The sequence below is a fragment of the Dama dama genome, chromosome 18 (genome assembly GCF_033118175.1).
Source record: "Dama dama isolate Ldn47 chromosome 18, ASM3311817v1, whole genome shotgun sequence".
Taxonomy (NCBI): Eukaryota; Metazoa; Chordata; class Mammalia; order Artiodactyla; family Cervidae; genus Dama; species Dama dama.
In genome coordinates this window covers 11,270,628-11,414,806 of record NC_083698.1, presented here as the reverse complement: position 1 = coordinate 11,414,806, position 144,179 = coordinate 11,270,628, and the positions used below count along the sequence as shown (strand labels likewise).

The following is a 144,179-nucleotide window of genomic DNA, read 5'->3' as shown; positions in this document are numbered from 1 at the left end:
ATCGCTGCATACTGAAGATCCAGTGCAAGGGCTGATGAGTGCAGTTGAGCAGCTTACATACTGCACAAATGCGCCTGGATGAAGAGTGAGGGAGAGCTTAAATCCAGCTTGTGCTTTGCGTGCTGAGTCCCAACACCAGCAGTCATATCTTCCACATCACATAAATATTCATGCGACCTACTGGTTATCCTGCCAACGGCAATGCCTAGGTCACAGGGTTCTAAATGATACCAGATAGACATCTTCTAACCTTTTGTTCTGAAGAGCCGAGGTAACAGCAGCTTTAAGCCGAAATTTTCAATAATTACCTTGGCTTTTGCCTTTGATTTGCGACCAGAGAAATTTCCATTTGCTAAGGTTCAGTTTTCTTGCGCACTTAGAGCACAAGTGAGTCCTTCATACGAGTCTGATTAGATTCCACTGAAGGTCTTCAAAAGAATGGTTTTGTAGCCGGGAGCCTCTCAAACATAATCACTACCTTGGTAACCAATGTCACAACGAAGAGAAACAGATTCCCCTTGGGGGAGTTGAGTGTCTTTCTGTTGATTTTGTTTTGAGATTGCGGTAGATTTATCTGCTTGTATTATCATTTTCCATAGAAGTTTATGCAGAGATATTTTCAAGTAGGGTCATGATTTGTTCTTGAGTAATACCAATTCGTTTTTTTTACATTCATGGGGATTTTGTTAGATTTTGAAAGTTTGTGTTTTTCAACTCAGTAAAGTGTTTAATTCCTTCATGTACCAACTTGTACATTCCCACTAATCCATCCCCAATTTTTCTCTACCAAAACATAAAAAATTAAAGACCATTTTGATTTTTTTCAGTGTCATAACTTTGCATTTTAGATTCCATAGGAAGTAATTAAAAACCAGCAGTGAGAATAGAAAGTGATATATTTGCTTAGATCAAGAAAATTAATTTTTAAAGTTCTTCATGGTAGTATAAGATATTTATTTATTTATTTATTTATTTTGGAAAAAATATGGAAAGGCTAAAAGCTGGGATGTTTCTCAGCATCCTATGCCAACCTCAACTTTACTGATACCTACATTTCAGACTTTGTATATTTGACCAAACTGGCTTTTTTCCCCCAGTTTTTGCCTGAAACCAAAACAGATTCCAAGGTCTCCCATTAAGCATCAGAGAGGTAAATTTCTGCCCACTTCTAAGAAGCAAAGATTCTTAGTTGTCTGTTTCAAGACTCATCAGAGCATATTCTTCAGTTACCATAGAAGCTGTCTCCAGCTAAATTTGAGAGGGTCTTTGGGAAGAACTGAAATAACAACAATAATAGAAAGAACCAGGTTTTAATTCTTCTGGAAATGATTTGCATTTTTTTTCCTTACCTAAGGTGCCAAATTATTTAATTAGACTACATTGACCTGACTTGGATATTAATGATTCTAAAGATAATACATGTGGGAAATTTTTTTGATAGGAAAAAAAAAATTAGAGAATTGGAAAAGAAAAGCTGATAGAATCCACATTGGCAAACAAGTTTTAATTTTTCAAAGTTGACCATTTCAATTATGTAGGTTTTACTATTGATTTCATCAGTTGTACTCAAAAGTGAATGCTATAATAATTCATGCTAGTTTGTATCTATATTGTTCTCAGGTAAATAAATAGCAATCAATTTATTTTTAAAAGCTTTTTATAATCCTTAGCATTTAATATAATTAAATTTTTAGTCAGTTTATCTAAAATACTTCCTAATGTCCAAGTTTAAGTGATATTCATAGTTTTGTCTTACTTGGCACAGATGCAAGTATTGTTACAATAAACTGAACATTTTTCCAGTATCAAAAATTCATAGTTGTATTATATAAAGAACATATTAGTTTTTCAGATTGAGTGTAAAATTCTATATAGTTATGACAACTATTTCTTTGTTCCCCTGTTGTAGAAATATCTCTTTAAATTTCAGATTCTTTTTCATGTGTTCAGAAACATAAGAATTTTACTTTGAATTTATTTTTCTTGATGGAAAAATTTAGAGAAGACAATAAATTATGAAATGGAAGAGAAAGAACTTAGACAATTTTCTCAAAGTCAGTCCAGCCCTCTGATTGGAGGAAAGCAGTCTGAGGTGCTTTCTTCATTATTGTATCATGTCTTACCGTAGTGTGAATGTAATCAGAACTGAGGTTCTTAGTCCCTGATATAGTGTGGCTGGTCTTTCCACTTGGCTTATTTATGTCACCTTTATATTTGAAGACTACCCAAATGGTAGTGCTGTACATTAATACATCTCTTAAAGTAGATGAAAAACCCCAAAGCTTTGGTCTTTGGGGTTTGTTGCTTTGCCTCGGTAATAAAGGCAGTACTTCAGTAAAAGTATGGTAAACCCTCAAGTTTTCTGAATATGTGTGTTTCAAAAACTGCAATATGGGTGGCCATGATGAAATATTTTGAACATAAAGTATGTGGGAAACAATCAGATGTTTGACTACATGGTGTTTGTCATGAAACATAAATTTGAATGGACACGGACCTTGCTGTTTATCCACCCTTTATATAATAACTTGCCTCTGCTAATCCCAAACTCCCGATCCATTTCTTCCCCACTCACCTCCCCTTGTCAGTCACAAGTCTGTTCTCTATGTCCATGAGTCTGTTTCTGTTTAGATTCCACTTGTAAGTGTTATTGTTTTCTGACTTACTTTACTTAGTATGATCATCTCCAGGAAGGACAACTGTCATGAAATTTTATTCCTAGGCTGCCTGAGTAGCCAGATGATTTGTTGTTTATTAATCTGCCTACATATTTACCTAATGAAATTCACCATAGTAGTTATTCTGCCCTAGTTTCATGTATGTCAAATGTCTATATGTAATGTACTTTGATCATGTCATGATTGTATCACAAGAGGTACAATTTATAAAGTTGACTACTTGATAAATTATTCCTCTCTGATAGAAAAGATAATAAATTATTATTATGTTAATTAATTATATTCTTTCCCCCTCATATAACCCACAGATTGAAATCTGTTTTGTTCCCTTGAAGATAATACTTAATGAGAGGTGATTAAATATGATTTTCATTAATGAAATAGTTTTTGTTTCAAGTGTAAATGTTAAACAAAAACATCTTCTGCAACTGATAACTGCTTAAAGCTCTGAAAATTTATGTATATTCAACTCATTCATCTATCACAAGGTCAAACTATTCAACTTCACAAAAATCAAGCCATCTATGTCTTGTCACCACTGATCCTAGCTCACAAATACTGTCTTGCACCCCTGTCATAAATAAATTGGACATATGTAACAGTAAGGAAGAGGTGAATGCTAGTGACAGTGATATAGCCCTAAACCAGTGTATTTAGGCATAAATCTTTTTTTTTCAGTAACCTGTTTTAGAGGGTGAGAAAAGTATGTGGAAGTTCTCACTTGGAAAAGTAAATTACTTTGAATCATTTTATTATAGCATGACTCTCACACAGATGTAGAACAAACATGTATCAAAGATGTCTTTGACCTAATAAGGGTGGCAGTAGAATGGTTAATCTGGCCTAAAGAAACTTTGGAATATATACATGGAGAAAGAGAGCTAGAGAGAAGGAGATTAGCATGATTTATATCAAGTCATTCAGGAGAAAAAACTTCCTGAAATAAGTAATCAATGAGAGATAAAACTGATTAATATCCTACAGGGCAATAAAACCATAACCTTTTGTATTATCTTTTCTACCATTTGCACCTCTATTGGAAAAAAAAAAATCTGTATCATTGACATACAATTCACAGAATCTGGGTCTTAATCTAAGGTAACTAGTTAAGTTAAACAAAGGTTTATCCCCTTGAGGATTAGATAATCCATGGTGGTCCCATCAGACAGTGTTCAGTAGGATACTGAAATGACGTACAGTCATGCTTTTGTCCTATTTCAAATAGGTGTATTTTTTTTTAGCAGTACCAGTTTCTTTACCCAGTATCTAAAGACTGCTTTCTGTACTTGTCACATCATCATGCTTTAGTAGAAAACTCCTATTTTGAACTGAATTCTTCCCCTTTGCATCACAGAATATGCAGTCCTGAACAAAGAGGGAAATAACTTTCTTTCTGGAATTTTTCTGAGGTTATGCAGAATTTTAATATCAGGAAAGAGTTTTTGATCTTAGTAAAAGTCCCCAAAATAAAGAAAAAGGAATCAACGCTTATTTACATAAATATGGTAAAAAGGGCCCTGTCTTCCTCTGCCTTATTGAGAAATCATGAAAAAGTGAAGATCTTTGTTATTTGGACGTTGTTTCTAATATGTATAAATATTTTAAATTTATGATGTGTTTTGAGTTTCTTAGATTTTTGCTTTGCTTAGAATTATGTTCCTTACATCCTGGCTACCATTAATTGATCATCATTGGGATAACTTGTTCAATCTTATACTTGAAATTCCTCATTTCAAGAAACTTTCTGCCCTCCAGATCCACAACTGTCACATATTGCACTGTATTTTGTTTATCTCACAAGGCACATTTCCCTTTTCAGAACAAAAGTAATTTATATGAGACCTATATTTTAAATGCGGGATTTATTGGAACCTACAACGGGAAGAACTAATGTCCTTTACTCAATAAAGTTGAAAACCCAACTCCACAATGTATTGTTTCTGCAAAGAATTTTTATTAAAAAATATTGCAATAAAAGATTACAGAATAGCATATTGAAGAGCATATGGAGAAGTTTTTGCCTGAGGGAGTAAAAACATTAAATGACTTTGAATCATTTTATCAAAAAAATGTTGCAAACCAAGTGAGTGAAAAGTGAAGTCACTCAGTCATGTCCGACTCTTTGCAACCCCATGGACTGTAACCTACCAGGCTCCTCCATCCATGGGATTTTCCAGGCAAGAGTCCTGGAGTGGGTTGCCATTTCCTTCTCCAAAGAATGAATGATAAATAGTAACTCAGTGCAATTGACCTTGTTGTTGTTGTTCAGTCGCTCAGTTGTGTCTGACTCTTTGCAACTCTGTGGACTGTGGCACACCAGGCTTCCCTGTCCTTCACCATCTCCTGGAGCTTGCTCAAACTCACTAGAAAGTCTCAATTGACCTTTTTAGACTGCTAAGAATTTATACGTACAGTCCAAACCAAGTGGACTTTTCATACTTCAGCGTATACTTCTAAAAATATAAACTTTATTTTCTAAGAGAGTTTTAGATTTCCAAAAAATGATGCTAATACTTTACCGAATGCTTTGCCCTCACACCCAGGTCTCCTTACTGACATTGTATCAGTATGATACCAGGTGGCGCTAGAGCAGGAGACGCAAGAGGCATGGGTTTGATCCCTGGGACAGAAAGATCCCCTGCAGCAAGACACAGCTGCCCACTCCAGCATTCTTGCCTGTAAAAGTCCAAGGACGGAAGCCTGGCTGGCTATGGTTCACGGGGCTGCAAAGAGTCAGACATGACTGAGTGACTGAACACACACTTTCATGCCAACCTCAGTCAGCAGCCTTAGGTATTGTTTGCCAGGTTTGTCCACTGCAAAGATACTTTCCTCTCTCCTTTCCATATTGTATACTTTGGAGGCAAGTTGCTATGTACAGTCCACATAAAAGAAGGGGGGTTTTGCCTCCATTTCTCGACATCAGAGTATCTGCAAAAATTATTTAAAACTCTCTGCACAAGAAATTTATCTCTTCCGTTCTCTATTTGTTTAATCACTTAGTTCTGTAAGAATGGATTTATAGATGTTTATTTTATATTTTGTGTTACAGCCCAGTACTGTTGTTGTTGTTTTGTTTTTTAGTTGCCCAGATTGTTGCAGCTTTGACCACCGGTCAATCTCTCATTTTGCTTGTGTGTCCCTTTGACGTGTCCCATCATGTGGGGTTTTGATTTTGTTTTTGCCCCTTTCATATTTCTAGCACTATAATATGCTCCAGGATTATCTTACCTCCTGCCCCTGCCCTAGAATCAGCCACTTCTCCAAGGAGCCCTGGTTCCCCATTGCCACTGGAGTGTCACTGCTTCAAGCCCTCTTAGCTGACAGAGCAAGAGATACATATGTGTCTATCAACTACTGGATAAACAAATATATTCATTTCTATATATATAATCATCTTGTATTTATTTTAAACTAAACATGAGTTTATAACCAAATCTCAATCCTGATCCATTACCACAACAAATACTTTTTGTGAAGAAGAGAAATTTTCTTTTTCATATAGTGGAGTTACTCAATTCAAACCCTCTTTAAGTTGTAATTTTGACTTTGATTTCAACATTAGCCTCTGTTTTGCTTTCTATAAAAAGTTATTAAAATAGACTCATTTAAATATCAGCCTAGCATTTGGTTGATTAAAGTTGAACACCTATTCATCTTCTAGGTACACAATTTTATTACTTAGTAATATCTAGATATAAGGGCTTCCCTGGTGGCTCAGATGGTAAAGAATCTGCCTGCAATGCAGGAGACCAAGGCTCAGTCCTTGGGTTGGGAAGATCCCTTGGAGAAGGGAATGGTTACCCACTCTAGCAGTTGTGCCTGGAGAATTCCACGGTCAGAGGAGCCTGGTGAGCTACAATCTACACGGTCTCAAAGAGTCAGACACGACTGAGCAACTAACACTTTCACTTTTTTTTCATCTAAATATAATCATCAACTTATGTCTTTTAGTTTGATTATCAAAGGAAAAGAGAAGTTCCAAAGAGGTGACTTGACTTGATAATAAGTTCATTCTCTCAATAAGTCTTTATTTTTAAAAAAATTTGTTTAGTGAAAAATAAATACAGAAAAAATCACAACAAACAAACAAACAAAACCGATAGTAAATGAGTTAAGGGAAATATTAGAAAAATGCAAAATTAGAATGGGTTGTACCTATAGTTCCTTCACTGTATATTTGCTAGTTTTGAAAATCTCTAATAAGTGATTAGTTTCAAGGGATTTAAGTATCAGATGGAAAGTGACATTAGACTTAAGTAAGAACTTAGGGATTCAGTAATTTTGGGATTGTAGGTACTTTATATGGCAATTCTAATCCAAACATATATTATGTAAAAAGATCTATATCTTTGTTGTTGTTGTTGAACTGCCAAGTTCCTGCCCTTTGCAACCTCATGGACTGCAAGTACTACAGGCCTCCCTGTCCTTCAGCATCTCTCGGAGTTTTCCCAAGTTCATCTACATCGAGTCAGTGGTGCCATCCAACCATCTCATCCTCTGTTGTCCCTTTCTCCTCTTGCCTTCAATCTTTCCCAGGATCAGGGTTTTTTCCAATGAGTTGGCTCTTCGCATCAGGTGGCCAAAGTATTGGAACTTCAGCTTCAGAATCAGTCCTTCCAATGCATTTTCAGAGTTGATTTCCTTTAGGATCGATTGGTTTGATCTCCTTGCAGTCCAAAGGACTCTCTGAAATCAAGAAGTGTGATGCCTCCAGCTTTATTCTTTTTTCTCAAGATTGCTTTGCTATTCAAGTCTTTTGTGGTTCCATAAAAATTATAGGATTTTTTTTTTCTATTTCTGTTAAAAAAAATCACTGGAATTTTGATGGTCATTGCATTGAAATCTGTGGATCAGAGTTCAATCTTTGGGTAGTATAGACATTTAAACTATATTGATTTTCCAGTCCTTTAGAATGGAATATTTTTGCATTTGTATCTTCTTCACTTTACTTCATTAATATTACAGTTTTCAGTGTATAGATCTTTCACCTTCTTTGTTAAACTTATTCCTAAGTATTTTATTCTTTCTGAATAAGTGGGAGTTTTTTCTTGATTCCTTTCTGATATTTTGTTGTTAGTGTACAGAAACACAAATAATTTTTGTATAGTGATTTTCAATCATGCAACTTTATTGGATTCATTTATTAACTCTAAAGAATTTTTGGGGATGTCTTTGGGGTTGTATGTGTAGTATCATGTCATCGGCAAATATATAGAGCTTTCCTTCTTCCATTCCTATTTTGATGACTTTCATTTCTTTTTGGGGAGCTTTCCAGGTAGCACTAGTGGAAAAGAACCTGCCTGCCCACGCAGGAGACATCAGAGATGCAGGTTCAGTTCTTGAGTTGGGAAGATTCCCCTGGAGGAAGTCATGGCAACCCATTCCAGTATTCCTTCCTGGAGAATCCCATGGAAAGAGGATCCTGGCGGGCTAAAGTCCACAGGGTAACAAAGAGTTGGACACAACTGAAGCGACTTAGCATGCATGCACACATTTCTTTTTTGCCTAATTGCCTTGGCTAGGATATCATAAAAATGACTAGAGTGGATTTTCTTGTCTTGTTCTCAATCTTAAAGGAAAACCTTTCAGCTTGTTATCACTGAATATGATGTTAGCTGTGGGTTTCTCATATGTGGACCTTCATTATGTTGAGGTACACCCTCTTTGTTAAGAGTTTTTATTCATGAATCTATGTTGAATTTTGTTAGATGCTTTTTCTGCATCTATTGAGATGATACTATGATTTTTATCCATCATTTTCTTAATCTGGTGTATCACATTGATCGGTATATGTTGAAATATTATTACTTGATCATGGTGTATGAGGCCTTTCATTTTACTGTTGAATTCAGTTTGCTAATATTTTGTTGAGCATTTATGCAACTATATCTATTAGGAATATTGGCCTATAATTTTTTTTTCTTTTCACATCCTTGTCTGGCTTTGGTATCAGGGTAATGCTAGCTTCATAAAAATGAGTTTGGAAGTGTTCACGCCTCTTCTATTTTTCAGAAGATTGGATTGATATTATTTCTTCTTCTTTAAATGTTTGTTAAAATTTACCAGTGAAGCTGTCTAGTTCTGGACTTCCATTGCTGGGAGGTTTTTGTTAATTTTCAATCTCCTTAAAAATACCTGGTCTGTTCAGATTTTCTATTTCTTTATGATTCAGCCTTGGTAGGTTGTATAATTCTAGAAATTTATCCATTTCTTCAAGATTGCCCAATTTGTTGCTGTATATTGTTCACAGAAGTCTTTTATGATCTTTTGCATTTGCTTTACATCCACTATGTATCTTCTCTATAATTTTATTCATCTGAATTTTCTCACTTTTTTGGGAGTAAGTCTAGCTGAAGGTTTCTGTATTTTATTTATTTTTTTCCAAAACCAGTTTTTAATTTCATTGATTTTTTTCTATTGTCTTTTAGTCTCTATTTCATTTATTTCCACTCTGATCTCTGTTATTTAGTTCCCTCTAGCAATTTTGGCTTGTGTTTGGTCTAATTCTTTTACTTCTCTGAGGTATTAAAAAAAAGCCTATTTTTGATCTTTCTTATTTCTTAATAAAGGAGTATTATTATAAACTAACTTTTAGAACTGCTTTGCTGCTCCAGTAAATTTTGGTAAGTTGTGTTTCCATTTTCATTCATCTCAAGATAAGTTTTATTTTTCTTTTCATTTTAGACTTGACCCATCAATTTTTGTTTAATCTCCATTTTTGTTTAATCTCCATTGTTGTTTAATTTCCATTTGCGAATTTTATAATTTTCTTTTTATGATTTATTTTAGTTTTATATTAGTTTTATTTTCGTTTTATATATTTATTTCTAGTTTCATTATCATTGTGAACAGTGATGTCCTACTGTATAGTACAGGGAACTATATTCACTAATTTGTGATACACTATAAAAGAAATGAATAAAAATTTTCAAAAGAATGTAAAGAAATAGTAAAGAGTATATAAAGAGTAAAGATCTACAAGTTCACACAATCTACAAGTTCACACAATGAAAGAGAGTAAAATGGTACTGAAAATCAAATGTTTGTGGTGGATAGTATAGATTCATGTTTCAAACACTAATGTAGTGTTATTAGAATATTAAAAAATCCAATGAGGTCCTAATCCCATAAGAAGATAGTTATCTTAAAGATAAAAACAACAGATGCTTTGCTGCAAGCTACTGCATTAAAACTAAAATGATGGAAAACAAACAATAGAAGATTAGTGTGTTTGACATCTGATAGCATGTTCTGTCTTACCTGCAAATTATTTCTTACCAAGTCAAGATTATTCTCACTGAAGGCCTTTGAGTAAAAGGTTGAAATTTCATGAGACATTTCCCATATACACAATTAATCATGTAAGTATGAATATACATGGAAATAAATTTAAAAACAGGAAACAGTTCCGTTCAGTTCAGTTCTCTTCAGTCGCTCAGGCTGTCTGACTCTTTGCAACCCCATGAATCGCAGCACGCCAGGCCTCCCTGTCCATCACCAACTCCCAGAGTTCACCCAAACCCATGTCCATCGAGTCGGTGATGCCATCCAGCCATCTCATCCTCTGTCGTCCCCTTCTCTTCCTGCCCCCAATCCATCCCAGCGTCAGGGTCTTTTCCAATGAGTCAACTCTTCGCATGAGGTGGCCAAAGTATTGGAGTTTCAGCTTCAGCATCAGTCCTTCCAATGAACACCCAGGACTGCTCTCCTTCAGGATGGACTGGTTGGATCTCCTTGCAGTCCAAGGGACTCTCAAGAGTCTTCTCCAACACCACAGTTCAAAAGCATCAATTTTCAGCACTCAGCTTTCTTCACAGTCCAACTCTCACATCCATACATGACCACTGGAAAAACCATAGCCTTGACTAGATGGATCTTTTTTGACAAAGTAATGTCTCTGCTTTTTAACATGCTGTCCAGGTTGGTCATAACTTTCCTTCCAAGGAGTAAGTGTCTTTTAATTTCATGGCTGCAATCACCATCTGCAGTGATTTTGGAGCCCAAAAAATAAAGTCAGCCACTGTTTCCACTGTTTCCCCATCTATTTCCCATGAAGTGATGGGATCAGATGCCATGATCTTAGTTTTCTGAATGTTGACTTTTAAGCCAACTTTTTCACTCTCCTCTTTCACTTTCATCAAGAGGCTTTTTCGTTCCTCTTCACTTTCTGCCATAAGGGTGGTGTCATCTTCATATCTGAGGTTATTGGTATTTCTCCCAGCAATCTTGATTCCAGCTTGTGCTTCTTCCAGCCCAGCATTTCTCATTATGTACTCTGCATATAAGTTAAATAAGCAGGGTGACTATATACAGCCTCGACGTACTCCTTTTTCTATTTGGAACCAGTCTGTTGGTCCATGTCCAGTTAATAGAGCTAAAAAAAAAAAAGCAGCATCAGTTCAGTTCAGTTCAGTCACTCAGTTGTGTCCGACTCTTTGCAATCACCTGGACTGTAGCACACCAGGATTCCCTGTCCATCACCAACTCCCGGATCTTAGTCAAACTCACGTCCACTGAGTGATGCCATCCAACCATCTCATCCTCTGTCATCCCCTTCTCCTCCCACCTTCAATCATTCCCAGAAACACGGTGTTTTCAAATGAGTCAGTTCTTTGCATCAGGTGGCCAAAGTACAGGAGTTTCAGCTTCAGCATCAGTCCTTCCAATGAATATTAAGGACTGATTTCCTTTAAGATGAACTGGTTGGATCTCCTTGCTGCCTAAGGGATGCTCAAGAGTCTTCTCTATCACCACAGTTCAAAAGCATCAATTCTAACTGTCCAGTTCTAACTGTTGTTTCTTGACCTGCGTACATATTTCTCAGGAGGCAGATCAGGTGGTCTGATATTCCCATCTCTTGAAGAATTTTCCACAGTTTGTTGTGATCTACACAGTCAAAGGCTTTGGCATAGTCAATAAAGCGGAAGTAGGTGTTTTTCTGGAACTCTCACGCTTTTTTGATGATCCAACTGATGTTGGCAGTTTGATCTCTGGTTCCTCTGCCTTTTCTAAATCCAGTTTGAACGTATTGCCAATGCCTGTTGAAGCCTGGCTTGGAGAATTTTGAGCATTACTTTACTGGTATGTGAGATGAGTGCAGATGTGCAGTAGTTGAGCATTCTTTGGCATTGCCTTTCTTTGGGATTGGAGTAAAAACTGACCCTTTCTAGTCCTGTGGCCACTGTTGAGCTTTCCAAATTTGCTGGCATATTGAGTGCAGCACTTTCACAGCATCATCTTTCAGGATTTGAAATAGCTCAACTGGGGTTCCATCACCTCCACTAGCTTGGTTCCTAGTGATGCTTCCTAAGGCCCACTTGACTTCATATTTCAGGATTTCTGGCTCTAAGTGAGTGATCACACCATTGTGATTATCTGGGTCATGAAGATCTTTTTTATATAGTTCTTCTGTGTATTCTTGCCACCTCTTCTTAAAATCTTTAGCTTCTGTCAGGTCCATACCATTTCTGTCCTTTATTTGAGGTTGCATCTGTCATTGTATCTGGAGCCTCAGTGGCTGTGAAGATAGCGTCTACCAGCCATTTGCATGCTTTTCCAAGAGTCATATGTCCAAACCATCCAGATGTGATCCTAGTGGAGGACTACAGAGCTGCTGATATGATCTGTCCTGAAAGTGGCCTGGTTGTAGGCCACCCAAGATGAATGGGTCATGGTGGAGAGTTTGTTAAAACGTGGTCCACTGGAGAAGGGAATGGCAAACCACTTCAGTATTCTTGCCTTGAGAATCCCATGAACAGTATGAAAAGGCAAAAACATAGGACAATGAAAGATGAACTCCCCAGGTCAGTAGGTGCCCAATATGCTATTGGAGATCAGTGGAGAAATAACTCCAGAAACAATGAAGAGATGGAGCCAAAGCAAAAACAACACCCAGTTGTGGATGTGACTGGTGATGGAAGTAAAGTCCCATGCTGGAAAGAGCAATACTGCATAGGAACCTGGAATGTTAGGTCCATGAATCTAGGAAAATTGGAAGTGGTCAAACAGGAGATGGCAAGAGTGAACATCGACATTTTGGGAATCAGCCAACTAAAATGGACTGAAATGGGTGAATTTAACTCAGAAGACCATTATATCTACTACTGTGGGCTAGAATCCCTTAGAAGAAATGGAGTAGCCATCACGGTCAACAAAAGAGTCTGAAATGCAGTACTTGGATGCAATCTCAAAAATGACAGAATGATCTCTGTTCATTTCCAAGGCAAACCATTCAATATCACGGCAATCCAAGTCTATGCCCAGAACAGTAATGCTGAAGAAACTGAATTTGAATGGTTCTATGAAGACCTACAAGACCTTCTAGAACTAACACCCAAAAAAGATGTCCTTTTCATTATAGGGGACTGGAATGCAAAAGTAGGAAGTCAAGAGTTACCTGGAGTAACAGGCAAATTTGGCCCTGGAGTACAGAATGAGGCAGGGCAAAGGCTGACAGAATTTTGCCAAGAGAACACACTGGTCATAATGCATTCCAAACACCCTCTTCCAACAACACAAAAGAAGACTACACAGGGCATCACCAGATGGTCAATACCAAAATCAGATTGGTTATATTCTTTGTGGTCAAAGATGGAGAAGCTCTATACAGTTAGCAAAAGAAGACCAGGAGCTGACTGTGGCTCAGATCATGAACTCCTTATTGCCAAATTCAGACTTAAATAGAAGAAAGTGGGGAAAACCACTAGAGCATTCAGGTATGATCTAAATCAAATCCCTTATAAGTGGAAGTGACAAATAGACTCAGGGGATTAGATCTGATAGACAGAGTGTCTGAAGAACTATGGATGGAAGTTTGTGACATTGTACAGGAGGCATGGATCAAGACCATCCCCAAGAAAAAGAAATGCAAAAAGGCAAAATGGTTGTCTGAGAAGGCCTTACAAAGAGCTATGAAAAGAATAGAAATGAAAGGCAGAGGAGAAAGGGAAAGATATACCCGTTTAAACGCAGAGTTCCAAAGAATAGCAAGGAGAGATAAGAAAGCCTTCCTCAGTATCGATGCAAAGAAGTAGAGGAAAAAAAATAGAGTGGGAAAGGCTAGAGATCTCTTCAAGAAAAAAGCAGTATAATATGAAGGTTTATTTTAAAGGAAAGGATAAGGAAGACAGCTTTCAGGGATTCACATTTGGTAACTCTGGGATAGGTTGTATTCCAAAATATATGGAGTAATTTATAACCAATTTAATAACATAAGAATTCATGAGATAAAATATACCCACAGATGTAAAAATAAAAAGGAAAGAATAAATAGCTTTCCTCTAGTAAAATGGCACTAAATGTAGAAGGAGTGGTTAAGTTAAAAATCAGCCAATCAGAGATGCTAAAATTAATGGGCAGAAAAGATCAGGACATTTTCATAGTCTGAAACTCTCTCTCCACGATTACTTATGAATGACAAAGAATAAACAATTACTCTAAAGTGAAGAAACCTACAGACACCACCTTAACCAAGAGTCCAAAACTAGCATCATTTCTCCTTATATCATGCATGGGAAGTGACACAGCATCACTTGTGATATTTCCACCAAAATGCACAGCCTAAATCTTCTCATGGAGAAAGACCAGACAAAGTTACATTAAGGGGCTTTCTCTAAAATAAATGCCCTCTTCATGGAAATAAAAGTGAAAATAAACAAATGGGACCTAATTAAACTTAAAGGCTTTTGCACAATGAAGGAAACTAAGCAAGGTGAAGAGACAGCCTTCAGAATGGGGGGAAATAATAGCAAACAAAGCAACTGACAAAGAATCTCAAAAATATACAAGCAATTCATGCAGCTCAATTCCAGAAAAATAAATGACCCAATCAAAAAATGAACCAAAGAACTAAACAGATATTTCTCCAAAGAAGACATCCAGATGGCTAACAAACACATGAAAAGGTGCTCAACATCATTCATTATCAGAGAAATGCAAATCAAAACCTGAACCAAAGAACTAAACAGATATTTCTCCAAAGAAGACATCCAGATGGCTAACAAACACATGAAAAGGTGCTCAACATCATTCATTATCAGAGAAATGCAAATCAAAACCACAATGAGATACCATCTCACGCTGCTCAGGATGGTTGCTATCAAAAAGTCTACAAACAATAAATGCTGGAGAGGGTGCAGAGAAAAGGGAACCCTCTTACACTGTTGGGGGAATGCACCTAGTGCAGCCACTATGGAGAACAGTGTGGAGATTCCTTAAAAAACTGGAAATAGAACTCCCAAACGACCCAGCAATCCCACTGCTGGGCATACACACCGAGGAAACCAGAATTGCAAGAGACATGTGTACCCCAATGTTCATTGCAGCACTGTTTACAATATCCAGGACATGGAAGCAACCTAGATGTCCATCAGCAGACAAATGGATAAGAAAGCTGTGGTACATATACACAATGGAATATTACTCAGTCATTAAAGAGAATGCATTTGAATCAGTTCTAATGAGGTGGATGAAACTGAAGCCTATTATACAGAGTGAAGTAAGTCAGAAAGAAAAACAGCAGTACAGTATATTAACACATATATTTGGAATTTGGAAAAATGGTAGTGATGACCCTCTATGAAGAAATGAAGTGAAGTGAAGTGAAGTCGCTCAACTGTGTCCGACTGTTTGCAACCCCATGCACTGTAGCCCACCAGGCTTCTCTGTCCATGGGATTCTCCAGGCAAGAATACTGGAATGGGTTGCCATTTCCTTCTCCAGGGGATCTTCCCGACCCAGGGATCAAACCCAGGTCTCCTGCATTGCAGGCAGACGCTTTACCCTCTGAGCCACCAGGGAAGCCAAGCTCATATATGACCCTCTATGCTGCTGCTGCTGCTGCTGCTAAGTCACTTCAGTCGTGTCTGACTCTGAGCGATCCCATAGACGGCAGCCCACCAGGCTCCACCGTCCCTGGGGTTCTCCAGGCAAGAACACTGGAGTGGGTTGCCATTTCCTTCTCCAATGCATGAAAGTGGAAAGTGAAAGTGAAGTTGCTCAGTCGAGTCCGGCTCTTAGCGACCCCATGGACTGCAGCCTACCAGACTCCTCCGTCCATGGGATTTTCCAGGCAAGAGTACTGGAGTGGGGTGCCATTGCCTTCTCCGATGACCCTCTATACCAGACGGCAAAAGAAACACAGATATAAAGAACAGACCTTTGGACTCTGTGGGAGAAGGCGAGGGTGGGATGATTTAAGAGAATAGTATTGAAACATGCGTATTACCATATATGAAATAGACCACCAGTCCAGGTTTGATGCATGAGACAGGTGCCCAGGGCTGGTGCACTGGGATGACCCTGAGGGATGGGATGGGGAGGGAGGTGGGAGGGGGGATCAGGATGGGGGACACATGTACACTCATGGCTGATTCATGTCAATGTACGGCAAAACCACTACAATACTGTAAAGTAATTAGCCTCCAATTAAAATAAATTAATTAATTTTTTTAAAAAAGAGTAAACAACAACAACAAAAATAACAGTCCTTTTCAAAACATTAAGTTCACAAAAGAATTCTTCCAGACTAAAAATCCTAAAAAGATGTGATAACTAAAGTAATGCTATAAAGGACATTATTGAGGCATAAGTAAGTTTGAATATGAACTGTGGTTTCAACAATAATGTGTGTGCGTGTGCTAAGTCATATTAGTTGTGTCTGACTCTTTGCGACCCTATGGGCTGTAGCCCACCAGGCTCTGCTATCCATAGTATTGATTCTCTAAGCAAGAATACTGGAGTGGGTTGCTGTGCCAACAATAGTGTATAAATGTCTAATTTCCTAATTTTGACAACTATACTATGGTTAAGTAAGAAAATATCCTTGTTCTCAGTAAATACACATGGAAGTATTTAGGGAAAAGTAGGCATATTTTCAGCTTATTCCCAAATGGCTCAGAAAAAAAAATAGTGTGATGTAGAATAGTGATAACAGTACATATTATATATATAATATGTCCATATAAAGTAATATAGCAAGCAGGCAAAATGCAAACAATTGGTGAATTTGGGTAATGGGCATATAGGTAAATCCTCCTACTCATTCAATTTTTATACAAGTTTGAAATTATATTAAAATAAAATTTTACCAAAGTTTTAAAAAGTGTTGATTTTAAAATAACCTCTACAACTCTGTTATCTTAAAATGTAAATTATGGGAGTAGGTCTGGTGAGGTCTTTGCAACCTCCAGCCATTCTTTGGATTCATTGGAGAGTATATAACTCCATTGCTAACACTAGCAAAGGGGGTACTCTTTTGCCCTCTTCTGATGCCTATGTCAGAAGCTTTCTCTATCTCCTTTATACTTTAATAAAACTTAATTGCACACACACACACACACAATAACCTCTACATAAACTAATAAAAATAATAGAAAGTAAATGCAAATAAACAAATTTAAGAATGAGAAAGCAGATATCTGCATAGTCCAGGGGATACTAAAAGGTAAAAGGAAAATACGAGCACAAGGCTACCAATAAATTTGGAAATAATTCTCTGGAAATTATAGATTGACTACTAAGTAGCAGTAAGAATTATGCTATTGAAGAATACTAAATGGAATGAAAAAAGTTCATGTACATAAAAATTTAAAATATGGAACAGTTTGCAAATAGACTCTAGTATTACAAAAACAGATATAAAATCAGAATTAGAATAATATATGTATAAACAGTCTGATAAAAGAAATGATCTTTATATAAATGGGTTATGGATATTTTCTTTCTGGGGACTTTTCTACATTTTCTAAACGTTAGGCAACATGTGTTACTTTTTAAATATCTATTAAAGAAACCCCCAGATTTTTATAAAATAGCTATGAAAACACACGTTAGAAAAACATGTGCAATGGCTCTGGAAACTAAGGATTAGAATTCATCATATATCAGAAACTTGGAAGGATTCATACTAATTACAAGCAGATGTTAAGGTTTAAACAAGTCTAATCATAGCCAATGAATGCTTGACCTTTTGCCCTGGAACAATGCAAAGGGGAATGGATGCAGCCCCTTGACAGGAAGAGGGTCAACAACCGGAAATTGGCTGGACATCACCTTCTCATTGTAGATACATTCTGAGGGAGGAAATTCTTGTTCCCAGACTCCCCTCCTCATTAGCTCTATCTACATTCAGTTAGAATATCTAAGAGACCCTGAGAATATCTGAGTGGATATTTTGCCTCCAGAGTTCTCAGTCAGAGACCAGCAATCCCCAAAATCAGAAAAAAAAAGAGAAAATGATAGTAGAGAGAGTTGGGACACAGCACTATAGAAATTGTTTCATTTTGGCATGCCATTAGAGAGAATTAGAAGTTTAAATATGGTGGATTAAAATAGAACTATAGAGCTATATAATAGAATACATTACCAAGGGAAACATAATTTTTAAACAGTCAATGCAAGAAGCCCCTAGGAAGGGAAACAAGGTTATAACAAAATATATAAAGGAGTATATAAAATAGGTTAGATAAAATCGAAGTGAACAATTGATTTGGTTAAATTCCCTCATAAAAAGACAAACTTTAGACTGGTTTAACAAAATCTAGCCATAAACTGACTGCAAGAAACAAAGAATAAAAACAAAGGGATGGAGAAAGGTACATTAGGCGAACACAAATTAAAAATCAGAGGATGATATTACTAATAATAGATATAGTAGAATTTAAAAGTATTCTACAAAAGAGGAATATTTATGATGATAAAAATACAGCAAAATTGATATGATAATCACTGATATTTATCAAATAACTAAGAATACTCTTCATTTGAACAGAACATAAATATATGTGTATATGATATTTTGTAACTTTATCACTATATGTATTTGTTATTTTATTTCACTCAAAAAACTGTAAAACATTTCCTGTAATTGGGCAGATAAGAAGCTTGGAAAAATTTTGAATAAAGAACACTAGTAATACTCTTTCACTAAAATATAAAAAATTAAAATGAATAACAAGAAAAAATATAAACTTTTTCATAATTGAAAGCACACTTCAATATAATTCCAAGAAGTAATGTGATTTTAAAATGAAATGTAAAGTCACCCAGAGCATAAAAGAAAAGATAGCATTTTGGATAAAAACCTAAAAGAATACAGCTAAACCTCTGCTTGAACACGTGCTTCAAGTAGAAATCTTGATCCATTCTCAGTTTGGTAAACTGAGAGAAGGCAACTAAAGTAACAACCAGAAGTCAACAAACCTCATCCCAGGGTTGCAGCCTGTGTTGTAGTTTTTTGGAACATAGCCACATGTATTTCTTCATGCATTGTTCGTGGCTGCTTACACACAAGGGTGACAGAATTGAGTCGCTGTGACAAAGACCATAAGGACCAGAGATTAAAATATTCACTATCTACCACTTTGTGGAAAAAATTTGCTAATCCTGAAATAAACCACAAAAACACCCCAGCAAGACAGTAATAGTTTTTGAAAACCCATGTAAAGAAAATCAAATCAGTGAATCAGGCAAACAATACCCAGAAGAGTAAGTTTTTAGACAGATGAATCAGGAAAAGTAATTCTGAGGAGAAGCTGAGGTCTGTAAGGTGAGACTGTCTGACCTGTGAGGAAGGAGGGAGAAAACACTCCTGGCAAATATAGCAATATGCAAGAAAGGCTTAATGATCTTGGGGTATAGAAGTTAGGCTAGTGGGGTGGAATAGTAGCGAGGAAGGGCTAAGAGGGAAATTGGTTTCAAAAGGTGTTGAAAATAGGTAAGAACCAGATCCTGCAGGGCATGATTTATGCCCTGGTTTTACTCAAAAATAAGCAGGATTTATTCTAGAAAGGCAGTTATAACTAGGTGATCTGTCAAGGTAATACTTAAAATTATAAAAAGCAAAACTATGTGATATCAGTTGATAATTTTGGGTAAAATTCATTAGCCTTTCCTGATTAAAATGCCAAGCAAAAAGAAAGAGAAATTCCTTAAAGACAGAAAAAGTGTTTTGTCAGAAACTATTACCAACAACAAAAATCATACAAAATAGAAAATTACTGAAGGCATTGCCATTAAAACAAGTAAAAAAGACAAGAATGTCTACTATTGACCCACTATTACTAATTTTTTCCGAGGAATATCTACTATCCACCCACTGTTATTCATTTTTTCCTAAAGAGTGTAGCTAATACAAAATGTATAAGAAATAATTATTGAAAGAAGAAATTATTATTATTTATAGTTATTATGGATCTATACCAAGAAAATCAAGGAGGCTCAACTTTGTAAACTGTGACAGCTAGTTTGAGAATTTAATAAACAGCTAACAAAAAACATATAAAAATTAATAGTTTTTATGATATAAATCACCAGGTAGAAATCAAAATGGAAAAGTTTCCTGCATCCATAATAAATTATATGATATGCAGGAAAAAATTATATGATATGCAGGAATGAATTTAACAAAAAGAATGAGATTTTGTAAAAACAACTTTGAAAATTATTAAGTACTATAAACCAAATCTTATTAAATAGAAAGACATCGTTTTCCAGGATGAGAAGTCTTCATATCCATCCTCCTCAGAATTATATATAAGTCAAATATAATTCCAATCAGAATTCCAAAGATATTTAATCTTGATACAACAAAATAATTCTCAAGTTCATGTAAAGGGATAAATACATGAAACTTGCCAAGAAGTTTGTGGAAAAAAATAATATGGAAGTAATTGTGCTATTAAATATAAAAATTTTCTTGAATCTGAATAGATACTGGTATAGAAAGAGACAGATCAAAGGGTCTATAGATTTTCCCATGTATATGTTAAATCTTAAAGGGTAGGAGTAGAAATAGGTAGCATTAGAAGTTAGTCAAGGGGAGAAAAGTTAGTGAGGAAAGAATATATTATTCAATAATTATGTCAGGGCAACTGGTTCAACATTTAGAAGAAAAGGTTTTATTTCCCTGATCTCTCAGATGGGAAGTGTTAATTGCAGATGGAATCAAGTTTTAAATGTTAAAAATTAAACTATAGAAATATTAGAAGCAAATGTAACAGAATAATTGTATAATATTGAAGAGGATGAAGTAACTAATAAGCAATACAGGAACCCACAGAATATAAATAAACAAAAAGAACTGCTGATATAAAAATTAAATCATCTATCAATAAAACACTATAAACAAAGCCATAGAATGGATGAAACATATATAAAAATATTTTAAAAATGAGAAAATGAGCAAAAATGAACAGGCAGAGTTGAGCTTATTGAATGTATAGATTCATGTCTTTTTAAATTGAGAAATTTTTGGCCACTATTGCTTGAAATATTGAGTATCCTTCAACTATTCCACTTCTTTCTCCCCTCTCCTTCTGGGCTTTCCATTATGCATTTGTTCACGTGCTTGACAGTACGCGACAATTCTCTTAAGCTCTGTTTGTTTTCCTTCATCCTTTTATTTTCTTTCTACTCAGACTGCATAATTTCATTTGACTTATTTTTTAATTATCTGATGCTTTCTTTTGCCTCCTCAAATCTGGTAGTGAATCCCTCTAGAATTTTTAATTTCAGTTTTTGTGTTTTTCACCTCCAGCTATACTATTTGGTCTTATATTTTTTTATCTCCTTGCTGTTATTACCTTATTGAAATATCATTTTCCTGGTTTCCTTTCTTTGTACTGCCAAATTCTTTTTTTTTTTGGCCACTTTTTTTATTTTTCAATTGAAGGATAATTTATAGAGTTGTGTTTTCTGTCAAACATCAACAAGAATCAGCCATAGGTACAACCATGTGCCCTCCCTCCCAAACCTCCCTCACATCTGCCTCCCCATCCCACCCTTCTAGATTCTAGAGCCCCTGTTTGAGTTCACTGAGTCATATAGCAAATTCTCATTGGCTATCTATTTTACATACGGTATGATAAGTTTCCATGTTACTCTCCCCATACATCTCACCTTCTTTCTCCTTCCCTCCCCCTGTGTCTATAGGTCTGTTCTCTGCATCTGTTTTTCCACTGCTGCCCTGCAAATAAATTCATCAGTATCATCTTTCTATATTCCATATATATGTGTCAGTATATGACATTTATATTTCTCTTTCTGACTTAACTCTGTAAAACATGTTCTAGGTTCATCCGCATCATTAGAACCGACTCAAATGCATTCCTTTTAATGGCTGAGTAATATTCCATTGTATGTATGTATGTGGTGCCAAATTCTAATTGCGTATTTTGTAGTTTAGAATTTGGTGCCACAATATCATGTACACTACATCCCAGGAATGCACAGCTGAGTCAATATTAGGACACCTATTAGTATATATTATCATATTACAACATTTAAGGAGAAAAAAAATACATGACATCCTTCCTTTAAGAGCTTACATTTTAAATGGTTAAAGTGTAATTTTCATAAAACAAAATCATGTCTCAGGAAAATATCAAATGAACATGTGTTAAAGATTTTATTCAATTTATCAATCAATGAGGGAGCCAGTAAGATGTTAAAACTAGTCCAGAGGCTTTTGAGGAGCCAGGAATGTAAATTTTAATCTAATAAAAGAATATTACTAGTAGATTTCTGAGGTAGCTACTAAGCTGTTTCATATCTTACAAGACAATAAATGATATAGGATAGAAGTTCTTTATGTCTCTACTGAACAAAAATTCTGCATGTCAACCTCTGTCCCTACAGAGTTACATAATAGTGCAGGCAAGAGGAAGTTAAAGCAGCAAACCCAGCACTGTGCTTAGAGAATACCCAATACTCACTTTTACCTACTTCTGGTTTTTGGATTACTTTTCTATCACGTTGATGGAGATAATATGTTATCTCTATTGCAGGGGTGGCTGGTATTTCAGAGTGTGACCTTGGTAGAGTAAGACAAAATGGCATTTTCACCCAGAGGTTTTTGACTCTGCAATTCAGGATCAGTGGTTGTGCGTTCAGCCATGTCTGAGTCTTTTCAACCCCATGGACTGTACAGGCTCCTCTGTCCATGGGATTCTCCAGGCAGGATTACTGGAGTGGGTTGCCATGCCCTCCTCCGGGGGATCTTCCCAACCCAGGGATCAAACCTGCACCTCCTGCAGCTCCTGCTTTACCGGTGGGTTCCTTAACCACTGAGCCACCTGGGAAGCCCTTGGGATCAAGTCGCATCCTTCTTATCTTGGCTCTAGGTGTGACGGATGGTGCTTAGAAACTTTTACAACTAGAAGCCAAAATTTCTCAAATGGGAAAATTCTGAATGGAAGATGTGGAAATAAATAAGACAACCCAAGTGAGGATAAACAGAGGTTATTTATTCAGAGTTTGCTGTAGTAAGGCCGTCTCCATCACTTGCCAGAGACTCAGAGGCAGCCAGGGGAATGCAAAAGCTTTATGGAGGAAATGAAGGGCTAACTAGAAATGGGGCATCCTGTGTAATTAGTTCAGTATAGATTACCTAGCTTTCTCTGGTTCCTCCCAAGTTGGAAGTTAGGGCAAAAATTAGGAAAGCTGGTAGTCAATGGCCAAGTTTTGATGCTCTGGGCCAACGGCAGCAGAAGTTGTGGGTCAGAATTGGATTGCACATAGGATCTGGCCAGCATCCATCTGTATGTCTCTCAGTCCCCCTCCCCTCACACTTTGCTCACTCTATCACTTGTGAGAGGCTGACCTGTTCAGGGAAGGCTAGAGACCCAGATCTTCACCAGTTGGAGATTTTTCAGCTATCTCCATAGTCCTATGAACTGCAAACTCTTCAATTCATAAAGAAGTGCTAGAAACTCAAAAAAATTTGGCAGCCAAGTGTCTGCAACATCCAGTTAACTTAGGAATTTTCTCAACTGTCATTTTAAAAAGACTGTAGGCTAAATTTGGATACTGTTAGTTTACTCGGAGAGTATTTTTTCCTCTTCTTAATTAGGTCATGCCCTAAATAACGAGTAATATTTTGGAAAAACTGTAATGTCTTTAGAAACTTGATGTCTTTTTTCTGCTGTGACTGTAAATGGCATCTTTTTTTCACAGACTTCCTTGTTCTCTGAACAAAGGATGCGTCATCTATATGTTGCGTCAGAACTGAATCACAGGGGAAGTTTAGATCTTTTAAATCTTGACTGAGAACCTGTTCCTATATTTTCATCTTTTTTTCTGTTTGTATAAGTCAATTAGGGTCCATACAATTTTTATTGGAAATGTTTCAGGTATGGCTTTTAGAATACTTTGGTCTCCTTTTTGAGCTTCTTTCTGACCCTCAGGTTGACTGTCGGAAGAGAGATCTTGGGAACACCCCTGATCATCCAGTGGCTAGGACTTCATGCTCCCAATGCAGGGGGCCTAGGGTTCAATCCCTGGTCAGGGAACTGGATACCACGTGCTGCAACTAAAACCTGGTACAGTCAAATACATTCTTTTTTGAAAAGCAGAAGGACATTTTATTCTTTTCTGAGTTGGTTCCTTTCTGAGTTGATTCAATCAACTTTTCCCACCTAGGGTTTAGGTCTGAAGTTCTGACTACCATATGTACAAGTTGATAGAGGCCAGATAACCCTGGGTCATATGCATCTGAAATAATTCTATATTCATCTATGAATAGTTGTTGGTCTTGTCTGTGTTGGGGAAATCCTTAATTACAGCTTTTAATTCACCTTGGTTCAAAGGTTTAAATTCTATAGTTGTCTGCATTGCCAGGCTCATGGGAGGCATGGATCTTTAGAAACAAGTGTTATTTTAGAGTCTTTGGGGAGTCATCATTAGGAGAAAGAGGATCTGGACCAGGGGAAGAAGGAAAGAGATCAGAGTTTAAGGGAAGGGATACAAGGAGGCAACTGAAGACGCTACCAGGGAAATAAGACTAGTCTGTTTTTGCTTAAGTTCGTTAAATTGCTCACTGTTTTTGGTCAGACTCTTTTAGTGAAGAAAATTTTGATTTAGGATTTCATTTAGAGGTTTCTGCTTACCAATCAAAAAACTGTTGCCCATCAGGCCCCCCAGAATCTTATTTTCTTTCTTTTCTAAGGCACTTCTTGAGTCAACAATTTCATTCAAGTCAAATATTCTCCAGAGTGCCCCTGAAGGCCCAGACCATCCTTGGTGAAGTTATGTCATTTAGTAAGAAAGGCCCAGGAAAAAGGATGGTAATAGGAGTGTACAGAGGAAGATTCTTTCCAAGGATAGGATTTAGGCTTAGATGATGCCATGAAAGCTATTAATATGATGCCTGTGTTCCTCGTATGTTGGGCTCTTAATCAGAAGGCTGCCTGGCTACCTTCAAATGTAGACCCAATAATCTTCACACCTCCCCTCAAACTCTTCACCCCTCCCCTCAAACTCTTCACCCCACAGGCAGAATTCCACAGTGAACAGTCAGACTAGATCAAAGCCAAGCTCTCAAGATAAAAAGTCAGGATGGGAGAAAACACTCATCAGGTTTCTGGTGACCCTTAGCAGAATTTGTTCAAATGGATGCCTGTTGGGCAAGAAGAACAAATACATGGGTCTGTGAAGTAACCGAACAGACTTACGGAGCCTGGTAGTAGGAGTGTTAGTTACTCCACAGTGCCTGACTCTTTGTGACCCCATGGACTGTAGCCTGCCAGGCTCCTCTGTCCATGGAATTCTGCAGGCAAGAATACTGGAGTGGGTTGCCATTCCCTTCTCCATGGGATCTCCCCAACTGAGGGATTGAACCCAGGTCTCCTGCATTGCAGGTGGATTCTTTTCCATCTGAGCTACAGAGAAGCCCAAAAGAGGGTATGTTCGAGTGGGACCCTGACGGACACCTAGCCTGTATTTTCAACTGGGACTCTCTTTCTTATAACAAACAATACTTTCAGACAGTACAACACAAAACAGAAGCGCACAACACTACAAAAAAGGGTGAAGAGGAATGACCTGATCCCGTCAAGGACTCCAAACAAATGAGAACCAGTAACAAAGCCTGCCTAGTAATCTGAGGATAAATAGCAGAGGAACTCTGCAAAGAGTGCAGTGTTCAGACCCAGTGCTGACTCCTCACCCAGTTTTGACCCACTATTCTGGCGTGCCCTCCATAGGCCACGAGCAGCAAGACACCTGGGCCACCCTTGGGTGTGGTGGGGGGGTCTCTTGTGTCTGGTTGAAGTCTGGGGTCTGCGGCCACATAGAGCACAGAGTGTCTGCGTGGGGCTTCAACTGTGGAAATGAGTGAGTACCACCGGAATTAGAATTTTAGAAGGTGATGTGGTCAGAGCTTGCTACCAGTCGGGGCACTCAAACCCAATCACTTGCTTTTAGCAGTGACCCAGAGACAGGAAAGGAGGCTTGATGAGGGGAGGAGGGGAGGATAAGCCTCTGGGGGGAGCCAGAAGTGGGCTGAGGAGAGGCTGGTCCTCCTCCATGACTGATTTGGGAATATAAATATATACAAATATATATTGGGTCTCTGGTGGCTCAGACAGTAAAGAATCCGCCCTCAATGCAGGAGACTCTAGTTCAATCCCCGGGTTAAGAAAAATCCCCTGGAGGAGGGAATGGCAACCCACTCCTGTATTCTTGCCTGGGAGATCCCATGGACAGAGGAGCCTGGTGGGCTACAGTCCACGGGGTGGCAAAGAGTCAGACACAACTGAGCGACTAACACACATACTTTGCTTTCTCTGGTTGGTCCTGCGCAACAAGCTGGGAGAGGAAGCTGGCAGTTTCTGGCCCAGCTGTGATTCTTCAGGCTGATTGCTGTCCAGGCCTGGAGCAAAGCGGTACGTGATACACGTTCTGGTCTTATCTCCCAGTATTTTCAGGCTCTCCTTGAGGGCAGTGACTTTTCGTTTTTCTAATCTGCAAAGTCTTCATCAAACTGACAGTTGGACCAAGTTCTGTGTTCAGCGAGAGGTATAATTTTGGACGGATTCCTCCAGTCCCTGCTTGACATCTTCCATCTGATGGTTGGTCTGAGGATTCCTTTGAAGGCAGCTTCATTTTTACAGCCTGCTTGGAGTCCCCATTTCCTTTCCTCTTTTCCTGCTGTGTGACTCAAGGCCTTGAAGTGACATATGGCTGCAGCATGTCACCCTGAGCTTACCTGTCTGTGAGTGTTCCGTGTTCCAAAAGGGCTGTTAGAAACTCTTTGAAATCCAAGGCTTTTTCTTTTGTTATTCATTTAAATTGTCAGTAACACTAACACGATCATCTACACACAGAGGGTGTTCAATACATGATTCTGACTCATTTAAAACTGTGCCTCTGATTCACCAAAGCCCAGAGCTCTTTTAGAGAGAAACTGGCTCATTAAAATGGTATCACACCAGGCCATCCTTAATACCTTCCCCCCAAATTATTCAATGTACATATTACTGAGTGGGGTGCTTTGCAGATTGCTTAAAAAGAAAGGAAAATCTATTCTTTGATTGTGAGAAAAATCTTTGAGAACTAGAGACAGAGACAGTTTCAAACAGCTTTTGCACCTGAGCAGAATTATAAGTTACTTTGTCCCTGCGAGGAAGAGAGAATTAAGCCTTGCTCATTATCAAGCCTCCTGGTAGTCTTAGCCCTACAGGTTCAGGCCGACCCTAGAACTCACAAATTGCCAGCTGGTGAGGCAATTAATGAATAAAGAACTGAGGAAAGGCTCTGAGGTTAAAAATTATCAAGAAGAGTTTGATATAATTTAAATAGTAAAACAGTCTGCACGTCCATTTTTAGCTGTGGTTCTCTGCAGTCACTGAGTTTAATTCTATTTCTGCTCTCCTAGATACCTGGCTTGCTCACACGTCAGTGGCAGTTCACAACTACTTGTTAGCTGCTACAACCCAGCTCTTATTCCCTTCTTTACATCCGTGTTATTGTCTGTGTGAAAGTGAGGTTTTTTTTTTGTTGTTGTTGTTAAATTGCCCTCAAAGACAGCTTTTATGTGTAGAAAAGGCCATTTAGAAGTTTATTTAGGTTACTTTTTAAATGAATATTTTATTTATTTGGTTCTTTCCTAAGCTTTTAATGTACCTTTTTTTTTGAATTCTTTCTAAAAGTCTAGAAAATTTTTACAGTTGCTTTTAAACTGGGTTTTAGAACCTTATTAAATTCCCTTAAACATCTCAGTTTATTACATTGCCTTTTACATTTAGCATTTTACATTAGAATGTTCAGTTTTCTTTTTGGCAGAACAATTGCTTAGCTTAAATACAGCCTTCCTGTCTACTTAATTCTTCTTAATCTCACTCAGTTATCTTAAATTTTTAAAGAATGTACATAAATTTAGTAAGAATTGAATTTAATACCACAAACCTAAATCAATTACACAAGTACACTTTAGCAAATGGAATTACGAGGGTATTAATACAAATAAAAAATAAAATATAGAGGCAAATAGGACTTCCTTGGTGGCTCAGTCGGTAAGGAATCTGCCTTCAATGCAGGAGACCTGGGTTCAGTCTCTGGGTTGGGAAAATCCCCTGGAGAAGGAAATGGCAACCCACTCCAGTATTCTTGCCCGGGAAATCCCATGGACGGAGGAGACTGGAAGGCTCACAAGTACACGGAGTCATAAGAGTCAGACACAACTTAGTGACTAAACCATCACAGAGGCAAATATGCAAGATTCCTTAGTACAAAATATTGACACTATGGATTTTATTATCTTAAGATTTTTATACATACTCCTGATTCTTCCTGGGCAAAAAGATGCTTAACCACTAAAGATATAATATGTCATACGAAGAATATTTAGAGATGATTTCTGAGTAAGGTGAGCATCTAGAATGATTCTCTGTCCCCCCCCCCCTTTTTTTCTCTTTTTGTAAAAAAAAAAAAATGCATAGCATGAAGTTTACCATCTTTACCATTTGTACCATAAGTTTACATTTCAGTAATGTTGAGTATATTCATTTTGTTGGGCAACCAATCTCCAGAACTTTTTCATTTGGAAAAAACTGAAACTCTGTATCCATTAAAAAAAAAAACCAATTCCCCATTTCTCCTTTCCCTGCAGACCCTGGCAACCACCCTTCTACTTTTTCTTTCCATGAATTTGGCCACTCAGGATACCTCATATATGGAGCATCTTACAGTGTTTGTCTCTTTGTGTTTAGCTTATCTCACTGAGCCTAATACTCTCCAATTCATCCTTTTGGTAGGATATCAGAGTTTTCTTCCTATTTAAGCAAAATTCTAGAATGATCTTTAAAAGATATTTGTTTGGCTGTGCCAGGTCTTAGTTGCAGCATATGAGATTACTAGTCGTGGCATGCAAGCTCTTAGTGTGGCATGTGGGATCTTGTTCCCTGACCAGGCATCGAACCCAGGCACCCTGCATTGGGAGAGTGGAGTCTTAGCCACTGGACCACCAAGGAAGTCCCTAGAATGATTCCTAATGACAATGGTGTGGGGGATCAAACTAAGTCTTAGTTATAATTACTGTACCTTTCAAAAGGGGATGGAGAAGTTTCACATAGATTACGAATTTAAGCCTCAAATAAGTCACCGTTTTTTAAGTATAGGCATAAATCGCTGATTTTTCCTAAGGTTTTCCCACTAGGATGCCTCTTGGATTTTAATGCCCCTAACTTCATAAAACATATTTATTTCTCAAAACAATATTTTAGGCTGGTGTTTATGTGGGATCAAATGTATATTTTTATGCCCAAAGCTCAATGCAATATTTTTTAAATCAAAATGATGAGAGGGAAAAGTTTTGACTCGTGATCCAAATACTATTGACAGAATGACAGAATCAGAGTAGAAGCCTTGACAAGCATAACATAATGTAAATAAAAAATCTTTTTTATTGTGACTCTTATGATGCCCATAGTGTAAAAAAAAAAAGGCGTAGTAGCATTATTGCACACAACACATTTAATTATAATAATTTTGCATCCTGATGTTAGAGCCTGTTACTCATATGCAACTGTTTTCTGTATTTTAAGATACTGGTTGGAGGCACTGAGTTGATGGTTAACATATTAAACGTGTTCCTGTTTAAAATAATTGGACATAGGCTTCTGGTAACAATTTTGTGTGTAAGTGATGATTGTCAGGAACAGTTTACTGACATTAATCAGAAGATGCCTACTTTTGTCCTCCAAAAGGAGTGTGGGGCCCGCACTGATTGTTGCCTGTTGCTTGATCATATTATTTGGCTTTTCACTTCTTTGTGTCCTGACATACTTAAATAGCTTCCTGTTTATCTTAAAAAAACCTTGGACATGACCTTATCTTGCATTCTTTTCATATTCTTTCTATCTTCTAGGGCTCAAATTGTTATACATGTTAGAAAATATCTAATTACCCTCCAGGCATCCCCATAGCTTTTTTAGTTTTTGCACTTTTGACTTTTAAAATCTTCCTCTTGACACTTGGACACACAATGTGGTCATTTTCCTTTTGTATCTGTATTGTCTATTTCTGTCTCCCTCTTAATCTGACTCGAATTAAAAAGCTCTTTTAGATGGTTTCTAGAAATGTTTCTAATATTTAGCAATATTAGAATTTAGGTTTTAATTCTCTGTTTTAATAAATCCAAGAAGTAACATATGTATCTCAGGCTACTTCACTTCATTACAATGGATGAAAATATTTTTACTGTAATCCACAACTATGAACCAGTTGTATTATAAAGTGGCCAGTGGTCATATTACAATGACCAGATTCTGTCATCTGTAATCTTATTTTTTATTTTACTGGTCATGTTAGAATGAAAACGTCTAACTTGTTTGCTTTACAAAAGGGCCATAAGGTCAAACTGTTAATTTTTTTCAACCTAGATTTTTACGGAAATAATTGCAAAATATTAAAGTCAGAAAAAATTGTTGCTATCCTTAGAAGTTTGATGAATGCTTGCTAGCTATAAATGGGAGCAGATTAAGGAAGGAGAGCCCAGTGTGCCCAGGAAGCTGGAAAGAATCTGAGATCTAAACCCTGTCAAAACTTCTAACTTATTAACAACTGGGCTTCCCAGGTGGCACTGGTGGTAAAGAACGAGCCTGTCAGTGCAGGAGACGCAAGAGATCCGGGTTGGGACAATCCCATGGAGAAAGGAATGGCTACCCACTCCAGTATTCTCCAGCTGCAAAGATTTGCACATGACTGAAGCGACTTAGCACGCATGCATGCTATTAACAACTAGTAACTTACATGCAAGAAAAGGGAAAAAAGAAACATTACCAGATCAATGAAAGGATAATACCACTCTAAAGAAAGGGTATATTTTGAGAAAAGAGAAGAAAATTATTCCTATGAAAGATATTTACTAATTTTTATAAGGGAAATCATCTGAAAGCAATGACACTTTCCACGTATGCCACTAGGCAAGCCATAGTAGGGGTCATAGAACAGAAAGGTTCTGAGAACTCAGACCACCTATGCCATCATGACGCAACCATTTGTTCTAGAGAACTCTGGCCCATGGCATGTGTACATGTTCAGTCACTAAGTCATGTCTGACTCTTTGTGACTCTAGCCTGCCAGGTTTCTCTGTCCATGAAAATTTCCAAGCAAGAATACTAGAGTGGGTAGCCATTTCCTACCCCAGGGGAGCTTCCTGACCCAGGGATCAAACCCATGTCTTACATCTCTTGCTTTGGCAGGTAGGTTCTTTACCACTGTTCCATCTGGGAAGCTCTTGCCCCAAGGAGATAAGACTGTAAATCAGTAAATTTTACTATTTGTTCTGTGAATTTCTGCAAACCAATTTTGTTCAGGTATATACTTTCCTCATTTGGATAAACAGTTTTCCTATTGAGATAATACTAGCTAGCTGGTTTGGGTAAAGAGCTTCCTTATCCTTCAGCAGTTTAGTCATCAAAACACCTTGCTATGTCCACCAATTCCAAATTATTGTTTCAAAACTATCACAAAAATAAACTGCTATGAAAGACTTCCCTGACAGCTCAGTTGGTAAAGAATTTGCCTTCAATGCAGGAGACCCCGGTTCAATTCCTGGGTCAGGAAGATCCGCTGGAGAAGGGATAGGCTACCCACTCCAGTATTCATGGGCTACCTTTGTGGCTCAGCTGGTAAAGAATTCACCTGCAATGTGAATTCGATCCCTGGGTTGGGAAGATCCCCTGGAGAAAGGAAAGGCTGCCCACTCCAGTATTCTGGCCTAGAGAATTCCATGGACTGTACCCACGGGGACACAGAGTTGGATGTGACTTTCACTTTCTTTATTATGGAGAAGGAAATGGCAACCCATTCCAGTACTCTTGCCTGGAAAATCCCATGGATGGATCAGCCTGGTAGGCTACAGTCCATGGGATCCTAAAGAGTAGGACACGACTGAGCAACTTCACATGAAAGACTTCCTCTAAACCTTGAAAGTCCAGCTTCTTAAACCCTGCAAATATTACTTCTTGAAATCTTCCTTCTCATATAAGATCATGGGGGTGCTCCCCATTGTGACAGCAACTCTAATAACCTTAGCATCGCTTGATCAATAGGTTTCTCTGCTGTTCTTTTGGAGAATTGACACTGAGAGCCCCAGAGACACAAGAAGATCTGATCAAGACAGGCTGGCTGACACAGCCCAAGATCCTCAGCTCTGAAACCACATGGACCCTTGAGGCTTCTTGAACATCCTGTTCAGGGATCTCTTCCTCTGCAGTGGTCAAGTAGGTCCTGCATTGGTGCTCAGGTCCAGTAGGTTTATGTGAAACTCTCTTAAGTCAAGTTTATTTTGTTTCCTGGGAACAAGAGAATTCCTCCTGGGAATCCCTTGTCTGTCGGACCCAGTTTGAAAACTCAACGCTTGGAGGGAAACCTAGCTTGTTATTCATCACACAGCATTAAGGTTCTTTTTATGTTCTTGTCACTTTTCTGTTGTGAGACCATCAGAGAAAACTTAGAGGGGGGAAGGATTAGCATGGGTTTAGTAGTTTGTCTCTCAATCCATCCCTGAATGCTGATAAGTTCAGAACACCTTATTATACCCACATCCTTACAGGACCGTTTTTGCCTTGTCACCAATCCAAACCTCATAAAGCTGTTTCTCTGTCTGGCTTTTGTTTCATCACTTAATTTCACTTCTTTTGCTTGGAGATGGAAGTATGAAGGTGAGGCTTGCTGACTGGCCAGGTTCTCACCAAGTGTTGTGGTTTTCATGAGGTCGTCTTTGACACTCTGAGGCACGCATAAACTGCCTTCATGCTCTCATTCATGTGCATATGAATTTCTCTCACTAACCTATTTCACCAAGGATTTAGAATTACTCTGGCCATTTCAGGGAATTCCTGACATGAACAAGATGCAAATGGGAAGAAAATCTTGGGAGGAGACTCTCTGACTTATGTGTCCAAATAAGAGGTAACTTAAAAAAATAATTGAGTTATAATTGTTTTACAGTATTACATTGGTTTTAAGTATACAACATAGTCATTTGATATGTTTATAGTTTATACTCCATTTAAGGTTATTGTAAAATTTTGGCTATATTCCCTGTGCACATCCTTATATCTTGTTTATTTCATACCTAGTAGTTTTTACTTCTTAATTTCTTTTCTTTATCTTGCCTCTCCCCCAGCCCTTTCCCCACTGGTAAACACTAGTTTGTTTATGGTATCTGTGAGTCTACTTAGGTTTTGTCATAGTCATTCATTTATTTTATTTTTTAGGTTCTACATATAAGTGAAATATCAAAATAATTATGACTTTCTAATAGAACTAGAACAAATGACACTAAAATTTGTTTGCAACCGCAAAAGACCTCAAATAACCAAAGCAATCTTGAAGAAAAAGAGCAAAGCCAGAGTATCAATCTCCCTGACTTCAGACTATACTATAAAGCCATAATAATCAAAACAGCATGGTACTGGCAAAAAACAAACAGATTAATGGAGCAGAATAGAAATCCCAGAAATAAATCCATGAACATATGGTCAATTAATTTATGACAAAGGAAGCAACAGTATACAATGGATAAAAGATGGTCTCTAAGTAGTTTGGGGAAGACTGGACAGCTACATGTAAAAGAGATCACTTTTTAACATAAGAGATCCACCCTCTTAAGTTTTCCCACTTTGGTGATTACTGAGTGTGTGTGTGCTAAGTCACTTCAGTTGTGTCCAACTCTTTGCAACTCCATGGACTGTAGCCCACCAGGCTCTTCTGTCCATGAGATTCTCCAGGCAAGAATACTGGAGTGGGTAGCCATGCCCTCCTCCAGGGGATCTTCTGAGTACCAGTTTTTTAATCATGAGGTTTTACTAAAAACCCTAGTTATTATTCAGATAAAACTATAATGCTTTATTAATCTTGTGTGTATATCTGTAAAAACAGAGTTTCCTTCATCTGACCCCTTTCCCTTCCTTGCAGAGGTTAGATAATTAGCCTTTTATTGATAATTCTATATCTCTCTTAAGCTGACTTTCTTTTATTTCTTCTTTCCTTTTATTTTTCCCTTCCTTCTCTTTGGAAATTTGGAAGTTAATTTGTTCATGAACTTTGCTCAGTCATGATGTATAAATTCTATAATATCTAATGCAGATATAAAGTTTAAAGTTTCTAAAATATAATGGGGATGGAGGAAATATTATATTGTTTGTGCTTCTTTTGTATGTTTTTCCTTGCCAAGAGTGAAACTCAAAAGAAAAGTTAACTGTGATTTTAAGCAATGCATGCGGTTCCCAGCTAGAAAGAAAAACTCAACATTGAGACGTTCTGGCAAAATTTCACAGTTTTTAAAATTTTTGAGATTATTACAGAGATTTACTTATATATTAAAAAACCAGGAAGATGTTTTTCTTAAAAAGACAATTCTTTGGACAAATTAGAGTAATTTAATTGTAGCTTAAAATCGACATAATGTCTTCTTGCTAATTTTATCAACATATACAATGTTTAGTGATAGATTTTAGTTAAATACAAGATGAGTTTAATTTTTCATGATCTAAATGTCTAAGATTTCCTACATTGGTTCCATGGATCCAGTAAATTATCTTTGTTTCCACAAGTATTTTTAGGATTAAAAAAAAATACTAAAGTATGTTTAAATGAAAATTAATCTTTTAAATTCTTATTATGTGGCCTAAAATGTTAACAGTGCCAAACTGAAGAAACCCTAGTTTAAACCAAAATTACAAATCCAGTCTGATTTGTCCAAAATTTCATCTTCATAATGTAGATTTTGGATTCTTATATAAAAATGCTTCTGAACTAAGTTGCTTTAGAAATGCATTTTTTAAAGACTAACCTATATAAAATATTAAAATTTAGTTTATTTAACTTCTAGAAATTCTGGGAACATTATATGTATGTAATAACTTATTAAGTTATATAAAACAATCAGAACAGAACTCTGCTTTTGTAAGACTTTGCAGTTTATTAATACCCTCTGGAGATAGAAAAATATTTGAAATCACCCTGAAGGAGCTAAAGACTTTTCTCAGTCACAGAAACCACAGAAGTTGTTTGCAGCTTTACTGCTCCAACCTCAGCTACGGGTAAATGTAAACATGGAGCACAAAAACTCCCCAGTTCTTTTTCCTTTCCAAAGGACACAGAAATGTTTTCTTAGTTGATATGGGTTCACAAATAGTCGAAAAGGAAAACAAACCAGATTCTCTGTTATCTCTCACCTGACAAAGAACAGATCTCCATCACCCTCCCAGAGATCACTAAATGTCAGGACAGTTCAAAGAGATTATCAGAAATTCTTGCAATCAATCAGGAAACATTGATCAGCCACACACAAATCAAATTCATTTACACATCAGATGCTCAACTGACTATGCAAGCAAGATGACCTATTAGACCATTTGTCCCTGTGAAAAGCAACTTAGCCCAAACCCACAGTTAGACAAAGCATAGACCAACTCACACACTTAACCAAGAAAGAAAACAACAATCAGGAGAGGGGAAAGAGGAAAAACCTGGAGAAACAGTGAGCCAACAAATGTTACTTTTCTACAGTTGATTGGGAATCCCTGCAGGGGTCAAGAAAAGACATGCCTCAGCTTAACGACACATTAAGTTCAGTTCTTGCACAATGCTGTTCTACTGAACCCGCAGGTTAGGCCACTAGGGTATTTCAGTGGATGATCTATCATCATGTTGAAGTATGTTTTTCAAATAAATGAAACATAGCTCTCTTATTAATACAGAATGAACCCATATTTTGCCTATTTTTTTAAAAGTGAAGAAACTATCAAGTACTGTGAAGGGTCGGAGATTTTACCCTAGTTAGAAGCTGAAAGGCTGCCTGCCAAGGATTCAGCTGAAGACACAAGATGTTTGGGTCAGAGGCAAGAAGAAATATATTACTCACAGCACAACAAGCTATATGAACATAAGCATATTTGCTGCCAGTTTTTCAAGCCACAATTTCCACACAGTGATATGAAGAAGGCCAGGTGACTCCTACACATGCAATGGGTGCCTTTTAGGAGAGAAACTCAGCTTAGGTAGTACATGCTATGCATGCCTGACTCCCATCCCACTCAGAGGGGGCACCTGTCTCTATGTTCCAAGACTCTAAGCAAACCTGCACTTTTCTCTGGAAGCAAATACTGTGTTCCAAGGCTGTTGCTATACAAACATTCTTTAAAAGATAACCCTGAACAAAGGCAGTTAGTACCTCTGCTCATAAGACACACAGAAATGTGAGAGACCCACGGAGAATTATCCCCTAACATTAGCAAGTAAGACAGTAAAGCTAATTCAAGAACATTCTGAGGAATTATTTATAGGCACCAATATTAGAGTAAGGTTTTAAGTGAGATGCGAAACTTGTCACTTCACAGGAAAAAATGAACAACCCCCCACCCCCCAAACATAATTCTGGAAGTTAACTTTTCTAACACATAGAAATCTACAAAATCACATGAATTTTACGTTGTCTGAGCTCTAGTCAAATAGGAAAGAGAATGGTAAAATATAGATGAAAGTGCCAGTTTCATTTTCTTAAAAATAAAGTCATGTTTTTATTAAATAATGATCCACTATACTCTCTTGGCTTTATTTCTAAGTTTTGTGTGATTATTCATAAGCTGTGAGCATGATACACTTGGTCATAATTTGATGTCTTTTACATGGATACTAAGAATGTTCTTTCCCTACCTTTACTGTTTGTATGCGGAACAGCATCCTTCATAATCTTACCCACACTGTTTGCTAACATTAAGTTTGCTAAGACTAATATTCATAGTTTTCTTGGTAATGTTCAAGGAAAAAAAAAAGATATTATCTAGAACACCAAGATACACAGTTTTCTTTGATAAGTTTGCTCATGTCCTAGAGAAAGCAAACAGCATGTTTCCTATCCAGGGATTTATCAACTGCATTAATAATTTTAATGATCAAGCTTTTTGTTTTGTTAATTTTTTTCCATTATCAGCCATTTTCAATATCATTGATTTTTGCTCTGATTTTTATTGTTCCTTTCTTTTGACTTACTTTGGAGTTAACTTTTGTTTTTAGGTTCCTAAGGTAGAAGTGTAGATCAGGGCTGTTAAATGTCTAATGTAAGCTTTTAGAACTATAGATTTCTCTGTGAACATTGCTCTAGGTGCATTCTGCATATTTTGATATGAAATCTTTTCATATTAATTCAACTCAAAATATTTTAGATTTTCATTGCGATTTCTTCTTTGACCCCTGGTTTATTTAGAAGTATATTAATTTCCAAATACTTAGAGAGCTTCTAGATTTTTTTTTAATATTATGTTCTGTCTTTAATCAATCTTGTTGTGGTATTATTTTTGTGCTAAAATTACACTCAATTCAAGGATACAATTTGATGAATTTTAACAGATGTAACTCTTATGATATCATTGCCAGTCAATATACTGAATATTGCCATCAATGCCCAAATTTCTTCAGGCTCCTTTGCAATTGATTACTTTCTCTGCAATAGTAGGTTAAAATTATGTAAAGGATATACTACATAAATAATAATCAAAAGAAACTTGGAGTGGCTATATTAATATCATGTAATGTAGGCATCAAAGAAAGGAAATATTACCCAGGATAAAAAGAGATTTATGATGATCATTCAAATGAATATAGAACATCCTCTAAATAGACCATACCATGGATCATTTAAACAATCTCAGCAATTAAAAAAAAAAAAAGAACTCATACAAAATTAGAAGGAGAAATACAAACTTTGACAATCAGGCAAGGTAGCCTGGCATTTTTTTTATTTTTGAGGTAAAACACAATTAATTTGTTCAGAGTAAAGTTCAGTTTATTATAGAATTTTAAAGAACATAGTGAAATATAAAACTTGAATGTTTATAGCAAGTTGTAGATGATTTAAGATAAATGAATTTTATTTGCAATATTTTAGAATATCTGAGTCTGAAAGAACATAGACAAAATGCTTAAAAATTTTGGTGAAATTTTGCTTAGTTTTGATGAGTTTGTTTGTAAAGATATGTTAATATCCTTTGCTGCCAAAGACTAAATTAATGCAATACTGGACTTTTATTTTCTGCCTGTGAAAATATAAATCATGCTTGAAATATTTAGCCTGCTTCCCTGGTGGTTCAGATGGTAAAGCGTCTGTCTGCAATGCTGGAGACCCGGGTTTGATCCCTGGGTTGGGAAGATCCCCTAGAGAAGGAAATGGCAACCCACTCCAGCACTTTTGCCTGGAAAATCCCGTGGACAGAGGAGCCTGGTAGACTGCAGTCCATGGGGTCTCTACGAGTCGGACACGACTGAGCGACTTCACTTCATTTTCAAGAGTTCAACTTCGTTATTTTGCATGTGAATAGTCAATTTTTCTAGCAACATTTGCTGAAAAAATATAGAACACTTTACAGATTTAAATGTCATACTTGTTCTGGGGCCATGCTAATCTCTGGAATGCTTATCATTCCAATTTTAGTTTAGGTGCTGTCAAAATGAACATTAGATGTCTTTCAAAATTAAAATTATCTATGGCATTTCTCAAAGAGCCCCTGGAAAATCACAATGATTTATACATTTATCTCATAAAAAGAGAGATGCCAGAAATATTTTAGGTTATTTTGATATACTTTATATTAATACTTCTGAACTAACTCATCACTATATAAAGAATACATTAGAATTATCAAATGAAAAGGTAATTCATATAAAATATTCTGAGACTGTACATTGTGCAGAATAAATTGACAGGGTCAAGAGGTTTGTTAATGCCTTCATTGTCCATGATGGAATCTAATCCTAAGAAATATTATATATTAAAAATTTTTAATCTATTGTACTCTAATGGAAAAGTTTACTGTTTCAATTTTGATATTGTTTGTCACTGTAATAAATCAATCTCATAAATTTAATCATACTCTGAAGTAGGCAGTTCTGCTTCCTCAGGGGTTATAATAGAAAAGCTATTTTTAACCAAATCCAGGAGCTATAGTACTCTTAAAGAGTTCTTCAAGAGAAGGACTTAAAAAATATATGTTAAAAGGAGAAAACATAATGTGTTAGCCACGTGTTATAAAATATCAATAATTACTATACCCCAAGGTTATAATTTTATTTTGGAAAGATCTCCAGAAATTGCCTGAAAACACAGCTTTGGATTTATAATTTAAAAAATTAACAAAACAGTTCATTTTTTGAAGACTATGTTAAAATTGCAAAGTCATTTTTGCTTTTTTTGAAGTATAACATTTAGTTACACATTAATATATCTTTAAACATCTATTCGGTCCCCAAAGAAAACCTATTTCATTTTAAATATTATTTTAAGTATAGTAAGCATTGTCTTACATAATTAATGCAAGAAAATTAAGCACCTTTGTTTCTTAATCAATAGGAAAGGGTCTAAATTTATCCTTATGTATTTTAAAAATCATCAGATATTGACATTTTAAATATTTTAAGTATTAAAATTGTTATTTGAATGAATATTTTATTGTATTTTTGTTGATGTGCAAAATAAAATATTTGCATAAATTATTGAATTTATTTTTTATTGTATAGCATACAAAATGGCTAAAATGATTTTTAACACTTGGAGAGTTCATAAGACAGAAAATGTTGGGCTATCTACTTTATAGAAAAGTTTCTTAATAAAATCTAATAATACATCTTGTAGTTTAGTCACTAAGTCATGTCTGACTCTTTTGCAATCCAATGGACTGCAACCCATCAGGCTTCTCAGTCCGTGGGATTTCCTAGGCCAGAATACTGGAGTAGGTTGCCATTCCCTTCTTCAGGGATCTTCCCGACTCAGGAACTGAAGCTGCATCTCCTGCATTGGCAGGTGGATTCTTTACTACTGAACCGTGAGGGAAACCCAGTAATACATCTATGTTAGTGCAAAAACTAGCCCACAGTTTTATAATAAAATAATTCTCAATAAAAAGAATAGATATAAACACACATTTTAGTTGTGCCTAGACATTCATAAGATTTATATCACTTCATGGCAAATAGATGGGGAAACAGTGGAAACAGTGGCTGACTTTATTTTGGGGGGCTCCAAAATCACTGCAGATGGTGATTGCAGCCATGAAATTAAAAGACGCTTGCTCTTTGGAAGGAAAGTTATGACCAACCTCGACAGCATATTAAAAAGCAGAGATATCACTTTGTCAACAAAGGTCGTCTAGTCAAAGGTATGGTTTTTCCAGTAGTAATTTATGGATGTGAGAGTTGGACTATAAAGAAAGCTGAATGCCGAAGAATTGATGCTTTTGAACTGTGGTGTTGGAGAAGACTCTTGAGAGTCCCTTGGACTGCAAGGAGATCCAACCAGTCCATCCTAAAGGAGATCAGCCCTGGGTGTTCATTGGAAGGACTGATGGTGAAGCTGAAACTCCAGTACTTTGGCCACCCGATGCGAAGAGCTGACTCATTGAAAAAGACCCTGATGCTGGGAAAGATTGAGGGCAGGAGGAGAAGGGGAAGACAGAGGATGAGATGGCTGGATGGCATCACTGACTCGATGGGCATGGGTTTGGGTAAACTCCGGGAGTTGGTGATGGACAGGGAGGCCTGGCGGGCTGCAATTCATGAGGTCACAAAGAGTCGGACACGACTGAGCAACTGAACTGAACTGATATTAGTGGTAAAGTACCATTTAAAACATATTGTAGCTCCTTGTCTGGTAAGTCACTCTAGATGTTCTCTTGACCAGGGTCGAACCTGGGGCCACAACAGTGAACACATCTCACCGTTGCACGGACCACCAGGGCACTCCCAAGGTGGCTGTTTTTTTGCTGACTGTACATCCCCCATTTGACCAATGCCTGTTTCACCTACACCCTACTCACCCAGTTGACTTTCCTACATACTCGCCCCAGGCCCCGGCTAATGATTTCTAGCTTTAGATCAGAACTCTTCACTATGCTTGTCAAAGGCTTGATTCCCTGATAACCTATGAGCCCATCTGATGTCAATTCCTCCCCTAGTAGATAACTTCCCCCTGACCCGGGCAGCAAACACTGATGCCAAGTCCTGCTGTCTGCACATGGCGGGGTTTCGCTCCAGGACCTTGCTTCAGATGAAGATTCCCCTGTGCATTAAACCACTGATGTCCCTGTGACTGCCTTTGGGCTCATTCTTTGGTCCTGAGCTGGGCAAGGCCTTGGAGGCCTCAGGGTGCGGCACAACAAGTAGATGATCGGCCAGGAGACCCAGGAAACTCCCAAGAGCCACCAGATGTTGGGAAATAAAGATGGGGGATGGAAAATTGCAGGGACCTAGCATGTGAGGCCTGAACGTTGCAGGTGGTGTAACCCTGGCGTGGCCACCCAGGTGGTATGGTGGCCACCCGCTGGTATGTGCGGCCCTTTGGTGACTGTCCTTGATGAATGGGGGCCACTGAGAGGACCGAGAAATCATAGACACTCCTAAGGTTATTGTGGGGATATTTGGCCACCATTTCTACAGAAAAGAAACAGGCAATAAGGTGGTGGCCACAGTTGTAGGCTAGCAACTACTTTCTGTTTAAGAAAGGCCACAGAGGTTGAGTTAACAGTCGCGGTATCGGTTAACTTGCATTCTGATTCCTGTTCCTCTGAAAGTGAGGCATATGAACGTGAGTGAATGATATGTAGTGTTGCTCTTTCTTTCAGCTGAACTGGCTTATTTAGAACCTAGAAAAAAAATCTCTGAAAATGGCCAAAATGGGAATTGTTTTACCATTCTAAAACTGGACTTTGCATATACCATTAGAGGAAGTTAGGGTTCTAGAAGGAATTGGTATTTCTGTTCTTGTGCTTTTGAGATATAAATCATCTACTTGGGCTCTCAGAAACTTTATTCCTGTGTGATCTCTAAGAGTGAAGAGGGAAAAAGGAGCCCTTTTAAAAATGTTTAGAAATAATTATGCTTTGGGAATGTCTGTCTAAAGCAGTCTTCAGATTTTTGGTAACTTGCAACTGTTGTTTAGCCACCAAGTCATGTCTGACTCTTTGTGACCCCATGGACTACAGCATGCCAGACTCCTCTGTCCTCCACTATCTCCTGGAGTTTGCTCAGATTCGTGTCCATTGAGTCAGTGATGCTATCTAACCGTCTCATGCTCTGCCGCCCTTTCTCCTTTTTCTTTCAATCTTTCCCAGCTTCAGGGTCTTTCCTAACTAAACTAAGTTGAAGAGAATTTGTTGACTATTTGGATAGCCATTTCAAATCGGATAGATAAAGGAACATTAATTGCTGGGCAGGTCTAAGTTTACCTACTTTTACCTTCTTAGGAAAGGAAAACTAAAGCATACGTTTTTCTGTTAGTAAAGCTAACTGTGAACTGTTTAGTTCACAATTATTTGCTTCTGGCTTTTTGCCAGAGACTAAGGTTTTTGTTGTTATCACTGCTGCTGTTTTTCCAACTTAATTGAGATATAATTGACATATAACATTGTATACAATTAAGGTGAACTTATTGATTGGATATGTTTATATATTGAAAATGATTACCATCTTAGCTAACTCTTCATCATGTTACATAATTAGCAATTTCTTTTTGTGGTGTGTACATTTAAGATCTATTCTCTTGGAAACATTAAGTATATGAAGCAGTATTATTAACTATAATTGCTGTGTTGTACATGGGATGCCAGGACTTAGTCTTACAACTGAAAGTTTGTACCTTTCAGTGACTATATATTTTTATTTTTATATATATATTTTTTTTTCCCTTTATTTTTTATTAGTTGGAGGCTAATTACTTTACAGCATTGTAGTGGTTTTTGCCATATACTGACCTGAATCAGCCATGGATTTACGTGTGTTCCCCATCCTCAACCCCCCTCCCACCTCCCTCCCCATCCCATCCCTCAGGGTCATCCCAATGCACCAGCTCTGAGCACTTGTCTCATGCATCCAACCTGGACTAGTGATCTCTTTCATGCTTGATAATATACATGTTTCAATAGTATTCTCTCAGATCATCCCACCCTTGCCTTCTCCCATAGAGTCCAAAAGTCTGTTCTATACATCTGTGTCTCTTTTTCTGTCTTGCATATAGGGTTATCATTACCATCTTTTTAAATTTCATATATATGCATTAGTATACTGTATTGGTATTTATCTTTCTGGCTTACTTCACTCTGTGTAATGGGCTCTGTGACTATATATTTTTAAAACTTTATTGAGTATAGTTAATTTACAATGCTGTGTTAATTTTTGCTTTAGATCTAAATCACTTTTTGCTTTAAATCACTATAGAGCAAAGTGATTCAATTATGTATATATATTCTTTTTCATATTCTTTTATGATTTATTACAGGATATTCAATGTAGTTTCCTATGCTATACAGTAGGACCTTGTCATTTATCCATTCTGACAGTTTTCTTCTGTTGATTCCAAACTCCCTTCTTCCATCCCCCGACTTCCCTCTATCTTAGCAATGGAAGTCTATTCTCTATGTCTGTGAGTCTGTTTCTGCTTCATGGATAAGTTCATTTGTGTCATATTTTAGATTCCACATACGAGTGATATCATACAATATTTGTCTTTCTATTTCTGGTTTACTTCACTTCATATGATGATATCTAGATTGATCTATGTTCTGCAAATGGCATTATTTCATTCTTTTTTTTACAGCTGAGTAGTATTCCATTGTGTGTATATATATACATACACACACACCACATCTCCTTTATCCATTGATGAACATTTAGGTTGTTCCCAAGTCTTGCCTATCATAAATAGTTCTGCTATGAATGTAGGGGTGCATGTATCTTTTCCAATTATAATTTTGTCTGGGTATATGCCCAGAAGTAGGATTGCTGGATCATAGAGCACCTCCTTTCAGTTTTTTAAGAAACTTCCATACTGTTCTTGCTAGTGACTGCACCAATTCACATTCCTACCAACAGTATAGGGGAGGGTTTCCCTTCTCTCCACACCCTCTCCAGCATTTATTATGCCATTCAGACTAATGTGAGGTGGTACCTCATTGTAGTTTAAATTTGCATTTCTCTAATAGTTAGCAATGTTGAGCATCTTTTCACGTGCCTATTGGCCATCTGTATGTCTTCTTTGGAGAAATGTCTAGGTATTCTGCCCATTTTTTTTTGTTTGTTTGTTTTGTTTGTTATTGAGTTATAGCAGCTGTTTGTATATTTTGGGAAATTAATCCCTTGTCCTTCACATTATTTGCAAACATTTTCTCCCAGTCCATAGGTTATCTTTTCATTTTATTTATGGTTTCCTTTGCTGTGCAAAATATAAGTTTGATTAGATTCCATTTGTCTATTTTTGCTTTTACTTTTATTGCCTTGGGAGACTGACCTAAGAAAACATTGGTGTGATTTATGTCAGAGAATGTTTTGCCTATGTGCTCTTTTAGGAGTTTTATGGTTTCGAGTCCTGTATTTAAGTCTTCAAGCTATTTTCAGTTTATTTTTGTATGTGGTATAAGAATGTGTTCTAACTTCTTTGATTTACATGTGGTTATTCAGCTTTCCCAATACCACTTACTGAAGAAACTGACTTTGCTCCATTATTTACTCTTGCCTTCTTTATCAAAGATTAATTCACCTGTGCCCTGTCACATTACTGACCTTCCTACATACTTGCCCCAGGTCCCAGGTAATGATTTCTAGCTTTATTTTATTTTTATTTTTTATTTTTTTGCAGCACCGTGCAGGGTGTGGGCCAACACTGCTCAGTTTTTAAGTTTTACTGAACTTTAGAATTCTTTGTTTTAGAAGAGTATTTTGACATCTTATTCATTTTATAGAGCATCTAGATTAAAGAGGCATTCTAAGCCATGTTTACATAGGAGCAGTTTGGCAGCTAAAAATTAAAAAATATATATAGCCTTTGTAGTTTCAGCTTAAGGATAAATTCCCTTTCTTTTTCTCCAGCCTCTGGTCCTCAGAAGTTCAAATATTTTGCTAATGGCAAATTCACTATGCTTGGGACTTTCAGGGATGTTAAAGCCTCCTGTTCTTTGAGACTTGTAGGCAAGTCCTGGGATGGCTTCTGGGCCTTTGAAAGAGTATTATTTTTATCATTTTGTGTGTGCAAAGAGACTGCAGGAAACAGGGTTGTTTTGAGAATACTTTCGGTACCCTCATCTTAGCTAATTGTTCAGCATCTCTCCAGCTTCAGAATTTATTTGTGAGGAAAGCTCTTTATCTACCTGCCCCTACATGTGATTTCTAGATTCCCAACAGTGTCTTCAAGTGTCATACTGAGGATCAAAGACTTACGTAGCATATTTTTTCAGTCTTAACTTAGTATATTCAGACTCCATGTGTGAATTCTGGGCTACAGCTCATGCTGTTTATGTTGCCACAAGAATATGGAAGAATAGAGATTGACGTGGGCACCAACCAGAAGAAATATTTCAAGAACAACAAGAACGACCACGGAACAATTTTGGACAAAGAGTATTTTTAGGAGCATTTTTTAGAGGAAGAAGAACTTGAAGCATTTAATATTCGGACTAGAAAAGGAAGTCTTACATATTGATAATGCACCCTTCTCCATCCCCTATTAACAACAGTCAAACCCTTTCCTATTATCAAGCCTAAAAAATAGGAAACAGCTGAATGGATGACCATCAATTTGAAGATCCGATGGTACAAGATCTGGGTGATAAACAAGATTTATTGCAATGAAAGCCTTCAATAATTTCAACTACATTAAAAACATGCTTAAGAAAAAATACTGGAAGAACATAGATCAGTTACTTACTAAAATGAGTTAGGAGAATAAGTTTATGGGTTTTGTCCACCTTTGTAACTTACTCTGCTATCCAAATTTCGTGTAATAAATCACTTCAATTCTTAACTAAAAATAAAGGAAACTTAAACCTATAAAACTCTCAAGGATGCCCTTTTGAAGCCTTAGGCTGAAGAGAAGGGAAAGTTGTACACACATAAGGTAATATAAATCAAGTTTTAATTAATTTTTTTCACCATACTGCTATGTCAAAATAATAAACATTTTCCTACATCATTAATAGAGAAAATATTGTTCCTGTATTGGGAATACACTTGTAGAAGAGTTATGGAGCACCTGGCAGAAAAAGTAGCCAACTTTATGATAGAAAGTTCTGTATTCCCCTGGTAAATGCATGTTTATTATCCCAACTTTGGCCATAGCAGCTAAACGCTTCTTTTAAAGTTTCCAAGTTACTAACTCCCCGGTTTCCATGGTAACCATTATTTTTGGTGGGAGGGGTAGTATTCATATATGTAGAAATCAGAAAATGAAAAATGGAGTTTCTTCCAGAAGAGAGTCCCACAGCACAAGGCTGGGAGGTGGGTGATCTGTGATGGAATGGATCTTAAAATGAATTGCCCCTTCTGGTTCCCTTGTAATGATTATAATGGATTGTTCTACAGTCGAACTAAAGGAAGATGTGAAAGTGAGAAGAAACAATCAATGTGGGATTTAATTTCAAAAACAGGAAAAATGCTGCTTAAAACGGAGCACAGTGGTGGAGCAGAGGTGAAGAGCTGTGAACGTCATTCCCTCACAACGTTTCTGTTGTGTCCCCTGGAAAGGCATGCATAGGTTACACATAGAGAATTCCTTTACTGTGGTAACAGAATCTTTCCCCAGGGCAACAGGAAATAAGAAGGGAAAATTTTTCTGCAGGTCTGAGATGGAGTAATAAGTGAATTTCTTGGTAAATAGCTAGTCTTCACCAGGCTGACTCCTCCTTCGCCAAGGACACCTTCCCGTCTGCTCTCTTTCCTCCCTTATTCTATCAGGTGAAAGCTGCTCAGCTGTGTCTGACTCTTTGTGATCCCATGAACTATACAGTCCATGGAATTCTCTAGGCCAGAATACTGGAGTGGGTAGCCTTTCCCTTCTTGAGGGGATCTTCCCAACCCAGGGATCGAACCCAGGTCTCCCGCATTGCAGGCGGATTCTTTACCAGCTGAGCCACAAGGGAAGCCCTATTCTATCAAAGCTTACTCTTAACAATCTGATATAAATATTCTTAAAATATAAATACTTGACTATGGGTCATTATGTTAGCTATTTACTCACAATAATGAATATGCTATAACCCAATGAATGATGCTTTAAGGGAGGCATTTAAAGCATAAAGAGAGACTACAGAGAAGAGAATCCTTTAGTGAGTTCTCCATTCCTATAGCTGCCTTGTTATGAAGTCATAAAGTTAATCCTATCCAGACAGATTTATATACTTTTTTCTATTTTTATTTGTGGTAAAAAAAACCATAATATTTGCCATATTAGCTTTCCTTTGAAGTGTACAGTTCACTAAGGTTAAATATATTCACATTGTTGTGAAGTGCCTCTACAGAACATTTTCATGGTGTAAAACTGAAATCCCATATCCGTTAAATAGCAACTCCCTATTTCTCCCTCCATTCCAGCCCCTGGTAACAACTATTCTACTGTTCAGTAAGTTTGGCTACTATAGATAACACATATAAGTGTAATCATATAACTTATATAAGTCAATCCTAAAGGAAATCAGTCTTGAATATTCATTGGAAGGACTGATGCTGAAGCTGAAACTCCAATAATTTGGCCACCTGATGCGAAGAACTGACTCATTGGAAAAGACCCTGATGCTGGGAAAGATTGAAGGAAAGAGAAGGGGATGACAGCAGATGAGATGGTTGGATGGCATCACTGACTCAATGGACATGAGTTTGAGCAAACTCCTGGAGTTGGTGATGGACAAGGAAGCCTGGCGTGCTGCAGTTCATGGGATGGAAAAGAGTCAGACACGCCTGAGTGAGTCAACTGAACTGAATAAGTGTAATAATATAGTGTTTGACTTTTTGTGACTGGCTGATTTCACTTAGCATGATGTCCTCAAGATTCATGTATGTTGTGGCCTGTGACATGCTCTCCTTCCTTTTCAAAACTGAATCATATTCCTTTCTATGTATACCACATACTTCTGGATCGCTTCCAACTCTCAACTATTGTCAGTAATGCTACTATAAACATGGGTATATAAATATTACTTCAGGATTCTGCTTTCCATTCTTTTGGGTATATACCCTGCAGCGGGCTTGCTAATTCTATTTTTAATACTTTGAGGCCCCTTTTTTCCATGCAGTTTTCCAACAGTTTTCCACTGTTTTCCATTTTGCATTCCCACCAACAGTGCATCAGGGTTCCAATTTTGCCGACACTTGTTATTTTCTGTTTGCTTTTTTTTTTTTTTTAATGGTACTTGTTTTAACAAGTGTGAAATACTATCTCATGGAGGTTTTGAAGATACTGCAATTTTAATACTACTTTTTTTTCACTAGACCGTCCAATTTATAAATGTTACCTATAGCTTCTCAAAATTAATATGTCATATAGCTACAAATGTTACTGTATTTGTCATTGTATTGCCAACAGTGATACAAAAGAACTAAAACACTTAGGGATTTCTCAGGACTCACAGGAAAGTAGTGATAAATTGGGAGTTGAACTGGTCACTACATAATAGCTCAGCTATTTACTTAACTTCTGGAAAAACACATAAACTCCTAGCTTCCATGTTCTATTATTATTTTTAGGTGCAAAAATGTGTATTCTTTATTACCTGCTAATAATATAGATGCCACCAAATTTTTGTGAGGAATGTACATTGAACCACATTGTATATTTCTACATTAATGTGAAAAGGACTCTTTACAAGCTACTTAAATGATAACAAGGAGGAAATTATTTCTGATTAATAATAATCATATAATACAACTCAGTAAACAGTTAAGGGATACAGAAAACATGTTTTATTTTAAAAGATGTTATCTTGGGACTTTCCTGGTGGTCCAGTGGCTAAGACTCCATCCTGATGCAGGGGGCCCAGGTTCAATCCCCAGTCCAGGGAACTAGATCCCACATGCTGCAACTAAGAGTTAGCATTCCACAACTAAAAATTCCGCAAGCCACAACTAAGATCCAGCAAAGTCAAACAGACAAATAAATAAATATTTTTTAAAAAGATGTATTTGCCAGGTTAGACCTTAGAAGAGCTTTCATCTTCTAATACTAGTAACACATTATTTCTTCTGCATAATAAATGTTATTGTTAAATGAATAGTTAACACTGACTCTTTTGTTACACATTCCTAACAAAATTATAGTTCTTTTAAGGTGTGCTGACAGAGCTTATTTCTAATCTTAGTTTTTATAACTTTGTTCTTCCTTTCTACAATACTGCCAAATAGTACTAAGCAATCTAAGAACTTCCAGCAGAAAAATGTTCTATTTCACACTGACTCTCACGAGTCATCTCAATAATAATGTTACTTTGAAGGTCAGCAGCTGGCAGGAAAAAGTAGAAAAGAAATAACGCATGAAGTTTTAAACTTCATAAAAAAATATCTGTGCAACCAGAATATATAAGACTATTCATGCCTTAGATTTTCCATACCTTAAATTTACTGCTCAAAAATGTAATTACTTTTCTTATGTAGTGATGGGTATGGCATAACATCTGTCTAGCAAACTGAAAGAAAACAAACATCCCCCTTTTAATTACAAGCGTGTTTGTTGTAGAAAATTTAGAAAATACGTTTAGAAACAAAAATAATGTCAGTCAAAATTTCACCTTTCAAAATAACCATAATAAATGTTTTCATCTTCATATAAAAATCTATTTATGTTAATGTTTTTTATGTTAATGGACATGGATGTGATTCAGAAAAGAACTAAGAAAAAAATTTCTCTGGAGTACTGAAATGATTGTACAAACATCAAATTGTATAAACATCAAATAATACTTTGCATTTTAAAAGTAATTTATTGTTTAAAAGTAATTTATTTAAAAGTAATTTATTGTTCATGTCCATTATTCTTGGCACAAGCACAAATTCCAAAAATACTGATAAAAAGCTGAATTTTCAATCAGACCAATGCCTATTTAGTCTAACTTAGCCTGTTCATTCTGATTTTACCCATTGCTTTATTTACCCATTATGAAGTGGAAAAAAAACAAATGTGCCCTCCACACCAAAATGACAGACATTATTTTCCTTCATCTCTAAGGTCATCCTGAAAAATAGGAATGATACACGAAAAGCAACAAATCTATTACAGCACTGGGAACAAAGCAGGATGTTCTAATGATACTGAAAACTTGAGGAATTTCTTAAAAATATAAAGTAGCTAGCAGGATGAGTGCTAGAAAGCGCAAAGGAATGCAAAGTGTTGAATCAGCAGGGTTGCTAATGGGAGCTGGCCACACGCCAATTGGGAAGCCAGTTAATTAAAGAATTGTGCAATAGTTGGGACAGTCCCAACTTGAATGTTCTCAAGCCTACAGCTAACCCCAGTTAGAAGAGTTAAATAATGTGCAAATTCTACTTCGTGGAAAATGAAAATCCACCATGACCTCCTGGGCTGGAGTTAGATAAAAATGTAAAATTTGATCCTCAGATGAACACAAATGGGCATGGAGAAAACAGCAAAGGACCTGTAACTTCAGGTTTAAATTAACTGGACCACCAGGAACCTTTGCTTACTTCACCATTTCAGGAAGGTTAGCAGATTGTCTCACTTTATATCTTTGGGTCCTTCAGGAAAGATGCCCATTATTCCCTGACAAGAAGTGCTTTTTAAGCTTTTTGCCATCACATTTAGGTTAGTGCTCTTTTTTGGCCTGGGTTAGGGGGAGGCGCGTGTGGGCGGTAGGGAAGTTCTCAGTAGGAGAACTCTGCAGTGCACTATATCCCTGTTGCTTATTTATTTTACACATAGTAGTTTGCAGCTCTTAAAACATTACTGATTGGGGGAGTTTTGCAGAAACTAATGCCTGTAGCCGGCCATTTGTTATGAAAGTGAATATTGAAATGTGTCCAGTCAATAACATTCAGGTAACAAAAGACATACATCTCTGGTCACTAAGTTGTTAATCCCCAGCTCCTATCTTGAACTTTCCCGATTCCCTCTCCCCACGGGTAACCACTAGTTCATTCTTTATATCTTTGAATCTTTTTCTGTTTTTGTTATATTCATTAGTTTGTTTTACATTTTAGAATCCACATATGAGTGACATCATTCAGTATTTGTCTTCTCTCTGACTGATTTCACTTAGCATATTACCCTGCAAGTCAATCCATGTCATTGCAAATGGCAAAATTTTATTTTATTTAATAACTGAGTAATATGTATAAATGTATATATATATACCACATCTTCTTTATCCATTCATCTGTTGATGGACACTGGGCTACTTCCAAATCTTGACAACTGTAAATAATGCTGCTATGAACATTGAGGTGCATGTATCTACAAATAAATGCTTCTGTTTTTTTCAAATATATACCCAGGAGTAGAATTGCTGAGTCTCTGGTAACTCTATTTTGAGTTTTTTTAGAAACTTCTATACTGTTTTCCACAGTGGCTGCGTCAGTTTACCTTTGCACAATAGTGTTCAAGGGTTCCCTTTTCTCTACACCCTTGCCAATATTTGTTATTTGTGGAATGTACCTCAACATAATAAATGCCATATGCGACAAGCTCTCAGCTTACATCATACTCAAAGCTGAAAATTAGGAACAAGACAAGGATACCCCCACTCTCATTGCTTTTACTCAGCATAGTTTTGGAAGTTTCAGCTTGAGCAGTTAGTCAAGGAAAAAAAAAATAAAAGCATTCAAATAGGAAAAGAAGTAGTAAATCTGTCTCTACTTGAAGATGACATAATATTATATATAGAAAACCCTAATTACTGCATATAAAAACTGTTTTAAATAAATTCAGCCAAGCCTCAGGGTACATAATCAATGAACAAATATCAGTTGCATTTCTGTGCACTAATAATAAACTATCAGAAAGAGAAATTAATAAAGCAATCACATTTACAATTGCATCAAGAAAAATAATAGACCCAGTAATATTTTAACCTAGAAGTCAAAGATCTATCAACCAAAAGCTAAGATACTGATGAAAGACATAGATCACATAAACAAATGGAAATATATTCCAGGCTCATGGATTGGAAGAATTACTGTTGTTAAAAAAAAAAAATGTTCATACTGCCCAAAGCAATCTATAGATTCGATGCAGTCTCTATCAAAATTCCAATGGCACTTTTCACAGATAGAATAAACAATCCTAAAATTTGTATGGAATCACAAAAGGTCATGAATGGTCAAAGTGACCTTGAGAGAGAAAAAACAAAGCTAGATGTGTCTTGCTTCCTGATTTCAAACTATATTTCAAAAAGGCCATAGTAATCAAAACAATATGGTATAGACGTGAAGACAAACAGATCAATCAAGTAGAACAGAGAGCAAAGAAATAAATCTACATATATATGATCAATTAATATACACCAAATGAACCAGGAATATACAATGAGAAAAGGATAGTTTCTTCAATAAATGGTATTGAAGAAAAAAAAAAAACAGGAAAGTTACATGCAAAAGAATAAACTGAATCACTATCTTACACCATACACAAAAATCAACTTAAATGGATTGAAGACTTGAATATCAGACCCTAAATCATTTAACTCCCAGAAGAAAAAAGATGATAAGCTCCTTGATCTCAGTCTTAGTAATGACTTTTTTGAATTGACACTAAAAGCAAAGGCAACAAAGGTGAAAATAAATAAATGGGACTACATCAAACTAAAATACTTTTCCACAGCAGAGGAAACCATGAAGAAACTGAATATGCCACCCAAGTGTGAGAAAATATTTGCAAATCATATATCTGATAGGTGGTTAATATCTAAATATATGAAGAACTCCTACAACTCAACAGCAGAAAAGCAACCTGATATAAAAATGTGAGAAATCTGAATAGACTTTTTTTCCCACATAAGATATGCAGGTACATGAAAAGATACTCAAAATCAGTAATCATCAGGGAAATGCAAAACAAAACCACAATTAGATATCACCTTACACCTTTTGAAATGGATATCATCCAACAGGCAAGAAATGAGAGTTGGAAAGGATATGTGGAAAATGGAATGTAAATTGGTTGCAGTAACTGTGGAAACAGTATGGAAGTTCTTCAAAAAATTAAAACAGAATTAACACATGATCTACTTCTGGACATTTATGCAAAATAAATAACTTTAACTCAAAAAGATATCTGCAACCCCGTGTTTATTGCAGCATTATTTACAATAGCCAAGAAACACTCTTAGCATGCATTGATGGCTGAATGGATAAAGAAAAAATATATATACATATGTACACACCTATACAATGGAATATTATTTAATCATAAAAATATGAAATCTTGCCACTTAAGACAAGCTGGATGGACCTTGAAGGCATTATGCTAAGAGAAATAAGTCAGACAGAGAAAGACAAGCACTATATGTTCTCACTATATGTTCGTTACCAAGGCAAATGATTCAATATCACGGTAATCCACATGGACATCACCAGATGGTCAAAACCAAAATCAGATTGATTATATTCTTCACAGTCAAAGATGGAGAAGCTCTATATAGACAGCAAAAACAAGATCAAGAGCTGACTGTGGCTCAGATCATGAACTCCTTACTACCAAATTCAGATGTAAATTGAAGAAAGTAGGGAAAACCACTAGACCATTCAGGTATGACCTAAATCAAATCCCTTATGATTATACAGTGGAAGTGAAAAATAGATTTAGGGGACTAGATCTGATAGACAGTGCCTGAGGAACTATGGACAGAGGTTCGTGACATTGTACAGGAGAGAAGAATCAAGATCATCCCCAAGAAAAAGAAACGCAAAGAAGCAAAATGATTGTCTGAGGAGGCCTTACAAGTAGCTGTGAAAAGAAGGGAAGGGAAAAGCAAAGGAGAAAAGGAAAGATATTCCCATTTCAATGCAGAGTTCCAAAGAATAGCAAGGAGAGATAAGAAAGCCTTTCTCAGCGACCAATGCAAAGAAATAGAGGAAAACAATAGAATGGGAAAGACTAGAGATCTCTTCAAGAAAATTAGAGATACCAAGGGAACGTTTCATGCAAAGATGGGCTCAATAAAGGACAGAAATGGTATGGACCTGACAGAAGCAGAAGATATTAAGAAGAGGTGGCAAGAATACACAGAAGAACTATACAAAAAATATCTTCATGACCCAGATAATCATGATGATGTGATCACTCACCTAGAGCCAGACATCCTGGAATGTGAAGTCAGGTGGGCCTTAGAATGCATCACAACGAACAAAACTAGTGGAAGCGATGGAATTCCAGTTGAGCTATTTCAAATCCTGAAAGATGATGCTGTGAAAGTGCTGAACTCAATATGCCAGCAAATTTGGAAAACTCAGCAGTGGCCACAGGACTGGAAAAGGTCAGTTTTCATTCCAGTCCCAAAGAAAGACAATCCCTAAGAATGCTCAAACTACCACACAATTGCACTCATCTCACACACTAGTAAAGTAATGCTCAAAATTCTCCAAGCCAGGCTTCAGCAATACGTGAACCATGAACTTCCAGATGTTCAGGCTGGTTTTAGAAAAGGCAGAGGAACCAGAGATCAAATTGCCAACATCTGCTGGATCATCAAAAAAGCAAGAGAGTTCCAGAAAAACATCTATTTCTGCTTTATTGATTATGCCAAAGACTTTGACTGTGTGGATCACAATAAACTGTGGAAAATTCTTCAAGAGATGGGAATACCAGACCACCTGACCCACCTCTTGAGAAACCTGTATGCAGGTCAGGAAGCAACAGTTAGAACTGGACACGGAACAACAGACTGGTTCCAAATAGGAAAAGGAGTATGTCAAGGCTGTATATTGTCACCCTGCTTATTTAACTTATATGCAGAGTACATCATGAGAAATGCTGGGATGGATGAAACACAAGCTGGAATCAAGATTGCTGGGAGAAATATTAATAACCACAGCTATGCAGATGACACCACCCTCATGGCAGAAAGTGAAGAACTAAAAAGCCTCTTGATGAAAGTGAAAGAGGAGAGTGGAAAAAGTTGGCTTAAAGCTCAACATTCAGAAAACTAAGATCATGGCATCTGGTCCCATCACTTCATGGGAAATAGATGGGGAAACAGTGTCAGACTTTAGTTTTTGGGCTCCAAAATCACTGCAGATGGTGATTGCAGTCATGAAATAAAAAGACACTTACTCCTTGGAAGGAAAGTTATGATCAACCTAGATAGCATATTAAAAAGCAGAGACATTACTTTGCCAACAAAGGTCCGTCTGGTCAAGGCTATGGTTTTTCCAATGGTCACATATGGATGTGAGAGTTGGACTGTGAAGAAAGCTGATCGCCGAAAAATTGATGCTTTCAAACTGTGGTGTTGGAGAAGACTATTCAGAGTCTTCTTGGACTGCAAGGAGATCCAACCAGTCCATCCTAAAGGAAATCAGTCCTGGGTGTTCATTGGAAGGACTGATGTTGAAGCTGAAACTCCAATACTTTGGCCACCTGATGTGAAGAGTTGACTCATTGGAAAAGACTCTGATGCTGGAAGGTATTGGGGGCAGGAGGAGAAGGGGATGACAGAGGATAAGATGGCTGGATGGCATCACCAACTCAATGAACATGAGTTTGAGTAATCTCTGGGAGTTGGTGATGGACAGGGAGGCCTGGCGTGCTGTGATTCATGGGTTCGCAGAGTCGGACACGACTGAGTGACTGAACTGAACTGAACTGAACTACAGGTAGCGGATGGAGGGTGTATGAAATGGTGAAGGTTTTCAAATGTACTGACTTCCAATTATTAAAAGAATAAGTCTGGGGATATAATGTATAGCACGGTTTCAATACTTAGTATAATGTATTATATATTTGAAAGTTCCTAAAATAGTAAATTTTAAAATTCCTCACTAGAAGAAAAAAATGTGTGGTGATGGATGTCACCTGAACTTATCACTCGTCATTTCATAATACATTCTTATGTAGAATCAATCTGATGAACACCTGATATTAATATAACATTAGGTCAATTGTATCTCCATAAAAATTAGTTTTAAAAAGACTCACTTTAATCCACATCCAACTTCCTGTGTTCATTCCTCAAGTAGGTTCAAAAGAGGAGAAAGGTAATCAGTGAACACTTTCCCAAACCCAACCTTGATTTTAATGTTTTAGCACCTAGTAACAAAGCTTAAACCTAGTTCTCAGAATTGGGCATTATTTCAATATTTTATTGACACAAAATTGGTAATTTGATATACAGATTTTTGGTCCTAAAACTAGCGAAATTCCTTTACCCTATTTGTGATTAGTCTCAAGAACTGCAGTCAGTGATGAAAATTAAGGTGGTGGGGCTCAGGTGATTCAAAGTTACAGAAATGAACAATACATAGTCTCAAAGTTTGGTTAGGCTTAGAAGGTAAGGTGCTGTATTTTTTATTAGACTTATTCTAACATCATGTTCCTTCCATAATGGTGAAACCTCTTAGAACAGAAAAAATGTTTTTGTTATTTTTGAAAAGAATTTTATCCATTATAGTTTCATTGAGTATCTGTCTCTAGGTAAAACTTGCACCTGTTTCAGTCTTGGCTTATTTATGACATGGACTGCTTGAAAAGAACTAGGAAAAAAAAAAAAAAGAACTAGTCAGTGATACACAGTTATATAAGTGATCATTTTAATCCAACTACTGTCTTATGTTTGGACTATAAGACAATAGTAATAAGACAAAATAGTATAAGACAAAAAAATAATCAATGATCTTTCAGAGTAATTAATAATTCATAATAGCTATTGTCTTAGATAAAAATGTTGTTCTGTAAATTACTATGAGTTCCAGGAAGCAAGATTTCTGATGTACGTGTATCATCCATCTCTAGTGATTATCTGGGAATAGAACTAGGGAGGAGGTTTACTGTTACTGAAAGGGTTTCTTAGATTAATTTGGGAGGAAAAGCCATCTAGGCACCCTTTCTTTTGTTGATCCTTTCTAATTCTCATTTAAACACTAATAAAAACAAATACTGGAGAAATTTAGTGTATTCTAGAAAAAATATTTAATGCCACAAGTTAAGCAAGATTCTTGCAGTAAATGGTTAGATTGTGCCTGGTCAAAAATAACTTGGGTAACTATGATGCCTAAAAAGTTGGGGTACCCTGGCTAGCAAATCCTTGGGTACTTATCCTTTAAGTGCAGGAGGTATCTCAGTGCAAGGTCTGTGCCCAGCATTGTGTCCCCCAAAGCTAGCCTAGTGTCTGGCACATTAAGAGAAATTTATACTTATTGACTGCACCTTTATTTATTGATTTAAATATTTATTATTTATCCACCTAGATTCTTTATATATACTCAAAGAAGCCGGAACACACATGAAACACACACACACTTATATATTACTTATCCAACTAGATTCTTCTCTACATACATAGAAGGAAGTCAGAACACACACCTAATTATTCTATTTAATTATTACTTGTTATTTATCCATGTAGATTTTTCTGTACATATATTCAAGGAGGCCAGGACATGCACACACACACACATACACACACACACACACACACGTATTTAGTTATTTATCCATGAAGATTTTTCTCTATATATATTCAAGGAAGCCAGAACACACACACACACATATTTTTTATCCATATAGATTTTTCTTTGTGTATATTCAAGGAAGCCAGAACACACATGCACACACACATATACACGTGCACACATTTGTTAATTTATTATTTATTTACCCAGCTCTATTCTTTATATATTTTTAAAGGAGCCCCAAAATGAGTAAAGGGTGGGGGCTGGGTATTTAATGTCTCTAGGAAAAATATTAGTTGCTTGGTAAATAAGCTAGTTATCACATAGTTTATAGGTGTATACCATGTATTTTTCCATTATGTTGAACAGTTCTTTGTGAATTCAAAGCCACTGGTCTTAGTTGCGATTGCTGATTTAATTCCATGAATAATTTTGTTTACCCTCTTCTGCCATTATGCGCTTCTTCCTTTCTGCAGTTCTTGATCTATCTGGAATTCACTAGTGTATTTTTTGAGGTATGGATCAAAAAGTTTTCCACATGAATACTTAATTGCTTTTATATGTTTTTATAATTTGTGTATTTTCCCTTAAGTTTTGTTTAATCCTGTGGTTTAGGAAGCGAGGTGGGGTCAGAAAGGGGAGGAGTCTAGGTGCAACAACACAGGGATGTATAGGATACTTCCATTTCTTTTGAAAGCGGTTTGGTTTAAATTAAGGAACACCCACCCCCAAGTAAGCATTTGATTGTGTCCCACCACCAATTTTGCAGATCCCACCCACCACTCAGCACTGTGGAAGCCCATGAACTCTGGGCTAGATGAGTAAGTAGCTCTTCAGGATGGTATGCTTCTAAGGTGAAAGTTTTTAGGTTGTGTGTGTCCATCCTTACCCCAGATCATTCCATTTAGTGGTCTCCCATGTGTAACTCCCAATAAACGACTGCATTTACATCATTACCCCATCAATGAACCCAGTAACCCTTCAAACCCTGCACATCACTGAGTCCTTTTATCAGAGTTTCTAAGGAGTGGCAGAAGCTGGCAATGTTATTTTTTCTTTGTTTTATTGAGATTAATTATATAAGGTGAGCAGCTTTAATAGTTTGACAACATATATTTTGTGAAATGATTATCATTATACCTTTAGATCAGGTTTTCTATACACAAGCTATTATCCTACAACTGTTATAAAATTCCATAGGATGAGTGCCTCCTCAATCTCATTTGTCACCTTAGACGATTTTCATGGTAACTCTGATATTGTTTTAGGGTTATTTGGTGTTAAAAGCATCTGTCTGCTAATTTCCCTTCATGTCATACTTGAGTACATTTGATATGTCTTCTCTTTTATCCTTAAGTTTTTAATAATTTTCTATTAATAAATTTCAGGTATTCCAAGTTTGACAATTGTCCTTCCGTCAACAAGTTGTGCCCGACTCTGTGACCCCATGGTAAATTCATATAAAAATAGTTATACATGTTAATAGAATCTCTATTAATTGTGTGGCTTTAATTTATGTTAATGTTTTTCAGCTTAGAAAGGTTTTAATATTATGTCCATAGAGTTGCTATTAATTGTGGGGCTTTATTGTATATATTAAAGGTTTGCATTGGGAATGATTTCATCGATTTCTTGGAATATTCTGGGTAAATAATGGACACTGTGTTGCTTGATTGATATATAGCACCCCCACCCTTCCCACCCCACTGCCTTTCCATCCCCAGCCCCATCCTCTAGACTCCCCTACCCTCCTCACTCCGCCTTCTTCCTTCACCCTCTCTTCCCCTCTCCCCCCATCCTTTCCTCTTCCTCCCCCCATCCTTTCCTCTTCCTCCCCCCCTTTTCCTCCTTCCCCTCCCCCTTCCTCCCCACCTCCTTTCTTCCCTCCCCTTCCCCATCCTCCCCCAACCCCGTCCACTCGATGTCCAGTGTGCGCTGAAATGATCAAGACACAGTTTGCACTTAACCACTAAATCTTTATTGAATTTTTATTATAGCATAAGTCGATACATTAGTAAATAGAGCGAAATACAGAGTAAACAGCAATAAATGGGGAAGGGTAGGGAGGTGGTGCACGGGAAGGTGGAAGTGCAGCGTTAGGAGGAAGGGGCAGGGGTAAGGAGAAGGGCCACTGACAGGGGCATCAGCAACGGTTCTTATCACTTTTCTGTAACTTCCATGAATCTTTACCATCTATCGTTATCAATATCACTCCAGCAACGATTTCTCAAAGGGCATCTATCTATCTTAACTCTCTAAAGACTCTGCTTACAATCTCAATCCCCAGAGTTAATACTCAGGGCAAAGAGCCTCTATTAGATTATTTATCCAATCATCCCTGAACTTTCTCCCACTAGTTTCTATCCATGTCCAACAGCCCCAAAAAGGTTAATCTCCCTGCAGTTCCCTTCAAGTTTATCTGAAATCTTTAGGGGTAGCAATCATAGGGTAAAGAATCACAAGAAGGTACACATGTTTACTTATAGAGGTATCTAATAACATAGTATCATGCTTTTTAACTAATCCCCCCCACTTATGATTACTTAATAGTCCCCCCCCCTAAAATACTTATGATTATATATATCCCCAGTTAAATCGTTACACAAAGAAAAAAAAAAAAGGAAAGTTTCCACAGACCAATTTGATAGCATTCAACAATCTGAAACAACAGAGAACTCTCAATCCCAACTGATGTGCCTTCTTTCTTTAAGATGAGAGCGTAGCAGGGCTCCCATCAGGCTCTTCATCTCTGCAGGCGGTTCTCTTCCTTTCTGCCCAGGTCTTTCTAGCAGAGTGTTCTCTGTTGCCAATCTTGGACTTCTGATGTTACCCGATGTCTGTGGTGGATGACGACTGGATCAATTCAGGAGCCCAAAAGGTACCTGCAAACTTAAGCAGAAATCCTCACTGCACTGTGTAGGCGTGCCCCTCTTATTTTGTCCACCTGAAGTTCACTGTGCCAACTCACATGATTTATTCCAACTAACTCTCCATTTTCCAGTATCTAATACAAGTACCTCATTGCTCAAACTAAACTGACCCTTCAGAAAGGTACCTAAACTTCCTCCATTTCAACAACCTAGCATGGTGACCTTAGCTAGTTCTCTCCAGGTCTGCCTAAAAATGGGAGCTTATATCTTCTTCCTTTATTTTTTTTTAACTAACACTGAAAATTTGGGCCAAAGGTCAATCAATTTTGTCATTGTTTCAAAAGGCAGACTGCTGGCTTTGCTAATAATTTTGATGTTTTATTTCTCATCTTTGTCTTTATTTTGCTCCCTTTCCATATTCTTTAGAGATTAATTTGCTTTCTCCTTTCTTACGAATCAAGGCATCTTGTTGGAAAATGCCAAAAAAATTTAGAGTAGTCAATTAAAACAAAGTTGATGAAAACACATGAGCTAAAGGAAACTTAATAAAATTCTAATTCTACAGAATAAGTTTGAGATTACTTATCTTGAACATCTACCTACGCATAGAGATAGTATATATAGCTATAGTGCATAGTACACACTGCCAAACAGATTTTCACAAGCTCTACCAAAACAGCCAAAGGTGTGTCAGGGATTTCCTCTGTGAGTTGTTAACCCACACCACCATTCTCCCTCATGATAGTTGTCGTCACATCTCCAGACTTGCGCTTGCAGCGATGGCAATGTCCGTGTGCACATGCTGGGGCTGCAGACAGTATCCCATTTCTAGGCCTTCTGCAGCTTGAAGATCAATTGACAACTGTAAATTTGACACAAAGGAACTTGAATTCAAATGTATGGAGGATGGATTGACTGATTGAGGTAAACTGACGTGATGCTTCAAAAAGTCCAGAAGCACAAATGCACCATTTAAAAAGAAATTAACCTAAAATACATGAGTAACTGACAAGCTTTCAGATTCCATTGAAAAAAAGAAAAAAGAAAAAGTTGTTTTGGATTAAATAGTCAATTAGGCAATTAGGTATTTCCTTTGAATTTGTGTATCATTTTGTTTGATTTTTAAAGGCCCAATCAAAAAAAAAATTTTAAACTATAGATGATGTTAAAATAGAAGTTTGAAGATGAACAGGATGAACTATTATACAAGTACTCCAGTCTGAGGAGCCTCTTATTCACAGTGTTGTAAGAGAAGTTCACAGTAAAGAACTATTTTACACTACCTTATGTATCAAGTTTAATTGATTTAATAAGAGTTGGATAGTAATTCAATGGAAATAACTTTGAAAGCAGAGTCACTACTTTAAAACACTTAAAGGATACTATCAACCTACAGCTAAAACTTAAGTATTTAAACATGCAAGGGTAAGGGTGATAATATGTGAAGGGTGATGCTGATGCAAGTGAAACTTCACCACTGGACTCCTCTTCATGACAGGCTATTTGAAATATACACCATATTGTTTTCTACTGCTCAGACTGTTGGAGACTGTGTGTTGAAACACATGCTCCCAGGAGCCTGCCTCTTTTTCTTCTCCGTGCCAAGGCGGCAAAATGGAGTCTCAGCAACCGGGCAGGCAGGATGTCAAATCCCGCAGCAGGGTAAGTGGCAGTAGTTAAACAAGAGACAGAGGTTAGGTAATCAGTTCAAGGCAGTAGCAAGGGACCAGGCTAAAGGAAGTCAGGCAGTCCCGGGTTAGCACAAAGCATCCAGGAGACACCAGCTGATGTCACCAGACTGAAAACAACCCTCGTGGTGTCTGCTGCTTTGGGTTGCTTTCTGAGGCCTTTCGTTCATTGGCAGCTTATCGGCTCCATCCCCTGGAGGATGCTAAAAAACACTCCCCCCCCCCAAGCATCCTAGTGCTATAGTCTAGTGAGGGGACTGATAATGAAATGCCCAGGTGCATATGGAGGCAGAGACAAGGACAGATGCTCCCAAGACTTCAGGTGACACCCTTCTAGCCAGTGAACAATGCTCGTGAAAATTCTTTCTGAAGTTCCAGGTCAAGGTGGTACCATTAACTGTGAGTCTCTCCTTTAAGAGTTGGGTACAGGGATTCAGGAGTCCTCATGAGCTACTCCTTAGCCCTCACACATGACTGAGAGGTGATCACATTTCACAAATATCTAACCACCTGGAGCCACCAACAGTCTCTGGTTACCAGGCTTTTTGTTTTGGGTGGAAGCCATTGCTGGCATGGTGATGGTAAGGTGTTGTGACAAAGTCAGAGTTATTGGGTACATGTGATTTGCACCAGGATGTGAAGGCACACTCAAACATGCACACGTCTCTCTGAGAACACTTCCTCCTGAGGCCTGAGGTGTTCCGTTGAAGGGGTTTTGCCTGCTCCGCGGAGAACCGGTCCAGTTGCTACTCTTTCAGTCATGAAAATGGAGTTTGGAGATGGTGAAGTTTCAAAGGGTGCAGCCAGAAGATCACGGAAGCCATTGGCACTGCACCAGTATCTGTGGCTTCCTTAATAAGGCCTCGCTCCTCCAAGGCTCTAAGGTACCTCAACTGCAGGAAAAGTCAGTCCTCCTCCTCGCCTCCCCCTCAGTAAAGAAAACAGCATTTCCTGTGTTTGCTGCATCGGCTTCTTAGTTACTGTTTAACGAGGAAACTGAGAGCCCATCATTCAGATGGTGCCGCAGGTTTCAGCAGGTAAAACCCAGGTCTCCAGGGATTGCTGGGAAGTAAACTTGTGACGGATTTTAACTAGGTTGGCAGTTAAGGTGGAAAACCAGAGATAACTTGTTGGTAAATATTCTGTTGCTCCCACCAAACACTGGAGGTCAGCGGGTGCTTTGAGATGGGTGTCAGCTCAGGGTGGCCCTGGCCTTCTGTAACCATTTCAGAGGAGAGCCTGTGCTCAGGTTGGTCTGAAGGCGCAGTGGCCCGATGTAGCACACAGTCACAATCAGCGACGCTGAACAGTTCATTCTGAGGCTGGAGATCCTGAAGGGCGGGATGCCTATTCACAGGGCGCTGTAAGACGGCGGCGGCGGCGGCGGCGGGGGCGGCGGCGGCGGCTGCGGCGGCGGGTACTGGGGCACTGGCGGCTGGCGGTACCAATGAGGATTCCAGGTGATCATCACGGGGACATAGAGGGATCGCCCGTGTCCATCTCGCCCCACGGGGTACCAGGCGAATCCTACCGTGTAGGTCGGGTACGCGGCGTAGGCGGGGTAGGTCGGATATCCTGGAATTTGAGGTACGTATTCAGTGTACGTCGCCAGGTGAGCTTGGTCATCTAAATTTGGAATCGTGAGTCGAGGATATTGATTCTGGATGGTGACACCATTGGGACCCCGGCAGTCATAAGAGACTTGCAGCTTCCACCCTCTTTTCACTTGGAGAACTTGGGCTCCGTTCGGCGCGATGGTGGGAGTGATCAGCCCATCCTTCACGTGTCTGGCCACGAAATCGCGCAGGGCTGCCATTTCAGATTCGGACAGTGAGTACACATGCCCGCTGGGAATACTGTGTGCTCCGGGGATCATTTCTATGTTTGGGTCCACCAGACGGTGGTCTGGGTAGACGTTCTCATCCACTGGGGTGTACACATTCTGCACGTAGTAGTATCTCACTGGCTGATAAACTCTGTACCCCTCTACCGGGTAATAGAACGCCGGTTGTGCTGGTGGTGGGAGAGGTGGTGGTATTGGAGAATACATACGGCAGTGGTATCTGCAATATTCAGAATCAAAGACGATCGATCGGGTGCTCCACGTGATGTTGGGATCGTGTGTGCTCAGCCAGCGCACCCCCAGGACGATGGGGAAGAACGGAGACTGAGTCACATCGAACGACAGCACCTCGCGGTGATCTCCCAAGTCGACGATCAGGTCATGTGTTTCATGGACCACTGGGCCCGATGCAATGGGGCGTCCATCAATTGCTTCTACAAGTATAGGCCAGTCCTTGATTCTCAGAGGAATGCCGTTCTGGGCGACATACTCGTGATCAATGAAATTGCCAGAAGCGCCAGAATCGATCATGGCTCGGACGAACAGGCTGTGTCGGCCCGGCAGATGAATCTGGAGCATCACTTGCAAGTGTGGAGACGATGCAGCATCATCTTGGGGGGACCTTATTAATTCCGGCCCGGTCGCTGAAGGTCCCTCTACAGCGGGGCCGGGGAGTTTCCCGCCGGCGAAGCCTTCGAGGCCTTGGCAGGACAGTTGTCAGCGTAGTGGCCTCCATTCCCACAGTAGAGGCACAGGTTCAGCTTGCGGCGTCTCTCTTTCTCTTCCTGCGTCAGGCGCATGCGGGCGCCCCCCACGGGCTCGGTCGGGTCTGCCTGGTGGTGGTGGTGATTGTTGACATGCGGCGCCACCAGCGCGCGCGGCGGGGAGCGCGGCTTGCGGGCGGCGGCTGCCCGGGCCAGCCTTCTCTCAATGTGGATGCACTGGCCGATGAGCGCGGACAGCGACTTGGCCACTTCGAGGTGCGCCAGCTCTGCCTGGATGTGGTCGCTGAGGCCCTCGTGGTACTGGTCGATCAGGGCGGGCTCGTTCCAATCCAGGTCCTGCGCGATCATCTGGAAAGCATTCGAGTAGTCGACCACCGACCCCATGCCCTGGCGCAGACGTCTGATCTTGCGTTTGGCGGCCTCGCGCCGCTGGGGATCTTCAAAGACATGCTTCATTTCGGTCATGAAGGCTGGGTAGTTGTGCATCAGGTAGTGGGAACGCTCCAGCTTGGCCGAGGCCCAGCGCGCGGCGCGGCCAGTCATCATGCTGGTCACGAAGCAGACGCGCACGCGATCGAGGGAGAAATCGCGGGTGCTCTTTTCCATGAAGAGCTGGCACTGGGATATGAAGGGAAGCAGCATGTCTGGGTTGCCGTCGAACTTCTCGGGGAGGTCTTCTGGGCACTCCTCCTCGATAGGGGTGGCTGGGGCGGCGGCGGCGGCGGCGCCGCACAGCTCAATGTCGTCCTCTTCCTCCTCGGCGGCGGGCTCCACTTGCTCGCGGAGGGTGGTGTTCTCCTCCGTGAGTTTCTGCACCTGGTTCTGCAGGTTGTTGTTCTCCTCGGACTGCTTCATGACCTTCTCTCTGAGGTTGTTGATCTCTTGCGAGAGATCCTCCCGCCGGCCTTCTCCCAGGTTGGGGTTGTACTGGCCCCTCTGGCTGCTGCAGGGGGAGTTGGAGGGGGAGGAAGGATTGTTGGGGGGAGGAGGAGGCGGAGGAGGTGGGCAGTCGGGCCCCAGGGTGATGGTTGAGGTGGGAGGAGACCTCCCGGGCGTAGTAGCTTCACTCCTGTGGGAATGGAGGCCTGTGTCCTGGCCTCCGCGTCCACCTTTTCGCTTTCTGGTTTTCAGAAGCTTTTTGTTTCTGTAAGTGAAGATAAAAGCATAAATTCAACACATGCATTCAAAGCACCACAATACGAAGTATCTGCTAAAGTACTATTTAAAGTATCGCTTTATTCCCCTTGTTTACATCGATAGTTAAACAGACCAAAGCCCCACAAAAAAAGATGTTTATCAAAGGACTGTGGACAATGAAAAGATCCTCCTCTTTGATGTCCAAATGATCCTTTCCTCAAGAATCACCTGTTCATCATAATTTAACAATAGGTGACTCTTATAAGCAGCATGATTACCTTTACTGACTAATAAATAATTTAGAGACACTCCAAATAAGAAACTTTCTAAGTAGAGCAAGAAACCTTCAAGGCAAAGATTGATACCAAAAAATTATGTAAAATAAAGCCAATATGGTAACTACTTGTTACTGGAAAAACAGCTACTATTCCAGCCAATAGAAAAGCAAGAAAAAGAAGGAGGGGGGATATTTAAATATCACAATGCCTGTATTCATCAACCTATGGGGGGGGGGGTGGGGTGGCACTCTGGCCCACTGTTAGAGGACCCTGATCCACCTTTACAGAGAAGGTAACTATTAACAGTGATCAAAACCAACAACTGCCACAAAGCCAACAGAGAACTGTCTAAATTCCTTCTCAGACCCTAATTAGAGTTCCCCTTTGGGACAGAAATGATACTGGGCAGCAACCTGTATATATTGGTTTCCCTCCTTATCATGCAGTCAACCCACAGTTATTGATTGATGCCTCTTAGAAGTAGCTGGGCTATAAAACAGAACCTTCCAAGAAGCCCAATAACAGTGCCCCTCAGACTTACAATGAGGGTTTCATTAGATAATGCAAGTAAAGCACATAGTGCATATTCAACTGTTAGCTGATATTAATAAAGTTACTAATAAAAACAGAAACTTGAACTTTCTGTATAATGAGGCTAAGATTAAAACAGGGAGGGGCTGCAACTATGGTAACCTGGGTCCCACATCCCACCTAAAGATACTCGTTTTAAAAAAAAAAAAAAAAAAAACAACTGTGTCCCTAGCAGTGAATGACTATGAGGGGGAAGGGATGAGCGGACTTAATGCCCTAATTATGGGTAGGGTGACAATAAATTACACATATAATAAATAAATCAGCACACAGGGGCATGTGTACTGCCTGGAAATAGGGTTCAATTCATTTAGAGTAATTATGGTAACACATCAATGATTTTTAAAACGGGCATTAAGTGTTCTTATTTGGAAAACTAGGAAAGTGCTCAAAACTTTAAAAATAGAATAGATAAAGCCGGTAGACTGCCTATTCATTACATTTTTACTTGGCAGTCCTGGACACCTGTTCCTTTCTGACCCACCAAGGCAAAAACAGACACCAAATTAATTATGTAAAATAAAGCCACAAAAGTAAACATGCTATTTAGAGAAGTGAGGTGAAAAATTGCTAATATTTCATCAATAGGGTATGCGGGTGGTGGGGGGGAGGTGATGGTAATTAAACATGGTGCCTGGCTACAGAGAAATACCCCTTCCTCCTCCTCTTTTTGAGACCCCTCCAAGTTCTTTAGGCCCCTTCCCTGCCCCAACCCCACCACCCACAACCATCTTCCCTTATGCCCTGGGCTGTTGGTTCTGCCTCTTCAAGGAGTGGCAGCAAACAGAGTCCTTAAGGGACAGAATTACTGTGCCATTTTAATATTTTTAAACTGCTACTTAATTACTGTAATAACTTAAGACTACGGAAACAATGAATAGTTGACATACAAGATAAGACATTCGGGTTTAGAAAAAAATGAGATGTAATTAACACATCACAGCCTGTGACATTGTTTCATGTCCAACTGCTTAAAGACGATTACATTGGTGACACTCAGAATATGAGGTCACAAAATGATGCCATTTTTATTAATTAAATGAAGTGTTTTAATGTCCCATTAAAAAGTAACTAATAAGCACAGGTCATTGTGTCATGTCACGATGACTCAAGTGCCACTTCTGTCATCAAACACTAATACTTTCAAAAGTTATAGAGACAAGACTTCGGAAAAGGCATTTCACAGCATGGCTGGAGCAGGTCAGAAAGGTTAACCACCTATATGTCAATCACAGTCACTGGGGTGGGCTTTATTGAGGCCCAGGTCTGATGGTTTTCACATCTGCAAAACACAAGGACAGGACAAAAATAACAATACATTAGGAAATCAGTAAACAATCACTGAATTGTTTATGGAAACAGAAGATGGGCAAGACCTTAAAATTCAAATGCTTTTGGGGACAGGAAGGTAATAGAAATGTGCAAAGAGACTGGACAATAGGGAGGGGCTACAGTTATTTCACTTGGGGATGAATACCCCCACCCACTCCCCCCCCCCTTCCCCCGCCGCCCCAAACTCTTTTACTTTGTATGATTTTTAAATCCAGTGCCGGTGGAACAAATTCAGGGCCCTATTTGACCTGTGAGATCACTAGTTTGAGGTCCCTAACTTTTACCAGTATCAGGCTTAAGGTTCCTACCCCAGGGTTTGTAATTTTGGGGTGGGACTCTTAAGTCCTAAAAGGGTCAACTGCTCAGAACAGAGTTGTTTAACCATTAAGATTGATAGGGTAGTGGGCAAGCAAGTTAAGAGCAGAAGTAAAGTTTACAAATGTTTAGACGGCATCTGGAGCAGATGACAGGCAACAGGGGCACTGTGATTTGATTTGAACAGGGCTATGGCTCCTTAAATGCCTCCTTAGTAGGGACTCGATTGCAGAGGTGGGGTCAAAAGGCCCCATTCCTAAAATAAAACCTCAAAGAACATACAGCATATAGCTAAGCCACCTGGGACAGACACCACCTTTACACATGAAAAACAGTTCAGTATCACTCTATTTAAGAATCAAATACATTTGATTAATCTTTGACTCTTCACAAGGATTTTTGAAACTTTCTATTCCCCCCACCCTACCCTCCCTCAACACCCCCACCAAAGACACCAAAGCACAACAGTAGCAAAAAAACATCACACATTAAGTATCACACTAGTAAATGACACTTCACCAAACAATGCTTAATTGTTTTACATTGGCAAATGTCCACATTTCTTTTTGAGAACTGTACAGTTAGTGAAATGTAAATTTTAATAATATGCACATTTTAAAAACCATTGTTTTGAACCTTTTTATAATGCAGACACAATTTCCGAAGAGAAGCGGGGTTAGGGCAGCAAGGTGGGTAAATGGAACCTGGGGACTTGAAGCTGTAATTATGTTATCCACAGACTATAAACTTGTTGGAGGCAGTGTGTGTGTGTGTGTGTGGGGGGGGGGGGTGACTGGTGGGGAGTGACAAATTTGGGGAGCCAATGCTTCCAAATGCCCCTGTAACAGTCTTGGTTCATGGTTTATAACATACAGAACCAGGCTTTAAAATTTCTTCATTTAATTAGAAACATAAATATCTGACTGGCAGTAAACTATAAATTTGTTTTATGTAGATATTTTAAAATGCCAGCTAAAACCTTCAATCTATATTTTGTAATGTAACCATTTTGTTACATTACACAAATTTTAGACAATTATGTACCATTAACTAATTCACTTGCCCCAAATTTAAATAATTAGCTTTGCTTTTTAGTTTATAAAAAAGCTAATTATTTTTAGTGTTTTGAATTAATTTAGCTGTTTTGAATTATAATTACAGCTTACATATTCAAGTTTAAAAACGCAATTTTTTGTTTTAAGATCCTGTTAAATGTGAGCAAGATAAAACAAGCAGCGTCTTGGACAACCCAGGACAGCAAAACACCACAGGAAAGAGCCAGGAACAAAAAATCAGAAAACACCTGCATACACCGAGGAAGACATTGAATAAACCATTTTACTCTGATCATTTAACCAAAGCCTACAATATGCCAGACCCAATTAATAATATGTAGGCAAGTTAGCCAGGGCTAATGCCCTAGAGTTCCAAGAAAAAAATCCAGAAATACACCTCATCCTCCTTTAGAGGCCAAGCCAGCAGCACCAACAAAGTTACTTAAAACTCCTGCGAAACAAAGTTCAAGTTCTTTATTTTGTATTCGCCAAAGCATATGATTCCATTGGATCCCACCACAAAGGTCCACTAGTGTGTCCAAAACACTTTTAAAAGTTTTTAAATTAAAAAAAAATTTTATTAAGATTTTTTAAAATCTTCAAACTTAAAAATGTTATTTTATTTTTCATTTGTAGTAAAAATATTTAGCTAGATTGCCTTTAGAGGCGCCAGCCATATCAGTTTGGAAGCACCCTTCATAACCCACTATCAGGAATTTAAATTGTGGGTTTATGTTATTTAATATATACAAAGTGCTTATAAAAAGTGGCTTTTTAATGCCATGTATAATTGTCATTATTGTTAATTGTCCTTATATATCATTATGTTATTTACTAGACACCAGTGGATAAAAGGCAAAACCTGCGCATAAGACAAACCACAGCAGAGAAACCGCAGGCGGGCGGGGCTGTGCAGCCAGGCTCAGGCAGCAAGGGTGCGCAGGCGCAAAGGAGGGGCGGGGGGGGGGGGGGGGGCCCTGACGAGAGGGCTGGGGGCTCACACTGCGCAGGCGCAGGCGCACTCTGGAGAGGCGGGGCCGTAGGCCAGCTCAGAAGAGGCAGGCTCAGGGTGGGGCCAAGTTTTGAAAGGCGGGGTCTGGACGAGCTACCTCGGAGGAGGCGGCTCCGAGAGAGGCGGGGTCTGGAGGTGCGACCTAAGGGAGGGGGGGGTTCAGAGGAAGGTGGGGTTTAGGGAAGCCGCCTCAGAGGAGGCGGGCTCAGGGGAAGGCGGGGCTTGGGGAAGCGGGATCTAGAAGGCGCGCTCTGGGAAGGCGCGCCACAGAGGAGGCGCGCTCAGAGCAGGCGCTGGGCGGCGCTAAGCCTGCTCCGAGCAGATACTGCAGAGAAGGCGCGCTAGAATGGGCGGGGCAGGTCTAAGACGGGCTGCATGCCTCTCCCAGGATCCCCCCTCCCCAAACCCCTCCCACCAGCCTCCACCAGCCAGATTCATTTCATGCAACAAGAGCAATCACCCCCAGATCCAGTCCCCCCACCACCACCCCACGCCTCCCAATACTAAGCAAACCAACAGTTTCCACAAACTGTTGCTGGAATGCCAATTCGCGCCACCACTACAACTACACCACTTCAGTCAAGCGCAACTAAGCAAGGAAGCCCTGCCACCACCGAAAGATTCCCTTTTACGCACAGTCAGAGCCCCTCCACTCCACTGCCATAGCAGGAATGGTGTGGGCAGAATGTTAAACACTAATTTTTGCCCCGGGCTCCATTTTGTCTAACAGCACCATCATGCAGAGAACCGTCCGGTAGAAAAACGTAGTGGGAGCCATTCCAAAGGTGTGTTAGAGACAAAGGGTGGGGTTCCTCTAAGAACAGTGATCTTACTCTTAGGCTCCAGTCCGCTTCAACTGGTTTCTTTGTAGCGCAAAACAGTACAGCTTGTCTATTTCTGCAGCTGTTATTACTCTGTAGCGCCTTTTAGGTATAAACCGTTCCACAGCTCGTGGACCCCTGCGGTTCCTGTGTCTCGTAGCGCAACGAGGCGCCGTTGTAGTGCTATCGTACCGTTTTTGTAGCGCTAATCTTCTGCAGCTCAGATTTTGTAGCGCATTTAAAGCGCAAATCAGTCATCAGTCTGTGGTTCATAAATCGCGGCAATTCATAAATCGCTGCAGTTCATACTGGTTTCAGTGCAAAAGAAGCGCCCAACAGTTTATAGCGCATTGACGCGCCCATCGCTTTGTAGCGCATTGATGCGCCCATCCGTCTGTAGCGCATTGAAGCGCCTATCGGGTCTGTAGCGCATTTGAAGCGCTTATCAGTTTGTAGCGCATTTGAAGCGCTCATCAGTTTGTAGCGCATCTGAAGCGCCTATTAGTTTGTAGCGGATATCACTTTGCAGAACATCTGCAAATTGGTCTGTAGCTCATGTCCGTCTGCAGCTCATGTTTGTCCGCAGCTCATATCTGTCTACAGCCCGTATCTAGACTCAGGTACTAGAAATCAAAGCCCTGAAGGCTTGGCTTCTTCACGCAGTTTTGGGGTGCAGCCAGTGAAGGCGTGACAAGGTGTGCCTGGAGACATTCGGGGCGCTACTCCATCTCCTGCAGCTCTCGGTAAGAAGGGGGAAAGAGCGTGATCTTAAAGAAAAAGAAACATCCTCACCGCATACTCACCACGCGAGGACTCCTCTGCGAAGGCTGGAAAGACGGGGTCCCACACCTGTGCCAGGCGTGGGCGCCGCTGGGTGCTCGGCAGCCCGGAGTGGCTCCGGACGCGAGCCCGCTCAGCGGACCTTCCTCGAGGTTCGGTGGTCTGTCTCCGCTGGTCTCCTCAGGTCGTAGTCAGGTTTCTTCGACACACACCAACCGAAGTTGAAGCGCGTGTACCAGGAGCGCCGACCGGGAGCTTTATATAGGCTGAACCGAGGAGGGGGGCGCCAAATCCCAGCGTGCTCCGCGGGCTAGGGGGGGGTGGAGGGGGAGCGGGGGCGGAGGGGATGGGGGGATGGGGGAGATGGGGGTGGGGGCGATGGCCCGCTTCAGTGGCCCGCCGCTAGAGGGAGTTCGGGATTAACGAGGGGGGTGCAGGATGCTGATGCTGAACTGGCCGAGCTGGGAGGAAAGAAGAAAGGGAGGGGAGGGGAGAATCGAGGACGGCCGGCCTAGCCAGGCCAAGAATGCAATCGCCCCGGTGGTGGGAGCTGGGAGACCCTTGTGCTTGGACAGGACAGGGTCGGGGGACACGCAGGATGAGCCCCGCGACCACGGGCACCTTCTTGCTGACAGGTTAGTGGCCCGCGCGCGACGGGAGGTCCTGGGGCCAACAGGCCGCTGCTTCCCCAGCCCCCGCTTCCCGGGTTTGGGGGACCTGGGTGCATTTCCTGGGCATGAGCCCCTCGTGCTGCGGAGTCCCCAGTGCACGTTTCCTCTAAGATGCCCCGCACCCCATTTCTGGGGCCCTGTGTTTCCCTAGCCAGGCTTCACCCCTGGCCTATTTTCTCTGCGCCCCCGCGGGCCCCTCCCTACCCAGCAGCGCCGAAATTCCATCTCCAGTTTCCATTCCCATTGCCCCCCACCCATGCCCAGCAGTCCGGGTGGTGAACCTCTCCGGATCCCTGCCTCAAAGGCTGGGGGTCATCGACCATCTGGGGGGTGGGGGCTCACCTAGTGAATGTGGCCCAGAGGCGAGCCATAGGAAATGGGTGTCGAGCTGTGCTCGGCTCTACAAACAAACCACATGTTTTTTTCCCCCTTTTCTTGAATCCGATCTGGAGAGAACATAAAAATATGCATCTGACACGCCTAATTCTCCTTTCTTCCTAAGCGAATTTCTCGGCAACGGAAATTTCCTTTTTCTTAGGTTTTGCGGAGCAGGGAAACGGAATCGTGAAATGCTAGGAGCTAAACAGGGCGTTGAGGTCAGGGTTAACCTCGGCTGGGGGCCAGAGACGCTGCAAACACAACGGTTTGCCCCAAGTACACTATTTCGAGAAAGCGAAGACAATTAAAAACAGCTGTGGATGCCTCCAGTGTATTTGGCGGGCTTCGGAGACTCCCAGCTACGGCCTTTTGGTGATGATTACGAGGTTTACGCGGAGACATGGATCTCCCTGCAACGTTATGTTTTTGCAAATCTTGTAAGGTGAATGAATACCTTTAGTCACGGTAACCGCAAGTTTAATCCTTTGAAGCGTGTTGCCAAGATTTGGCCACAAATATTTGTGTATGTTTATAAACGTATATATTTTACGTTAGAGAAAATTGCAATGAGTTACAAGACTAAAATACTGATGAGGAAGGATGCTGAAATAAAAACGCCTTAACGTGGATTTCAATTTAAGAAAGTGTTAGGCACTGAGAAAAGGGACAATCTGTTGATAATCTTAGTAAAAGAAGTTTTAAGTTAAAATGAAAAAACCAATTGGCTACAACTGAGTGAGGATCCTGAGACACAGATGAGACACATTTGTACTTAAAGGCTAAAATAGCAGATTTGAGTAACATTGCTACATATTAATTTGTACGTAGAGGATAGATAAGAATTTGACCCGTTGTAGATGACAGAATGGTAGAGATCTCAGTTAAAGCCCGCCTTTCTAAGAGTAAACAAAACTCTAGCACGTTTATTGAAACTCTACTTTTTAATCAGAAATAAAATATTGACCATCAGATATATGAATAAATGAAGTGCAGATTTCCAACACTGAGAGAGATTTTCCTAGGAAGTTGGGTGAATATAATTATAGTGTTTAGAAGTGCCTTAGTGTTTTTCCACGCTTAGGATGTTCACTCTTCCCTGCAATGTTGAATGCTTTCAGGATTTCTTATGTTTTCTAGAATACTGTTCTGGTGACCGCCAGACCGTCAAATTCTTACCATTTTTTTAAATCCCGGAAAGTTACTTCATCTAGTTGTTTGGTAACTGATAGACATTCTTTTTCTACAAAATGAGATTAAAAAACAGGGTAGGTGATAGAGAAAACTCAGGTTTAAAAATCTAAAAAGTTTGAACTAGTTTGAACCTATCTGAATTTTTATTTCAGAATGTTAGCCAGGACTTTTTTTGGTGGGGTGGGTGGAGGAAAAAACCCAGGTTTAGTGTTATCTTTATCATAATAAAAGTAATTCCTATTCATTGTACAAAGTTTAGGGGGAAAAACTCCAGAAAACTGGGGGAAAAAACTCAAAAAGAAAATCAGGATCACTTGTAACCTCTTTATCCTGTGACAACCCCAGTAAACATTATGGACTCTACTTTCTCTATATACACGTGCCTAAATAATGTATATTTTTCATAGAGTTGCATGTGTATAATTTCTAAAAATTAAAAATGGGATCAAGTTAATTTCCTCCATTTTTATTTCTTCAAGGAGCCTTAGCTATCTAAATAACATTAAATTTTCAGAATCTTTTTAAAAATGGAAATAATAGTCCTTACTTTTTCTAATTGAAATTTAAATGAACATTAGTACAAAAATATTTAAAACCAAAGAACTGAGAGTTTCCTCTGAGCTCACATTTCTAATACACACATAGTAATCTGGTATATATCCTTGTGTTTTTTATTCTATATATATGAAAAAATTTTTACTTTGCTTAGAAATAGATTTTTCTGAGGAAAAAAGCAATAATAGATAATCAGCTTTGAGAAAAAATTTTAATCTAAAGCAGCAAAACAATATTAAACATAAAAATGAAAATACAGTGTTAATAGGTAAATACTTGAGATGACATTTTTATGTTACCTAAAGCACAGAACAACATTAAAAATCACCCCCACATAAATACATTAGAATTTAAAACACTCTTTTGATATTTGATGTTGTAAGTGAATTTTGGATTTTCTCAGATATTTGTTCCCAGTGTTACGTTTCTTACCCGTCTTTCACAAGATTACATGCGTAGCAAAGAGAGATGCTAAAATGCATTATTTACTTTATCAAATAATAACTGGGTATTGTATGGGAACACTTTAATCCATTTTAATGAGAATTTCCTGTGGATCTATGAAGCTGTTGATTAACTACCTGTGTTTAACTTTAAGTGTAGTAGGAAAATTGTATTTCAAACCCAAGTGGAATGTTCACTTGTCATATAATGGCTTTCTAATTGGATATTTTACTTATTTAAGACAATTTGCCAGGTATCTGTGAAGCTGTTGATTTACCTTTTATATTTAGCTTAATGTCTAGGGTAGTAGGAAAAATGTATTTCATAAAAAGTGGAATTTTCACTTGCCAAACAATAACTGGACTTTCTAGTTAGACATTTGATCTGTTTTAGGTGACAGTTTGCTTTGGATCTATGAATCTGCTGGTTTACTACATGCATTTGACTTAACTTTTAGTGTGGTAGGAAAAATTTATTTCTCAGCGAAGTAAAATTTTCAGTTGTCAAATATTAATTGGACTTAATACTTGATCATTTTATCCATTTATTATAAAGAGTTTGCCATAAATCTAAAAACTGTTGATCGACCCCATCTATTTACTTTAAATTCTAGTGTGGTAGGCAAATTGTTTTTCTAAGCAAAGTGAAATTTTCACTTGTCTCTCGGACATTGAAAATTAGCAAGGGACAGCACCAGAGAAAACTGATGAGAAAGATAACACATATCCAGTTTCTAGCACTGATTTTAACTGATGAAAACCAGGCTTGAAATAAAATGTTGAAGCAGTGAAGAAACCTTGACGTGTTAAAAAGTTCTCCGTCAGTTATTCAGATGGGTTGGGGTTTTAAGTGCAGAATTTATGGATCACATTTTCTCTGAAATAAACACTTTGTTTTTTTTTTTTTTTCTTTTTTACTAAGCGTCCACGCTTACCCTATCTGGTCCCTTTTCTTTTCACTTACTGTTACCTCAGTTCTAAACACCCAAGTGTAGATTCTGTTGTTGATCTTATTACCCACTCCTGGTGTAAAAAAGGACTCTATGTGAATAGATAACATGTCCACTACAGATTCTTGGGCTGGAGCTCTGTGAAGTCCAGAGCTTCACGGAAATATTAACATGATGCTTTTTGTTTCTTTCTATCCTTTCCAAGTTTTCCAACAGAGACGTGACAGAAAGACCAGCAGACATGGGCAGGCAGGCAGACAGAGAGACGTGGACAGATAGACACATGGGCACCCACGCATGCAAGACATCAAGGCTTTTTCTAAACTTTAGGATTCAGTTCTTCAGTTTGCTGCCTCCCTGATTTCTAGAAATATTAAGCCACAAGCAGCACTGCAGAATTGAAAAAAGGAAGCTAGTGTTTCTAAAGATCAACAAGTCTTTTCAAGTGACTGGTTTTCCCGATTGGGGTTTTCAGGTTGGTAGAATCAGATAGAGGCTCAAAGCTCTCAAAGTTGTTTCACACGGATAGCTTCTGAACAGCTTCCACGCACATTTCTGTCTAAGCAAAATTCCGGGGACTTCAGGTTTTCAAACAATGTAACTATAGTGAAGACCGTATTGAATAAAAAATAGTCTCCACAGTCTGATAGGAGAACAAGCATTTGCATTGATGTGCCTTTCCTTCTAGTCTTTGTTCCATGTGCATATGTATTTTCACTTAATTTTCATGTGTGTAGATTTTTTACACTTTGCTTTGAAAGATAAGTGAATCTTGCTTTCAGCTAAGCATTTGTCAAGGCTTTTTGGAGGCTCGCGTATGTAAGATGTATAGACAAGCAGGATTGCTTTGTGAGCCTGGGGCAAGCTGTGTTGGTTACTGGGTTTGGGTCTGGGAGTTGTCCCTGGTGAAGGATCACAAGCCTTTGCCTTGGGTCTTCTCTTTTTCAACATTTTTAAGGATAACTTTGATGAAGTTCTAAGATGCTTGCTTTAAAATCCATGGTGGACTTCAAAAAAGTCTGTTACAAACAGATAACAGAATTGAGAGTTAATATGGTTTAAGTATGCTGCAGTGCTATTCAAAAATATATTTTGTAGCAGTAAATGCCTCATAATTCATTGGCCTGTATAAAGGAAGGAGATGACTTTATATGGTAGCAGCTTTTGAGAAGAAGGACAGTTCATATGAACCAGTGGCATGATGTGGCTGCAAAATTTTTTTTAAAAAATCAAATTTAGATTCCAGTAATAGTACAGTGTCCATATGTCACAAAAATTAATAGTAGCCTGCTCTGATTAACCACATCTGTAGTATTGTGTCCATTTCTGGCCGTCACATTTAAAGAGAGACATTGACAAATTAGACAACTTCCAGAACAATCTGTGGAGATAGTGAGGGGTCTGGCCATCTTGTCATAGGAGGTATCCTCAAAGGGTCTGGAAACCTTTAGCTTAAAGACTAAAAGTAGACATAAACTCTCTTCTGTTTGCTTCAGAAAGCAGAACCGGCTGTAGTGGGCGAAAGATAGAGATGGGTTTCCACTTGAGACCTTTTTAACAGTGAAGCTCAAGAAGGGAGTCAACTTAATGCCTTTACTTGGTTTCTTATTTTCAAGTGTCAGAAATATTTACCCTTCTTGCAATGAATATATAATTTGAGGTCATGGTAACATTTTAGTGCGGGACAGCAGAGATACACTGATGTCGCGGTGTAAACATTTTATTTTTTCTGATCAACTGTCTAAAAGAAAGAGTAGCCCTGTGTGTGGCAGGCTGATTTCTTAGAACTTGAAAACAGCTGCAACTGGACATTTTAACGCATCCTCTCCTCCCTTCTCATTTCATTTCAAACGTGAAACTCGGAGAACTAAAGTGGCTTTCAGTTGCTTCCTGAAGTTGTTCCTTCCCTGGGGTTTCTCGCTGCGGGTGCCCCGGGGGCGCCCTGGGTTAAGGGGGAGCAGACGGCTGCCAGCCGCTGGGGCAGGACAGCTGAGCCCTACGCTGCTAGAGCCTCTTACCCAGGGGAAATGTGAGGCCATTCTTCTTCCTTCTGCAGTCCCCTCTTCTGTGTCCTTGTAATACATAACAGTGACAATTTTTAGCTTTTCACTCGAAAAGAAAACCTTTCGATCAAAAGTGGGCCGCTGACCTTGTGTTCTTTTAACTCCCTTTGAAGTGAGCCCGGTTCCTCGCTGCCCTAGGAGCACCGGCTTCGTGTCTCAAACATGTCTTGGGGCAGATTTTCTTTCCACCTGCCTATGGATTGTTTATTTTGATGACTATCTCCAACTGTGAAAATGTGATTGCTCAAAGTTCCTTAGTGGAGTCGGCACACAGGACCTCAGTTCTAAGAAGTGACAGGCCCAACACATCTCACTCCACGGTGATGATTTTTATGCCTGTGTGTAACCCTTGAAAACTAAGGGGATTCTGATGACAAATGTGAAGAAAGAGACCATTCTTCAGGCATCTTTTAAAATCAACATTGTCATGCTTCTTTTACTCCTGTCTCTTCTCCCCACACCCAGAACTTTCTCCTCCACTCAGACTGTGAGGTCAGAGATAGGATCACTCGAACCCTGAATACGTGAAGTGCATTTTTAATGTTAAACACGTTCTCTTCGTATTTTCTCTATCTTTTATAAAAGTGTAATGCACTTTTGTGGGATTGTAGTAATGTGCTGGGCAGCTTGCGATGGCCGATGGCCCGGCTCCCAGTTGTTGAAGATGCCACAGGCGTTCCTGAGCTGAGCTCATATTTCCGAGAGAGAAATGCTCAAGCTTGAGTGCCTGGCTTGTCAACGCTCCTGCACCTGATCTGCAGGCGGCTACTTGCGATTCCTTGAATGCAATACTTGCTCCTGCTACTGGGTTTGGGAAGTAAATAATCCTGTGTTTAAATTTTAAAACTTCAGGAAGTTATCTCAGGAAATAAGCAGGTTGCTGTGAAATGTGTACTTCTGGTATACTTGTTAATGCTATATTCTTACCAAACTCAATATTAGAAAAGTTCTGTTTTCTTCTTGGGTTACTTTGGTAAAAATCTTACGTTTTATGTCTTCATCTGAGAATGCCTATGCAGTATCTATGCAGTAGCGTTTTAAATGTGTTTCATCATTTTAAAAGCACTCATCTTTAGCATGTCTCATTTTCTAGTTAATTGCTTTGGACTAATCAGTTTTTTTTTTTAGACTAGCTCTTTGGCATTCTGTACCACGGATATTGCCCCGGCTTATGTTGTAACACAGAAGGCAGACATTTCTCTTTTCTGACAAATGAAGCCGCTCATTTCAAAAATGTTTAGGAGTTAGGCAGCTCCAGTGTAAATTCTTTCCCATTCTTTAGCTCTCCACTCATTCATTTGGTCACCACTTTGATTCTTATGGAGATTTGGAGTTCACTGTCCATTTGAAAGAAGAGATCACAGTTAATTTTGCTATAGCAGTTAAAGTGAAATATTTTAGTTTTCTCTGGGATTTCTTCAGCAATAGGCACAGAAGTAAAAGTTGATTTTTTTTTTTTTACCTTGAAATGCAGAGGGAGAGAAAAATTAGCCTCAAGGTTTTTCATTTTTCTTTTCTCCTTAGCAAATTGGTGTTCCTCACTGTGCAGTAAAATGATAGTGGCTTTTCTCTCCTCTGAAAGAGTTAATCGATGTAGCGCTTTAACATCTTTCATCTTCTGTAGTTACAGAGCTGATTCTAATCAAAGGCCAGTACTGCAGAGGTAGAAACAGAACAGGTTGCTACATGTGCTTATCAAGATTTGAGATATACGTTATTTTTTGTCTAGCCATTTAAATTCTAGGAGTTTAGCTTACAAAGATACTCGTTTAGGTGATGAAAAATAAAAGTATAAGTATGTTTATATTGATAGTAGTAATGAAAAATTAGAAAAAAATAGTGGCTCCTCTTACTAACTAGTACTTCTTTTATTCATTTATTTTTTGAGTGTTGACTGGTTTTGAGACTGTGTTAAATGCTGTGGAATACAGGGTCCTAGATTAGGAACCTTTATACTAGGGTGTTGACAAAGATTAATCAATCACACATATCAGTGTCCCCTTAGAACTATGGTAAGTGTTACAAATACTAATAGAATTTCTAAGCAGGGGATTTGGCCAGTCAGGGGGATGAAGGAAAGCTTATCTGAGAAGGTACTCAGACCTGAAGGATGAGTAGATGTCAGTGAGGTGAAGAGGAAAGGTATGTTGGAGGTCAAAGGTAGAGCTCTGTAGAGGCCCTGGAGCAGGGTGCTCCAACAGATAGAAGGTGCTCTAGAAAGTCCTGTGAGGTTGGTGCCCGGGGAGAAGGGGAAGTACAATAAGAAGAGGCTGGATGCGGGGGTCAGGGAGCAAGTTTTGCTGGACCCATTAGACTACCTTAAAGAATGTAATCTTCATCCTAAAATCTAAAACCTACCTCTCTGGAGGGTTTTAAGCAGGACTTCATCAAATTTGCATTTCAAAAAGAGCACTTTGATTGCATTGTGATGAAAGGATTGGAGGGATCAGAATAGGAGCAGTAGTTCCAAGTCTACTTTAGTAATCCAGAATAGAGAGGAATAGATGACCTTCCTCGCTGGAGTGGTGGTGGGGAGATGTTTGGAAGAACATGTTGAGGGGTAAACAGCAGTAGGGGTGGGTCGGGGGTTGAATTTTGGGTGGAGAGTTACCAGAGACGATTTCTCTAGGAAAAAAATCAAGGGTGATTTCTAGATTTCTGTTGTATTCATGAGAATGAATGGTGACGCCATTCTCAGCATAAGGAATGCCAGAAGAAGACCAGACTTTAAGGGAAAGATCAAGAGCTTGAGGGGATGATAAATAAATTATGACTGAGCCACAAAGCATAAAGCTGTGCGGTCTTAAAATGTGATATCATGTAAACATGTCCAAGATATATGTTAGGGAAAAAAGTGTGATCACATCATGGAAAGAAAAGCATGGTATGTGTGTGTTTGTATGCGTTTGTGTACAAACATACATTTATATATGCATAGAATATGGAATGATAGGAGGATTGTTGAGAGGGGATACCCTTAGCAGTGGCATTGGAGGGACAGCAATAGATACGTAGGAAGGAACTTTTATATTTCATACTCTCCTGGTTATACTCTTTGGATGTATTACAGTGAAAATGTGTGGCTTCTATAACAAAGAAAAATAATGACAGTTTCAAATAAAGACTCAATATTATTGTATTACTATATATTTTTTATTTTGGACAGAATTTTTTCCTACAGTTTTACGTCCTGAGCCCAGTCGCTCTTACTGCTTTGCCTTTTAATCCTTTCCTGCTAGATTGCACTGTTAGGCTAGATTTCAGTCTGCGTAGTGTTTTGTATTCTACCTTTCACTAGTTTTAATAATTTCAAAACAGTCCAACATTTTGCAGATGGGGACATTAAATCGTTACGCATATAACTATTGTATGTTTTATGTATCCCATTTTCAAGGATCTCAGTGGTGCTCCTTCTTCATCTAGTATTTTTGGGATAGAATATAGATAGTACTATATCCTGTCAATGAAAACCCAGTATGTGCCTTGGTTGGGCTCTTTGAGCAACAGGGTAAAACCACAAAGAGAAGTGGATAACCCTCCCTTCTCCACAAACTATTCTATCAAACCAACGCTGCTGCTTTGATTGGCTGTTTCAGTTTTTCTCCAATTTGGAGATGTGTGATGCAAAGTTGACTCTTGTGCCCATGCAGTTTTTGCTTTTGTTGCATTATTTCCTCGGAATAAATACCTAAGAGTTTATGACAGTCAGTGAGTACAGATGTCAATGTAACTTGCTTCTCATTGCACCTGGCTTTCCTCAGAAGGGTTAAACTGCATCTCTGCACCAATTTGCCTTGGCAGATACTGGGAATGAAGACTTGCTAACATGCCATCTTCTTAGCCCTGTGGAGTTTGGAATGGTTGGAACCCCTGGGCGTTTGTCTGGGCTGGAGAACAGCCTCCAGCGTTTACTCCACTCCGCCATACAAATATCATTTTTTCATGTGTCTCCTGACTGTGAAGGAGAAAAAAAAAAAAAAAAAGAATTCTCTATTCTGTAATGCCAACTGTAGTGACAGTGGTTTTTTCGTTTGAATGTCTGTTTTTTTAAAAATATAAAACACATTTAAAGAAATCTAAAATTTCCTTCATATTAAGTGAAGTTTAAGTGTAATAACAACTCATTTTTTGAGAACGTATGTTAGGCACTCTTCTCAGGGTTTTACGTATATTCACAATATCTCTATGAAGTGAGCGCTGTTTTGTTCCCACCGGATGAGGACACTGAGGTTCAGAGACCTTGAATAACTTGCCCAGTGGACAGAAACTGGGATTTTGAAGCCGGGTGCTCTGTCTACAGAGATGATGATTTTAAACACTAAACACCAGCCTTTCTGTATTCTTAATTTTTATTTCACTCTGAAGCCTAAAATCTTACCAAGCTTATGCTAAAATTATGAAATTCTAATAACTTTAATTATATTAAATAATTGTTTATGTTCTGCCCTGCCAGGCTCTGCTGTTTAACAAAGTTTAGAGGCTTCTTATTCTGGCATTCTCCGTTTAAATTCTTGCTGTTATATTTCTCTTAGGAATATTTTTCCTTGACTCCCTTAGAGGTTGGGCTGGACAGTTCTCAGCAAAGCCATTTTTCTCTCCGTAGGTTCCAACTAACCTTTTAACTTTCTTCTTTTAATGAATTGTTTGTGTCTGTACCTAACACACAGGATTAATTTCCATGGGCATTTCCTCGTTGCTGGCTATTTCTAATCTAGCAGCCAGGGAAAACTTATTTTCGTCTAGAAAGAAAAACAAGTTGAAGAGGACCTACTGGTAATAATAATATCTCAAATTACATAAAAATATAGCTCACAAATTGCATCCTCATTTAACCATTTGGGGATAGTATTGATAAGTAGATGATGGAGACTTTGCAGTCAGCCAAGAAAGGGGTTCAAAATCCAACTCGGCCACTTAGTAAACATATGATCTGGGATTAAGTTATATAATTTCCTAGGAGTCCTTATTCTTATTTTAAAATGGAACTAATAATACCTATTTTACATAGTTGATGATGTAGGGATTGAAAGAGTTATATAGAAAACCTTTGGTACCTTGCACTTAACAGACAAAACTTGGTAGCCAATGATAATGTCAGCTAACATTTTTTAGAGAAAAATATAAAAACAAGATTTCAGTATAAGAGACAGTTTTCAAAATATTAAGGATAGTTGCATGAAAAAGGGAAGGGAAAACAGGGCAAAGGAGAGACATAATGACGTGAAGAATGGTGAGAGAGGGGAAGAGATGAGGAGGGCGTGAGCAGTGTACCCCATTTATACTCCCCTTTGTGTCCCCATCTGTGTCCCCTTTGAGTGAAATAGCAAAAGAGACAGATGAAACAGTGGGCAGAGAAGACTTGACAGTTTGGTTCTAAGGTAAGTATGTTAATGAGATTACATTTCATTTGGCGTATCCTGCTATTTGCTTGGACAGTGATGTCGGACTAAGTTATTTTTTATTATTTCTATCCCTTGACGTTTTGATTAGATCATCAGCAATCAGTCACTATTCACAACTCTTCAATGGCTTTTATTAAATAGCAAACCCCACCTCCCTAAGTCAGCAAATTATTCAGGTTTGGGAAAGAGTAATGTTTCTTCAGAGAGTGTTTGCCCCTGGCCAGATGAGATGTAGTCATGCTGCTACAAGACTCCAGATGAATCATGGAACCTTAAGACAAACTTTTAAGGATTGAATGGTTTTTAGGGAACTTAGGGTCCTGCCAGCCATCATTGGATTAATTCAGGCTTTGAGGATTTTTGAGAGGGAGCGTTGAAGAATTGGTTAAATTGTATACCATGCTGTGTTAGCTAATTGTGTGACTGTCTTAAGTTTAGGCTCTGTAAACACAAGATTCATTTCATTCTTTGCTTTTGTGTTTATGAATTAGAGCGAAACTCACATCCAGGTACAACTGCAGCATAGATTATCGTGAACCCAGTGAGCACAGTGGAGTTCCTTTCAGGATTTCTGAAGATGGTCCATTATCTTTGGAAAAAGTCCAAGAACCAGTCTATACAGGCTGACATTTTTCTTTTTAAACACCAGGTTTAATCTTGAAATGTAATGTAGAGAATAAATATTTTAAAAATTTGAGCCATATTTTCCCATCCTAACTAAGGAAATTTGTTCCCATAGAAAAAAATGGGGTGATCTTTTTCAATGAAAATCAAAGTTATTAAAATACTAGCTTTTTTCCACCAGTAAAGTATTCTCCATTTCTTAATATACAGATTGTAATAATTTTCTTTTTTTAATTTAAATAATCTTTTAGTCAATAAAGAATAAATTTCAAAAAGTTTTTTTGTTTTTTGTTTTTTTTGTTAAACATAAATGAACTAAAGGGGAAATTCAAGATCTAAGGAAGAAGACAATAGTCACCATTATAGAGATTATAATAATTTTCTATACAGGAAGTTAGTTGGGTTGGTCCATGATCTTGAAGGTGCAATGAAAAATAGATATTTCAGTATTACTGAGATTTCTCCCTCAAGGTATGGAACTTGAATGTTTAAGCAGACAGGTTATCCATGGTGTTGTGTCTTGCCTTTATTGATACTGTTTGGTGAGCAGAGGCGTAAGAAGTTGTCTTTTTCTTGAGATTTATTGGACTCTGGTCTTATGTGGTCAAAGTAGGGCTTTAGATGGATCAATGTAAACTTTAAAAAAATGAACATGCTCAAAGCAAGGCCAGCCTTAAAACAGAGCTCTATTTGTAGGATGTGTTTGAACTGTTTTGTGCAGTGCTCAGCGGGGCAGTCGTGTCTGACTCCTTGCAACCCCGTGGACCACAGCCCGCCAGGCTGTTCTGTCCATGCGATTCTCCAGGCAAGAATACTGCAATGGGTTGCCATTTTCTCCTCCAAGGGATCTTCCCTACCCAGGGGTTGAACCTGCATCTCCAGAATTGGCTGGAGGATTCTTTACCCCTGAGCCACCTGGGAAGCCCTTTAAAATGTTTTACCCTGCCTCTAATTTTTAACAATTGAAGCACCAGGCAGATTTGAATTTTGAAATTTGTCTGTAAAAGTCAAGTAGACTGCACTTATACAGGACCTGGAAAGCATGAGCCATGGTGTGCTGGTTCACCCAGCAAGAATGGGCAGTGGTAAATCTTACGGGTTCAGTGAGGTTCTGAAAGCCAGAGGGTAAGACCAAAAAAGTTCCATAAACTTAAGTTACCCTAGTAGATCCTTTAAGTACATATATAAAGTACATATGTGTAGTTTTGTGTATATAACTGAACAATTACTCATAGGAACAGTAAGAAGCACTGGACTAGAATAAAGAAAGGAACAAAAGGGGTACTGTATGGACACCCACCCCATTCTTTTTCTATGGTAACTCCCAGTCCATGAAGAAGGCTAGAACTCTGACAGTGCCTGCTTGCTTGCAGGATTTACTCCATTCTCCACACTACAGATCAAGTGTCTGTAACCCTCAGACATGCTGATACATTCTCTTGGTTTTGTAAGGATTGAACTAGACAATCTACATGAAAGCTCCTAGCTCAGGACCAAGTGATGTGATAGATTTAAATGTAGGTGGTGGTTGTCAGGTCCACATAGATACTTTGTTCTCTGAAGAGTTGTAGAGAAGAATTTGGCCACCTGCTCCCTATCTGTCTGGGTTGAGATTTCCCAACAGTGACTTACATGTTCTTGCAAATTGGCTACATCCATGGGCCAGTTGGAGTTAAGAGAGAGTGAAGGTTTCAGGTATAAGGTTACCCCTACATCTGGCACCTTTGACACACCTTGGTTGAATATCTTATATACTCTTGGGTTCTGTAGGGCTTCTGTTGGTCTTCTAGAGTTCGTATTTGTGTGTGAGAATCACCTGATGAAATTGTGTAACCCACCTCAGCTGGACTCTCCGTGGTGGAATCATGAATATGTGTTTTAAAATTTTTTGTTATACATTTTATAGGGTGTGTGAGAGTATGTACTTGTAGAGAGCTGCCCAACCTAACCAGCAGGTTGCCTTTGGAACCCAGCAATTAGGAAAAATTGGGGGGTGGGGTATTTTGCCACAAGAGACCATGAACACTTCTGACCCTATTTCATGTTAAATTATTTGGGAAATGACTATGGTATTCATCATCTAGATTTAAAAGGACATAACTTCAGTTCTTAGGTGAAAAAACCATTTATTAGGTGAATCAGTCATGAGATTGGTCTTTTAAAAGATAGAAAATTAGTATACTTATGTTTGCATGATTTAAAAATTCAATACCAACCAAGTCATTTATTCACTTGGGATGCTAAGGCCTTTGCTTTCCACTCCCAGGTATCACTGAAATGATCACCTGGGGTTTTGTTCAGTTGTTTTATTTTCAATAACTTGGGTTTTGAATTGTGTTCTCTTTTCATTTTGGAAGGGGACTTGGTATGTCTTGTAATTTAAAGTTCAGAATTTTACTCAAAATTCAGTTGAAAAGAAAATAAACTTTTCATCTCTGATTCATCTCTGATTCATCTCTGATGAGCCCTTTCATCATTAGGTGTTCTGTACCCCCAACAAATATTTCTGTCTTCACTTGTCCTTACTCCCTGGTTCATGAAGTATTTTCTTTGCTTATATATGCTTGGTCCCACCTACTCTCATTTTTCTGGGATTGTGTCCCATCATTTATGCTCCGTTTCCTTACTCCTAGTGTCTTTCTCACTCCCTATGTCTTTTTCTCAGCTTATAAACACAATCTGTCCCCCCTGCACTAAAAGGACCAGCCTTTCTCTCTACCTTGCTGCTCTTCAGCCTGCCATATCATTTTATTTCTTTGCTTCCCTATTCTGGCCAGTATTCTTAAAAGATTAACTGCATCTGTTGCATCTGCATCTTGACACCTTGGCCTTTTGCTTCTGGTTTCTACTCTTATCACTTTCCTGGAACTTCACTTTAAGGAGTCACCGCTCACTTCTCCCTTTTCACATCTATCAGTCTTTTCTAAGCGCCCATCCTTTTTGACCTTTTCACAGTAAGTGAGGATGTTGATCACACTCCTTTCTGGCATCTCTCCCGTTAACATATATATGACACTTCAGGCTCAGATGTCCAACCTCTCTGACTGCTTTGTCTCATTTCTTTGCTGGATCATCTTGTGTTTTTGCTATATGAATGTATTTATTAATATGTTCCTCTGCCTTTTTTGTCCCTTTCACTTTTTGTGGCTCCCTTCTTGCTGTGTATTTTAGCTCTAGAAGCTAGGACAGAGGTATGGAGTACACCCAGGGGGATTTGGGGACTGCTAAACCCAGAGGGAACATATCTGAGATGGCTAGAGGGAAAAAGAATGAAATGGTGACCCAATGTTGTAGTTAGGAAAATGGTACCCAAATACCAAGTCTGGAAGATAAGGATGAAAGATGGGAGAGTAAGCAGTAAGATTGGCAGTTTGGATAATTGGAAATAGGATAGGCAAATAAGCCAAGAATGTGAATGTATATCTTCTCCAGATCATTTTGTACCTGACAGTCGCACACATGTTACCTGAGGGTATGATCTCTTTAAGGTGTTACACTGGGACTTTGGCTTCAGCAATCATTTCTCTGGTGATGAACTTCAAATCTATATCTGAAGCCTGCACTAGGTTCTCTTATGAACCAGAGCTCTATTTCCATCTTCCTCTTAGCTGGTTTCACCTGGATATCCAATTGGTACTCCAAATTCGACATATTCCAAATTAAAGTAATCTTCTTTCTCCTGAATTGAACTCCTTTGGGGGCTTCCTGGTGGCTCAGGTGGTAAAGAATCTGCCTCCAGTGCAGGAGACCTGGGTTCTATCCCTGGGTTGGGAAGGTCCTCTGGAGAAGGGAATGGCAACCCACTCCAGTATTCTTGCCTGTAGAACTCCACGGACAGAGGAGCCTGGCAGGGTACAGTCCATGGGGTCGCAAAAGTGTCAGAAACGAAGAGGCTTGCACTCCCTCACTCAATATAGTACCGTTCTGTGTCATTCTGGGTCAAAAATTCAAAGCCATCATTGGTTCTTTTTTTCACCCACATCCAGCAGTTTGGAAAGGATTGTCGGTATTATCTCCCATGATGTCTTATAACACCTTTACTCTTCCTTTCTTCAACCCCTGATTGCTGCTTTACATTCCAGAGATAGCCCCTATTTCGTGTCCCCTACTCCGATTTTCTGTTCATTGCTTCTGGTGTACTGTTTCCAAAACTCAACCATAGATTTAAAAGACATGTTAAAGTTATCGTGACGTTCCTCACCAGGGAAAATCGTTTTCCCTCCAGTAGCAGTTACGGTTTCTAGCACTGTGTGTATCTGTGTAATTGCTATACCTATACACTATGCTGTATATTTCTGTACATGCATGTATATTGCATATTTATATATATAATTTTTTTTATTACATGTCTCTTGTGTGCTTGCCCAGTCATGTCTGACTCTTGGTGGCCCTTGAACTGTAGCCTGTCAGGCTTCTCTGTCTATGGAATTTTCCAGGCGAGAATACTGGAGCGGGTTATCATCTCCTATCATCAACTCCCAGGGGATCATCCTGACACAAGTACTGAAACTGCGTCTCTCACGCCTCCTGCCTTGCAGGTGGATTCTCTACCACTGTACCACTTGAGAAGAGATTATATAATATATATATATATATTTCTATATATTTTAATATATATGTATTTCTATGTATGACATATGTATTTCTGTACATGAAGTATCAGTCCCTATAGATTGTAAGCTCCTTGGAGGGCAGGAACTGTGTCTTCACCTTGTATCCCCACATATTCCCTGTATTGACATGCAGCAAATATTTATTGAATGGAAATCAGTAGCTTGCTGGGTTGGAAGGAATCCGATCCCAGTTAATAAGTAATAGGTAATCTGTGATAGTCATTTTAATTTGACATTAATTTCACTTTTTGTGCATTTGTTTCATTCTGAAAAGCTTTTTTATTAAGCTGTGCTGATGGCATAAGTGGAACAGTTAAATGGAAGACCAAACAGGCCAACAGTTTTATTATCAGCAGAAAAATGAGTGCTGGGAAGAAAGATGGTGAGTTTAGGTTGTAATCTGAATCCCTTTTGGGGAGCTGATAAATGTCCGCTTCCAATAGTCCTTTTGCTTTTTTAGTCATGTGTGGATTTTTTTTTTAATAAGTCAATCTGAAAAAAATTTTATTTTCCTAATCTTCTAAAACTTCTGATCGTCTGTGTTCTTAATCCATTATTCTCCAGGTTTTTTTTTCCTTTGCTGTAGTTTTGCCCTTTTTTAAACTAAAAATAATACTTTGTTTTTAACCTATCCAGTCACTAGCTTGCCACTTATACAATTTATTGCAATGCAGTTATTATAACAATTTATTTGTAACATTGAAAAACATTAAGAAGTATGTTTAATATAAATCACTTAAAAACAGTATTTGCATAACCTTAGAAAAATGGTCTGATGCTGAAGCTGAAACTCCAATACTTTGGCCACCTCATGTGAAGAGTTGGCTCATTGGAAAAGACCCTGATGCTGGGAGGGATTGGGGGCAGGAGGAGAAGGGGACGACAGAGGATGAGATGGCTGGATGGCATCACCGACTCGATGGGCATGAGTTTGAGTAAACCCCAGGAATTTGTGGTGGACAGGGAGGCCTGGCGTGCTGTGATTCATGGGGTCGCAGAGTTGGACACGACTGAGTGACTGAACTGAACTGAACTGAGAAAAATGGTCATAAAGTCATAAAGTATTTTGGCTAATTATCAATGATTTTTTGAATGATTTTTGTTGCTAAACCAAATTAGGATGTTTTGTTATTAAATAATTAGATGGCATTTGTTTTCTATTGAAAAGATGTCCTGACCCTTGAATGATTGATTGTCCTTTTAAATTTTTCTTCCCTATCTTTAATGTGTCCATTAGCAATATGTCAGGACCTTTGAAATAATGCATTTCATCAGGGAGAAAAAGACTTACTTAACAACGGAAAGATTAGTTGTTTTAAAAATATCAGTTATCATCATGAGCTTTCACTTAATATTTCTGGATTATTTGTCTTTACAATCCCTCTTAACCACACTCCTCCCACCCCCCCTCCACCCCCACCCCAAATTTCTACTCTATGTGGTCAGGAACAGTAGCAGAACAATAGGTTAGTTTCTATAACTTTGGGATAATCAAACTATCTATTAAAAAAACAGCAATTTAAAAATACTTTGAAAAGAACAGGAATTTTTTGTGAATAAATGGACTTGCTGCCATATAAGACTTTCTTGAAATGTATAGGAGTGATTCCTGGCTTACTTCATTTTCTTCTTAGGTTCCTGAGTCGGGGATACTAACTTTTTTCCACATTGCATCAAATTATTCCTCAGCTGAAATCTTCTACTCCCACATCAGTTTCACAGTAGGACCAAGGCACCCAGGATCTCTTCTGCTCCTTTGTCTTTGAAACAAACCCATGAACACCTTTGCATGTTTAAGGAATTTTCATCTCTAATATCTAAAAGAAAACAGAGTTTTTTGACAGTAACTTCTCATGGAGAGTTCACAAAAATTTGTTTTAAAAAGCAGTAGGTGCACTTGTTCTAGGATCTAAGCGATTTGTCCCACAGCCATTTCCCTACACCCTCCTTAGATATTCTCAAGGGATTTTCTCTGTTTCCTTCAGGGGATTCATTTCTGAATATTTGATCTGGGTGCATGCAGGCTAAGTCACTTCAGTCACATCCAACTCTTTGCGACCCTATGGACTGCAGCCTGCCAGGCTCCTCTGTCCTTGGGATTCTCCAGGCAAGAATACTAGAGTGGGTTGCCATGCCGTCCTCCAGGGGATCCTCCTGACCCACAGATCGAACCCACATCTCTTAAGTCTCCTGCATTAGCAGGCAGGTTCTTTACCACTAGCACCACCTTATCTGGTTGCTCCTTAATCAAGCTGAGGGCCTTTAGCTTCTTCTGCACATCCACTCTTCCTGTTTTCTAATCTTTCTAGTTATGGCCCCAGATTTGGCATTGTATTTCTATTCTGTCATCTCCCAAGGATTTGGGATCTGCTGTGATTGCTGCTGCTTCACATGAGATCACCAAAACCCTTCCTCTGGACTTCACACTATTTTGCACTTACCTGCAGCCTTCTTTCCCTTTTATTTGGTTTCTTGTTTTTAACTTCGATCCCTAGACTTTCTGTCCTCTTTCAGCATGTCACTCCATTGCTATTTGATTTTCTGTAGATACTCTCTCACTGGCTGTTAAGCTCAGTTGAATCACCCACTGTGGTGGTATTCTTAGTGAAATATACTATTCCAAGGCTTTTACTATCACATTTTTTAGAATCTCCAAGAGATCCTTATCTCTTCCTACTTCGAACTTCATGCTCCCACTGGACCTCACACTGATTTTCTCCTTGAAACCTGAGCCATAACTACAGTTCTCAAAATAGAAATGATCGATACATCTTGAATCTACCAAGGTAACCAGTTCAGTTTACCACGTTCTCTGATTTCCCTGGTTTCTCTTGAACTCACTCTTTAGCTTTTTCTCCCTTTCTGGTTCTCCTCCTCTAATTGAAATCCTATTATTATAGTTCTGCATTATTAAAATATCTATATGCAGAGAGCACTATGTTTACTGTAGTGGGTTATAATAATGGACAGCCACCAAGTGTATCACCTTATATTATCAAAATCAACAAAATGCATAACTACCCCTAGCTCAAGTTCTGGCTCTTCCTCTTGCTAGTCCTGTAGGCTTGAACCTGTCACTAAGTCTCTCTGGGTTCAATGTTGTTAACTCTAAAATTGGAGGACTGAACTTGTTTTTATGGATGCTAACTCTGGTTGGTATTAACTAACAGGAATCCTGGGTTGAGTAGAATGCTGAGGCCATATCCAAATAAGAAGTAACGCAATGATCTGTCGGTTAGTAGAGAAAGGTGTTTGGCACATCCCAACAGGATGACATATAAAGCCCTTCTCAATTGCAGTGTTCTATGAGACCAAGTTTATTGATTACCAATTAAAAATGGTTTGCAACCACTTTCCAACTGACATTTATGAAAAAAAATAACAACAGAAAAAACACATGTGATCATTCAATGGAAAAATCAAGATATTTAACTGCATGTAGACAAATGGTTTTAGTAAGTGGCTTTGGTTGGGGAGGAAAAATCTCAGGAAGAAACCAACCTTTCTGCTTTTTGTAGAAAAAAGATACAGGTAGTGGTTTCTTTTCTACCTCATGTAAAGAAAAGTGGTCCTCTCTCTTAGAGGAATGACGTTTAAAAAGGCAATTTAATGCCTTCCGGGTGATGAATTCTACAGCCCAAGTGTGGACTATCTGGGACTGAAATAAAAACAATAGCTGACCACCGCTGAATGAATGGTATTCAGGACTTTGATGCTGAGTAAACTCAAGGGGTGAAAGGCAGACTGTCGAGAAAAGCTTTTGATTCTAAACCAAGATTTATAAAGCTAGACTGATAAAACACACAGTAACTTTTAAAGAGAAAAAAAAAAAAGCAAAACAGGTTGTATACCAGCTGGATATTGATGCCTTTCAAAATATTTTTCTATAGACATTATCTGGTTTAATAATTAAATTTAAATTAGACAATAGAGATAACACATTGAAAAATAAATTAGGGAGCAAACCATAGATCTATCAGGCTCTGAAAACCCTAAAATGAGTTCTTTTGATGCAGAGATAGCAAAATGGAATTCATCTCTTACAATCAATTCTGATTAATCAGTAGAAGCTTCTTTTTTTTTTTTTTTCAGTAGGAGCTTCTTGGAGTGCTATGTATACAGGGCTCTGAGCCTCATAAAGAGCTTTTATATATTAAAACTATAAAAGAGAAGGCAAGGGTTATTTTTTCTGTCAGTACTTACAGTTCTCAATTATCAGCAAAGATCATACAGTAAAATAGGTTTTCAGCAATTGTATTTTTTGTGTAACTTTCTTTTTTAATAATAATCCAATTCTTCACCTTAGCAGAGAAGTATCTCTTCCATAAATAGGATTTTGAGGAATTGGGAAATTTAGTTGCCCTGGCAAAAGTTTATTTGAGAATCTGTACCAGGTAAGTGGCTATTTGATATTATCTTTGTATCTTAAACATATTTAAAAGTCTTCTTCACCATTTTTATCCAAAATTTTTTTCAATAATACTTACTATTAAAGCAGTACTGTGAACATTTGAAAAACATGCAGTATTATTTAACTAATTTACACTCGGTTAAGGCACCCTTGTCATGCTTCCCAATGAGTGGCTTACAAGAGAGGCAAATTAACAGAATTAAAATGCTCTTGTAAATAGGCTTCAGTTTCTTATTAATAAATTACTTATTTTAGTGTGTTATAGTCTTAGACTGATTTAGCTATTGCTAAGGGTAATAGATCACTTAATCAATAGTTCTCTTTGTTTAAATTGTGCAGTGTATTTCCCACCCAACAAATATGTAAGAAATTATTTTATAGAGCACATTAAATCCATTCATTTTGATTTGACAGTTTGTTTTTGTAACATATGGATTAAATAAAGGCTTTCTATGGTACACTTTTTTTTATGAATACATTTAATATGTAGAGTTTATGCTGCCATCTCCTCAAATCATGGCTGGCTCCCAATTATAGTAAGATCATCTTTTCAGAATATACTGTGTCAACGAAGAATCGGGAAATATGCCACAAAAGGGTCTCTGGGTTGCCAAAAGAGACGTGGCAGATGCAGGCTTCTTTTTTTCAGCTCTAGCAGAGCCTTGTGAGTGATCCGACAGTACAAATTTGTTCTTACTTTAACTTGTATTCCCACCTCATTTGGTAGTCTGGTTTCTAAACCTGCAGCGGATTAATAGCCGCAAATTAGAAGGCAGAGAAGCAGTTAGAGGAAACATTACTGATAGCAATGAGAAATGACAGCTGACAACTTGTCTACAGATGAGAAAACAGAAAATCTATAAAATGCACAACCTCAAAACGCATTAGCAGACGGCTACCTGCTAGCGCTAGCTTGATCGGTAAATGGCAAGGCAACCAAACAGTCCATAAGGGCATCATTGTATAATAGAGCGGAGTGCAATAATTGATGTGCTAAATGATGATCTTATACCCATAATGAAAAAGGATCGACCGCCAAGTACTTTAGAAAACTCAGCTCTCTAAATTGTTTCCTTCCTTGGGGTTCCTGGTAAACTGAGATTTTACCGTATTCTCTTAAACCACAAAAAAATTAGAAGATGATAATGTAAGTGGACCTTTGAAAGTGATTAATTTGTTGATAAGCATTCTATGAGAGAGCAATCAACATAATAGCTGCCTAATAAAGGTCACCTCAATGTGAATACTGACAATCCTTTATGACTTCTTAAAGATTTCAGAGGAAAGGAGGCTTTAAGATTTCAATCTAGCTGAGACTTGGTCCCACACTCAGCAGCCAGTTTATCTTTATAGTCATCTCCTCATTCTTGTAAGTGTCCTCTGGACTTTTTTGTGAAGAGTGGACTTTATATATGTCTGTGCATATGTATATGCCATTGAAAAATCATTTTGGTTATTGTGAAGTGTCATGCTCTAGATTTGTTGGCAGTGTATCACCACAGTCCTTTCAGATTTGATGTTTGGTTAACTCATGCAGATTTGCATTTGTTTTTAAGTAATTGTAAATAAGCATACAAATATGCACCCTCCTATTTTCATCTCAGTGTTGCTCCCATGGGGAGAAAATTTCAAATGGACTATTAATAAAGAAAGACAGGATGCTATTTAGCTAGCATGAGGTCCCACTTTACTGCTACTGCCATCACTGTCTGTTATTTGGTTCTTGGCTCTCTGTGTTCACATAATATACATTGTTGAAAATGGTCTGTAGTTTCTATGCCTTATGACGAAAGCATACAGAGAATATAGTTTTATGGAAAGACTTTGCTAGCATGTTAACGAGGGATTTGGGGCTGCATCGGGACGGTGAAATGTTACCCCAACCACTTGCACCCACATATTCTTTTGCTCTTCTTAACTCAGATATGTAATTTTTCTTTTAAAAAATCCTGTTACTTATGACTACTTGTTTTCAATTTTTAATCTTTGCATATCTAGCTACCCTTGTGGTTTGAAGATGATGTTTTTGACCCCCTGTGAGTGGGACTTTTGGTTTAATTGTTTTGACCATTAGTGGTGATGGATTTGCATGGATTTAGCAACAGACTGGTTTCCTGTTTCATTTGTATCCAATGGCACGTGCTTGCAGAGGTGATAGATTTGCAGCCGTAGACGATTGCAGAGCCATGCGCTACACAGAGTGGCCAGACCCTGTGACCGCAGCTTGATTAGCATGGCACAGTATGCTTGTGTATTTCGGAGACCGTTCAGCGTATTTCAGAGACATGTCTTTCAGAGACTCTTCGAGTGTTTAAATTTGATTTTCAAAACTTGCTTTGAGAGAAAACAATATACTCCAAACTTACGGTTAGTGAGGACTACCTAGACATCTGTGAGTGCAACATGTGTTCACTGTTACGGAACACCCTTTGTTGGTGTTCATGCAGACATGCTCAGTATTACTTGTATAGCTCATGTTTAGAATAGGAGCTCATCACTTTGAATTCTCTGTGTCATTTGTTGTTTTTGAAAGGAAGCTAGGTGTAAATACTGCCCCAATAGCCTCTTGAAGAGCTGTTTGTTTTGCAAGTAACAAATGGGAAAGGTAAGGTAAAGGGCACTTCTCTAAAATGTTGTGTGGGTGCCCATAATTTAAACTGATGCTCCAGAAAGGAAGTATTATTTTCACAAACAAAACATAGTGGCTTAGTCATTTTCCATTTCTAGATGATGAATGTGTCGTACATCTGTATCATGTTTTTCTCAAAGTGAATGGCATACTAAAAAGCGAAGCAGAGTCACCAAGGAAACTGACCAGCAAGTATGCAGTTCAGCAGATTGCAGAAAGGCAATTGAGTACACATGAATAAAGAAATGTGCATGTCATCTTAAAACCCAGGAGAGCTATGGTAGATTGTGGTTTGGCTCTGTAGATCATAGAAACATTTTTTTTTGTTCGTGGAAGCAGAAAGTGAGATGTTCTATACTAGTCCTTGAAGTGAGATGATAAGCAGTGACAGGCCCCTTTTATGGTTCCGTTTCAGGCCCGGCCACAGGCCATATAGAAAAAAGAATCATTTCAATATTATTTAATATGAACAGCCTTTCTTTTTGATTCAGAAGCTAGCATTTGCCACTTATGGCGGCAAAAACTAAGGGAGACTGTTAGTAGTTTATAATGTAAACGAAGAATGGTAACCCATAAACTGCTACACACATATGGGAATAAATATAAGTTATAAAACTGAAATTGAAGTTAAGCATTATACATATTTAGTACACAAACATAAGAACTGTTTCCGTCTACCGTGCTATGTACTAGATTGTTTTAATCCATTCAGTAGGCATTTATAAAATTATTCACATATGCCAGACACCTCCTAGGTGCCCAGAAAAAAAAAGGAAAGAAAAAAAAAAAAGGAAAATAAAGTTCAATGCTGGACTTCAACATGTTTTTAATCTCTAGAAAGAATGAATTGGATAAGCTCTGAAGAGACTCCTTTAAATTATGTAAAGCACTCCTGTGCTTTGGATGTAAGATTGTGATCTAGAATTTAAGCACCCTTCTGTATAGCACGAAGTAACATCTCAGCAGGAGTTTACAGTTCTCTGTAATTTGGTTCTTCTTCCCAGTTTTTGTCTCCCTACCAGGATCTAGCATCAGTGGCTTAATTCCCTTTCTCAAAAGGGCCCCCACAGTCTCCCACAATTGTATCTTGCATGTTTCACTACTAAAATTGTCCATCTCTGAGTTTCAGAATCTTGCTGGTATTTAAAAAGCCATATTGAATTCCACTTTTTCTGTACACCTTTACCAGATCTTTCCAGCTTCCATTGCTCCTCACTGTCTTGCCAGAGCAGTTTGTCTTTCTGTGAGTCACACCTAGTTAGGTGCGTGTTGTTGTCCCAAACCAGAAGGGGAACTCACAGAAGACAGCGATTGGGTCTCCTTCGTCTTCACAATCTCCATAGCACCTAGCGCTCGGGGGACACCGGAATCTGGTTGGTGAAAAATCTCCAGTTCTCTCATCCCCACTATATTTTTACGATTCATTTGTTCATTCTTTATTTTTTTGGGGGAACGAGACCATATCCACAGGTGAGTTAATTGCTCTTGGGTAAAGACTGGGTACTTAAGGGGAATGCTTCCTAGTGCTGGTACAAAACAAGTCCGGAAGCAAGTCTCCCTACATGCCCAATTTACACCTACTTGCTGCTCCCCTCCCTCTGTTACTTTAGCTTTTGAAGTTGTGTTTTTTTCGTAGTAAAGCTATGGATACATGAAGCCACCAGCCAAATGTTTTAGTTCAGTTCCCCATTTTTGGCAGCCATCCATGGAACTGCAGGGGCAAGTTTTCACAGATAAAGCAACGTTTTTTGTGGGTTCCTATTTTAATGCTGAAAAGTTACTGTCCGTGATTTTACTATTCAGAGCTTTTAGTTAGTTTTGAGCCTGGAGTGAGCAGCCTTGGGTTCTTCAGGTTAATTACTACATTTACAAATCCATCAGTGACTAAGAGAAAGAACTTGCCTGATAGGGTTTATCTGTTTAAAAATTGCAGCCACTAGCCAAACAAGAAGATAGAAAACCCAAAAGAGGTTGGAGAGGTGACAAGGGTAATGGCAGTAATGTGTTGGTGGAGATGATGATATCAGAGGGAAAAAAATGATAAGTTGAAACTAACAAACCAATTTGGTCATTTTAATGTACTCACATCATGTGTCTTCAGAAACCACTAAATCATAAAATCTGCCCCATTTCACTTAAAGAAGTGATTTGCCCTGAATTTTATTATGTAATTGTTATTGCTTATTTAGGAGATAGCATAATAGACTAGCTTATATGTATGAATTATTAAATGTCAAGATCAGGTAAAGTGGAATAAATCATTTCTAGGAGAGATATGAGAACTAATACTCAAAGAGTACCCAATGCCTTTTTATAAGTATTTCTGAAAGTCACCTTACATTTATCAATGGTATTTATGCTTTGTCTGGCAAACAGTTAATACAGTGGAGATTCTTACCATTTAAAAGTTGCTCTTTATACTTTTCTTTGAAAAAAGGTAAAATGAAAAAGATACTGTAGCAATTATATAGTTGATCACTTCTCATGATGTATTTCGTTGGTAATAATCTCCATAAAAATTACCAAAGAGATGTTATGGTTGTCTTTAGTATTTAATAACAATTTAAAAAATTAATTGTGCCTAATTCTGCTTACATAGTACTTGAAAAGTCTGTAAACACACCAAGTTGAGAGTTGTTCCATGTTTTGTCCTAAAATAAACTTAACAATATCTTGCATGTTGCTTCAGTTTTCTCAGAAATGTCTATAGTGAAACGTGGTTTGACAGTGTAAGTGAATCTGCAAAAACAGACCTCATTATTTGTCTTTCCATCTCTTCTCTTCCCTTTTTGTTTGCAGTGTACACTATTTTGTCCAAGGTACACTCCGATCGGAATGTCTACCCCTCCGCAGGCGTCCTCTTTGTTCATGTTTTGGAAAGAGAGTATTTTAAGGGGGAATTTCCACCTTACCCCAAACCTGGTATGTTCTTGGTGGAGGGAAAAAAATAGGTTAATTTATTAAATTTTTCCTTTTATTCAGTGTGCATAATCCAGGTAACATTTAATCAGATATTTCTGACATTATTTGATATGGTCGGAATATGTGCTAAATTGATTGTTATAGGATATTTCCCATTTTAAGATTCGAAATTTAATTACAGAAGAAAACAATTCATTTTTGAATTTTGAAGAAAGAGTATTTCTGATTATTTAGTTTGAGTTTTGTACCTCTGACAAATCATCTACCCATATTCTCATAGAAATAATTATAGCTGTAAAATTATGATTTTCCACATTAAAGTCTTACCTAAGACATTGACTTTTGGAAAATTATACATATATCATAGAACAGAATGAAATATGGTATTAAGAAAGTTCTCAAAAAAACTTTTACAATATGAAATAATTTTATGTAACTTCATGATAATATAATGGAGATTAATTTTTCTTCAAAGTTATACCAATTACAAAGTCTTATTTAATCATCTGTTGGTTTAAATTATGTTTTGTTCGATTGTCATAAATGCCATCCAGTTAATGAAGATGTAGAAAGAATAGCAAGAGAAAGTATATTGTTATTATGACTCTTACTTAAGTAACAAAAATGAATTTTCTGAAAATTATGGCATAAATATTATTTTTGTAGATTATATGATGAATAGCATACCTGAAAATACTCATAAAATATAGTTAAGCATGTTTTCACCAGTATTCAAGAAAAAAGGCAATCTTTTCATCAGTTATTTATAAAATGTTTTCTCATGAGGCATGGTACTTTTGCAGAACTGTATAGCTAAACCTTTTAAGCAGAGAAGAAAACATATAGTTTCATATAGTTAAGAGCATAGTTTCTGGGGTCAACCAAGATTAAATTCTCCTTTCCCCATTTAATTTGACTATGAGGAGTTAACTGGAAAATTACATATTTCATCAATAAAATTATGGCTATAATAGTACTACTTTTATTGGTATGTTTGGAATCAGATGAAATAATAGTACCTGTAGAGGCCAGGCACAACAATGGGGCTTGGGACATGCTAATAAAATGATGCTATTATTATTGTTTATTATTAATAAATGTCATGTTATTGACATTCTTTTAGATTTGGATTTTTCAACTCATCCTCCAGTGTTTTGGAATTACATTATTTTTGTTTTGATGATACCTTTATAATTTTGAGATATCCCTTAAGATTAGGTTGATGGTGTTCAGAGTTTAATGAAAGAAAGATTCAAAAGAATGAACATATCAACATGATTAGGGGATTTTCCTGAAAGTTAGTTGTCTCATTGATAGACCTTCTCCACTGCTATGTGACCCCCACGCCTCCCAAAAAAATTAAAGAAAGGAAAAGACAATTTGAAAAAAATTGCATGAATACACTTTCTTTGTTGCCTCAGATTTCTAGACAAACTAAACCACCAAAAAGATTTTTTTTTTTACATGAGGTCCTAATGTAAATTCTCAGGTGGATTTCTTTTGGTTTTATTTTTTTTGCTACAAATGTTAAGAAAAGGCTTTTTAGACAGACATATTTTTGTTGAAACTATCAAAGCAACATGTGAAAATAACTGTTTTATATCTTACTTCTGTGTTTCTTACCTAGGTGAGATTAGTAATGATCCCATAACATTTAACACAAATTTAATGGGTTACCCAGACCGTCCTGGATGGCTTCGATATATCCAAAGGACACCATATAGTGATGGAGTCCTTTATGGATCTCCAACAGCCGAAAATGTGGGGAAACCAACAGTCATTGAGGTAATTTACTTAGAAGGAGAAAAATTATATTCTTGTTTATTTGTAATTTGAGTTTCAAATGTAATTAAAATTATGTGGCAGTGGTTTTCAGTATTTTATGCATGGAAACACATGAGATAACATTTGGAAATATACCATTTCTTTCTGTTCATCTACAGAGTTTTCTGTTTCAGCTTTTATATAAAAAAGGGCAGTCTAAATTAGTGAAAAAAATTAAAAGACTCCTCTGAATAAATAAAAAGATAAATAAATTAAAAAATAAATAGACTCCTATGAATTCTATTTAAGAAGATGAATGCACTTATTTCCTCCAAATTTTAATTTCAGATTTCATGTTCATTCAAATACAAGCATGTAAACAGATGTCTTTTGAGCCCCTACCATGTACTGAGCATTATGATAGGCATTGATGGTAGAAAAATGAATAGTAGCCATCCCCTGCCATGTCTTACAGTTCTGAGGTTGAAGCACTGGAATGGAAACTCAGACTTAGCCAACACTGACATAACTGTTACAGTAAGAAGGTGCTGTCTGATGCAGAGTTGTAAGAGGGTAAATAGAAATTCACTAAGTAGAAGGAAGGCTATTCTAGGAAGAAGATACAGCACATCAAAATCTTGGAGACATAAACAACCACGTGGTCTTAGAGAACTTTAGGGGCTTTTAGAGGACAGCATGCACTCCAGAGGGCAACTGATGGGAACAGAGGTGTAGACGCTGATACAGGCAGATCTTGGGGCTCTGTAAGCCATGCAGATACGTTTGACCTTGACTTTGGGAGTTTGGTGGTGCTGTAATTAATCAGACTTTTATCAGTACCTGACATCATACCTGGAATATATTAGAAATTAAGACAATAAGGACTTGCCTGGCAGTCCAGTGGTTAAATCCAGTAGTTAAGACTCCACATTTTCACTGCAGGGGACATGGGTTCGATCCCTGGTCAGGGAACTAAGATTCCACATGCCACATGGCATGGCCAAAAAAAAAAAAAAGAAATTAAGACAGTAAAAACAATGATGACATCAAACCTTTAATGGGAATTAATTTTCTTTTAATGAATGGATATAAAAGCTAAAAGTGTTTCACTCTTTACTGTACCTAACAAAATCAGAATTACACTGGCAATTAATGGCAAGAGAGGTCTACTACAGTTTTAGGCTTCAATGCCTCTAAGATCGTAAATTGGAATTTTTTTTTTAAATTACTATTTTTAATTGAAGGATAATTGCTTTACAGTATGGTGTTGGTTTCTTCCAGACATCAGCGTGAATCAGCCATAGGTATACCTACGTCCCCTCCCTGTTGAACTTAACTCTCCAATTCGGTAAAGACTTGCTGGTAGTGACCAGGGCACGAGCATTGGAACTGCTTGCGGAATTGCCAGGGGTTTGTGCAGGTCATGGGTGGCATGTGTGTGGTAATTTTACAAATTCTCAGGAGGCTACATGCTTTGCGTTTTTCTCCAAAGTTTTAATCAGCCATGGACTGTGGATATGAACTTCCATGTTGACTGAGAGAAGGTGTTTCTTCATCTGAACTGAAGTTTGTATTAACATGACTTTTCAATGATGTCTGTCTATAAATCTGCTTTCTTAAGGCAGTGTTGATATAAGATAGAATATGTGTAGATATAGGAAAGTTATTTGGAGTTATTGTCAAAATAAGTTTTAAAAATATTTAGTAAAGTTATAAAAGAAATATATAAATGGAAGTTACCACATTGCTAGATTCAAAAAGAAAAACACAGTCACCTGGATAGATTCAAAGAAAGCATTTACTAAAATTCAACACCTCTTCTTGATAAGAAAAAAGAAACTCTGAGCAAACTAGGAGAACAATTGAGCTTCCTTAACCTAATAGTTTATATATTGAAACTAATAGCAAACATCGTTTTTTAATGCGAAAACACTAGGAGAATTCCATTTAAATTCAGGAACAAAACAAGAATAGCTCCCTTTATCACATCTGTTACAGAACATTTTAGAAGTCCTCTCCAGTGCAGTAAATAAAGAAAAATTTATAAGTGTTTGAAAGGAAGAAATGGAATTGTCAATGATGTAAAGAGTCTGTAAGCTATTAAAATGTTAAGAAAGCCTGGCAGTAAGTTATAGGATTGATATAAAAAACTTAATTATATTTATTTATTAAATAACAAGTATTGAGAAAAATGCAAGTTTTTAAAAGATACCATTTTTAGTAATGAAATTCTAATGTACTTGGAATAAATCTAACAAAAGGTATATATGGGAAAAATTATAAAAATTTATTGATATTAAATAGCACCTGTATAAATAAAAAGCTATTCTATCATTCAGGGATAGGAAGACTCAAAATCATGAAAGTATTGCTTTCTCCCTAATTGATCTATAGATTCAGTGCAGTTCAAATAAAAACATCTCAATAGGTTATTTCACGAAAGTTGACAACTAAAATTGTCTAAGTCTAAAATTGATGAAGAAATTAATAACCAAGAAAAAAAAAAGAACCAAGAAAAATCAAGACACTTTTAAAGTGGGAAAATAAGGGAGTAAGATTTCTTTCTTTTCCAGATATCAAGATTTATTGTGAATCTGTAGTAACCAATCATAAGTTTGTATTGATACAAGAATAGAGAAATTAACCGATGAATAAAATAGGGAGCCCAGAGACAAGTCTATTTACATAAAGAACAACAGTATATATCTAAAGAAATGGTGCCGCATATCACAGATTAGGGAAAAGGAAGCCTATTGACTGAAACTCAGCTACATGACAAACATAAAATTAGATTCTTACTTCCAAGAAATACAAAACTCATGTCTAGGTATATTGAAGATTTAGCAAAATTTTAAGCTATTATATAAAAATGTAGATTTATCTCTGGGCTTTCTGTTTTGTTCCATTGATCCATATTTCTGTCTTTGTGCCCGTTCTATACTGTATCTTTTTGACTATAGCTTTGTGATATAGTTGGAAGTCAGAGATAAATCCATGCAGCTATGGACACCTTACCTTTGACAAAGGAGGCAAAAATATACAATGGAGAAAAGACAATCTCTTTAACAAGTGGTGCTGGGAAAACTGGTCAACCACCTGTAAAAGAATGAAACTAGAATACTTTCTAACACCATACACAAAAATAAACTCAAAATAGATTAAAGATCTAAAGGTAAGACCAGAAACTATAAAACTCTTAGAGGAAAACATAGGCAGAACACTCTCTGACATAAATGACAGCAAGATCCTCTATGACCCACCTCCCAGAGTAATGGAAATAAAGACAAAAATAAACACATGGGACCTAATTAAATTTATAAGGTTTTGCACAATGAAGGAAACTATAAGCAAGGATAAAAGGCAGCCTTTAGAATGGGAGAAAGTAATAGCAAATGAAACAGCTGACAAAGAATTACTCTCCAATATACAAGCAGCTCATACAGCTCAATACCAGAAAAATAAACAACCCAGTCAAAAAGTGGGCCGAAGAACTAAACAGATGTTTCTTCAAAGAAGACATACAGATGGCTAACAAACACATGAAAAGATGCTCAACATCACTCACTATTAGAGACATGCAAACCAAAACCACAATGAAGTACAGTCTCACACCGGTCAGAAGGGCTGCCCTCAAAAAGTCTACAAACAGTAAATTCTGGAGAGGGTGTGGAGAAAAGGGAAGCCTCTTACAACTGTTGATAGGAGTACAAACTGATACAGCCACCATGGAGAACAGTGTGGAGATTCTTTAAAACACTGGAAATAGAGCTGTCATATGACCCAACAATCCCACTGCTGGGCATACACACCGGGGAAACCAGAATTGAAAGAGACACGTGTTCCCTAATGTTCATCGCAGCACTGTTTACAATTGCTAGGACATGGGAGCCACCTAGATGTCCATTGGCAGATGAATGGTTAAGAAAGCTGTGGTACATATACACCATGGAATGTTACTCAGCTATAAAAAAGAACACGTTTGAATCAGTTCTATTGAGGTGAATGAAACTGGAGCCTATTATACAGAGTGAAGTAACTCAGAAAGAGAAACACCAATACAGTGTATTAATGCATATATATGGAATTTAGAAAGATGGTAATGACTACCTTATATGCAGGACCACAAAAGAGACACAGATGTAAAGAATAGACTTTTGGACTGTGTGGGAGAAGGCAAGGGTGGGATGATTTGAGAGAATAGCATTGAAACATGTATGTTACCATATGTGAAATAGATGTCTAGTGTAAGTTCGATGCATGAAGCAGGGCACCCAGAGCCAGTGCTCTGGGACAACCCAGAGGGATGGGGTGGGAGGGGTTTTCAGGATGGGGGACACATGTACACCTGTGGCTGACGCACATCAATGTATGGCAAAAACCACCACAATATTGTAAACTGATTAGCCTCCAATTAAAATAAATTAAGAAATGTAGAGGAGTATCTTTCTGAATTGGGGGGTAGGAAAGGATATCTTAAATAAAACCTAAATTTTTTTACTTAAGAAATACTTGATCAAGTTACCATATTAAACTTGTGAACTTCCATTCATCAAAAGAAAACTTTAAAGACAACCCACAAACTGGAAGATGATATTTGATATATATGTAACTGACTAATAATAAGTATATAAAATATGAAAATGGACACCTACAATTTCAGTAAGAAAAAGACATGAATAGACAGTTTTACCAAAGAGAAGACATAAATGCCATTTAAGTAAAGAAGTTTGCTTTCATCAGTATAAGAAGGAATATTAAAATTAAGACTGCAGTGAGAATTTTACCCTCAGTAAAGTTCTTTGGCAGTGGATGTGGGAATTGGAGTAATCACTTTGGAAATCAGAGTATCTTACATAGCTGAATGACATGGTACCCTATGATCTAGCCATCCCCCTTCTACATATGACTTAAGTACTTGCAGGGAATTCCCTGGCATGCCAGTGGTTGGGACTTGGGCTTTCACTGCTATGGCCTGGGGTTTAATCGCTGGTCGAGGAACTAGCATCCTGCAAGCCACGTGGTGTGACCAAAATATAAAAAAAAAGGAATATTTGCAAATGTCCAGCACCCAAAGGCATGCACAGTCATGTTCCTTGAGCAATGTTTGCATGGGAAAACATTGGAAACCCACAAACCAACCGAGACCCCGAAGTCCATCAACAAGAGAATAGATCAATAATTCCTGGAATTATTATTTCACACAGTAAACACTTACACAGCAAGAATGAAGTTAAACTTGCCTGGCAACGTGAATAAATGCTTTAAACATAATGTTGGAAAAAACCCCAAACCTTTGAAGACTAGTTTATGATTTTTATAGAGTTCAAAAGGCATCAAAGTACACAATGTATTTTAAACATACATGCATGTATAATAAAACGATATTTAAAACTAATGGGATGATAAACACAAAATCCAAAGTGGTTTCTCTGGTGGGAGAGAGGCGAGAAGCTAGGACAGAAGAGAAACACATATGTTGAGCCATGATTCACAGGGGTTCATTATACCTTACTACCAACATATAAGGTTATGAATAAGTATCAAATAATATCTTTAAAAAAGGTGAAAACAACATATCTTTCATCTAACACTAGTAGTGTTTTATCTGTAAATAACTCATTTTACACCCATCTATAAAAACATATTTTCAGAATTTAAAAATATTCTGTTAATATAGTGAAAAGATTTTGCATATCTTAAATATTTAGCCATTTACATCCGTAATTTATTTAGTAGATATTTATTAAACATCTAAGATAAATCAGCCACTGTTTTAGAAATAGGGGATCCAAAAGTGTACACACGTGCATATCTCTTTGCTATGAAGGGCTTCACATCATGATAAGTAGACTTTGATAGATGATATTATAGTATTTAAATATCTCACTAGAAATGATAGAAGAATTGCATTCTTTTATAGCTATTAAAATTAAGCATTAAATATAAATCTGGATAATAAAATGCTTCCTCATGATTTATGAAAAGGTTCTTCACTCTCTTATGTAGCCTATGATTTTAAAAAACTTGTTAGAATTATGGAATTTACAATAGTGAACTTTCTGATAATTATGGGAAGGCTGGCCAGAAAAATATTACCATTAATTTGAAAATGTTTAACTTTTTCTCCCTGAGCATTAGCCTTAAGATATTATAGCAAATAGTATTTAGTATTTTTTTTCCATTGAGAACATGATTAAAATCTTGCAGAGTAAACTTTTAAACTCATGAGCATTCCCAAATGTCTTTTGCTTCTTTGCAAACAGTAATGCCCCATTTATATAATGACTAGTCTTAATTTTAGTGTTTGGTTGTGCACCTCATTGATCATGTGTCCCAACAGAGAGCAGCAACAAAGTCACTGAATCCAAAAGAAATCTGACAGATTGTGGAGAGAGAAGTTCTGTTATCTTGGTGGAATAATAAACTTTTCAGAATATGTACTTTTAAATATTGTTAAAGTTTTAGAATTTTTAATTCCCAAATTCTGATTTTCACTGTTGTCTCAAATGATATTTCTGATGAGGGTGATGTATTTAAAGCTCATATATGATGCTTAAAATCCTGATACTGGTTCTGAGTGTGCAAGATATTTGTGTCCTACTTTTTTATCTCAGTGTCAACTGTGACTGCGATTACTGCCGGAAGGACAGTGCTGGGATGCTAAGACAATCATTTGGTTGTTGGTTTATTTTCTTTTTGAGGTACCGCAGGCCTGTCTGAGTGATTTCGTATCTGTTATAAAGTTAATTATTCTTAGATTTTTGAAGCCACATCCTGCTGTTGGCCTTTGCTTTGTTTGTTGTTTGCAGTGGCTATTTCTGAGTTGACTTTGATGTAAGTTCATTGACTCCACAAACATTTACTGATATTTTTTTGTGAAGGAATTGATCTGTGGTTTTGAGCATGTTCCATCAGACTGTGATCCCTACTGCTGTGTTCCATTGTGAGATATGATATCCAAAGGGGTCCTGACATTCCCTGACTGGTTGGTGTGCAGTTTGGTGCTAAATGCAGACAACACAGAGATGTGCTTGTTTTAAAGTGTACTTTCTGATATGATCCTTAAGTTCCATTCAAAAGTACAGAAATAGATTTTGTATGTTTTTTTTTTATTCAAGTTTAGAATGGCTCTGGTAAGTAATTCATAATAGTTAATCCATTTACTAATGATGCATCTGCATTGCTACTGGCACTTAACAGTCTTCTATAAAAGGGTTTTTCTGATTTTAACTTGTTGTTTTAGCATGTTTAATAGACCTGACTAATTATCTATTTCCCATAATATTGCTAAAAGCTCTGATTCTTGTTGTTCAGAGAAGGAATATTTTGTAAGTATATAGACAAATAATGAAAATGGAAAGAACGACAATTTGTTTTCATTTAGCCCTTAATGAATTTCATTTTTCAAATAACATTTCACTTCTTTAATATGACTTTCTTTTTCTAATAGATAACTGCCTATAATAGGCGTACCTTTGAGACTGCAAGGCACAATTTGATCATTAATATAATGTCAGCAGAAGGTAGGTATGGGAAAATATGTTATTGATTGTTTCCTTATTTGCAAGAAGTATTTCACTTATATTTTATAGGTATATAAAATCTAGTTCAGGATTTTAAAACTCCACATACCTACCATACCTAATAAAATAGTAAAATGTTGAAAATAAAACTAAGCAATATTTAATTCATGACAAAATATCATGATTTGTTTTGGTGCTGAAAACCTCAGGGTAGGGAGCCAAATATAGAGGCCACTTATTTCTCCAGGCCTTGGTTAAATCATCTGTTGAGTGGGACTTATAACATTCCTCTTATAAGTCTGAGGTAAGGAAGCGATAATTTAAGGCTCAAAATGTGCTTGACATAGGGCTGGTCATAGAATTCATCACTGGTATGATTTTACTTTAAAACCTATCATAGCTCATAGTCTAGTTGTATGTGATGCTAAAGAGATGTCAATGGACAGAAATAAACCATCATTTGGGTCACAGTCTCCTTTCTAAATAGCTAATCACTTAGCTGGAGTAATTGCTAGAGTCCATCAGCAATTTAGAATTGAAAGTGAAATTGAAGTCGTTCAGTCGTGTCCGACTCTTTGCAACCCCATGGACTGCAGCCTCCCAGGCTCCTCTGTCCATAGGATTTTCCAGGCAAGAGTACTGGAGTGGGTTGCCATTTTCTTCTCCAGGGGAATCTTCCCGACTCAGGGATTGAACCCGGGTCTCCTGCATTGCAGGCGGACGCTTTACTCTCTAAGACACCAGGGATTTAAACGTGCTCAAATTGGTAAGTGATACCTTAGGATTTAGAAGGCTAGGAACACAAGAGTTACTCCAACACTTAGCATATTCTGACGCCATTTTGGCATTCAGTTGGGAAAGACATACCCCTAAAAATTTTGTGGTTAAAATTTATAAATCATGGGATACTATACCAGATATCATTTATGAGGGTGATGGGAGAAGAACTGATACAATATTCCCTCCCACCTCAGCACAGAAAAACAATTGTGTATCCTGGATAGGAAAATTCTTACTTCTATTTACTAGTACAACACATTTTATCATGTCCTACTAATTTGGGATTCATAGTAATTCAGTAAAGGCTGTGTTTAAAGTTATCTTTACTCTCTATGAAAGAAAGTAATTTCAATAGAAATGAAAATGTAATACAATACATAATTGAGGAGAATGCTTCATGATTTTGAACCCCTTGAGTTTTTCCTGTTGGCACTTTAGCTGTATTAATTGCAGACAACAAATGTGCTAGTTTTAAAATTTAAAATGACCTTTCCTAGTGGCTTAGTTGGTAAAGAATCTGCCTGCAATTCAATAGACCTGGGTTCGATCCCTGGGTCGGGAAGATCCCCTGGAGAAGGAAATGGCAACCCACTCCAGTACTCTTGCCTGGAGAATTCCATGGACAGAGGAGCTGGGTAGGTTAGAGTCCATGGGACTGCAAAGAGTTGGACACGACCCTGCGACTTTCACTGTTCCTTTCATATATGAGAAGAAAGTCCAAGTGCCCATTCCTTTGGCCAGGACAGAAGATTCCCTGTCCCTGTTTCCACTTCCCAAGGGCTTTTATAAGGTACTCATATTTGGATTAAGGAGATATTTACTCTTTATTCCAATTGTAATTGAGTACTTGCATCCAGTCCAAGCAGTCCATGTAAAACTGGAATATCCTTAATGAGCAGAATGATTGTGATGTTCCCTTTCCTTGGGAATCCATCAGTTTAGTTATATACTTATATTACAGTGGACTTGGACCACTAACCACACTAGTGTGTTCTCCGAGGGACTCAGAAATTTTTTGCAAGGTATGGGAATCCCTACAAGCAAAGAGTTGGACACGACTTAGCGACCGAACAACAACAAAAACAAATTGAAACATAACCTGGTCTGTGGTTTGAACTGCTTTCTTTTCAAGTCTGGTCTTGGTCCAGTTGACACAGAATATATCCTAACAGGTGATTCTGATGTGTGGGAACCATATTCAAGCAGATACTAATGGAAGACTGCTAGTCGACTGTAGGATTGAAAGTTGACCTGAGGGGTATTTATCTAAGTCAGGGTTGGGAGAGGACGAATATCTGGGTCTAGAAAGCCTCCTTTTATAGATGCTTAGATTGCATTAGATAGCAAGAGTGAGGGGAGGAGTGAGGTGGTTGGATGGCCTCACAGGCTCACTGGACATGAATTTGAGCAAACTCCAGGAGATAGAGGAGCACAGAGGAGCATGGTGTGCCTGCCATTCATGGGGTCACAAAGAGTCAGACACAACTGAGGAAGTGAACGACAACAGTGGCCAAAACTCAGGAAACCAGGGTACCAACAGGCAGGCGTTTTCCTTCTCTTCTTGATGGAGTGCATGTGGTCACTAGGGTGTGCATCTGCGGGCATGACCTGTACGTGGCCGTTGCTCCCAGATCACGTGAGGAAAAGCAGTAACAGGAGTTGAGTATCAGGATAACCGCGCTCAGTTCTGTCTCCTGCTCTGGGAGATCCAATGGGAAATGAGTCGTGTGGAATCACACAACGTGAAGCTCAAGGAGAGGACGTAGAGTGATTCTCTAAAGCAGGTTTTAGTGCCAGCACTCTGTTGGCTTACTGTTCCCTTGGCCTCTGGGATGTCCAAATATAGCAGGCACGGGATTTCCCCAAAGTTAGAAAGCTCCCGTGACTCATCTCTGGGAGACCTGGCAAGAGCGCTTGGCTGGGTAGATGGCAGGCAACCTACGCTGCCTGGAGCCGCGGAGGGCGTGGCGGCCGCCAGCCTCTTTAGGAGCCGTGGAAGGTCACAGGCATTAGGGAAAGCCAGGGAGCAGCTCTCCAAGGAGGAGCCTTGATGATAAACAGGAAAAAGTTTTGCATGCTTTTTTTTGACAAGTGGATATAAAAGCACTGAATGAAGTGAATAGATGATAGAATTCTAGCCTACTCAACAAACTGTACTTGCTATTATTTATAAATATTATTTATTGCCAAGAAACTGTTCTTCCTGACATTTTTCTGCATGACTGTTTCTCAGTGGGGGGTGGGGGGGGCGGGATGTAACATGATTAAGCTACTGTTTATCTATATAAAACAGGAAATGTATCTGTATAAAACAGGAAACTTATCTACATTAAAGAGAATAAACAGCATATTTTAGAAGATTACAGATGGGCTATACATCAAACAAATCTAACAAAATCATAAGCAGAATAAATTACAGTGTAGGAGAAGAGTGAAGAGCCTTCTGTGATTAGGGTTTTGAAAAACTTAATCTTTAGAGACACTACATTCCAGAAAACTCTCCTGAAAACTCTAGAGCCAGAATATCTCCTGACTTCAGCTCTGGCATCAAATGTCCTTTAATATTAAAGAGGTTTCATAATAAATGAGGTCATCAAGGTTTCAGTTATTTATTTATAATTTTAATTTTTTGTTATTAAGTAAGAATGGACGGATAGTACATGAGTTATAGTAAGTCAGGAGGGAAAAGACCCTGATGCTGGGAAAGATTGAGGTCAGGAGGAGAAGGGGATGACAGAAGATGAAATGGTTGGATGGCATCACTGACTCAACAGACATGAGTTTGAGCAAGCTCTGGGAGTTCGTGATGGACAGGCAAGCCTGGCATGCTGCAGTCCATGGGGTCACAGAGTTGGACACAACTGAGCGACTGAACAACTATACATCATATAACTATTATTGGGGACTTTAAATCTGTGAACAGTCCAGAAATTTTCACTGCAGAATCCAAATAAGTAACCTGTGCCTATTATTATAATAATTGCTAAAGTTTAATATTTTCTAAGTTCTTACTGTATATTGGGAGCTCTGATAAGCACTTTATATACACAGTCTCTTTTAGCTTAGGTAAAAATCATGTGAGGTAAGTTCATATGATCTAAAAATTAGCTTCCTCTTCTGAAAGTATGGAGAAAAATACAAGTGCCTAGTCACTTTCTGATTGTGAGTATTAAATATGGTAATTTACCTGTTTCCCTTAGCTTGACCTACCTCAGAGTATTAAAAGAAAGTAGCTTTTATTATTACAGAAATATTACAAAACAAGAAGAAGGCTATTCTTTGTCTTAATAGAACAGTCAGAATATAGGAAATGGCAGTTTGTAATTCAAGACTAACATTTGAGAAGCTGAAATCAATTATATTTATTTCAAATTTCTTATATTGAGAGTCTGAATTGGACATTGGGTTGGCTTAAAATATTCTTTTTGGCATCTTTAGAGGGAAATTATTGATGAGACATTGAGGAGGAGAAAAGCTAAGTAAATCTCTAACAATGTGAGAGATGGAATTTCATGAGAAATTTTAAATACGATTTCTCTAGAATATCTAATTATGGAGTGATCCAAAGAATGAAATAGTTATGATGTCAAAGTACTTATTGAAAATGCAGTCAATATTTATTTTCATTAAATTTAATGTTTAGCATGCTCTAAAAAGATCAGTAATACTGCGAATTAAAAATACGGTTTTCCATATCGTATATAAGCAACCCACAAACAAGTCCAGGTATTTTGTCTTATCTTCTCTGTTCGAAATGATATTGTTCTGTGTCTCAGCTTCCTCCTCTGTTCACATAGAAATAGCACTGCCTAGGATTGTAATGATTAAATTAAACAATGTGAAAAAGATCTGTCAACTTTGAAACACTACAAACACGAAGTATTTTTCTCAGTTCTGGAAATGCTTCTTCTACCTGGGTACGTTGGCCAGGTGAGAAGGCTGGCAGTCACTGGCAAGTTAGAGGCAGATACGAGATTTGGCATTTTTTCCTTTTCTTTCTTTGTTTCTCTTTCCTATAATTGTGAACTACCCTGCTGTCCCTTGGATTTGATTACATCATAGATAAAATTCTGGGTCAAATGTATGTGGTGTTTTTAGAGATAGCCTCTGTTACAAGGAAAGCCTTTGAAGTCAGGAATAATATTGTTCCCCAAGCCAGGACACGTCAACAAATCTCATCGTTGCTTTGTTTCCCTTTCAAAAGACTCCCTCATTAAAGGTGTGCATACCCTTTTCCCACCAAAATTAGACTTCCCGTTACCCTATCAAGCAGAATTCTTCATTAAAAATATGAACGTAGAAGAAATGCTGGCCAGCGAGGTTCTTGGAGACTTCCTGGGGGCCGTGAAAAATGTGTGGCAGCCCGAGCGCCTGAACGCCATAAACATCACGTCGGCCCTTGACCGGGGCGGCCGGGTCCCCCTGCCCATCAATGACATGAAGGAGGGGTAAGTGGACTTCATCTCATCGCCCTAAGTGTGGATTTTTAAATGTGGCGATATTATCAAACTTAGTGCAGATGGAAGAGGGCCTGTGGCATTTTTCTTTTTAATAAGCGATAGATATTGCAGAGATGTGAAAAAAAATAGCAGTTTTCTGTATTGACAAAGAGGTTACGTTAATGGTCCTTTATATCTGATGTTCCAAGTCCTTTGAAAGCTAATTGTAGATCAGGACTTGCATCATAAATTACAGTGCTAAGGCTTTTTTGTACCTTCTGTAGAGAAGCTGATTATTTAGGGCCCCGAGTTTCAAAGGAAATTGATGCCCCAGTTATCAGCTGCAGGACATACAGATTGCTGTAACTTTATTCTAGGAAACTATTTCTTCGCCTTTAACATTCTTTCCACCATGTGGCGGTGATTGATGGCTGGGGTGGATGTGAAGCCCATTCCTAAAGCCTGGCCTTGTCACTCACAAGCTGGGTAACACTGGGCAAACTGCTGCACCCCTCTGGGCTTCAGCTTCCTCGTCTGCGCCAATGGGAGCGACCTCGGGGTGGTTGTGAGGATTAAAGAGACAATGCATTTGAAAGGGACTTGTCGATTCTCAAGTCTTACAGATATAGAATTTGACTTACACCCTTGTAGGGGTTATAAAATACTTATACCTGAGTACAATGACAGATTGAATGCCCACATCGATGGAATTTTGCTCTTTAATTTCGAATCTGCAAGTTGAGGCGGATCTGCTTTTTTTAAAAAACTAAATCCTATAAAAGTACGAGATACAGAATAAATCACATTGTGCGTAACATATCCTTTTCTAACTCCTCCTTTATCCATATTCTTGGTAACATTTATACAGAGGACATCTGGAATTAACCAGAATGTCTGGATTAATAAGAATGAAATTTAAGGGCAACTTCAAAGGAGAACTTTGTTGGAAATACGGGAAGAAATGCCAAATAGACACAGATAAGGTTGGGCGAGTAGTCAGAAAGGGGATGGAAGCATAAGCAATGACCTGTGAAGTCCAACTTACAAATTTCAGAATTAAGTTGTATCTCGTATGGTACAATAATGGGTTTTTTAAGTCAGTCAAGCATACCTGCAAGTGTTCAGAGAAAAATAGTTGCTTTATTTCTTGCCCGTCTGCTGGTTGGCTGTCTCTGTGAAAACAGAATTCTGGGCTTAACATTTTACTTCAGAGGTACAACGTGGATCTTTTTCCCAGTGAGTAATTAAAGTAGAACCGTAGGAGGAGATGAACAGGAGTATCTCCCCTGAAGACGTTCTCCAAATGTGGAGTCTGTTGAAGAAATGTTGATTGATTTGGCTCTGTTGGGTCTTAGCTGTGCCATCTAGGATCTGTGGTTGCCGTACACAGGCTAGTTGTGGCGCCTGGGCTCAGAATTGGAGTGCACGGACTTAGTTTCTCCATGGCATATGGCATCTTAGTTCTCCCACCAGGGATCAAACCCACGTCCCCTGCATTGCAAGGTAAATTCTTAACCAGTGGACTGCCAGGGAAGTCCCTGGAGTCTTTTCAACAGTTTCTTAAAGTAATGTGTTCCACAGTGATTGTTGAAACAATGACCAAAAATGCTGGAGGAAGCAACAGGGAACCAGTCATTGGTAGAGTTTGCCGTAGTCGTGCTTTCTTCTGGACTCACCCCTTCCCTAATCAGTAGTGTAGGCGCCACCCACAGAGGCCCTGTTAGCCACCACTAGACTAAATTAAGGGCCTTCCTGGTGGCTCAGATGGTAAAGAATCTGCCTGCAATGCGGGAGACCTGGGTTCACTCCCTGGGTCTGAAAGATCCCCTGGAGGAAGGCATGGCAACCCACTCCAGCATTCTTGCCTGGAGAATCTCTTTGGACAGGGCAGCCTGGCGGGCTCCAGTCCATGGGGTTGCAAAGAGTTGGACATGACTGGGTGACTAAGCATAGCACAGAGACTAAATTGAGCTAACACCTCTCTAAACCAAACTCGGACTTAAAACAGTACAGTTCAAATGTGTCTAGCTTGAGAATTGCCAGTAGAGATTTATTTTAAAAATATACCTAGGTTCCTGGCCTCTGATCCCCCCCTAGAGATTCTGGATCTTTTGAGTCTAGGGCTGGGCCTGAGCATGTGAGTCTAAATTAAGAACAGAATTTTTTGTCCTACAAGTACTTGTTGGAGAATCCAGTCATTAGCTGACTGACCCCCAGCACCTGCTAGCAGGAGGCATGTGTTGTCAGCCCCATGGCATTTATTTGGACCCTGTTGTCTCAGATCCCTTCCCAACTAGAAATGCTTTCCATGAGTTTTAATTTAATGTTAAGCTGTAACCTTTACAAAGTATTCATATGGTAAGTCATTTAAAATAGAATTTCTATAAATTGTACCCAGTGCCAACTTTATTACTCTAGTGTACCTATATGAGCACCAAAGCAGTAAGATCCTACTTGAGTATAATTGCATAAGAAAAATTTTTCCTTGGAAATAATTTTGCATGTTTTCTTTGGTTGTTATGTAATGTCAAGGTAACAAAAATAGTTGTTGTTTTTTTTTTTACCCTATTTGCCTTAAATTTAGAATAAATTCAGTGCTTAACTCACCTCTTGTGCCTTCCTTCCTTTTTAATGGTGAATATCATGATTCTTAATTCACTTGTTGAACTTTTGGGGGGGCTTCCCTGGTGGCTCAGCAATAAAGAATTCACCTGCAATGCAGGAGATGTGGGTTCAATCCCTGGTCAGGAAGATCCCCTGGAGAAGGAAATGGCAACCCACTCCAGTATTCTTGCCTGAGAAATCCCATGGACAGAGGTGCCTGGTGGGCTGCAGTCCCTGGGGTCATAAAAGAATTGGATGTGACTTAGTGACCGAGCAACAACATCATGATTCCTAATCCACTTAGTAAACTTTTTGCCTCTGTACTTTCTTTTGAAAGTAACATGACCTATAAATGTCGTTAAAAATGAAATACTGGAAAGATCAAGGGTATGGTCAGAGATGCAAAGGAATCGCATCACTTTATTTTCTAAAATTTTATTTAAAAATATACTTCAGAAGTATTAAACACCTACTAACTGTGTTCTGCTTTATGCTTTGAGTGAGTCTCAGTCTGTGATTTTAAAAAATCTCCTTAAATGGTTTACTATTATGATGCACGGCAGCCACAATTTACTAACTGAAAATTTTTCCACCTTGGTCAAACCCACAGCAGATGGCCAAGAGGAGCTCTCAGTAGTAGACCCTCGGGGTAAGCCTCCAGCCCTTCCATAGCCCACAATGCCATTAAGTATCAGTCCCCAGGAGTTCCTGCTACAGCGCCCAAGCTCCTCGTCCTGCTTGGTGTGCATTTCCCCCCCCCTCATTTCTGCAGACCTCACTGCCAGCTTTTAAACTTCTTCTAAATTTAACAGAAACCAGTGGAAAGATTTCCTTCAGAGTGAATAAGCTCCTGCAAAGGAAAGCTGAACCTCCTGAAAAGATTCCCTTTCACTTTCCAGCCCCATAACCCCAGGGCAACTGTGCTCTCTCTCTGGGTGTGGTCTCAGGGCTGCTTTTGCTCTTGACATTGAGCCAGAGACTAAGGACTCGTGGATGCATTTAGCCTGGGATAAAGCTGGGGGAAAGAGGAGCAGGTTCATATTTCAGTCTGGGCATGGCATAGCTGCCAACTCAGGGTGAGTGATGTGGTGTAAATGGTGGTTATGAAGGGAATGATGGGGTGTGAGGATTAAAGAATATACTCACTTTTCATAAGAGATTGTCAAACCTACCACTGTTTCCTCTGGTTACCAAAGCCTGTGGATCTAGCCTCAATCAGCAACAGAGAATCCTAGTTTATTCTCTAGACAATGTCACGGAGTGCGCCCTCTAATTAATTGTCTGCTTTTTGCCCTGGAAAGGGCTCAGAGAGAAGTCACACTTGGAGAAGAAAATGTAAGTCAGAGGCTGCCAAAGACTCATCTGATGCAAGGCCGTGGTCGTGGGCCAGTCTGTAGTGCTCAATCAGTCCTCATCTTTGGTGGTTTGTGAGATAGTCTTTTATTCTTAAATAATGTGCCTCCTGTATTTTTGATGCAACTATTCTTTCTTTTATGGAATGATGATAAGAGTTGGAATTTTTGAGCTTTTAATAATAAAATTGGAAGCCAATATAAGCCCATTTTTATAAATATAAAAATATGTCAATTAAAAAAATCCATGCAACTCTGTATCTATATGTCTATAACTATATGTCTTTAGTTTCTGTTCTTCTAAGTTCTAGGCATAGATTGATTTTTTTTTTCTTCCATTGTTTAGCATTTAGTAAAATTTTTTTATAGGGGAATAATGTATTACTCTCTAGGGTATAGTGATTTAAAGAGTACAGTTGAAACATATACATTACCATATGTAAAATAGGCAGCCAGTGGGAATTTGCTGTCCGATGCAGGGAACTCAAAACCAGTGCTCTGTGACAAGCTAGAGGGATGGGATGGCTGATTCATGTTGATGTGTGGCAGAAACCATCACTAGATTATAAAGTAATTATCCTCCAATTAAAAATACAATTAAATTTAAAAAATAAAGAGTACAGTCTATGCTCACATCTCTTAGGAACCAGAAAGTAATCAGATAACTAGAAGACAGTGTTGTATGTGTCGTAGTTAAGGTATTCATGGAGATGACTCCTCCCCCACTTCTGGTCCATGTCAGAGGGTTCATAGAGGTGATGAGGTTTAAAATATGAGTGCAAATTAGCCATCCTAAAGGAAACCAGTCCTGAATGTTCGTTGAAAGGACTGATGCTGAAGGTGAAACTCCAATACTTTGGCCACCTGATGTGGAGAACTGACTCATTTGAAAAGACCCTGATGCTGGGAAAGATTGAAGGCAGGAGGAGAAGGGGAAGACAGAGGATGAGATGGTTGGGTGGCATCACCGACTTAATGGACATGAGTTTGAGTAAGTTCTGGGAGTTTATGATGGACAGGGAGGCTTGGAGTGCTGCAGTCCATGGGGTCGCCGAGAGTCGGACATGACTGAGCGACTGAGCTGAACTGAAATGAACAAATTAGCCAGCTCAAAAAATGATAAAGGGAGAATTTGGGCAGAGGGAGTAGCTTGAACAAGAGCCATCAGGTAGGAAGAAGCCCGGTGGATTTGGAAAGCTGCTTTGTGTGTGCAAATGGGGGACAGGGACCAACAAATAATAATGACCAAAAAGGCAAAGACCAGGCCATGTGAAGACCTCATACTCCAGGAAGAATTGTTTGAATTTGATCTCGTGTAGCACTAAGGACCTTGCAAACAATCATGTATGTTAACATTTTTATTTTATCAAGTTAGCCTGCTGAGCCCCACTGCACTGCACGAGCTAGAAGAGTAGATGGAACCCAAATGCCTCCTTTCTTGAAGCAAGAAAGTCCTCCCATAGAATCCCCCAGAAAGGTCTGAGTCTTGAGTGCCAGTTGGTAAGATCATTCTTCCCTTCTTCAGTAAAGAGGAGTAACAAACAGTAGTAGAAGTAGAGTCTAGAAATGACCTTTATTTTTTATTGTGAATTAGATGCTTTATTTAGTCTTACGTCTTCTTTGTTTTTCATCTTATTTTTTTAATTGATTGATTTGCACAGAACAGAGGAGTGGGGTCAAGGACAGAGGCAAGAATCAAAATGCATTTTAAGAGCTCAGGAGTTCCCAGGCAGCATGTAATGTACCTGGACACTTTCTTCTCTAAACCATCCTCTGTCTCTTATGTACATAAAATCATGAATAAAATACATTCATCACTTGGACGACTAAGTAAAAAATATAATCATTGGATCTGTTTATCTGACTATTGCTGGAAAAACAGGAGAGTTTTGACATAATATTTTTTACCTGTAACATGGTTCTCCACTTTGTATGTGTAAAGACCATAGTAAATGGGTTTTACCTCAAGAGAAATTGAGTTGTTCAAATTGGAAGAAAAACATTCTTCACAGGAGCAAGTTTTATTTAGACTACTCAATTCCTAAGATAATGAGTCACCGTGTTTTGTTAACATTTGCTTGAGAGCCTTGTACTTGATAATACACTGCCGTGCCATCTGTTTACATATGTTTGAAAGTTTGAAAGCATGGCTAAGATCATAAATGTAAAGATCATCCTCATTTCTCTTCATAAACATTTTGAATTTCTGCTTATTAAAAAGCTAGCCTGTCAAAATAGCTGTAAATCAAAAACTGCATATCAAAGATCTAGGAAAAGAGCAGATTATGAAAAATTTATTTCAGCATGTATAGCATGAAATTATGATTATTATACATGGCCTCATACAAATTTATCTTTTAAAAAGCCAAGATGTTAAAACTTACTGGCTTTACAAAAAAAAAACCAATAAATGCCTATTTTTTAACCCAAAAGTCTAATCCAGTATCTACTTCTCTTGAGTAGTCTGTTTGCAATTTTTAAATTAACATGTTTATTTTTCCAGTTTTGTTATAATTGATGATATAACATTGGATAAGTTTAAGGTGCATAGCATGAAGATTTGGTATAAGTATATGTTATGAAGTGATCACCACAATAACTTCAGATAACATCCATTACCTCACAATTAGTTTTTATTTTCTTGTGATGAGAACTTGTAAGAACTACTTTCTTACTTTCAAATATACAAATGCTTCTATGTCTAAACCGGTATCATCCATGCTACAAATAGACTCCCTGAGGACAGGGGGAGAGACTGAGTTCCAGGCGAATAGTCAAAGGGCTGTTGCTTCACTCCCTGTGACTAGAACTGGGATGTTGGCTATGGGAAGGAGCAGAGTGGACAGGTGTGTATGAGAGTCTTTCAGGGTAAATGTCAGAGACAGATGATAGGGAAAAGGACAGGAGTCAATGATGTTGGGGCTTGAGCACCTGCCCTTGCCAATCACTGAGAGAGAAGATGGAAGGGGCAACAGGTGGAGGTGGGATGGGGTGATGATGAGCTCAGTTCGGAACATAGTAAGTTTGTGAAGCTGCTGGATCATCCAAGTGGAGATGAAAGTAATTTGGCAGTATGTGTCAACTGTCATAAAAATGTTTCCACTTCTAGGCATCTCTTTTAAGATAGTAATGTTAAAGAATGTGCACAGAGATCATCTTTACAGTATTATTTATAACATCAAAACATTAGAAGAAACTTATGTGGCCAACTCTGAAATAATTATGAATAAACCATGTGCACTTAAAAATTATATTCCTATAAAAAAAGTAATTACAAAGACTATAAAATATGGAAAATGCTTATGAGGAAAATGCTTATGATGCATTAAATGAAAAAGTGTGATACAAAATTATATTTTAGAGATGATTGCAATTAGGTTAAAATATATGCACTTGAAAAGTATTCTGCAAGGTACATTGGAAAATGAAAATCATGATCTTGGTAATAGAAATTAATTGTTTTTATATCCCAAGTTTTATGTAATGTTTTTATATTGCTTTTATAATTTGAGGGAAAAAAAATAAAACACTTCAGAGCACCCAAAACTTATGCCTATTTATGTTATCTTGAAGTGAATTAATTTAAAATCTTACTTATTATAAATGCAAATCAATGTTATGTAAAAGCAAGATGACTTTTAACAATTTTTGAAATATTTAATTTCTGTATTTACAAATATATTTCACAGTTATCAAGGAAAAATATGGTCTTTGCAAGGCAGTTAATAAGGGGATAGAAATTGGCTTTATATGAAGCTTAAAAGTAACAAGTTGTTCTAAATGGAATATATTTCTCTCTTAAAATTTTTATTGCAGAGTAGTTGATTTACAATGTTGTATTAGTTTCAAGTATGCAGCAAAGTGAATCAGTTATACATATATGTATATCTGCTCTTTTTCAGATTCTTGTTCTACATAGGTCATTACAGAGTATTAAGTAGAATGTCCTGTTCTATGCAGTAGATTCTTATTTGTTATCTATTTTTTATGTAGTAATGTGTATATGTCAATTCCAATCTCCCAGTTTATGCCTTCTCCCACCCTCCACCCTTTACCTTCCCACCAGTAACTATGAGTTTGTTTTCTACATCTGTAACTTTTTTTCTGTTTTATTAGTAAGTTTATCTGTACTATTTTTTAGAGTCTGTTATAAGTGATACCATATGATGTTCGTCTTTCTCTGTCTGACTTCACTCAAGTTTGAGAATCTCTAGGGCCACCCATGCTGCAGCAGATATTATTTTGTTCTTTTTTATGAAGGAGCAATATTCCTGTAAATGGAATGTATTTCTACTCACTAATCATGTGAATTCTTTACCAGTGGTTTCTTACATCTACTTTTTCTGAACTTTTTCTGAAATTTTTAACTTAACATAAAGCGCAACCAGCTGAATCTGTGTAATTGTGCTCTGGGACACAGCTGTTAATTAAGGGTGTGGCTTCATAGTAACATAACTTTGAATTTTTGTGCCATGCTTTTATTTCACTTCATTAAAAAACAGCTTTATTGAGATATATTTTACATATTATACAATTCACCTATTTAAAGTATATATAACTCAGTGTATTTTAGTTTATTAACAAAGTACAATTATTACCACAGTCAATTTTAGAGCATTTTTATCCTTCTAACACTCCCTTCTCACACCCGTTAGCAGTCACCACCACTACAACCCCTGACTCTAGGCAACCGCAATTTACTTACTTGCTGTCTATGAATTTGCCTATTCTGGACATTTCATATCAATGGAATCATACAATATGTGGTCCTTTGGGACCAAAGTCTTTCACTTAGCATATTGTTTTCAAGGGTCATCCATGTTGTAGTATGTACAGTACTTCATTGCTGTTTATGGCTGAGTAATATTATATGGATATTTTACTTTTTATCCATTTGATGGTTGATGAGTACTTGAATTTTTTCTACTTATTGACTATTATGAAGAATGTTGCTATGAACTTTTCTGTACAAGGTTTTTGATAGATGTATTTAAATTTCTCTTAGGGTATGTACTTAGGAATGAAATGGCTACATCATATAGTAACTCTGTATTTAATCTTTTGAGGAACTGCCAGGGTGTTTTCCAAAGTGGTTGCACCATTTTACATTCCCACCAGTAGAGTAGAAGAGCTCTAATTTCTCTACAGCCTGGGCAGCACTTCCTGTTGTCTGTATTTTTCATTATAGCCATTCTAATGGATGTGAAGTGGTATCTCATTGTGGTTTTGATGTCTGTTTTGCTGATGATAATGATGTTGAACATTGTTTCATGCACTTATTGGACATTTGTATATCTTCTTTGGAGACATATATATTCAGATCCTTTGTCATTTTAAAATTATTTGTCATTTTGTTATGGAGTTGTTAGAGTCTTCTATATGTTATAGGTGTAAGTCCTTTATTAGATGTATGATTTGTAATTATTTTCTTTCATTCTGTGGGTTGCCTTTTCACTTTTTTGATGATGCCCTTTGAAGCACAAAGTTTTAAATTTTGATAAAATACAGTTTATTTTTTTCCTGTGGTTGCTGGAACTTTCTGTGTCATAACTAAGAAACTACTGTCTAATCCAAGGCCATTAAAATTTGTTCCTGCTTTCTTCTCAGAGTTTAATTGTTTTGGCCCTTACATTAAGCTTTTGATTTTTTTTTTGAGTCAGTTTTTTATATGGTGTGAGGTAGGGGTCCAGTTTATTGCTTTTGCATGTCGATATCCAACTGTTCTAAAGTACCATTGTAAAGGCTGTTCTTTCCCTCGTTGAATTGTCTTGGCACACATGACAAAATCAATTTGCTAAAGATTTTATTTTTGGACTCTGAATTCTAGTCCATTGATTTACGTGCCAAGCCTTATGATAGTACCACATTCTCCTTATTCCTATTGCTTTGCAGTAAGTTTTGAAATTGGTAATTGTGGGTCTTCCAACTGTGTTTTTCTTTTTTCAAGAATTTTGTGTGGGTCACTTGAATTTTCATATGAATTTTAGGATCAGTTTGTCAATTTCTGTAAAAAAGATGGCAGGAATTTTGATGGGTTTATTCCATTTATAAATAATTATGGCACTGTCATTAAGAAAAGAAATAATATTTATTTAGAATAATTTTCTGGTTTTCCCTTTTCTTTTGAAAAGACCTTTGAAATTCCTAGCTGCTCAAGCTGCTCCAAGATTAAACACTATTATCTCTGTCTTCTCTTTTATTATGAAACTCTTATTAGTCAATTGAGTTCCCCTAGTTGCCAAGATACATATCAAGAAAATAAATTTTGTTTGCCTAATTTGTGTTTACCAAACAGTAGTTTTTCGTCTTACATTAGCTTCTTAGATAAAGATTTAGAGACCTTGTATGAGGAACCTAACAGTCGGGGGTCTGTGCAGTAGAAAAGCCTGAAACTGTTCGAAAGAATAGATCTGCCTGCAGTTCCACACCTCAGGATGTAGTCTCACAATCTTATTAAAATGAAATTAGATGAAGAATTATTACTGATAATTATCTTAGTGATAATATTATTTAAACAATTTAAGAATATTTTGAATGGAGTCTATCAAACCTAATCAAATATGATACAGGGTGAAAAAATTTTTAGCAAGTAACAGAGTCAAGAGAGTGTCTGTACACCAAAGCACCCAGTCAATATTGGTTGAATAAAGGAAAGAATGAAAAGAAGCCCCTACATGAATCACTGCTTTTAAAGCCCAGGCCCCTACCTTAGGGATGATTCTAGATAATCCCTCAATTCAAAAGGATAAATCCTGCTTTCAGGGTAGATTTATTTCAGTGTTTCCAATTTTCTTAAAGGATAACCTGAGAGTTTCACATTTTTGCAGCGTTTATGTCATGGTTGGTGCCGACGTCCCATTTTCTTCTTGTTTACGAGAAGTTGAAAATCCACAGAATCAATTGAGATGCAGTCAAGAAATGGAGCCTGTAATAACATGTGACAAAAAATTCCGTACTCAATTTTACATTGACTGGTGCAAAATCTCATTGGTGAGTTTCTATTTTGTTTTTGCAACTGTAACTAGAAGTGATGTGGCCGAAGATAGCATTTGACTGAAACCTGAACTGCTTTTAGGAACATATCCCGGGTTTCCTTTGTTAACTGCAGTTGACTTCCCTTGACTTTTAAGGGTTTGGTGAGACCGTTGACAGTGCATGCATTTAAGAAATTGTATCTCCACTTTTGTACTCAGTCTACTGTTGATTACTTGTTGGGGCTGGATTAGCTTGGCAGGTGGTCTGAACGATCCCCCGGACATCCAGGTGGCTACCAAGTCAAGTTTTGGAGTCAGTGTAACATGGACAGGAAGCCTCAAATATGCTGCCTTGTCCCACTTTGGAAGGCAAGACTAGAGTGAAATGATAAATCTGAAAATAAAGCAAAATTGTGCTATGATTCGGTGTCCTGGAAACTCATTGTCGGGAAAGATCAAGGAATAAAAGGAAAAGAAGAGGAAAGTTAGAATCTTACCCAGAGCCCCTTAAATATTAATTTTTTTTTCCGAATCATTTTTTTTTTCTGAATCATTTTTTATTTAGCATGCTCAAAGACTTAGGAACATATGAGTAAGATTTCATATGTATGTCAGATACATATGATATTGTACATATAATTTCTGTTATATTTTTGATCCTCCTTTCTGGAAGTTAGTTTACTTCTCTAGTGACCATTAGATTTAACTTCAGTCCACTCTTAATGATTGGTGGTGAGTTAGGTCTAAGTTTAAAGTTGACATTTGAACAAAGTTATTGACACATAAACACAACTGTCACTTGATGTCTTAGAAAACCAGCTGCAGGCGCCTTTCCCAGACGCAGGACGGGAGAACACCCTGCTCACACTGAAGCACTTAGCACCCGTGGCCCTATGCCCCAGACTCCTCTTTCCAGGTCACATGTGCCTTAGGAAAATAATGCTCTTTCTTTCTCGGTTTTCTCAAATTCAGTAGAAGTATTCAGATGCTGTGTGGTTTATGTGTTCTGTTCGATGAATGTTGAATTTACAAAGCTCAATATTTTGGCCATGTGCTAATCATAGAAGGGCACAACAGATGGAGTGGCTACAGTCGTACCTTAAATAGATGCCTCTCACCAGAGCAGTAGACAGACAGCCCTGGTGATGCCGTTTTACCTGTGCTTGCGCTGTACACTATTCATGTTTAGGAAAATTATCTAATTTCTAAAGGTTTAAAAATGACATGCTTTGAAGACTGCATTTTCTGTGGCGAGACTGCATAAAAAGAAAGGTTGGGAATTTTTGTTTTTTCCTTTTGCATGTATGTATGTCTAGGTTACATCTTACCACAGAAGATTTCAGGATGCTTACATAAGAGTCAGATAATAAGCATAATAGAGCGAATATAAAAGAACTGGAAAATCAGGACCTGCACTTTACCAAAACATAAAGCCTAAGGTCAAGTTTGATAATAAGCCTCCTAATGTCCCTGGTAAAATGAGGAAGTTAATTTGTTATTTAGTTCTCATTCTTAAAGGAGGCAGAGCATCAATTCCTTGGCAGAAGATAAAGTTTTTATTAGCACTGTATCGTTAGCAAAATTCTTCAAGTGGTGTTTAAGGGCGAGAATACTGAAAAATGCTGCAGATAATTCTCCCAACATTTTTTAGGGCAGGGAACAAATGTAGTAACAAATTTCCCATGGCTATTTTATTGTGTCCTTCAGTAAAACCCTTAGCATAATTAAATGCAGCTCAGTGAAAGCAATTCAATTAATGTAGAGGTAAATTAGTATAGTACAAATGTTGTACATTTTTTGAGCCTGGGATAGAATTTAATGAAGCGATAGCATTGAATGTTCCTTAAACTATTTTTAAGGAAAATAGTTTATTTTTCCTAAAAATGACTTCTCTCTGCTGGATGACAGAGGATCAAAGTTGTAGGCATTTAGAAACCGTCTCTCTCCCTCTTTTTTTTCTCTTTTACTAACCTTAGAAACCATACCTGCATGCCGGTTATCAGTCAGTTGATGGTTTGTTGACGTCTGCACTAGAGATTTGTCACTAGGAAACAAGAAGTATGCATAGTCATGTGGAGGATTTTTGCTTTGGGGGAAGTAAAGTGAAAAAGGACAGTCGTACATGTGTACACATTTTTTGTGTACGTATATATGTATGTATATATGTTGTCAGAAGGACCTAGAAAGACCAATATCAACTTTTAACTTGTTACTTTCATTCATTACTTTTTCCTAGTTCCCATAAATAATTGCAAGTTCAAGGTGATAAAGTAATTAGGAAAGGTTGCTTTTTAGAAATTAGTCTGTCTAGATCTTAAGCTGTCATAATATTTGCAACTATTAATTTCATGTATAATTATCTTCTTTTGTATCAGGTTGATAAAACAAAGCAAGTGTCCACCTATCAGGAAGTGATTCGTGGAGAAGGGATTTTGCCTGATGGTGGAGAGTACAAACCCCCTTCTGATTCTTTGAAAAGCAGAGACTATTACACGGATTTCCTAATTACACTGGCTGTGCCCTCGGCAGTAGCATTGGTCCTTTTTCTAATACTTGCTTATATCATGTGCTGCCGACGGGAAGGAGTGTGAGTACTTTAAAACACTAATAAAAAATTATAGAACTTCTAAGATAATATATAAGATTCCATTAAAACCCAAGTTTCATTTAGTTCATAAAACACCTTATGAATGAAATTATGTTCAAGTCAAACTACAGTACTTTATTCCTTTCAAATGAATTAAAATAGTTTTGAGTCTAGTAAACTAGAGGTTATAATTATTATATTCAAAAATGATTAAGGCTAAATGTAAACTCATACTGCCAAAACAGTCCCAAGGATAATTGAGGCTAGGTATTTTGGTTATACAAGCCGTCCTGTGTAAGCAGAGACTGCGGAACCTATTGTCATGGTAATTGTACTTTAAATAAATTGTCTCAGCCTCAGTTTGATCAGAAATGATAGTCGGGTTTCTTCTTGCAATTTTTCTGGATGTCAGTCAGGGCAGTACAACCTAAATGTTTAAAAGTACATATGTAGATATATATAAATCTAGGAGTAAATTAATGAAAATAAAATGATAATTTGAGTCTTTACTCATGAATATGAGTCTTTACTTCATGAATAGTTAGTGCTTTCAGGACATCTGTGTCAATTAAAATAATCTCCCGAGATTATCTGGAAGTCAGGGTGACAAAGCAAATGATAAAATATTAATAAAGCAGCAAGTAACAAATTCTTCCATTTTTTCATGTAGCCTGATTTCATTATGTCATAGAATTTATTTCCAAGAGCTTGATGCTTAATCTCCATTTTTTCCCATTTTTTTCTGTGTTTCTCATCAGTATTCCATTTCTGTATGTGTACTCATCCAAGTAATGTCATAAACCTGGTGGCAAATGGTGCCTGGTTGCACTTAATAGTAACAATGTCAGCATTTCCACCTCATGCGAGATCCATGAGCATATAGTCTTAATGTTCCAAATTTCAATGCTATTATTTAATTCATAAATTTTGTTTTGTTTCTAGGGAAAAGAGAAACATGCAAACACCAGAGTAAGTGTCTTCTTTCCTGTTATTTTCTTTGTCATTTCTTTTTCACGCCTCAGTTGCTCATCACGCGCCATACATCTGTGTCATGCTTTTTTTTCATTCATCATCTTTCATAGTTAATTTCATAAATGTGAAAGCTGCTTTCTAAACAGAAATTTAGGAGGGGTAGAGAATAAAAAGGGTGTGAAAACTAAGATGATATAGGTAAAAATTAAACCTGAACTATTTCAGATTCAGAATATTAACTTGCCATTTATATGATGTGATTTCCCAATCTGCATTTCTATAAACCAGAGAACAGATGAAAAGACCTTTCATACACGTATTCCTGAATCTACAGTAATAACCTACCATAAAATGAAACTTATGTGAGTATGTATAAATGCCCCATCAGAAGCAACAGTATAAAAGCTATGGTAGTTTTGTCTTAATCATAGAGATTAAATAGAAGAGTAGTTTGCTACCTAGGGCTGTAATATTAACACAGTGCTTTATAGCTTAGTTTAACGAGAAATAACGTTTATTTAAAAGTTACTTTCTAATTCTCAGTTTTGTTATGTTAAAAGTATGTGAAACTTATCTTTTCCTGAAATAACTTGTAGAATGCCCAAAGTGCAATAATGTTGTCTTATTTAAAAATATATATGTATTTTGTAACTTTTTCAAACTGATAATCTGTGGAGCTAATGTGTGATTTTAAATCTGTGTTGTTTTATTTCTTTTTGACCTAGCATCCAACTGGCCCATCATAGTGCTATTCAGAAATCTACCAAAGAACTCCGTGACATGTCTAAGAACAGAGAGATAGCGTGGCCCCTGTCCACGCTTCCTGTGTTTCACCCTGTGACTGGGGAAATCGTACCCCCTCTACACACAGACAATTATGAGAGCACCGATATGCCGCTGATGCAGACGCAGCAGTAAGTGTCGCTTGGAACCGTCATTGTTAATGCGTGAATGTATCTGCTTAATGTCTTTCAAGACAGAGCTCTTCATTACGGTTGCATTTGTTTATTTGTTTATGACTGGAGGAGAAAAGTACCCAAAGAACACTGATAGTGTCGATCCTAACCCCACGGCAAATACGTAAAATTACTTTGAGGAAATATTTTTTTTTCCTTCACTAATCTAAACAAGATGACGTTCACCTTAACGTTAGCACAATGAATGAACTCACATATGCTTGCTCAAAGATGAGTTAATTGTGAAAAGAGAGGCATTTCCTAAAGCATAGCAAATTGATTATTTTTTAAAGCTATGATTAGAATTATTTGGTTCTGTTAACCTGTTTTTTAATGTTATTACCAGAGAGCTATTTAATCTAAATTTTTTGCCTCAGAGTTTTTAAGGTTTTACTTATTTATTTATTTTTAATGATTTGCTTCTATATCAAAATGAGTAGTTCCAATTTTGGCTGTAAAGACACTTTATTAGTACAGACCTTCTCTGTTGTGCTAGAAGGACTGTGGTCAGAAAGCTTGGAGGAGGCCTTTGTAAGGGGGGAAGTGTAGAGAAAATTAGTTGAGGAGATTGCCCAGTTGTTCTTGAGAACCCGTAATATATCTAGAAGCTCCGTTTTAGTGTAAAGAAATTGTAGGTGAAAGTGTCATTTATTTCGAAGAACAGGACTCTTACTTTTTTAAACATATGTTAAAATGGGTTAAATTCAGTTTCCCTAAGAAAGTCACAGTTTGCTTTTGAGAGTCTTCTCTTTTTCAATTGACTTTTGTAGATAGAATGAATATATCTATCCCTCCCACCCCCAGCACACAGACATACATACATACAGAGATACTCACACATAAATGTTAGGATGTGATATAAAAGTAACCTCTTACTCATTAGAGATTTATTTAGACAGCATATTGGGTACATTTTTACTTTGCAAATGCTTGTTTTACAGCCATGTAAATGAGATGTGGTAATTTGAAGATTAAATAGTAATTAAAATAGTGAGTAATATAGACAGACTATAAATTTGTCCAAAAAACTTTGACAATCTAAAAGTATTATGAAAGTATGCCTAGCTAGCTCAGTCAGCAGAGCATGAAACTCTTAAAAGCATTATGAATATTTTCCTAAAGTCCTCTAGCAGTATGCCCTTATTGTTGAATAGGCCAAGGTATATATTTGTGTGTACGTGTGTGTGTGTGGGTGGGTGTAAGTAACTGATTCAATCTTTTAGCAGTAGGGAAAATGGCATATATTTAAAAGTTCGAGTTTTGGAAACCATATTCTATTAAGGATATAAATGTTAAAGTTTCACAAAATCAAGTTGTACTGAATGGAACTGATGGATTTTTATGTCCTCGAATGGTTAGTGGGGTCACTGTGAAACCTCTTTGCCAGGATTATTAGGAACCACTGAGGAAAATTAGGAAATTCAAGGATGTTGGATATTACAGTACTCAAGAATATTGTAATAGTTCACAATTTTGCAATCTCTCCTGTCTTTCTTAGATGAAAATTATGAACAGCTTTATCATTCATTTGCAAACTGAAAAGAATTGAAGAATTCTTTAAAGTTTCTATTTCTCACATCCTTTCCCTAAGAATGCTAGTAAAATGTCAATACCTGTTCTTCAAAGGTTGATGATATATATCTTCAAAAAAGAAACAGTCAAGTAAATTTAAGAAACAGAACTTTTTGTTTTTTGGTTTAAACTGGGGGAGTCCTCAGAGTCTTGAGCATGTTGATATGCCCTGTGAATCCATGGGAAAAGGTCAGAAGAGGTAGCTATCTAAAGAAAGAAGTTTGGGAATCTTCTACTGACAAAATAACAAATGCTGTCAAATTTTAGAAGAGGAGAATATTCATTATAATGAATAAGGGAAATGGAGTATGATTTTACAAAAAGTCAGTAAAACTTTAAGGGAGGATAAAAGGCTGGGTCATTTGTTAGGTGTGCTTTGTAACTATATATGTTGAGAATAAGGATAACTCCTTAAGCTTTATTTTGATTCTCTGTGATTAGGATTTGGCAATGTTGCTACTAATATCCAAGCAAAATAAAATTTCCTATCTAGTTTATAACTAAATGTATATTCCTGGTCCTTCCATAACCCCATCAAGACTGTCATTATGTTGATCAGATCTCTCTGCAAATGCGATAGATTATTTTATTGAACTTACAACAATTTGACCATACATGTATTTTTAAGTCCAGAAAACCTTTATATTATTCAGATTTCTGCTAATGGAAAAAGTCCATTAACTAGCACTTCTATATAAATAGGGTACATAGATAATTGATGATGTTCACAATGATTATTCTGAGGCATTGTAAGATCATCAAGTGCGTCTGACTCATCAGAGGAAAATTAAATTACATTCGATGTAGTTTCAGTGTTGAGTGTATATTATCTTTCTTTTATTCTTGGAAATGGATAATATGTGCATGGTCTCTATGGTAACTCTCTATAAGCCAGAATATGTGATTAACCTCATTTTCCAACCATGCCAGAAAATAGGGAATTTATTGTATCAGATTCATCACAATTGTCCTTTACGCGAATTCAGCCTTTGCTCCTAACCTGTTTTTGAAGGTTTGTTTCAGCTCAGGTACACACATATATAAATATTGTGGTCATTTGGATCAAACTCAATTCTCAGTGTTAAAATGAGATATTATATTTGATGAGGCATTACAGAACTTGATAACCAGGTATATCCTTGGATAGAGCTGCCTGGTATTTATTAAACTCCTTCTAAAAGGGCGTGAGTTTCATCTTCACAGAGGCATGCTAACTTCACTGAATTTATTGTTCATAATGTGGATAGCTACATCATTTTGTATTTATCCTTCCGATTTGACATCAGAAATATTTAGGCATAAGATAGGGTTGCAAGTTTATCTTGACTTCTAAGCAAGGCTTAAAAGTTGAGCTTAAAGCTCAACATTCAGAAAACTAAGATCATGGCATCCAGTCCCATCACTTCATGGCAGATAGATGGGGAAACAGTGGAAATAGTGGCTGACTTTATTTTTCTGGGCTCCAAAATCACTGCAGATGGAGATTGCAGCCATGAAATTAAAAGACGCTTACTCCTTGGAAGGAAAGTTATGACCAACCTAGATAGCATATTAAAAAGCAGAGACATTATTTTGCCAATAAAGGTCCGTCTAGTCAAGGCTATGTTTTTCCAGTGGTCATGTATGGATGTGAGTGTTGGACTATAAAGAAAGCTGAGCACCGAAGAATTGATGCTTTTGAACTGTGGTGTTGGAGAAGACTCTTGAGAGTCCCTTGGACTGCAAAATCCAACCAGTCCATCCTAAAGGAGATCAGTCCTGGGTGTTCATTGGAAGAACTGATATTGAAGCTGAAACTCCAATACTTTGGCCACCTGATGTGAAGAGCTGACTCATTGGGAAAGACCCTGATGCTGGGAAAGATTGAGGGCAGGAGGAGAAGGGGACGATAGAGGATGAGATGGTTGAATGGCATCATCGGCTTGATGGACATGGGTTTGGGTGGACTCTGGCAGTTGGTGATGGACAGGGAGGCCTGGCGTGCTGCGGTTCATGGGGTCACAAAGAGTCGGACACGACTGAGCGACTGAACTGAACTGAAGCAAGGCTCAAGAACATCCAAAGCTTTTCTTCAGAGCTGCATAGAAACCTGTTTGGGTCTTTTAAACAAGTCAATCTGATGTATAGCAAACCTTGTAACAGTGCAGTCTAGGGAACGCTGTGTAATGGGAGGCTGCCACAGTTATTTATCAATTACACAACCTTCTTTTTGGTAGAATGCTTCATATGACTCCAGACTGGCCCCTTAAATTAGATAGTAAAATATGTTTAATCATTTGCAGATAATAAAATTGAGATATGGATAAGAGACTTTAAATTAGGTCAAAACCAGGATGAGATTATTTACCAGTCTTGATATCAAGTCAGCGATAGATACTGTGATCATTGACCTCTAGGATTTCTGATTCAGGCTACAGGCAAGGTGACTGAACAGATAGTAGAAAGGGTAACTGGAGCAGGTCCGGAGACAGGGCACTTGCTAGATAGGAAGTTATTTTCTGTTCATTCTCCTTTTCAGATTAGAGAGACAGCACAGGCAGGTTTAAAATTATTACATGTATAGAAATATAAAGCACATTTATTTGCTGTTTGCTAATGTGTTTATTGTTTGTGTGTGTGCTTAGCTGTGTCTGACTCTCTTGCAACCCCATGGGCTGTAGCCCACCATACTTCTCTGTTCATGGAATTTTCCAGACAAGAAATACTGGAGTGGTTTGCCATTTCCTTCTCCAGGGGATCTTCCCGACCCAGGGATCAAACCCACATCTTTTGTGTCTCCTGCATTGGCAGGCAGACTCTTCACCACGTGCACCACCTAGGAAGCCCCAATGTCTTTATTGTTCAATAAACTTTAATTCTGGAATGATTTAAAAGGTACAGAAAAGTTGCAAAGATAATACAGAGTTCACAGAGATACCCCACCAAAGTTCTCCCATTGTTAACATCTTATTGCCCCATAATACATTGGTCACAACTAAGAAACCAACATCGCGTGTGTGCTATGTTGCTTCAGTCATGTCCACCTCTTTGCACATCTTTATAGCCCGCCAGGCTCCTCTGTCCATAGAATTCTCCAGGCAAGAATACTGGAGTGGGTTGTCATGCCCTCCTCCAGGGGGTCTTCCTGACCCAGGGATTGAACCTGCATCTCCTATGTATCCTCCATCAGCAGTCAGATTCTTTACCACCACCACCAACTGGGAAGCCCAAGAAACCAACATTTCTGTTTTACTGTTAACCAGACTTCAGACTGTTTCTGCCCACCACCCCCCAGCCCCCCCCCCCCCCGCCCCCCCAGATTTCACTAGTTTTTCCCTCAATGAGCTTTTTCTTCTCCAAGATTCTGTCTAGGACACAATAATCGGCATATCTCTTTAGTCTCTTCTGCTCTAGGCAGTGTCTTAGACCTTCCTGGTTTCTCATGACCGTGACAGTCTTGAGGCACACTAGCCAGGTCTTCTGTAAGATGTCCCCCATCCTGAAGTACAGTCAGACTCCTTACATCTGTGCTTAATTGCTTATCTTTGTAGCTTAGTGAGTATGTGACCGTAGCAGTTCCCTGACTTATTACAATTTATTGCTAGAAAGCACACTCTCAAGTAATTCTTAAAAGTCAATTTGCTTTTGTGACTTCCCTGGTGGTCCATGGTTAAGACTCCCCCTTCCAGTGCAAGGGGTGCAGGTTTGATCCCTGGTTGGGAAGCTAAGATCCCACATACCTCTTGGCCAAACAACCAAAGCATAGAACAGAAGCAATGTTGTGGCAAATTCAATAAAGACTTTAAAAATTGTCCACATCAAAAAAAAAAAAAAAAATCTTAAAAAAATAGTAAATCCTCTTTGCCCAAAGAATCATTGCTGTGATTCGATGTTAGGTTTCTCACCAAAGATGTAGTATCAAAAATATAATATAGTTTTAACTGATGTGTGAAGAAGCTGCCTGCCAATGCAGGAGATGTAAGAGACGCAGATTGGATCCCTGGGTCAGGAAGAGCCCCTGGAGGAGGGCGTGGCAACCCACTCCAGTATTCTCGCCTGGAGAATCCCACGGACAGAGGAGCCTGGCAGGCTACATACAGTACATAGGGTTGCTAAGAGTCAGACACGACTGACATGACTTAGCACACATGATGTATCTCCAAGATAAGCTTTTATATTATTTTAAATTATGAGCTCCCCTGGTGACTCAGATGATAAAGGATCTGCCTGAAATTCAGGAGACCCACTTTCGATCCCTAGGTCAGGAAGATCCCCTGGAGAAGGGCATGGCAACCCACCCCAGTATTCTTGCCTGGGAAACCCCATGGACAGAAGAGCCTGGCAGGCTACAGTCCATGGGGATCACAAAGAGTCAGACATGACTGAGCGACCAACACACAATAATTTAAATTAAGAAAGTCAAATTCCAAGGCATAGAATTTTAGGCCCTAAAAGGACTATTGAGAGATAATCTAGCCTGGTTATTCCCAAACCAAGTTTCAGGCCACACTCCCCTGTGAGGCTTTAACGATACAGATCCCAGGGTCCTGCCTCTAGGGTGTATTATGGTGGAGCCAGAAAAATAAAATTGGGAATCCCAGCTTTTAAATATTTAAAGAGCTTCCGTTTTAGGATTCAGGTTTTCTGGTATTTCTGCTAGGGGTGGTGGGAGGGGGAACAGTTTCTCTTTATTCCCCTTGAGGGGTCTGTGCAAAAGAAAATGGGACAGTCTAGAGTGCTGGGCTTCGTGAGTTTATTATGCCCATCAGCCTCTGTACTTTCACACTCCCTTAAATTGCTGAAGGGGATGGTGTGGAGAAGTGAGAGGTGAGTGATGACTAGAAAATGATGTCTTAATGGGACAGAGAAATGGTAAACCTTGAAAGGATAAAAACCACCCAGGAAATTGCACTCACTTCTCAATTTTATGGAAAGCATTGACTGGAGGCTCCCCAGTATTCAAATTTCTAAAAAATGATTTATTCTTAAATTTAATGTATTGTGTGGTCTTTTTTGGGGTAGATCTGCCTCCTCATTATCCTTTTCTAATACCAACATCAACATCAATTGATTTTTCCTGCATGGGAGGCGTCTTCAATGAGGAGTTTATGTAAGGAATGATAAGGGAAGGTACCCAAACATTTTCCAGGAAGGTTTTACTTGGCTGTACCAAAATTTTCCTTATTCATTATGCTAAACATAACACTTAATCCAGGGTGATTGGGTCTCCCTCAAAACAGGAAGTAGATTCTGTTTAATCTTTTACAAATTAACAGTATAAAAGTAGAATTAAGTCTTCTAATTATAGATATTTATTAACTAATCATTTTGCTTTTACCTAAAGTATTTTTCCATTTGTCTTCCCTTGGGTAATAGTGAGAACCAACTTCATTGTAAAATTCCATAAATAAAAAATTAGGTTTCAATAAAAGTTATTATCAGTTGAAGAGACTTTCTGGAGATGAAGATAATAATTCTTTGTTGACAAGAAGTGTCAAGCAGCCAAGGATATGTCAGAGTCATTGACTTTTTAAAAAATTCAGCAAGGATACACTAAAAGCGATAAGTATATCTCTCTGATGGATTTTGGTTCTAGTGATTTGGACTCCATTTTAAAGTTGTGTTAGACTTGTATAAAAGCTTTATAAAAGTAGGAGGGGGAAAAACCTAAAATAAACTAATATCTCCTTTCTTCTTTATATTGCATGTATATTCTACATTGATTTTAACTAAAATTAGATCTTGAAATTTAAAATTGTGGTGATGTTTCCAATTTCTTTGTGTCCATCCGTCCTTCTTTGAGCCAAATAATGACTTGATTCCTTAGTAAAAGTAGTCATAGGACCCAAATCAGCATTTCTGTAGAAAAGAATTTGTAGAAAATTTAAGGTTTGGTAATACCAGTTTTTGTTGATAATTGAGACATCCCCAAAAGATGTTACTATTTCGTGTTGTTGAATGAATCCATACTAATTCACAAGAGGAGTGTTTTGTGTTCCCTGTAACTAAACTAATGTCACTTGTTTTCAACTCTGGCACAGATTCTGTAGCTTTTATAGAAATCACTTAACCTTTCTTTGCTCTGGGTCTTCAAGCAAGTGGGAATATAATGAGTTGATAATCATCAGCCTTACTCATAGGATAACTCTACGGGGTATCCAAGAACATCAAATTACCTTAAAATGGTTATACAAATAATAAATGATTGTGTACTCCCCCCAACTCACTTATTTGTTAATTTGCAAGTTATTACCTTTGCTATCTTAAAGGATAGAGTTTGTGCAATAGCTAATTTACATAATTTTCTATTTAAATGCCTGTAATTAATGATAGTAAATATAGACAATAATTAATGCTAATAATTCAGAGAATTACAGTTTTTGTAAATCTTTTCTCTACAGAATTCAGTTTACCCATAATAATCTTTCTGTTAGTCCTTTAAGAACTTCATTATTCTAAATAGTCTTATGACTTTATAAAGGTCCTTTCTTTGAAGGATTATAGGACTTCTCTTTGAAGTCAGACCCCACTCTCCTGTCTAATTGCCTTTAGCAACCTGCTTTCACCAAAGATGAAAACATTTCCATTTTCTTACTGCATTCTCTGCTCAGCTATAGCAAAGTCAGTAGTGGGCATTTTTTCAGTATGCCCGAAGCAGCACCCTTATGAGGCACCTCCCTTCAGCCTTTAAATAAAATATGTACTTCAAATATGCCCATCATAGGTACATTCACACTCAGAGGCTCACCTGTAGCCACAAGTTTGGACAACCTCAAAATCAGTTATGTGCATACACCTTGGAGACAGAGGGTGTTTACCCTCCACACGTTTTTTGTTGAGCACCTTTTTTGTACACACTCTGCTTATATATATGCAACTCATGTAAGTTTCCGTTGGAGTTGCAAGGAGCATATGGACATCGTTAACCAATTGGGACCCACTCTGCAGATACTTTCAAATCTCTAAACCAATGTAGCACACACAATTGCTCGTACTTCTCTGAATTTTTTGCTTATTTGTGTGTGGCACTTTGTCAACTAACCAGTTCTCTTCAAACCTAACCAAGCCCATTGCTATTTAGAAAGTTGTAGCAGAAGAGGGGGGGAGAAAATGATGGCTAGAGAAGAAATTACAGGGCATAGGTTGACTCTGATCTATGGTTTGAAAACTGTTCCACAGAAGGGTAAGGGGGCTGGCCAATGAGTGGGGTAGGAGTTGGGGGCAGCTACTTCATTCACAGCTTGAATTTGAGTTTGGTTATTTTTATCTAGGGTTTTTGAGAGACTTTTTTTGTCCTATATGGTGTCTCTGTTTTGTCAAAATGTATTGATGAAATCCATTAATAGGCTAAATAGAGCTAGAGATGATAGGAAATGAGAAAGTGTGTGTGTGTGTGGTATATTGTATTTGTTTCTAATGTAGAATAGACCCAAAGTTAGTTGTACCTGAGATGTTAAAACAGAACTCTTGTTTCCCCTTGAAGGGGCAAACATCCCCTTCCCCAATACCAATGAAATTGCATTTTTGACTTTGGTAGTAAAGATGTTTGTTTTTCCCTCTTTAAATCTATAACTTAATGTCCTTTCCGTAATTTGTAAATTCATCTTTTTACTTTTGTGATCAAAAGCACTATAAATACCTTGTGTGAAGTACTGAAAGAATAAACAAAGGAAAATACTCCGAGACCTCACAAGGATAAATAGGGCTGATAGGTAATAGCAAAAAAAAGAATGTGAGTATTGAGATGAATTATAAAGTAGCTTCTTCAAACTGAATTAAATTTGATTTTATTTCCTTAACCATATCTTTTAAATAGAACTGAAATTAAAAAAAAAAAAATCACTTGAAGTCATTAACATTCCTATGGATTAGCTTAAGAGTTTAAACAGTGTTTAACTAGCATGTACTGTTTTCCAGTTTAGGTCCTTGTATTTGGAGCATAATATTTGCCTGGCTGAAATGATTCAGATCAGTGGTTTTCAAACTCTGTTTCTTGGAGATTTCTTTAAAATGCCTTAGGGGCCAGCATGAGATGCAAAGAAAACAAAGGAGGCGGCATTCCTGGCTTCCTTGTTTCAACCCAGGCAACCTCACATTTATCTCTTTTGTACATCAAGAGTTCTGCTTAGGATTTCAATTAAAAGGAATTCCATTCCTGAAGAGAAACAAAAAAACCTTGAAAATCCCTGGCTTAGATCAAGCCCTACTCTGTTGCAAGATTGACTCCTAGAATTTCTTCTACACAGAATCTAAATTGTACATTGTTGTAAACTAGTTTTCATATCAAAATATGAAAATGAGTGGGTGAATGTGTGTCAGTGAACATGTACATTATGTGAATCTTTTTAAGTATCCTCATCTTTGTATGTGTTCATTCAAATGTTGTATGCTTACTGCTAGCTTTATACAAAATAGGAACGTTCTCATTGTAAGGCACTTTGGGGCAATTAAATATTAAGTGAGGAGAAATACAATGACAGTCAGCATGTGTATGCTTTCATGAATGGTAACCTAATTGGGGAAGGAATTCTTGGAGAGGAAAGAGGCATAGAAGAGGTGGTACTTGAGATGTTACTTTATAAATTAAAAGTAATAAGTTAAATATTTTAATTAACATTCCTTGTGGGACACTTTAAATTATGGGAGTAACAAAAGGCCACTCTAACAAATTTTGGGTTGAGTTTGCAAGGATAAATGCGGGCTAGTTGGCAGCAAGAGATAATAGAGGCTATGGCGGTGGTGGTTCCATTTCAAGCGGTGCAAGGAGGGCTCCATATAGGAACTAGATATATTGGGTTAGACTTCTATACCACACTAAGGAACTTGAAACTTAGTTCACAGGTAGGTGTAAGCAAATGATGATATGTGTTCATTTGAATGACATAGTCAGATTGGTACCTTGGAAGATCGTCTGACTGCAATGTGCACATAAGGAAGCAAGAATGCGAATGAGGAAACAATTCAGACCAGTTGCAAAGATCCAAATGAGAAATGGTGATGGCTTCCACCAAGGCAGCAGTAGAGATGGAGAAGATGTGAACAGATTCGCAGGAGACCAAGGGGACTCATGAAGGGTTCCCAAGTGTTTGGGTGTGGGGACTGAATGACAGTCAGTGAGGACTTCTGTACTTTTGACTTGTCCAGTTGGTGGATAGCCAGTGTCATTTCCTGGGAGTTGGATGGAGGAGCACGGATTTGGCACAGTGATGGAAGATGGTGATACATGTTGTTCTGTGAGTGTGTACATGTGATCTAGACCTGGATCTGAAAGTGTACAGGCTATAGGCACACGGCCAGGAGCCCCTGCATTCACATGTTTATCTACCACTTCCTAGCTATGTAGCCTTGGACATCTAAGCCTATTTCCTCATCTGTAAGTTGGGAAAAATAATACTGATACCTACCTCCTTGTGTTCTTGTGAGATAGAGTTTAATAGGTAGTAGAAGCTCCTTGAATCTTATCAAATATTGTTATTACTCATCTTCCTCAGACCTCAGTTTCCTCATCCATAAACTTGTGAGGGTTGGGGGACCATGTTTGTGCTGGATTAGATGATTTCTGGGGTCCTTTCTAGCTGTAAAGTTTTTCATTCTAATGTGTCTGCTCTCTGTTTACATGTGTGTGAATAAAAATAGTTTTACTAAAAAATGTTAATCATTTCTAGGAACTTGCCACATCAGACTCAAATTCCCCAACAGCAGACCACAGGTGAGTACTAAAAGTAGTAAGTTGATGTTTATTAATGAAGGTAATAGATTAAAAGATTGTTTTAGTAGTAGATAATTTATGAAGCTTTAGCTTTACCAAGTAAGACAAAACAGTTGTGTCATTCTTTAATCAAAGTTAGAACCTCAGAATAATAGCTTAGATTATTGCATAGATTGGCATCAGAGTGATAAACATAGAGTAATTGATCTTAAAGCAAAAGCATCCATGGAGGTCCTGTCTAATTAAGGAAGACTGAATAAAATCCCCTTCCTTCAGCGAAGCTCCCTATTCTTCCCCTTGGTATGAAAGATTCTTAGCTTGGATGCTTCCAGGATTTGTCTCAGTAAGTGAGCAGCTTGAAACTGACTCTTACAAAAGAAAACCATTGTGACTAATCACTGAGGCTTCAGGGGGATAAAGGAGAAATGGTTGGCCTGGTTTTAATGCAGCTTTAAAAAGCTGTTATAACATGACCAATAACAAGATGGCGGACAATTCTCCCTGGACTATTCTGTTTCCCTAAGACTTGCTTTCTTTAAGTTTATTTCTTTCAAGTGTCCCTAAAAATTTTCCACAACCAATTATTTCATTCATCTCTGTACCAAGTAGATAACTTATTCATGATTGTCTTCTAATTAGTGGTTGGTTCCTAGTTCTAATTGCCAAGCAACCAGTAATGCCTTTGTAGCTCTTTTGGAAAAGCAAGAGAAGTTTTAAAACTGTAAGTTGGATGTGGAATTCTGAGTATGAATAGTGGTATTGTGGTGGGGAAGCTATTAAGTAAGTCTCATTAAAACTTTAGGCACATATAGAAAATCTGCATATTTTCATTCAAAAAATTATCTTCTCTATTAATGCTTTCGGGAATTTAAGGAGATTTTCGTTTGACAACTTTTCAAAGATTTGAGGCAAGTATAATGAAGTTGTTCATCAGATGTTAAGCATGAGATAACGTTTATACGAATTTTCCCCACAATTTTGATTGCTTTGTTTTAATTAAATGTTAACATGTTTCAACAAGACTGTTCAATATATTGATGCAGTGTTTCTACCATGTGAGCATTCAGGTGATTGATGAAGGAACAAACTGCTATAAATGTGTGTTGTCTAAAGAGCAAAGAAATAAATGACTCCTTACTACCACTAATTTCATGACTTTTTTTTTTCAAGAGATAAAATTTTAAAAGGGTATTTCTACAGTGGAAATGCTAGAACTTCTTCCTCATTAACCTCAGGCTTCGATCTCTCCTAAGATGTCTTTCCTCTATTTCTTAATTGTTTCAGACAAGGAATGAAGGAAGACCATATCTACAAAAATAGTAGATAATTCTTTTGAATATATAAAAAAAAAATCTCAATTTTATTTCTCTCCCCTTCCATTGGGGGAAATAAGGAAACCTAAGTATATGATGTTAGAGAGATTTATTTAATAGTCATATAAAATGACAACCCACTCCAGTACTCTTGCCTAGAAAATCCCATGGATGGAGGAGCCTAGTTCAGGCTACTGTCCATGGGGTTGCAAAGAGTCGGACACGACTGAGCAACTTCACTTCTTCATAAACTTTTAGCAAGTAGACTTGTTAGCTTGCTACATTTTAGTAATAGGCACCATTTCCAAATAAAAAGACAGAGTATGCCTGAGCAAGCGTTATAAGAGCCAATGAGTTTCCCTAGGGGGATTTTAGGTTGTTCAGCCTAATTTTCTAAGTTACTTTTCTAAAACATGTTTTGGGAAACAAGCATTTTGCTTGAGTCAGGAAAGCTTTCATCTCCTTTTTAGTTAACACTACAGCCTATTACCTTCTTGTTTTCTTATATTTTTCTGTAATTTGGGGTATATTATTGCACCATCTCTTCTTGGTTATTTTCGACTTGTTCTCGTTTTCAGTGAGTCCCCAAAGTACCTAAATGCTAAAGGGAGAGAAACCACCCTAGCATCTTTTATAATTATGATAGATTGTTGTGTTTCTTCCTCTAATAAATATAACACCAAATAGACTTGTGACTCCTGGAGAGAAGAGCTCAATGGGCACGTTACACTCCTTATTCCCTTTCTATTCATTTGAATGAGAAAATAGTTTGTTTCTCAGTTTTATTCCATTCTGTGTGCACATGCATAGATTCAGTGCTATGGATTTTTCAATATTTTCATGGGCACAACAACTTTTCTGTCCCTCCATCCTGGTTATCTTAGTATCACAAGGAGGCAACAGCATTTGTGCAGGGTTTACATAATTTGCTTTTTGCAAGTACCTCAAAGCCTTGTGTTGGTATCACAGTTTTCTTTATGAAGGTAATTTAAGTACAGAGTTTGTCGCTTGGATATCAAAGTATTTTATTTGAGCTTCCTTTATGGAATTTGCCAATGGAGAGTGTATTTTTAAGTTTGTTTTCTTTAGTTAGTTGTTTTCTCTTAAAAGATCATCAGAACTTTAAGAAATGAACTAACTGCTGGGGTTGTAATCCTGAACTTAAGCACTAGCTCAGATAATAGAGCAATTAAGAGCAGACAGTAGTACTGCCATTTAGATCAGGCCCAAGCCAGCAGTTCCAATGTCCCTTCAGGTTCTCTCACTTTCTCTGTCCTTCCTACCCACATGATTTTTTCTAAAGAGCCGTAACGATGCAGTCAAGCATCCCACAGTCAAAACTCATTCTTTTTGTTTAATATGGGAGGGATTTTCAGATCATACCTTTTGAGAAATATAAAACATTATAACTTTGACCCAAGAGTGAAAGTCGCTCAGTCGTGTCCGACTCTCTGCGACCCCAGGGACTATATAGTCCATGGAATTCTCTAGGCCAGAATACTGGAGTGGGTAGCCTTTTCCTTCTCCAGGAAGGAGAGGACTAATTTAGATTTTCCTGTTTTTTTTTTTTTTTTTGTTGTTGTTGTTGAAAACCAAATGCAAAGAAATAATGCAATATAATTATGTTAAGAAGATAGAAAATTACGCCTTGCCATAATTTGTTTTGCTCAAAGTCTAAAAGTTGTCCATGTCTAACTCACACTCATATTCATTCTTACACATTGCAGGTAAATGGTATTCCTGAAGAAAGAAAACTAACCGAAGCAATGAATTTGTAATCAGACAATATAGCATTTTTGCTTTGCGTGCATGAGTGCTCAGTCACTCAGTTGTGTCCAACTCTTTGGGACCCCATGGACTGTAGTCCACCAGGCTCCTCTGTCCATAGGATTTTCCAGGCAAGAATACTAGAGTGGGTTGCCATGCCCTCCTCCAGGGAATCTTCCCGACCCAGGAATTGAACCCACATCTCCTGCATTGCAAGTAGATTCTTTACTACGTAAGCCACCTGGGAAGTCTTAATATAGCACTTTTATTTTTTTTCTCTCTTCCAATAATGCATGAGCTTTTCTGACATATGGTATGCATGTTGACAGTATTAAGTATATACCAAATAATATACAGTATAACGTTCATTTTACTAATTTTTTTTGTACTTAAGGCATTTTTGACAATTTGTAAAACATTGATGACTTTATATTTGTTACAATAAAAAGTGACCTTTAAAATAAATATTATTAATGAAGCCTGATGTCTGGCAAGATTTACTTCAGAAACTATTTGATTGTCGCCTGTACAGTGGGAATCTTTCATTGCTAGGGACAGGTTCACCTATTTATTCTTTATTTAATGAGGTTTTTATTAAGCACTTCTTGTAATATATAAATGTATGCTTCTGTGTTCCAAGTGAGTAACACGTTTACTTAAATACCTTTGTGGCCTGTAAAGCTTGTTCTTTTATAAACTACTTCTTGGAGTGTTTTAGAGTAAATGTGGTTCTTTCGATCTGACAGCTCAGATCTACAGTTCATGAAGGGCTGCCCATTCTGCATACTTGCCCTGACTCTATAATCACATATTTGGTTTTAGAAGCATGCCAGGAGTTGTTACTCAAAAAGAGAATAGTTACCTGCTGCTGGTGACATGAATTAGCTCCAAAACCCCAGGATCTCCTGTGGGAACACTACTTTCAAGGCTTAGCAGAGTGTCTTTATAACATATTGGCCTGCTTCATGCATCATGGACACTATTAGACCAGTGTGTCCATCAGACAAGCTCATAGGCTGTCTGGGAAACCTTGTGGTCTAGACCATCTGGAAAATCTCTTAATCTGCTCTGGGCAGATTTCTGTGTTACCTATTAATTAATTGCTCAGAGATACACAAATGCTATGTAAATCTGATTCCAGAATCCAAAAAGATTCCATCAGTGTTGTGTGCAATGACTTGTCTTCCACTTAGAGGGGCATACTCTATCTTGTCCTTGACATTGAAACTTCTCCCAACCACACCTTCCTGGGAGTTAACA

The 144,179-nt window shown here is 38.0% G+C and overlaps 2 protein-coding genes and 1 non-coding gene across 3 annotated transcripts; 1 reads left to right on the top strand and 2 right to left on the bottom strand.

Moving 5' to 3' along the window:
* Positions 1–38,310: 38,310 nt before the first annotated feature.
* On the bottom strand, positions 38,311–38,419 carry LOC133073170 (U6 spliceosomal RNA). The gene has a single exon (XR_009696879.1). It is a non-coding gene; the product is annotated as a U6 spliceosomal RNA (small nuclear RNA).
* Positions 38,420–59,284: 20,865 nt separating this feature from the next.
* On the bottom strand, positions 59,285–72,001 carry PEG10 (paternally expressed 10). The gene is given in 3 exon segments (XM_061164923.1): positions 59,285–64,413; positions 64,416–65,599; positions 71,789–72,001. Coding segments are annotated over 3 exon segments (2,364 nt in total). The 5' UTR covers positions 71,794–72,001; the 3' UTR covers positions 59,285–63,238.
* A 233-nt stretch (positions 72,002–72,234) lies between these two features.
* On the top strand, positions 72,235–143,397 carry SGCE (sarcoglycan epsilon). The gene is made up of 11 exons (XM_061164922.1): positions 72,235–72,411; positions 98,506–98,628; positions 100,256–100,413; positions 107,843–107,915; positions 112,945–113,143; positions 123,918–124,080; positions 126,440–126,651; positions 127,594–127,620; positions 128,349–128,537; positions 139,796–139,839; positions 142,880–143,397. The coding sequence occupies exons 1-11, from the start codon at positions 72,303–72,305 to the stop codon at positions 142,894–142,896; spliced, it is 1,314 nt and encodes a 437-aa protein (XP_061020905.1). The 5' UTR covers positions 72,235–72,302; the 3' UTR covers positions 142,897–143,397.
* The last annotated feature ends 782 nt before the right edge of the window (positions 143,398–144,179 follow it).

What these genes read in the sequence shown, in the direction of transcription:
- SGCE (XM_061164922.1), top strand. Translation starts at nt 72,303, where the DNA reads ATGCAATCGCCCCGGTGGTGGGAGCTGGGAGACCCTTGTGCTTGGACA. An exon ending in ATCAATGACATGAAGGAGGG is followed by an intron (nt 113,144 to 123,917) that starts GTAAGTGGACTT and finishes ACATTTTTGCAG; the next exon opens with CGTTTATGTCATGGTTGGTG. An exon ending in TGCTGCCGACGGGAAGGAGT is followed by an intron (nt 126,652 to 127,593) that starts GTGAGTACTTTA and finishes TTTTGTTTCTAG; the next exon opens with GGAAAAGAGAAACATGCAAA.